Raw genomic sequence first — 144,179 nt, 5'->3', positions numbered from 1 at the left:
AAAAATAATAATGTGCAAATATTGTACAATCCAGGTGTGCAAAGCTCTTAGATACTTACCCAGGTAGACTCACAGCTGTAATCGCTGTGGTAATTCTAGATATGTATAGAGGTAATTCTAACATGTATAGACTCGGGTGTGAATACTTAAGCAAATGAGATATTTCTGTATTCAATTTACAAAAATGTACAAGCATTTCTACAAACATATTTTCGCTTTGTCATTATGGGGTATTGTGTGTATGTGGAAAAAAATATTATTAATCCTTTTTGAGTTCTGGCTGTAAAACAAAGCATTTTAGAATAAGTCAAGGGGTATGAATACTTTCTGAAGGCACTGTATATGTGGTGAGTGTGTGTGTGTGTGTGTTGATGTGAGGGTGGGTGGAGTCCAGTGTGTGCATAGAGTCAGTGAAAAATAGTTAGTTAAAAAAGGGGCCAATAGGCATAGTGACATTGAGACCTAGGGGGAAAAATGTCTGGATTGGTACAGGTAAACATAAAACATCATGGCAAATATACAGTATATACAGACTTCAATATAATGAATAATAACAAATAATGCTTAATGTTTTTTCTCCCAGCCCTCCCTTAACCCTGAAACAACTGGAAAGCCTGGAAACCAGACGAGGCCAGTGGCTCCTCACGCTGGAGTATGGGGTAATTGATTGATTTCGACATTAGAAAGCTGACATCAGTAACATCTTCAAAGTTCAGACCATTCCCTTATCTCCATGTCGTTACCCTCTAACAAGTTGTTGCTTCCCTTATCTCCAGAGAACCCTCCTAGTGGAAAGCAGATGGTGTCTAAGATGCTGGTGATCAAGAAGGTTTCCAAAGAGGACCCGGGATGCACTGCATTCTCTGCCAGCTTTGCCAGCTCCGGAGCCCCACCCATCAACAGCAGTAAAACCCTGCCCACCATTGCCAGTTCCACCCACTCTGTCTACAAGAACCTGGTGCCCAAGCCTGCCCTGGTGACCACCAAACCCCACCAGTGGAAGCCGAGTGGGAGGGACTCCATTAAGCCTGGCCTCCACTTGTCAGGACGAGACTCTGTCTTCACCAGTCCTGTGTCTGCAGCCAAACCCTATGCCTCTGCCACCCAGCTACAAAGCCACAACACCCCCAAAGAGGTGAGGGCAGCTCTGCAGACACCTAACACGCATGAAAGGGTTCAGAGTGGATTCGGAAAGTACTTTTTCCACATTTTGTTTTACGTTACAGCCTTATTCTGAAATTGATTAAATTAGCATTCCTGTAACATTATTTTGTACCACTTTAAATGTACAGTACATTCAGAAAGTATTCAGACTCCTTGACATTTTGTTACGTTACAGCCTTATTATAAAATGTATTAAATTGTTTTTTCCACGTCATCAATCTACACACAATACCCCATAATGACAAAGCAAAACAGGTTTTATGAATTTTTTGCAAGTGTATTAAAAATAAAGTAAATATGAATTTACATAAGTATTCAGAACCTTTACTCAGTACTTTGTTGAAGCACCTTTGGCAGCGATTACAGCCTTGAGTCTTCTTTGGTATGATTCTACAATCTTGCCCCATCTATATTTGGGGAGTTTCTCCCATTCTTTTCTGCAGATCTTCTCAAGCTCTGTCAGGTTGGATGGGGAGCGTATCTGCACAGCTATTTTCAGGTCTCTCCAGAGATGTTCAATTGGGTTCAATTCTGGACTCTGGCTGGGCCACTTAAGAACATTCAGAGACTTGTCCCAAAGCCACTCCTGCATTGTCATGGTGGTGTGCTTAGGGTCGTTGTCCTGTTGGAAGGTGAACCTCCACTCCAGTCTGAGGTCCTGAGCGCTCTGGAGCAGGTTTTCATTAAGGATTTCTCCGTTCACCTTTCCCTCGATCCTGACTAGTCAGTCTCCCAGTCCCTGCTGCTGAAAACCATCCCCCAAAGCATGATGCTGCCACCATGCTTCACCGTAGGTATGTTGCCAGGTTTCCTCTGTAAGTTGGCATCCAGGCCAAAGAGTTCAATCTTGGTTTCATGAGACCAGCGAATCTTGTTTCATGTGTTCTGAGAGTCCTTTTGGTGAACTCCAAGCGGGCTGTAATGTGCCTTTTACTGAGGTGTGGTGTCCGTCAGGCCACTCTACCATAAAGGCCTGATTGGTGGAGTGCTGCAGAGATGGTTGTCCTTCTGGAGGTTTCTCCCATCTCCACAGAAGAACTCTGGCGCTTTGTCAGAGTGAGCATCGGGTTCTTGGTCACATCCCTGACCAAGGCCCTTTTCCCCTGATTGCTCAGTTTGGCCCGTTCAGCCAGCTCTAGGAAGAGTCTTGGTGTTTCCAAACTTCTTCCATTTAAGAATGATGGAGACCACTGTGTTCTTGGGGACCTTCAATGCTGCAGAAATGTTATGGTACCCTTCCCCAGATCTGTGCGGCAACACAATCCTGTCTCGGAGCTCTATGGACAATTCCTTCGATCTCATGGCTTGATTTTTGCTGTGACATGCACTGTCAGGTGTGTGCCTTTCCAAATCATGTCCAATCAATTGAATGTACCACAGGTGGACTCCAAGTTGTTGAAACATCTCAAGGATGGTCAATGGAAATAGGATGCACATGAGCTCAATTTCGAATCTCATAGCAAAGGGTCTGAATATTTATTTAAGTAAGGTATTTCTGTTTTTTCTTTTCATGAAACCTGCAAGCATTTCTATAAACATGTTTTCTCTTTGTCATTATGGGGTATTGTGTGTATATTGTTGAAGGCATTTTTTATTTAATCCATTTTAGAATAAGGCTGTAACGTAACAAAATGTGGAAAAAGTGAATCATCAAATGTATTTATAAATCACATATTACATCAGCTGATGTCACAAAGTGCTATACATAAGCCCAGCCTAAAACAGCAAGTAATACAGATGTAGATGCAGTGTGGCTGGAAAGGCAGTAACCTGGAAAGGAACCTAGAGAGGAACCAGGCAAGGGCGGTTCGTCGCTCCAATGGCTTTCCGTTCACCTTCACACCCCTGGGCCAGACTACACTCAATCATTGGACCTACTGAAGAGATGAGTCTTCAATAAAGAATTAAAGGTTGAGACTGAGACTGCGTCTCTCACATGGGTTGGCAGACCACTCCATACAAATTTAGCTCTATAGGAGAAAGCCCTGCGTCCCTAGAAATTCTAGGGACAGTTAGAAGGCCTGCGTCTTGTGACCGTAGCGTATGTATAGGTATGTACGCAGGACCACATCGGAGAGACCGGTAGGAGCAAGCCCATGTAATGCTTTGTAGGTTAGCAGTAAAACCTTGAAATCAGCCTTTAATAGGAAGCCAGTGTAGAGAGGCTAGCATTGGAGTAATATGAACACATTTTTTGGATTCTAGCAGCCGTGTTTAACACTAACTGAAGTTTATTTAGTGCTTTATCCAGGTAGCCGGAAAGTAGAGCATTGCAGTAGTCTAATCTATAAGTGATAAAAGCATGGAATCACTTTTCTGCATAATTTCTGGACAGAAAGTTTCAGATTTTTGCAATGTTACGTAGATGGAAAAAAAAGCTGTCCTTGAAATAGTCTTGATATGTTCATCAAAAGAGAGATCAGGGTCCAGAGTAACGCCGAGGTCCTTCACAGTTGTATTTGAGACGACTGTATAACCATCAAGATTGTCAGATGAAACAGAAGATCTTTGTTTCTTGGGACCTAGAACTAGCATCTCTGTTTTGTCCGAGTTTAAAAGTAAAAAATTGCCGCCATCCTTCTGTCTGAAACACAGGCTTCCAGGAAGGGCAATTTTGGGACTTCACCATATTTCATCGAAACATACAGCTGTGTATTGTCCGCATAGCAGTAAAAGTTAACATTATGTTTTCGAATGGCATCACCAAAAGGTAAAATATATAGTGAAAACAATAGTGGTCCTAAAACGGAACCTTGAGGAACACGGGAACGTACAGTTGATTTGTCAGAGGACAAACCATCCACAGAAACAAACTGATATCTTTCTGACAGATAAGATCTAAACGAGGCCAGAACTTGTCCGTGTTGACCAATTTGGGTTTCCAATCTCTCCAAATGAGTGTGGTGATCGATGGTGTCAAAAGCAGCACTAAGGTCTAGGATAGAGGTCGACCGATTATGATTTTTCAACACCGATACCGATTATTGGAGGACCAAAAAAGCCGATAACGATTAATCGGCCGATTTAAATAAATAAAAATGTATTTGTAATAATGACAATTACAACAATACTGAATGAACACTTATTTTAACTTAATATAATACATCAATAAAATCAATTTAGCCTCAAGTAAATAATGAAACATGTTCAATTTGGTTTAAATAATGCAAAAACAAAGTGTTGGAGAAGAAAGTAAAAGTGCAATATGTGCTATGTAAGAAAGCTAACATTTCAGTTCCTTGCTCAGAACATGAGAACATATGAAAGCTGGTGGTTCTTTTCAACATGAGTCTTCAATATTCCCAGGTAAGAAGTTTTAGGGTGTAGTTATTATAGGAATTATAGGACTATTTCTCTCTATACCATTTGTATTTCATTAACCTTTGACTATTAGATGTTCTTATAGGCACTTCAGTATTGCCAGTGTAACAGTATAGCTTCCGTCCCTCTCCTCGCTCCTCCCTGGACTCGAACCAGCAACACAACGACAACAGCCACCATCGAAGCAGCGTTACCCATGCAGAGCAAGGGGAACAACCACTCCAAGTCTCAGAGCGAGTGACGTTTAAAATGCTATTAGCGTGTGCTAACTAGCTAGCCATTTCACTTCGGTTACACCAGCCTCATCTCGAGAGTTGATAGGCGTGAAGTCATAAACGGAGCAATGCTTGACGCACAACGAAGAGCTGCTGGCAAAACGCACAAAAGTGCTGTTTGAATGAATGTTTATGCGAATGAATGTTAATGTTTAGACCTCTAGTCTAGGAGCACGAGGACAGATGCAAAGCCTTGGTCTGACGCCATTAAAAGGTAATTTACCACCTTCACGAGTGCAGTCTCAGTGCTATGATGGGGTCTAAAACCAGACTGAAGCATTTTGTATACATTGTTTTTCTCCAGGAAGGCAGTGAGTTGCTGCGCAACAGCTTTTTCACATTTTTTTTTGAGAGGAATGGGAGATTCAATATTAGCCGATAGTTTTTTATGTTTTCTAGGTCAAGGCTTGGTTTTTTCAAGAGAGGCTTTATTACTGGCACTTTTAGTGAGTTTGGTACACATCTGGTGGATAGGGAGCCCTTTATTATGTTCAACCTAGCAGGGCCAAGCACAGGAAGCAGCTCTTTCAGTAGTTTCGTTGGAATAGGGTCCAGTATGCAGCTTGAAGTTTTAGAGGCCATGATTATTTTCATGAATGTGTCGAGATGTAGGATTAAAAAACCTTGAGTGTCTCCAATCCTAGGTCCTGGTAGTGTTGTGCAGATTCAGGACAACTGAGCTTTGGAGAAAAATGCAGATTTGAAGAGGAGTAATTTGCTTTCAATGATCATGATCATTTCGTCAAAGAATTTGAAAGCCATCCTCTCTTGGGGAATGCTACTTTTTAGTTAGCTTTGCGACGGTATCAAAAATACACTTTGGATTGTTCTGGGGTCTGAATACTTTCTGAATGCACTGTAGCATACAAATCCAGTCCTGGAGACTGAAAGGGAGAAAAGTTCACATAACTGTTAGAAGCAAGAGCTAAGCATTCTCTTCTCTCTCTACATCTGTGTTGTCTAGCAGCATCCCTACAGTACGACTCCTCCCATGGACATTGGCCCATCGTCGCGGCTAAAGCTGATGCGGCGCGGACCAGACCGGAAGAGTGATTTCCTGCGGACGCTGAAGGACGAGTGCACCGGAGACCTGACCTCCAGCAGCAGCCCTGGAACTCCTGGACAGGTACATAACGCCCCTAAAAAATGTCCAAGTGGGACAGAAAGGCCCAAAACTTTAAAAATCTTACATTTAAGCCAAGTGAAGGTAAATTCACAGGCTGACTGAGGAAAATGAATCAGTGGCTCGGAACGTTACATGGTTCAGTTCATATGTAAGCAGAAGTGACCTGTTTTTATTAAGGTGTCTTTTCTTTGGTGTGAATGACTCCTCAGGGCGAGAGCAGCACCCCAGAGCCCAAAGCCTACCGCCAGGGAGTCTGCCATGAGAATGGCCTGTCTCACTCCCTCTCTCTCAACAATTCAGACACTGATCACCTGTCTAGCTCCCTAGAGGCAGAACACAGGTAGGACTGACACACACACACACACACACACACAAAACACACACCACACAGACACACACACACACACACCCCATTAGTCTGCTAAGCAGTGTTTGCTGTTTTATGGTAGATTACTGAAAGCCATGGGCTGGCAGGAATACCCAGAAAATGATGACAGCTTCCTGCCCCTGACAGAGGATGAGCTCAGAGAGTTCCAGACTAAAACTGAACAGGTACGAGTTTGTAGTAGTCTTACAATATCATCAATATGTTATGTGCATCTTCAATGACAGACTGTTATCAACTTCATAGGAAGTGGCATGTGGTTGTACAGAATGAAAACGGGGTGTTTAGATAACCCAATTCCCGTTTATACCTGGCGCTAACATGCTTCCTTTGTCCTGATTTTGTCCACATTCTGATTGAGCCATCATTTTTAGATGGGTGTAGAGTAGCCAATCAAAAGACATTGTGAACTGATTGTAATCAGATCTTTCTGACTACCCTCCAGAGGTAGTCAGGCACGGAATGTATCTGGATATCTTACAAGTGTAAAAAAGATCTGGATGGTGAAACCATTTAAATTATCATTATAGCGCCCAGTCAAATGATTGACGAGACAGAGTCAAGGCATAAATAATTGTCTAATTTTATGATTTATAAAATATTATTTTGAAACAATCTCTCAAATACTTTTTATACATGGAGTGACCAGGAAATCTGGTCACAGTGGACCGATAAGACACATTTTAATGCCATGTGTAAACGTAACAGAACTTGATCAGATAGTGAAAACCACATGTTAGCGCAAGGTGTAAAAAAGGCTCCTGTGTATGTGTTGTAGCCAACACTCCCATGTCGTATGGAAGAGTTGTCTGAAGCACATAGCATGAGAACCAGGTTAGTGTCTAGCTTCTTGTTTTGACTCAGGTGGTTCTTGTTCTTCCCAGCTGAAGAGAAACGGGGTCCTCCCCCGGGGCGCACGAGGCGTCACCCTCCACTTCACCCCCTGGAGGTGTGTGGCTGAGGCTCACCTAGAAGATGACGAGGGCTCAGAGTCTGAAACCAGCAGCAGCAGCCAGACCTCGGACGATGATGACGTCGGCGATTGCATCAAAACCTGACGAAGTGGCTTTACGAAACAAACCCGACACACACACACCCCTCTTGTCTTCGTTTTCAGAACACCTGTTTCGACTTGATCTTGCACAAGCTACAACCAATCACATCCTAGTGGAGGGGGAAGTTTCAGCTTCCCCATGCGGAGGTCTTTTTCCCTGCGTTGCCTCCTTCTCTGCACCTCCTCCCCCCTTCCCTTCCTCCTCGCTTTGTGGAACTGAGTGTTCGTCAAGAAAAGGGCAATGCACATCCGATTCTGCTTTAAACAGACTAACTCATCTCAGTGACACTGACGACATTAATGATATTAATAAAATTGGTTCCTGACACGGTGAGATGTTTCAATACGAATCCGGCCTTGCTTGGTGTTATGTGTTCCGATTGTTGTTTCTATGAACAAGTTGCTGGATTGCGTTAATGGTCAATCGCATCACATGGATCCAGCCACCCATAGATATACTAACCCTTTCTTCAATACAGTGTTAACCATGTTGCTTACAGCACACAAACCTTCCAGGGGTCTAATCTGACCCGATGCCTGTGACACTCCTATCTTTCCCAGTTTCTCACCTGTCCCATAAATCAAATCTGGAAAATGGAACATACGATGCAGACTGCGATTACCACTAAAACAGATGAAGTGCTCTATTCACTGTCACAGCAGCGTTATCGATGGTACACAAGAAATGTAAAAGGTAGTTTTTCTGATTGAGCTGTCATTCAGCGTTTACCATGAATGCAGTCTGCCAACGAGAGAACGTTGCCTTTTAAATGTCACATCACGCTGTAACACTGATTTTTTTTCCCTACATGATCCGCCTCTGTTCCCTCTCAGCAAAGTGTTTCTCACCAGCCCAGTCATCTGATAATGAGTTAATTCAACTGGGCTGGCCACTGAGCAAGGATATCTATTCCCATAGTAAGTAAGTAACCTTGGCTTGTGTGAATCGGAACGGCTCATATGAGCAGGAGCCTTTCTCCTGCTTCTGTAGCGTGAGGCAGCTCGATGTACAAGTACACCCCCCTGGACAGGACGCTAAGTCTTATTGCGGGGCCTTACCTACAATCTATCTCCTTAATGCTGAGTGCCAAGAGAAGATGCATGTAATTCATAGCCATACATCTATTCCATAGGTATACAAAATTCAATGTGTTCACAGTACACCACTGATCACTGCGAGGAGGAACTGAGGCATTCGTTTAAACTGTTTCAAGAGGTAGATATCTTCCTACCAAATTCCCATTTTACGTTTCTTTACATATTCAAACAGAGATGATTCGTTGATCAATTAGGTACTCTTTATTAATACTAAATATTACAAATATGAAAAACAAAGCACAACCAGGTACACCATAGGAACATATCATATTTACAACTTGATCTGCATTAGAAGGATGTGATGGCATCAGGCAGTCACCAGGGCTTCACTGGCTGTAGGGAGGAAGCATGAGAAAATAATCACAACACTGAATTCACTGACAATGACTTTGTCATTGCAATCACAAAGAGGCACATGCTATTGAATGTGGTGATCTATTTAGTTGCATTTAAAATTGGTCTAGTAGTAGTACATGTAGGTATTCCATGGTATTTACTGTCACTACCTGTGCAGTGGAAAATACAATCAATATATACCTTTCAACCTCCATTTTGTTAACATGAGTCTCCTGTTTCGCCTTTTTAAAGTCACTCCTTTACTAAGCTGTCTTCTGGTTCCCACTGTTAAACGGTACGAATAGGTGTGTGTGTGGATGCTAGGAGGAGGACTAGAGGTGTTATCTGGGAGCAGATATGTTCACGTCACTGACCTTTTTTTCAGACCAGGTGAGATGTCGGAGACTGAGGGGCTGTTTCTGTAGGTGGACCTGACTTGAATCTGAGTGAGGCGGTAGGACGCATAGTCATAGAATATGTTGTTTTAAAACACACACCAACCAATAAACCTGCCTAAAATCCCAAATTTTAGGCTTACCATAGGTGCAAACGTCCCACCGTTTTGAGAACTTCCACTCGGAGCTGGAAACGCTGAACCACCTGCCTGAATAAACAACCAATGAAAGGTGAAATCAAACTTCGTGCTAGCCATATTGCATAAGCTCAAACCTAATTAAGAGAGCCTAAAAAGGTAAGGGCTAGAACCAGGTTAATCAATCTGGTTAGATCCCTCACCAGTGTCTCCTGCATCACAGCCTCTGCTGCAGCAGAGGCAGCCATCTTCTGTCCCACTGTGGCGTCTTCCACCTTCTCCTGGATCTCTGTCAGTAGATCCTTCAGCTCCACCGTTTCCTTCCTCTCTTCAACAGCTGCATCGGGCCCCTCTGCTTTTAACACCCCCTGATGCTTGGTTGGGAGACAAACAATGAAAGAGTGTTTGTTACAAGGAAGAAAACTACAATTTTCCAAGAATTAAACCATCTAAACAATTCCTTTTCATTCAAAATGAGAATCACTCATCACATTCACCTCTGCTAGTTTGCTCTTGATGACCCTGGCGGAGTTGTTGAGGTGTTTGATGGCCTGGCTGTACTGGCAGTCAGAGCAGGGGGTGAGACCCAGCTGGCAGTGCATCTCGGCCTGGGCTCCCAGCAGCTGGTCCTCCTTACACTCTTTCCTTCAATAAAACACAAACTCAGTCTCAAACTGTTAAGTTGGTTTCGTAAACATCTATCCAACGGGTCAAGGTTATTATAGTAAACTAAAAACTGAAACAAACTAAATCTAATCATGAATAAACAATTTAGTAAACTAATAAAATTAAGAAACCTGTTTGAAAACCTACAACTATACTGAAACTATTATATTTGACTCCAAAACGAAGTAAAATCAAATCAAACCATCATGAATTATCTTCAGTTGTATATTTTTGGGGGGCATAATTCGAATGGGTGGGGTTCAAGCTTTTTTTCAGAGGATATTCAAGCTTCTGAATCTGGCAGGTCACATTCTTAATCTCTTCATTCAAAGAATATAATGGACACATTACTGACAGTTGTGGCTTCTTTGCGTGAGGTATTGTTGTCTACCTTCTAGACCTTTGTGCTGTTGTCTGTGCCCAATAATGTTTGTACCATGTTTTGTGCTGCTACCATGTTGTGTTGCTCCATGTTTTTATGTTGTGTTGCTACCATGCTGTGTTGTCATGTGTTGCTGCCTTGCTATGTTGTTGTCTTAGGTCTCTCCTTATGTAGTGTTTTGTCTCTCTTGTCGTGATGTGTGTTTTGTCCTATATTTATATATATCATTTTTTTATCCCAGCCCCCGTCCCCGCAGGAGGCCTTTTGTCAGGCCGTCATTGTCAATAAGAATTTGTTCTTAACCGACTTGCCGAGATGATAAAAAAAAAATAATAATAATATAAAAAAATTGAGATTGACTTTCATCCAGCAGGACCGTAGATATACCGTAGATTGTAGACAGAAAGCCGAGGAGTGAAGTCAAGGGAGTTGCATCTGCAATAGCCAAAAGTCGGACACTAATATGGTTTTCCAACAGCAAGGCTTAGATCAACATGGCAGTGTTGCCATTGTTCATAAAACGTTTTCTTCACAATGTTGAAATAAACATGTATCGTTCCCCCATAATCACACACTAACAAACTGAAATAAACAATTGTGTATATTGTACAATCAATTAGTGATAGAGACTCAAATATTTATTTGTATCTATCTACTATATACATAAATTGTCATGTCTTTGGTCACATTCATTTGGGTCAAACAAAAACACCCTAATGATTGGTTGACAATAGAGCCTCTCACAATGCAGGCCATGGCAGCAGGATGAAGTTTAACCATAACTGCAGAAACTTGCAGTTCACTTGGGCACAAGTCAGACTATTTTTTCCCCCAGAATGCAACACATTTTGAAAGACGATGGTCACCGACTTGACAAAAGTGATCCACTCTAACATGGCCATTGAGATGAGCACGATGAGACTTTGCTCTCACACACACATGTACATACACAGGTGTGCTTCAAGCTCTGCCTTAGAATACGTGGACAACTACAAATACATAGGTGTCTGGTTAGACTGTAAACTCTCCATCTATAAAATAGCCTCCAACACTCTACTCAACAAACTGGATGCAGTCTATCACTGTGCCATCCGTTTTGTCACCAAAGCCCCATACACTAGCCACCATTGCGACTTGTACGCTCTCGTTGGTTGGCCATCGCTTCATACTCGTCGCCAAACCCACTGGCTACAGGTTATCTACAAGTCTCTGCTAGGTAAAGCCCCGCCTTATCACAGCTCACTGGTCACCATAGCAGCACCCACTCGTAGCACACGCTCCAGCAGGTATATCTCACTGGTCACCCCCAAAGCCAATTCCTCCTTTGGTCATCTTTGCTTCCAGTTCTCTGCTGCCAATGACTGGAATGAACTGCAAAAATCTCTGAAGCTGGAGACTCATATCTCCCTCACTAGCTTTAAGCACCAGCTGTCAGAGCAGCTCACAGATCACTGTCACCTGTACATAGCCCATCTGTAAACAGCCCATCAATCTACCTACCTCATCCCCATACTGTATTTATTTATTTATCTTGCTCCTTTGCACCCCAGTATCTCCACTTGCACATTCATCTTCTGCACATCTACCATTCCAGTGTTTAATTGCTATATTGTAATTACTTCGCCACCATGGCCTATTTATTGCCTTAACTCCCTTAACTTACCTCATTTGCACTCACTGTATATAGATGTTTTGCTTTCTTCTGTTCTACTGTATTATTGACTATGTTTTGTTTATTCCAGGTGTAACTCTGTGTTGTTGTATGTGTCGAATTGCTATGCTTTATCTTGGCCAGGTCACAGTTGCAAATGAGAACTTGTTCTCAACTAGCCTACCTGTTTAAATAAAGGTGAAATATAAAAATAAATAAAAAAGCTGCTACAACTGGTACCTACAGGACCAAAACAATTGAGAAGTTTAGCCTCATGCTTCAAAGCTTCAGGGGCCTCATTTATCAATCATGCTTAGATACAAATCAGTACATAAAGCATGCATGGGATCATTTCCACGCAAAGTGTGAAATTTGTCAATAAGAACATTTGCTTGTGAGTGTGCATAAATTTACACACAGCCATGACCATGCGCAGTGCTGTCATTAGGCCGAGCTTGTTTTTGATCCAGTCCCAATCTTTAATTAAAAAATAAATAATTACATTTCAGTCTGATATAAGTTTCCATAACCACACATCACTTGCAAAAGTATTTAAAAAGTATTTAAAGTATTTAAACAAGTTTTTACTAACACATTTTTATGAAAAAAAATGAACAATACAAGCCCACCTGCAGGGATTCAAAATTTTATAAAAATATAGGACAAAGCACATCACGACAAGAGAGACACCACACCACTACATAAAGAGAGACCTAAAGACAACAACATAGCATGGTAGCAACACAACATGACAACATCATGATAGCAACACAACATGGAAGCAGCACAACATGGTAGCAGCACAAAACATGGTATGAACATTATTGGGCACAGACAACAGCACAAAGGGCAAGAAGGTAAATACAACAATACATCACGCGAAGCAACCACAACTGTCAGTAAGTATGTCTACGATTGAGTCTTTGAATGAAGAGATGGAGATAAAACTGTCCAGTTTGAGTGTTTGTTGCAGCTCGTTCCAATCGCTAGCTTGCAGCAAACTGAAAAGAGGAGCAACCCAGGGATGTGTGTGCTTTGGGGACTTTTAACAGAATGTGACTGGCAGAATGGGTGTTGTATGTGGAGGATGAAGGCTGCAGTGGGTATCTCAGATAGGGGGGAGTGAGGCCTAAGAGGGTTTTATAAATAAGCAGAGATGACCAATTTACAGAGTAGTATAGAGTGCAATGATGTGTCCTATAAGGAGCATTGGTGGTAAATCTGATGACCGAATGGTAAAGAACATCTAGCCGCTCGAGAGCACCCTCTCCTGCCGATCTATAAATTACATCTCTGTAATCTAACATGGGTAGGATGGTCATCTGAATCAGGGTTAGTTTGGCAGCTGGGATGAAAGAGGAGTGATTACAATAGAAGAAATCAAGTCTTTTCTTCCTACCAAACCACATTAACTTTGATTTGGAAGTGTTCAGAACAAGGTTAAGGGCAGAGAAAGCTTGTTGGACACTAAGAAAGCTTTGTTGTAGAGCGTTTGACATAAAATCTGGGGAGGGGCTAGATGAGGATAAGACTGTATCTTCTGCATATAATGGATGAGAGAGCTTCCTACTGCTTGAGCATGTTGATAAGGACAATTTTGAAGAGTGTGGGGCCTAGGATCGAGCCTTGGGGTGCTCCCTTGGTGACAGGCAGTGGCTGCGACAGCAGATGTTCTGACTTTATATACTGCACTCTTTGAGAGAGGTAGTTAGCAAACCAGGCCAAAGACTCCTCGGAGACACCAATACTCCTTAGCCGGCCCACAAGAATGGAATGGTCTACCGTATCAAAAGCTTTGGACAAGTCAATAAAAATAGCAGCATAACATTGCTTAGAGTCAAGTGCAATAGTGACATAATTTAGGACCTTTAAGGTTGCAGTGACACATCCATAACCTGAGCAGAAACCAGATTACATACCCGAGAGAATACTATAGACATCAAGAAAGTCAGTCAGTTGATTATTGACAAGTTTTTCAAACACTTTTGATAAACAGGCCAAAATATAAATTGGCCTATAACAGTTATGATCAGCTTGATCTCCCCCTTTAAATAAAGGACGCACCGTGGCTGCCTTCCAAGCAATGGGAACCGCCTCAGAGAGGAGAGACAGGTTACAAAAGTCAGAGATAGGATTGGCGATGATACGGGCTGCAACCTTAAAGAAGAAAGGGTCTAAACCATCTGACCCAGATGTTTTTTGGGGGTCAAGTTTAAGGAGCTCCTTGGACTCAGTGACCGCCTGTAGAGAGAAACTTTGTAGCGGGGCAGGGAAAAAGAGGGAGGAGCATTGGGGATAGATGCATTAGAAGGGTTGGGAGATGATGAAATGTTGGACGGGCAAGGAGGCAGAGTCAAATAGGAATCCTGACTTAATGAAGTGGTGATTAAAAAGTTCCGCCATGTGCTCCTTGTCAGTAACAACCACATCATCAACATTAAGGGACATGGGCAGCTGTGAGGAGGAGGATTTATTCTCCAGGTCTTTAACTGTCTTCCAGAACTTCTTGGGGTTATACCCATAGAGAGAACTTCTCCTTAAAGTAACTAACTATGGCCTTCTGAATAGCCTGAGTGCACTTATTTATAATTTCCTGAACAAGAGTCAGTCGGCATGAGTATGCGTGTGTCAAGCGATTTGCCAAATGGAATTATTGAGGTGGAGTACCTCTGCCAAATAAAATAAAATAAAATGTTATTGGTCACATACACATGGTTAGCAGATGTTACTGTGAGTGTAGCGAAATGCTTATGCTTCTACATACGACAGTGCAAACAGTATCTAACAGGTAATATCTTACAATTCCACAACAAAACTGAATATCTGACATAATCCACAACAAAACCGAATACACACGATTAATTTTTTTATTTTTTATTTTACCTTTATTTAACTAGGCAAGTCAGTTAAGAACAAATTCTTATTTTCAATGACGGCCTAGGAACAGTGGGTTAACTTCTTGGTGACAGGGGGGCAGTATTGAGTAGCTTGGATGAATAAGGTGCCCAGAGTACACTGCCTGCTACTCTGTCCCAGATGCTAATATATGCATATTATTAGTAGTATTGGATAGAAAACACTCTGAAGTTTCTAAAACTGTTTGAAGGATCTACAGCATTAGCTTCATTATCAGAGAGATAAGCACAACCACTAGGCCAAATTGTATAATTAGGCAAGCGCCAACTACTTGTGTGGTTTAACAATTCAGAATGCTTACCGTCATCATTGTCTGTGCTTTGATGTTGGAGTCTTTGGGCTTTTCTTCCTCCTCCTCATCTTCTTCAGGAACCCTCATCAGAGCATTCCCCAAGATGCCATTCTCCATCCTGCTTCACATAGACAAAATTACATATTCAAAGTCTTAGCTACAACTGTAATGGAGGTGGTTTGGTGAGACCCGAAGATGTCATTTATAATAATAATTTATATCACTTAAAATACTGCGAAAGACAATGAAAACCTACCTGGCCAGCTCCAGGAGAGGTTTACTACACATGAAGAAAGCCTCTCCTCACTCATCTGCTGCTGTCACCATACTTTTTGGCTTTGGAAAGATAAATAGGGCAAAGTTGTTGATTAGGACATTAATTAGAAATAATTTTACAGACAGATTGCTTCAACTCTGTCTGTCTGTCTGTCTGTCTATTGCCACTAACAAGGTGTCTAGTTAACTAACTAACGTTAGCTAGCTAGTTTACATTAAACATTGGCAAACAATATTCAGCTGTCAAAAGTAACATGAAATCCATTGACAATAGTTTATTCACTATGCGGTGCAAAACTGCTAGCTTCTCAATCTCAGTAGTGCATTTTCGTGAGCGCTGTTCAGGGATCTTGACCATCACAAATTAAATTAATGGTAAACATTTACATAATAGTGAATGCGCGTATAATAGTTGATCAGAGACAGGCACATCACTCTTGCCAATCTTGCAGATCAATTCCGGTCAACTTCAGCTTGGGGAAACCGCAGGAGAAAAATGAAAGGTGCTGTGACACATTTTTACATCTGTCGAATGATGGCAAATAATGATGCCATATTCATATTTTCTTGACAATATCACAACAAATAATGGAGGAATAGCTCAACAAAGATTATGGTCAGATGATTAGCAACATGTAAAATGGCACTTATTTTAAAACCTACTTGGGAGAAAGTGTGGCAACAAGAGTAGTAGCACAGGAAAATAGTTAGGGTGACAGGTAGCCTAGGTGGTTAGAGTGTTGGGCCACTAACCGAAAGGTTGCTGGATTGAATCCCTGAGCTGACACGGTCAAAATATGTTGCTCTGAACAAGGCAGTTAACCCACTGTTCCCCGGTAGGCTGTCATTGTAACTAATAATTTGTTCTTAACTGACTTGCCGAGATAAATATAACATTAGTGTAATAAGGAAATATGCACTATTTTGCCTACAGGTGGGGCTTTAGAAATCTATCCAGCTCACACCCGTCCCTATCAAAAGAACACTCATTGAGACGGAGCTCTTTGAGCCCTTCGCTATGGCACCTGCCATGCAATCATTTGATTGAACTCCAGTATGCATGAGATGCAAGCCTTTAGTCTACAGGTAAGCTATCTATCGGGAAGGAGACATCAGAGAGGATGAGAGTTGAAAACAACTCAGAGGGGTTCTGTTACCACACACCACACATATCTCTCAAGAGGCTTTTTGTCAGGACTGCCGTTAATACTAATTTGCCTAAGCCCAAAGGGAACCAATAACATTAAATTGAATTAAATCAGAGACATTAGCTCTGTCGGGCCTGTATGCTGCTAGCCAAGATCCATCCAGAGAGAACAGAAAGACAGGTGCAAAGGAGGAACCTGTTGCTCTTGCTCTGTCCAGGGAGCTGAGAGAGCGAGCAGCCCTGCTGTCAGTGCCTTCTGTGAGGGGGGCTCTAAGCACCAACCCCCCCTGAAGAACCCCCGCTGGCTCCCCTGTTTACAGCCCTGTCAGGGCAGGCCTGGACCTGACAACCAATCACAGGGCAGGCCTGGTCATGACAGACCCAATCAGGCTCATACTGAGACCCTTCACACCAATTTGGTCTATATGTCTTCACCAACACAATACATCTATTCTAACACCCTGTGTCCTATGAATTGTATTATGTCAATGTGTATTGTGAATTGTAAAGGTAATTTAAATGTGAGTTGTGTGTGTAATATGTAAAGTAGGTCTTAGAATGGTGACAATTTTGCTCTATTATGGTGAATGGTAAAAAAGCATCATAACCATCTTCATTCACTAGAGGGGCTGTCGTTGTGAGGAAAATGGTCAGCTGATGGCCTCAATTATATAGGTCTGGATGGCATAGTGCGTAATATCCTGTCTACATGTACACAGTCAGTTTATAAGGAGCTTCGTACTTTCCATAATATAACATACAGTGCATTCGGAAAGTATTCAGACCCCTTCCCCTTTTCCACATTTTGTTATGTTACAGCCTTATTCTAAAATGTATTATTCATTTTTTCTCTCATCAATCTACACACAATACCCCATAATGATGAAGCGAAAACAGGTTTTTAGAAAATGTTTTTGTTTTTTTAACAACTGAAATACCTTAATTACATAAGTATTCAGTCCCTTTGCTATGAGACTCGAAATTGAGCTCAGGTGTCTCCTGTTTCCAATGATCATCCTTGAGATGTTTCTACAACTTGATTGTAGTCCACCTGTGGTAAATTCGATGTATTGGACATGATTTGGAAAGGCACACACTTGTCTCTACAAGGTCCCACAGTTGACAGTGCATGTCAGAGCAAAAACCAAGCCATGAAGTAAAAGGAATTGTCTGTAGATGTCCGAGACAGGATTGTGGCGAAACACAGATCTGGAGAAGGTTACCAAAACATTTCTGCAGCACTGAAGGTCCCCAAAAACACAGAGGCCTCCATCATTCTTAAAGGGAAGAAGTTTGGAACCACCAAGACTCTTCCTCGAGCTGGTCGGGCCAGCCAGAGCAATCGTTGCGGTAGGGCCTTGGTCAGAGAGGTGACCAAGAACCCGATGGTCACTCTGACAGTGCTCTAGAGTTCCTCTGTGGAGATGGGAGAACGTTCCAGAAGGACAACCATCCCTGCAGCACTCCACCAATCAGGCCTTTATGGTTGAGTTGCCAGACGGAAGCCACTCCTCAGTAAAAGACACACGACAGCCCGCTTGAAGTTTGCTAAAAGGCACCTAAAGACTCTCAGACCATGAGAAATAAGATTAAGATTACCGTGTCTGATGAAACCAAGATTGAACTCTTTGGCCATCACGTCTGGAGGAAACCTAGCACCATCCCTATGGTGAAGCATGGTGGTGGTAGCATCATGCTGTTTTTCAGCGGTAGGGACTGAGAGACTAGTCAGGATCGAGGGAAAGATGAATGGAGTAAAGTACAGAGAGATCCTTAATGAAAACCTGCTCCCGAGCACTCAGGACCTCAGACTGGGGCGAAGGTTCACCTTCCAACAGGACAACGACCCTAAGTTCACCACCAAGACAACGCAGGAGTGGCTTTGAGACAAGTCTCTGAATGTCCTTGAGTGGCCCAGCCAGATCCCGGACTTGGACCCGATCGAAAATCTCTGGAGAGACCTGAAAATAGCTGTGCAGCGACGCTCCCCATCCAACTTGACAGAGCTTGAGAAGATCTGCAGAGAAGATTGAGATAAACTTCCCAAATACAGGTGTGTCAAGATTGTAGCATCATACCCAAGAAGAGTAAAGGGTCTGAATACTTACAGTTGTAGTCGGAAGTTTACATACACCTTAGCCAAATACATTTAAACTCAGTTTTTCACAATTCCTGACATTTAATCCTTGTAATAGTTCCCTGTCAGTTAGGATCACCACGTTATTTTAAGAATGTGAAATGTCAGAATAATAGTAGAGAGATTGATTTATTTCAGCTTTTATTTCTTTCATCACATTTCCAGTGGGTCAGAAGTTTACATACACTCAATTAGTATTTGGTAGCATTGCCTTTGAAATGTTTAACTTGGGTCAAATGTTTCGGGTAGCCTTCCACAAGCTTCCCACAATAAGTTGGGTGAATTTTGGACCATTTCTCCTGACAGAGCTGGTGTAACTGAGTCAGGTTTGTAAGCCTCCTTGCTCACACACGCTTTTTCAGTTCTGCCCACAAATTTTCTATAGGATTGAGGTCAGGGCTTTGTAATGGCCACTCTAATACCGTGACTTTGTTGTCCTTAAGCCATTTTGCCACAACTTTGGAAGTATGTCAATGTCCATTTGGAAGACCCATTTGCGACCAAGCTTTAACTTCCTGACGGATGTCTTGAGATGTTGCTTCAATATATCCACATAATTTTCCTTTCTCATGATGCCATCTGTTTTGTGAAGTGCACCAGTCCCTCCTGTAGAAAAGCACCACCACAACATAATGTTGCCACCCCGTGCTTCATGGTTGGGATCGTGTTCCTCGGCTTGTAAACCTCCCCCTTTTTCCTCCAAACATAACGATGGTCATTATGGCCAAACAGTTTTATTTTTGTTTCATCAGACCAGAGGACATTTCTACAAAAAGTACAATCTTTTTCCCCATGTGCAGTTGCAAACCGTAGTCTGGCTTTTTTATGGTGGTTTTGGAGCAGTGGCTTCTTCCTTGCTGAGTGGCCTTTCAGGTTATGTCGATATAGGACTCGTTTTACTGTGGATATAGATACTTTTGTACCTGTTTTCTCCAGCATCTTCACAAGGTCCTTTGCTGTGGTTCTGGGATTGATTTGCACTTTTCGCACCCAAGTACGTTCATCTCTAGGAGATAGAACGCGTCTCCTTCCTGAGCGGTATGACGACTGCATGGTCCCATGGTGTTTATACTTGCGTACTATTGTTTGTACAGATGAATGTGGTACCTTCAGGTGTTTGGAAATTGCTCCCAAGGATGTACCAGAGTTGCAGATGTCTACAATTTTTTTCTGAGGTTTTGGCTGATTTTTTTTTATTTTCCCATGATGTCAAGCAAAGAGGCACTGAGTTTGAAGGTAGGCCTTGAAATACATCCACAGGGAGACCTCCAATTGACTCAAATTATGTAAATTCGCCTATCAGAAGCTTCTAAAGCCATGACATCATTTTCTGGAAGTGTCCAAGCTGTTTAAAGGCACAGTCAACTTAGTGTAAGTAAACTTCTGACCCACTGGAATTGTGATACAGTGAATTATAAGTGAAATAATCTGTCTGGAAACAATTGTTGGAACAATTACTTGTGTCATGCACAAAGTAGATGTCCTGACCGACTTGCTGAAACTAGTTTTATTGACTCCAACCTAAGCGTATGTAATCTTCCGACTTCAATTGTATGTACATGTGATATTTAATTCATTTATTTTTATAAAAATATTTAACAACATTTCTAAGAACCTGTTTTAGCTTTGTCATTATGGGGTATTGTGTATAGATTGATGGGGGGGGGGAAACGATTTAATCATTTTTAGAATAAGCCTGTAACGTAACAAAATGTGTAAAAAGTCAAGGGATCTGAATACTTTCCCAATGCACTGTAGGTCCTTAGAAACAGGAGAAGGAACACATTTGCATTTCCAGTCGGTATATGAAAACAGAGAGGACGGTCTAGTGCTCTTCAAACAGCAAATTACTCTATAATTAGTGTTTTTGTGATTATTTAGGTATTATTTATGTCCATTTTATTGTGTTTTTGAATGCTGAACATTGGGCTGTAGGCCTCTGTTTGATCTGTATCCCACCACACGCTGCCTGCGAGTTTCATAAGGGTTTATTGTGTCGGTCCCCTCTTATCCGGCCCTTCATGTGGTGTCCATGGCAACAACATGCAAAGACATCACCCCAGTTACAGCAGCAGCAGGATGAGGTGGAGGAGAGATGAGGAGAGGCACTGGGCCCTTCAGTGTGCACCCAACAATCTCTGTAGCATATTTTCATCTGAGGGCAGAAAATGACTAGCCTGGTCCCATTGGCATGACAATGGCCTTAGAAGCTGGCAGCACAAGCATATCTGGGACCAGGCTACATGACCACTGTGCACTGTAAACCCCAATGTGCTGTCATTACTCAAAACTTTTGAGGAAATCCGTTGCACTTCATATGTCTGAGCACTATTACTTAAAGTGATTTCGTAGTCATTACTCAAACCAATATAGTCACTGTGACCCTGTAGGAGTCCAGATTCGATTAGTATCATCTTAAACATTTTAAGGGACTCCTCCACTATGCCTCCAATATAATTTCCCAGTGTGCCTTGCCTTTTCGAGTGAAATTGTAGAGTTATCACCCATGACTGTTTTTGTTAATGGCAGAGACATACATGGTTGTCGAATTCGTTAATTTCCAGTACATTGGCCTTCACCAGGTGAATGTTATCATTGTAATTACATTCTTTATGACAATACATGACATACAGTATTTCGAAAGTATTCAGACCCCTTGCCCTTTTCCACATTTTGTTTGCGTTGCAGCCTTATTCTAAAACGGACTGACATTTTCTTTATCCTCAGCATTCTACACTACACCCTATAATGACAAAGCAAAAACAGGTTTTTAGAATTTAAAAACAAAAAACAGAAATACCTTATTTACATAAGTCTTCAGACCTTTGCTATGAGACTCAACATTGAGCGCAGGTGCATCCTGTTTCCATTGATCATCCTACGAAATGTTTCTACAACTTGGGAGTCCACCTGTGGTAAAGTCAATTAATTGGACATGATTTGGAAAGGCACACACCTGTCTTCCCACAGTTGACAGTGCATGTCAGAGCAAAAATGAAGCCATGAGGTGGAAGGAATTGTCCGTAGAGCTCCAGGACAGGATTGTGTCGAAGCACAGATCCGGGGAAGGGCGCAAAAAACATCTGCAGCATTGAAGTTCCCAAAGAACACAGTGGCCTCCATCATTCTTAAATGGAAGAAGTTTGGAACCACCAAGACTCTTCCTAGAGCTGGCCGCCCGGCCAAACTGAGGAATCAGGGGAGAAGGGCCTTGGTCAGGGAGGTGACCAAGAACCTGATGGTCACTCTGACAGAGCTCCAGAGTGCTTCTATGGAGATGGGAGAACCTTCCAGAAGGACAACCATCTCTGCCGCACTTCACCAATCAGGTGGAACCCACTACTCAGTAGAAGGCACATGACAGCCCACGTGGAGTTTGCCAAAAAGGCACCTAAAGACTCTCAGACCATGAGAAATAAGATTATCTTGTCTGATGAAACCAAGATTGAACTCTTTGGCCTGAATGCCAAGCATCGCGTCTGGAGGAAACCTGGCACCATCCCTACGGAGATGCATGGTGGTGGCATCATGCTGTGGGGATGTTTTTCAGCAGCAGGGACTGGGAGATGAGTCAGAATTGTGGGAAAAATGAACTGAGCTAATTACAGAGAGATCCTTAATGAAAACCTGCTCCAGAGTGCTCAGGACCTCAGAATGAACATCAAACATCTCTGGAGAGACCTGAAAAAAGCTATGCAGCGACACTCCCTATCTAACTTTACAGAGCTTGGATCTGTAGAGAAGAATGGGAGAAATTCCCAAATAAACGTGTGCCAAGATTGTAGCGTCATACCCAAGAAGACTTGAGGCTGTAATCGCTGTCACAGGTGCTTCAACAAAGTACTGTGTAAAGAACATGAATAGTGATGTAAATGGAATTTTTCAGATTTTTATTTCATTTTATACGTTTGCAAAAATATCTAAAAACCTGTTTTTGCTTTGCTATTATGGATTATTGTGTGTAGATTGATGAGGGACAAAAAAACAATTTAATCAATTTTAGAATAAGACTGTTACGTAGCAAAATGTGGAAAACTTAAGGGTTCTGAATACTTTCCGAATGCACTGTACAGTATATTTAAGCAGGGGGTGTGGTATATGGCCAATATACCACGGCTAAGTGCTGTTCTTATGTGCGACCCAATGTGGAGGGCCTGGATATAGCCCTTAGCTGTGGTATCTTGGCCATATACCACAAACCCCCGAGGTACCTTATTACTATTATAAACTGGTTACCAAAGTAATTAGAGCAGTAAAAATACATGTTTTGTCATACCCGTGGTATAGTCTGATATACCCCGGCTGTCAGCCAATCAGCATTCAGGGCTCGAACCACCCAGTTGATAATATTATATAAGCCAGATTCTCCAGAGCAAATCGAGTTCTATTCTAGTTATCACTGGAATTCTCAGAGTAAATATTACAGGCATTCTCAGATTAAGTATGCTAAGGTGGTCAATGGTCTTACACTAACACATTTAAAGCTTTGTTAGGGTGATCCACACGAGTAGCAGAAGTAGTAGTAGTAGAAGCAGTAGTAGTAGTAGTAGTAGTAGTAGTAGGTCAATAGACTAAACAATCAGAGATGGGAAAGGAGTGGATAAAGTGGATGTCGTAAAATGTCATTTCAACGAGGGGTAATAAAGTTGTGTAATAGTTGGAAATCCTCTGCTGTAAAATGTAGATGATATGGTGTCTGTGTTACATGATGGGAGCTTCATGATTGTGTGACCCCAGCATGGCTGTTGACTTGGATTAGAAGAGGGGGGCTCATAGGAGGGGGCTTCTGTGGGCTTTTGCTGCACTCCCTGAAAATATATCTTTAAAGATGACAAAATGAAGTGTTTTGATTGATTGTAAGACTGTCGATATTTTATGCAATAACTGTCACATACGTTATCTAGGCTTACGTCTATAGTTCTGCATGTTGAGAAGAGAATAAAAGAGAAGTGAATGATTAGATGATAAGAGAAGACAAGGGTGGGGGACATGACTACTGTCTTTTCCTTACTCACCTTTACGCATAGGAGTTTTCCACCGCAGGTTATTTGACATGGAATGAGGATGAAATTTGCGTAGTCATGGTGCTGTGAGGCAGTCAAATGTGGTCAGTGCAATCCTGGATCTTTGGGACGCCCCAACCCTAAACCCTAATCTTAACCCTTACCTTATTAACCATTTTAAATGTTCACTTCAGCGGTATGGACGTCCCAAGGATTCCGGATAGCACGGACTGTAGTCAAACAACTCATGTAGATTAAATTAATTGGCTGTGGCAAGCTAAATCAATGGCCTCAGAGGGTCTTATCTTTAAAAGGAAGAATCTTAATAACCAAGGCTGAAGGTATCTCTAGGCTAACATATGGTGTTCTATCTTTATATCTTGATGGTAAAATAAGCAAGGAGATAGACCAGACGCTTTTCAACTTTCTGTGGAGAAACCGTACCCACTACATTAAGAAAACTGATGTAATGAACACTTATGAGTATGGTGGGCTGAATTTTCTGGACTTTACGGCCTTAAATAATACGTTTAAAGATCAATTGGATAAAAAATGTATATCCTATTGGTGAGCCAACTTGTACAGTTGAAGTCGAAAGTTTACATACACTTAGGTTGGAACCATTAAAACACGTTTTTTAACCACTCCACAAATTTCTTGTTAACAAACTATAGTTTGACAAGTCGGTTAGGACATCTACTTTGTGCATGACACAAGTCATTGTTCCATCAATTGTTTACAGACAGATTATTTCACTTATGGTTCACTGTATCACAATTCCAGTGGGTCAGAAGTTTACACACACTAAGTTAACTGTGCCTTTAAACAGCTTGGAAAATTCCAGAAAATGATGTCATAAGCTAATTGACATAATTTTAGTCAATTGGAGGTGTACCTTTGGATGTATTTCAAGGCCTACCTTCAAACTCAGTGCCTCTTTGCTTGACGTATTGGGAAAATCAAAAGAAATCAGCCAAGACCTCAGAAATAAATTGTAGACCTCCAAAAGTCTGGTTCATCCTTGGGAGCATTTTCCAAATGCCTGAAGGTACCACGTTCATCTGTACAGACAATAGTACGCAAGTATAAACACCATGAGACAACGCAGCCGTCATACCGCTCAGGAAGGAGACGCGTTTTGTCTCCTTTTGTCTAGAGATGAACGTACTTTGGTGCAAAAAGTGCAAATCAATCCCAGAACAACTGCAAAGGACCTTGTGAGTATGCTGGAGGAAATGGGTACAAAAGTATCTACTGTATATCCACAGTAAAACGAGTCCTATATCGACATAACCTGAAAGGCCACTCAGCAAGGAAGAAGCCACTGCTCCAAAACCGCCATAAAAAGAGCCAGACTATGGTTTGCAACTTCACATGGGGACAAAGATCGTACTTTTTGTAGAAATGTCCTCTGGTCTGATGAAACAAATATATAACTCTTTCGCACGGGGGTGGCAGCATTATGTTGTGGGGGTGCTTTGCTGCAGGAGGGACCGGTGTACTTCACAAAATAGATGGCATTATGAGGAGGGAAAATTATGTGGATATATTGAAGCAACAGGGCTTTGAAGCAAAGCCTTGACCTCAATCCTATAGAACATTTGTGGGCAGAACTGAAAAAGCGTGTGCGAGCAAGGAGGCCTACAAACCTGACTCAAGTTACACCAGCTCTGTCAGGAGGAAAGGGCCAAAATTCACCCAACTTATTGTGAGAACCTTGTGGAAGGCTACTCAAAACGTTTGACCCAAGTTAAACAATTCAAAGGCAATGCTACCAAATACTAATTGAGTGTATGTAAACTTCTGACCCACTGGGAATGTGATGAAAGAAATAAAAGCTGAAATAAATCATTCTCTCTACTATTATTCTGACATTTCACATTCTTAAAATAAAGTGGTGATCTTAACTGACCTAAGACAGGGAGTTTTTACTAGGATTAAATGTCAGGAATTGTGAAAAACTGTGTTTAATCTATTTGGCTAAGGTGTATGTAAACTTCTGACTTCAACTGTAAATGCAGAGTTTTTTTAAACTTAGTTATAAGGAATTATTATCTCTTTACAAGATCCCTGTAACACCTAAAGAGTTTGCAATAGTTTTAAATGCCATTCCCTCAGGTGTTGCTTTATTATTCAGGAACATGTCAAGACCTGACCCTCAGAGCCTACCTTCCATTAACCCTGTTGACTCATCAGTAGGAAGGATTTGTTTCTCTTTTGGTCCATTCAACAACAGAGTGATTACAAACCTTGTTTCAGCAGGATGTTGTATCTATCTATACCTTATGCAACACCTTATTGGAAAGTTTTTATTGATAATATTTATTGGAAAAAAGTTTGGATGTTGCCACACACATACCTACTTGTTCACTAAATTAAGGAAGTTTCCTTTAAAAAATGTCATAAATAATATCCTGCCAACCACTGTGAAGAAGTTTAAGGAAAACAAACTCAAATGTCCACCCAGAAACAGTGTTGCGTCATTTTTGGCATTGTATTCGTAAGGAAACTGTGGCAAGACATCAGTAGATTTATAATTGAACACATTTATGAAGATTTTACACTATTGTGGAGAAATGTACTGCTTGGATATTTTACCTACAATAGAAATAATTTTGAACAATTTCATGTAATTAATTTTATTATTCTTTTGGCCAAATTTCATATTCACAAATGCAAATTTACAAACAAAACACACATGTTCTTACCTTACAAAAATACATTTAACTATATTTTAAGACCATTAAATTCTCTGCTAACAAAAAACATGTTACACTTATAATTCTATGTATGTCCCTTAAGGTCCTTGTGTAATGTGATATTGTAACCCCTAGCCCAATTGTCCTTTGTATATAATTTATATATACTTGTGTTCCCACATGTACTTCCTGTATTGAATTGTTGTTAATGAAAATAATAATACAAATAAATAAATTAAGAATGGGCTGTGGCCATTGGCAGTGTTCTAACATCGCGAGAATTGAGCTGCTGTATATAGTTCCATGCGATGAATCTCACTCTTCGCACTCCGCATCTCAAGCTGCTGCTGTAAGGATCAAGGCAGAGGTATGTGTTTTGTAGGGCTACACTTTCAACATATCATGAAATATATAGGCTAAAGCATGTTTTCGGTCATTCCAAAAAAAAAGAAAGTGAAAACTTAGCCATACTATGACTAATAGTTTCTGACCTTTATTACCTTATCATTTCATTTGTGTGCAATCTTACCGGCATTAAACTTGTAGCCTACATTTCCATTGACAGAATAAATGCGTTTGTTTATCTTTACAATAGTTTTTTTTTTTTGGGGGGTGACGTCCAAGTGGCCTACATAATTAATTTGTTCAATGGAATATTGGAATAAAAAAAATCAGGTGAGGGGGAAAAATCAATGTCGAGAAAAAAACGATTGTATGTTTACGAAATAGGACTGACTGCGTGTGCAATATAGTAAAAGGTTTTAACACTTGCCAGGCAAGAACAGCCTGTTGAACTATGTGATTAATGCTTAAAATAAAGACAGAATTGGCCATTTAGGAAACACCTGTGGATTAGGTGTTGCTCATGAAAGAAGTGAAATCTTCCATAGAATCAATTTCCTATTCCTGCCTGTATTGTTTTCAGTTCTTTTCACATCATAGCTTCAATGCTGAAAATGTATAGAAAGAGGATGGAGAGAGCATCCCAGTTCATCTTTTATGTCCAGTTATCTTTGTGCTTTTTGTGTACTACCATGAGTGGTGCATACTGTACATTGACAGCATACATAAAACAGTAAAGGCCTATTTGTTCAATTTATCTTCCTCTCCCTCCAGTGAAACTGAAGATGGCTGCAGGTAAAGCGCGCATCGGGCATCTGGCCCCTGACTTTAAGGCCACAGCAGTCATGCCAGATGGACAGTTTAAAGACCTCAGCATTTCCAACTACAGAGGTAGACCTACTGTTACGCTTCATAGTATTTGGCACTGTCCTTTGTATCTGTGTGGTCGGATTTGTGACCGGTTCAGGATTTTAAAGTTCGATAATACAGTAATGACCTATAAGCCTGTCAGATAAGATTTGAGTTACATTGAATATGCGCTTCCATGCTCCGCAATTTGCTAGGTTTGTCTAATGGTGTGTATTGTGCTGCTTGCCTGCAGGGAAGTATGTGGTGTTCTTCTTCTACCCGCTGGACTTCACCTTTGTGTGCCCCACTGAGATCATCGCCTTCAGTGACGCTGCCGAGGAGTTCAGGAAGATCGGCTGCGAGGTCATTGGTGCCTCTGTTGACTCCCACTTCTGCCATCTTGCCTGGTACGAGTCTTTTGCACAATTATTTTGCCTTATGAAGATTTCATCCTAGGTGATGCAAGATAAGTGCACAAGATAAGCTTGTGCAGTGATCTTTTCATTTCATTTTTCAAATGTATTTTTCTTCAAGTTTTACAAAATGTACATCAATGTAAGTACAAAGATTTGACCATATCCCAAACAGCCTTCCTTCCTTCCTCCACATAACACATTCAGAAGAGCGGAGTAGGGCAGGAAGAGAAGCAGAATTACAAGAATGTGCCTCTAGGTATTACCATGTGGTATCTGGAGCATGTAACCAGAATGGCAATTCTGTTGGCTGCCCAGTAATAGTATAATAGTATACAGTAAAATGTTGGCTGCCCAGTAATAGTATAATAGTATACAGTAATAAGTTGGCTGCCCAGTAATAGTATAATAGTATACAGTAACAAGTTGGCTGCCCAGTAATAGTATACAAAGTTGGATAGTGCATGACCTCCACTAAACCTGCATCTCTGAAGTTAAGATGTACTGACTCTGGGTACCTTTCCTCCCCAGATAAATGTGGTAACAGCCTGATTGATTGACTTTATAAAAATAAAAAAAATTGGTAAAAACAATGGGATAGATTGAAATGGATAGTTATCTGGGTGAACTGTTCATTTTTACAGCATTAATCCTTCCTCCTTCCTTCCTAAGTGATAGTGGTAAGCTACCCCATCTCTGAAAATCAGATTTCATTTGCGTAAGGAAGGGAGCAAAGTTTGCAGAAAAAAAGAGCATGTCATGAACAAGTTACGTTCAACTCCAAGGTATTTGAAACCAGAGAGGCTAAGCTAAAAAGGCACGTCTGTCTGCTGGAACTGTAGCGCTGCTGGATTGAGTGGGAAGCACTCGCTTCTCTGGAGTTTCAGTTTCAGCTTGTAACCAAGAGAAGGAGCCAAAGTTCTCCAGAATAGAAAGGATAGAAGGTAAACGGGTTACAGGGTAAGTTACATAGAGTAACAAATCATCTGCATATAATGATAACCTATGTTCCACTCCTTCCTGTGTTACACCTTGGAAAGAGGAGGATGCCCGTGAAGCTACTGAAAGTGGCTCAATGGAGACGGCAAATAACACAGGGGACATTGGGGCAGCATGTCCCACGTTCCAGGACAAATTAAATTCTGTCCTTTTATAAAGCTGGTTTGTTACTGTGATATGAGTCCTGGTAAGACTACTTCCAGACACCTTGCTATCACCTTCGCCAGCACCTTTACATCCACATTAAGGAGAATTAGGGCCCTAAATGAAGAACAGGAAGTGGGGTCTTTCCCCTTCTTAAGGTGAAGCGCTATTGAAGCCTGTGTTAGGGTAGGTGGCAGCGAGCCACGTTCAAGTGATTCATTATACATAGATACAAGTAAAGGGGCTAACTTGGTATGGAATTTCTTAAAGAACTCAGTTGGAAACCCATCGGGCCCTGGAGGTTTTCTGCTCTGCATTGACTTGATAGACTGAATAACTTTTTCAAGGCTGAGAGGAGAATCAAGGTAATCTACAGTTTCAACCTCAACTGTGGGAGTCTCCAGTTCACCCGAAAATATTGGCAGTATCTGATGGAAATTCAGACGTATACAGGGAGGAATAGAAGGATTTGAAGGTATCATTGATCCCCGTAGGGTCAGAAATCAAGCTATGAGAGGAATCTTTCATTTGGGGAATCAGACGGCTAGCAGCGCTGCGTTTTAATTGGTGTGCGAGCAGACGACTTGCCATGTTCATAGTAGGTACCACATGAATGCAATAGTAACCGTTCTGCATCTGTAGTGGACAAGAGATTGAATTCAGATTGTAAATTCAAGCGTTGCTTATACAGCTCTGGAGATGGCGTCAAGGCATATTGGTGGTCTAAGTCAAGGATGGCTTTAGTGAGTTCTTCTAGTTTAGTTTTCCGAGTTTTTTTTAAATGAGAAAAATAAGAAAAGGCCTGAAGTGATTCCCATAAGAGAGAATGAGAGGTTGAGCTTGTCTGATTTGAAAATAATTTATTATCAATAGAAGTGGAGATAACGTTACAGACGTCTGCAACAGACAGGAGAAGATAATTGAATCTCCAACAGAGAGGAGTACGAGTTTGTCCTGATAGGATGTCGAGGGCTAAAGGTCCATGGTCAGAAATTACAATGGGTAAATATTCAGAAGAGGTGACATTTGGAAGTAACTTATGATCAATAAAGAAATAATCAATACGAGAAAAAGAATGGTGTACATGTGAGAAAAAATAGAACACTGCCTGGGGATTCTGACATCTCCAGGGATCTGTACACCCATTCTGAATCATAAAACCTGAGAAGGACTTTGACATAGCAGGAGACATAGTTCTGGGGTTGGAGTGGTCTAAAGCCGGGCTAATAACACAATTCAGATCCACGCCAAATATCAAAAGACGGGTGTTCAGAGAAGGGATTTTCCCCAGCAACCAATTTGGCAAATTCATCATCATCAAAATTGGGAGCATATACATTGACCAATTCTACAGGTGTGTGCCAAATGCTGCCAGTTATGATTAAATATCTCTCGTTACTGTCTGAAATAACATTAGTAGTAGAGAAATATATTATTTTACTAACCAAAATTGCAACCTCTCTGGCTTTGGAGTTAAAGTCTGAATGGGAAAACCTGACTGAACCTGGAGTTTTGTAGCCTTGAGTGATCTTTAATGCGTGAATCAGCATTTAGCTTTTCAAAAGGGAGAAGATCCTAGACCTCTTGACAGGATTATTCATTGTTTTAGTATTCCAAGATAAAAACCTTATAGGATTAGGCCTACCTATTACAATTATTAGCTTTGTTAGCCATCTAAAATATTGAAAGGAAAAAGGTGTGAAAACAGACAAGCATTTGCAAAGACAGAGAAATCTGATGAAAAAAGCGAGTAAAAATCAATACATTTGAACAAAAAAGGTCACCCCTCTTTCTCTCCCACCAAAACCCAAAGTCTCCATCCCCAGCAAATGGAGACAGCAGGTTGACGTTAGCGCAGCTTCGGTGCATATAAACGGAGAACCTTCCTATCCTAACTCAGAGGCTCCATAGCACGAGTAGTGAAATCCATTTGAAAAGGCATTCACAAAACAGTAAAGTACGTCCACAAATACCACACGTTTACACGGTCCAAAGATGCTGAAAGAAAGAAATCAGATTTCTCCACTCCTATTTCTGATACTAAATTATCATTTGGTGTATCATTTTACTGCAATACTATTATATTAGGCTACATGTGAGAGTTATAGGCCTACAGTCAGTGTACATATTTCAGTTACTAGAGTAGGCTAAAACTTCAGTGTCCAAATATATATATTTTTTATTCAGAGGACCGGCATACATAAACCTGTTTACTACTATCCGCGTCCGTCTGTATACCACAGCTGGCAGGGACGCTTGCTCTTAGACACACAAAAAAATACTAAATTCCGTCTCGTGTGTTCTTACAGGACCAACACACCTCGTAAGCAGGGCGGTCTGGGTCCAATGAAGATCCCTCTGGTAGCCGACACACTGCGTTCCATCTCCACGGACTACGGGGTGCTGAAGGAGGACGAGGGCATTGCCTACAGGTGGGTTCACACCAGACAAGTTCAAGGGTCAAAGTTCAGTGTTTCTATGACCGACTGGGCCAAAACCTCAGTAATGTGCCCAACATAAGACTACGTGCAAAACAAGACTAACACAAGCATAAATGACTCAATCTATACCCTACTTGTTTTTTCAGGGGCCTATTCATTATTGACGCCAAGGGCCTCTTGAGGCAGATCACCATCAACGACCTTCCAGTGGGACGCTCCATCGACGAGACCCTGCGTCTGGTGCAGGCCTTTCAGTTCACTGACAAACACGGAGAGGGTACATAACTAACCCTGTTTTCTTTTTGTTTTCTAAAAGGCGATGCCTCCTTATCCTACACAGAATCAGGCTAACCTTTTGCAGTGACATATTTGACCATGTACCGTCAGAAGACATACACTATGTCAGGGATCATCAACTAGATTCAGTCGCGGGCCAATTTTATTTATTGAGCAGATGGTCCGGGGACTGGAACATAATTAGAAATCATTTGTATGCAAGAAGCCCAAACAGATACTGTATTTGACATAAACATAATAATTTCAAACCTTGATTACATTGGTACACAATCACATATGTCTCTCTATTTCCATTTAATAATGGAAATTGATGGAAAAATATATCACTAGCTACTTTAAACAATGCTACTTAATATAATGTTTACATACCCTACATTACTCATCTCATATGTATATACTGTACTCTATACCATCTACTCCATCTTGCCTATGCCGTTCTGTACCATCACTCATTCATATATCTTTATGTACATATTCTTTATCCCTTTACACGTGTGTATAAGGTACTCGTTTTGGAATTGTTAGGTTAGATTACTCTTTGGTTATTTATTACTGCATTGTTGGAACTAGAAGCACAAGCATTTCGCTACACTCGCATTAACATTTGCTAACCATGTGTATGTGACAAATACATTTGATTTTGATTTGAAATGTTTAGTTATAGATTTCCTAAATTAAAATCATTTTGAGGTGAATTCCTATTGATTTTAGTCTTACATGTCCAAAAAGATTTTTGGGGCTCAGAAACTTTTGGGGGGCCAAGGGCTGCCAGTTGATGATACCTGCACTATGTGAACAGTATTTCGAGCACTATTACCACTCTCTTTTAAGGTAACATTCTATGTTTGTAACAGCGGAGAATGTTAGGCTGATAGTAGATGTCAGAATGTGTAAAAATGTCAAGCTCAGGTTCAAAGTGTTTTGTTTATCATACTGCACTGTCCTGACACTCACACTTCTTCTCTGGTGTTTCCTCAGTCTGTCCCGCCGGCTGGAAACCAGGAAGTGACACCATCAAGCCCGACATCCAGAAGAGCAAAGACTTCTTCTCCAAGCAGCACTAAGACGATGAGTGTCTGCAGCCTGTTGTAGGACAACTACAATTACAGTACATTTCAATAGAACAATAGGCTACTGCTCTTCACTATCTATGTGCCTGGGAACTGTAGAACAATGTCATCAGCATCCCAGTATCTGTCATGTGTTTAGATAGAAATGATGACCAAAGAATCTAGATTAGATTGTGTTGGAGAGGTTTTAGTGTTATTAACCAGGTTCCATCCAACCTTTGTTATGCGAGTAAAGTACATGTCGGTTGAAAAATGTCACGACAAATCTGATGGAAACTGTGAATTTGTCGGTAAATGTTCCAAATGACGACAGAACAAAATACGCTAGACAAGGTGGTATCGTTTTTGTCTGTAAAATGTATAATGAGAGAAATGGCAGTGGAAAGGCTTTTATGCGCAAATTTCAATATATATATATATAATAATTTTACTTATTGTCACCATCCTATCAAAGTAAACTTGGGAGTCATGTGATGACGTGTGGTCCTCCCACCATGACTTGGGGAAGCATGCAGTTTATTAGGCTACAGATGAAATAAGTTATGAACTTCACAGGCTGGTGAATATGCCAGTTGGTGAGCTTGATGCTCCTTTCCAATAAATATTGAGGGTCTTATTCTGGTGACATGATGATCGATGTTTTGGCTGCCGTTTGACAAATTAAAATAATCTCGCTATTTTGTCCATAATAACCTCATGTGTAGGCTATACCAGCACTGTATCTGCAAGCTGTTGACTGTAGCGCACGTGCCAATACCAGAGTGGGCACATTTGCTACATAAGGCAACATTCTTTGTTACAAAACCATCAGTAGAGTTGGAAATGCGATGGAAACACATTTAACTTGTATTTTTTATTTGGTACATGGGAAAAGAATTGCTAAAGTAAATTTTATGTGCACTATGTCATCTTGCACAGATTTTTATCCACGACAAGTCAATGTGATGGAAACCCATCTCTGGTGAGAAAAGGTGCATTCATGCAGATTTTAGAATATTCACATGAAAATCTGTCGCCAGTTAGATGGAAGCCTAGCTAATGAGGTCGCCCTATTGTTTTCTGTTGTATCATTTTGGTAACATAGTTTTTGTCTTTAGGCCACAGTCTGAAATGAGGAAAAGCAGCTTTACAGGAAAAAAGTGAGAAAACTTTTTTTACAGTGAAAAACAAACTACTCAAATGTCCTTTCATCTTCTAAATAAAAACTTACAGAGCAAACAGTTTTTTTTCCTTGACAGATTATCAGAAAAACAAACTTAACATGTTTGTTTATGACTTTTTGTATGACTTACAATGAAATTGAAATCTCGGTTAAATTACCAATTTAGTTTGCAATTCTGTTTTGTTTTATGGTGAATTTAGCTACAATGCAGCTAGACATGATACACTGCATGACCAAAAGTATGTGGACAACTGCTCGTCAAACATCTCATTCCAAAATCATGGGCATTAATATGTAGTTGGTCCACCCTTTGCTTCTATAACAGCCTCCACTCCTATGGGAAGGGTTTCCACTAGATGTTGGAATATTGCTGTGGGGACTTGCTTCCATTCAGCCACGAGCATTAGTGAAGTCGGGCACTGATGTTGGGCGATTAGGCCTGGCTCACAGTCAGCGTTCCAATTCATCCCAAAGGTGATTGATGGGGTTGAGGTCAGGTCTCTATGCAGGCCAGTCAAGTTCTTCCACACCAATCTCAACAAACCATTTCTGCACGGACCTCGCTTTGTGCACGAGGGCATTTGTCATGCTGAAACAGGCAAGGGCCTTCCCCAAACTGTTGCCACAGTTGGAAGCACAGAATCTTCTAGAATGCCATTGTATGCTGTAGCGTTAAAGATTTCTCTGCACTGGAACTAAGGGGCCTATCCTGAACCATGAATAACAGCCCAAGACCATTATTCCTCCTCCAAACTTTACAGCTGGCACTATGCATTCGGGCAGGTAGCGTTCTTCTGGCATCCGCCAAACACAGTTTTGTTCGTTGGACTGCCAGATGGTGAAGCTTGATTCATCACTCCAGAGAACTTGTTCCAGAGTCGAATGGCGGCGAGCTTTACACCACTCCAGCCGACGCTCGCGGCTTTGCGGCTGAGCCGTTGTTGCTCCTAGACATTTCCACTTCACAATAATAGCACTTACAGTTGCCCGGGGCAGCTCTAGCAGGGCAGCAATTTGATACACTGACTTGTTGGAAAGGTGGCATCCAATGACGGTGCCATGTTGAAAGTCACTGAGCTCTTCAGTAAGGCCATTCTACTGCCAATGTTTGTCTATGGAGACACATTTTCATTTTTATACACGCAGCAACGGGTGTGGCTGAAAGACAAATCCACTAATTTGAAGAGGTGTCCAAATACTTCTGAATATACAGTATATGTAGCTAGGACTTACACAAACTGGATCATTGAGTGAGGCTGGCCTATCACTCCAAAACTGGTTGACCAATAGAATAGCATCATCTTAGGCTCCCTCTTAAACCAGCTTAAATTAAATGAATGTGCCAAAACTTTGCAACTGCAAAAAAAAGGCAGCAAAAGCAAAGGACAAGGTAACATAACCAAAAATTGCAGGCAAAGATGGAAGCATTTCATCGCAATCACGCAATCATTGAAAACATGTTTCACAAAAAAAAATTGGGGGGCATTCATATATATATTTTTTGCATACATTTACAATTCATTTGTTCTTGCCTTTCAATATTATTTATTCTGGTCTCAATACTATTGAGTTAATGTTTTGCTTTCAATATCATCATTTTTCGTGTAACACTAACTAACTTGTTCTCGAATTCAAAAGGTTTGCTTGAAATTAAAGGCACAAAAGTAATTCCAAAGAACCCTCTCGCTTTGCCTCTTCTTCTTTGTTTTTTTTTCAACAAAATCAATTGATGTGCATTTCTTATGGCCTGCAGAGTATCGCCAGCTACTGTTAAATTGTTGATTAATGAGCGAGGTTAATTGACTGCAGATGGTTGTTATCATATAGTCTACCCCACAAGAGGTTGGTGGCACCTTAATTGGGCAGGACGGGCTTGTGGTAATGGCTGGAGCGGAATGGTGTCAAATAAAGCAAACACATGGTTTGATGCCATTCCATTTGCGCCGTTCCAGCCATTATGACGAGCCGTCCTCCCTCAGCAGCCTCCACTGGTCTACCCATATTGGACGCAAAGTCAATATATTCCTTGCAGAAGAGACCAAGTGCTACTGATCTAATTCCACGCACGCAGGTAAAGTCACAGCGCTGACGTCCTGTTCACGGTTTGCGCACATGTAATCCTGGTGCAACTCCTCTGTAATTGTCAGCAAATTGATTGACTGAATTAACCTGGTGTATTTTACTATTCTTACTCTCAATAGTAACTAAGTTGAGACCACGACAGTCTCCCCCCAACCTGAAAATCCATTCAATTCAATGTAATTTAATATTCATGGTATGACACACAAAATGACAATTATTTGTTCAAATTTGACATCCCCATTTAACAATGCTTACTATAAAGCCCTTGAAGCATATCAAGTGATTTATGTGATATTGTTGAAATTAGTAAAAATTCCAGGCAAATTGCCATTCTAATATGGCATCCCTTTTTTGAGCTCTGTAATTTCCTAAATAAACATCAAGATGAAAAAAAAAAAACAATTGGAAGTTCTTACTTGAGTTGTTAGTAGTAGGGTGAAACGATTGGGTGAAATAATTGTTAAACATGTTTTTCAAGAAGACACAGTTAGGCTTAACTGTACAACGCCGAGGAAAACACTGAACAACATGTTCTTACATTCTTACATTAGCAAATTTACATTGATGTTTTTGATGTATTTTGAGGTTACCGAGAACCGTGAAACTTTTACCACACTGCACACAACTAAATGGCTTTTGTCCACTGTGAAATCGCTCATGTCTTTGGCAGTTGTCCTGCCTTGCAAACATCTTGCCACAGAGTCTGCAACTGAAAGGTCTCTCACCTGTGTGAACACTCTGATGGGACTTAAGTCTGGTTTTCTGCGTAAAACTTTTCCCACACTCAAGACATCTATATGGTTTGACTCCAGCATGAGAGTGCTGGTGTGCTTCAAGTTGACAGTGGCGGTGGAAGCTCTTTCCACACAATGAGCATATGAACACTTTTTGGTTTGGTACAGCTCTCCAAACGTTGACCATTCTTTTTGTTTTCAATCTGTTCTTATTAAGAATATGCTCATTGCTGTGTGAGTTTGACTCAGATGTGTTCTCAGTTGCTCTCATGAGCCCTTGTGAAGAAGGTCCTGGCTGCTGCAGTCTAGGCTGAAGCATCAAGCCCTCCATCACAACAGGGTGCAGAGTATCTCTGTACTGCCCCTGGTCAGCTTGAAAGGACTCAGACATGGCATCGCCATGATAAAGAGGATGCCACTCGGGCTCCACTTTCACTGGGACAGTGCTGAAAATGTCATTAAGTGGTTTCTCTGCAGAAGACAAAGAGTTGCAGGAAGCAGGATGGGATGGGATGGGAACGGGATATTGATCTGCCTGAGAGGAAAACATCTGTAAGCATCTCTCTGTAGTGTAAGACCCATCTGGGTGAGTGGAATCATTCCCACTTAGTCCTTGTGTAACAGAGAACCACAGCTGACTATCTCTCTCATCCATTCTAAAGTCCAAACTGCCTGTGATTCCTGGGTCCTGTACAGTTCCCTGGGCTACATGTTTTTCCACCTGCTCTGCTTTCACCAGCAACTCCAGTCCACCCCTCGCCTCCACAAGGTGTCCGGAGCTCTGCAGCTCATTGAACTTCTCCGGGTCCTCTACAGGCGTGGCTTTGGATTTCTGGTCCTCTTCATTACCTGGAAGTAGAGTAGACGGTTTATGTAATTGTTAGAAATTTGTCAAATAAGCGATAAAGCAAAACCCTGTACAGTGCAATTAACCTGACTTGAGGGCAGGGCCGTAACTACATATGAGGACACCGGGGTCTGGACTTTGGTAATTTTTTCTAATTTGAAAAATAATAAAAGTATATAAACTCAGCAAAAACAGAAACGTCCTCTCACTGTCAACTGATTATTTTCAGCAAACTTAACACGTGTAAGTATTTGCATGAACATAACAAGATTCAACAACTGAGACATAAACTGAACAAGTTCCACAGACATGTGACTAACAGGCTGACCACACCACTCGCGTCGCGTGCGAGCTTTGCAAAATAAATGTTGAAATCTATGTTATTCAATTATTGCACCCACTGCTCACGCGCGCCAACAAGCATCTGCGTTGCCAAGGGCTAAAATAGAAGTCATTCCTATTTCTGACACAGATCGAGCTGCAAGTCCTGCCTCTCTCATCACCTCATTGGTTTATAGAAGCAGATACCCACGTGCCATCTCCTCATTGGTTATACCCACGTGGGTGACTGAAAGACGAACGAGGTCAGTGGCAGTAATGCACATAATTTATGAAAGTTGCCAATCGCAAAATAAAGTCATAAAAGAAAAAGCCTGGAAGGAAGAGAGATGGACTAGAAACGATTCGGTTGACCGTTTTATGTGTGGATTAATTGGCGGAGTAGAGGACCTTGTGCATTTGAGGTAAAATAACTCAATGTTAATATCCCAGGACAAATTGGCTAGCAACAGCAAGCTAGCTAAATAGGACAAATTAGCTAGCAAGTGCAAGCTAACTAGCTAAACCGCCATAAATGTTTAATGCTTTTCGACCTCTCCCCAAATTAATATAATTGGTTCAGAGTTTGTTTGGATATTTTAACCTGTGTGTCGTGATCGCTTTTGGTGTGGGGGGACAAAATACATTTATGCACGATGGTGCACGAGCGCAGCTGGTTTGGGTTCCGTGTAAAATAAATGGAATAATGTGTCCCTGAATAAAGGGGTGTCAAAAAATCAAAAGTAACAGTATCTGGTGTGGCCACCAGCTGCATTAAGTACTGCAGTGCATCTCCTCCTCATATACTGCACCAGATTTGCCAGTTCTTGCTGTTACCCCACTCTTCCACCAAGGCACCTGCAGGTTCCCAGACATTTCTGGGGGGAATGGCCCTAGCCCCAAACCTCCGATCCAACAAGTCCCGGGCGTGCTCAATGGGATTGAGATCCGGGCTCTTCGCTGGCCATGGCAGTACACTGACATTCCTGTCTTGCAGGAAATCATGCACAGAACGAGCAGTATGGCTGGTGGTATTGTCATGCTGGATGGTCATGTCAGGATGAGCCTGCAGGAAGGGTACCACATGAGGGAGGAGCATGACTTCCCTGTAACGCACAGCTTTGAGATTGCCTGCAATGACAACAAGCTCAGTCCGATGATGCTGTGACACACCGCCCCAGACCATTACGGACCCTCCACCTCCAAATCGATCCAGCTCCAGAGTACAGGCCTCAGTGTAACGCTCATTCCTTCAACGATACACGCGAATCTGACCATCACCCTTGGTGAGACAAAAACGCAACTCGTCAGTGAAGAGCACTTTTTGCCCGTCCTGTCTGGTCCAGCGACAATGGGTTTGTGCCCATAGGCAACGTTGTTGCCGGTGATGTCTGGTGAGGAACTGCCTTACAACAGGCCTACAAGCCCTCAGTTCAGCCTCTCTCAGCCTATTGCGGGCAGTCTGAGCACTGATGGAGGGATTGTGCATTGATGGTGTAACTCGGGCAGTTGTTGTTGCCATCCTGCACCTGTTCCGCAGGTGTGATGTTCGGATGTACTGTTGGAGTTACACGTGGTCTGCCACGGCGAGGATGATCAGCTGTCCGTCCTGTCTCCCTGTAGCGCTGTCTTAGGCGTCTCACAGTATGGACATTACAATTTATTGCCCTGGCCACATCTGCATTCCTCATGCCTCCTTGCAGCATGCCTAAGGCACGTTCACGCAGATGAACAGGGACCCGTGGCATCTTTCTTTTGGTGTTTTTCAGAGTCAGTAGAAAGGCCTCTTTAGTGTCCTAAGTTTTCATAACTGTGACCTTAATTGCCTACCGTCTGTAAGCTGTTAGTGTCTTAACGACCATTCCACAGGTGCATGTTCATTAAATGTTTATGGTTCATTGAACAAGCATGGGAAACAGTGTTTAAACCCTTTACAATGAAGATCTGTGAAGTTATTTTGATTTTTCGAATTATCTTTGAAAGTCAGGGTTTTTCTTTTTTTGCAGAGTTTATTTTGAACATAATAAAGTAAATCAATTACGGGTCAACATCTAAATATTGCTCCCAGTGTTGACCAAAGCTCTGTGCGCTTATATTCTTGATCTAATTGAGTTCTAATCGCTCCAGCCTCTTTGCGAATGAACAGTGGTTTGAACAGTGGTTTGTTTATGTTTACCTGCATCCCCCAGATTTGCCTTTTTAGCAGCAACCACTCTCTCAAAAGGGCTAACCCTGCTTTCTCTTTCTCGCGGCACATGCCCGAGGGCCTGAGACGTAAAACGACATGGCAGGAGTCACTTTTACTTTCTTCTCCAACACAGTTTTTTTGCATTATTTAAACCAAATTGAACGTTTCATTATTTATTTGAGACTAAATAGATTTTATTTATGTAATGTTAATCTTAATTATGTATATTAATTAAAATAAAAGTGTTCATTCAGTATTGTTGTAATTGTCATTATTACAAATAATATATATATATAAAAATCGGCATGGGCTTTTTTTTGGGCCTGCAATAATCGGTATCGACGTTGAAAAATCATAACCGGTCGACCTCTAGTTGTTAGTCTCATCTCGATCGCCCACTGGCGTTTATAGTTTACCCATTACCCACCTTTTTCTTACCCCTACATCACTGATATTAATACAGAATCGTAAAGTAATATTCTAATAATTCATGTGAATGTGATAGTACAATCATCTGTCTGCTTCATTGATGTCTGTTTATGCGGAGCTTGACTGTTAGTCATTCCGGATAAAAGTGTCTGCTAAATGGCATATATTAGCAGGGGTAAAAGTAAGGTGGTACAGTGTCCCGGACCAAAAATTGTAGGAGTATGCTTTACCGATAAAACATTAGCCTATCACAATAATTAAAACAAATGATGACTGGTTGTGTTTATGCCACAATAAAAGGTAATACATTTTAAAAGTTAAATGACAAATCTTAATGGCTAGGCCCACAGAGATCCTATTGAATTAATAGGGATAGATCTATGATTAGGCCCATAAAACATTTGAGCTCCTGCACCATGAAGAAATAAATTCTACTTTCACTCCTGTATATTAGTAATGCCTAGGACTACAAATGCAAAAGCTATGTAATTTGAGAAAAGAGATATCCATGTAAATAACTGATGATTTTATGCAATTCATCATTACAACTGACAGAACAATAACGTTACCTGATGCTACATGTTAGTGTGAATCAGTTCTCATATTTCCCCCCTTTTATGGGTATAACTTTACAATTGTATAGCTAATAGTCTGTTTGCGCAGATGACTGAGGTGAATGAACCTACAGCAGCAACGGTGATAATGACCGAGGTCATTTTTGCTGTTCTCCAAATAGCATTTTAATAGCGGTCGGGCGCCTTCCGGTTCTCATTTACAACTCAAATCCTGGTTACACAACTGAAGTACATTGCCCGAGGTACAAGAAGCTAAGTTAATCGTTAGAACCATAGGTATATGGTACGATAGACCCATATGATCCTAACGATGAACGTAGCCTTAAGATGCTTTAAACCGGGCCCTGTTTGACAGCACTAAACTAAGGGTGAGCTCTCACCTTTTTGTGAGGTCCCACTCCCAAGCTGAATTCCTTCAGCATGTTGCCTGTCATTTGTCCCTCGTGCTGCTGCTTCCCTTTGAGCTTTCCTCAGTTCTCTTTCCATCAGCTGTAAACTATTTTTAAGGCCTTCTATCTCATTTTCTTTCCGACACATTTCCAGCCGTAGAACGACAGTACCCTCGTCTACAAATTTGGTTATTTCTGCAACAGCTGCCTTTGCTAGCACATCCATGATTGCACCTATTTGTGTACTAAAAGAAACGGTGTTAGACATTGCTCATCAAATAAAATCACTGTTGTTACACAGAAACAAATATGCAGATATGCAAATGTTTATAACATAATCGTTTCTTCTATTGTACAGCTTCTCGAAGCTAGCAAACAGCAACGTTTATGGAAGGGGAAAAAAAACTTCCGGAAAGATGGATAACGGAAATGACGACAGAAAGTAGCAAACGCTTTCAAATAAATGCACTTATATGGGATATTTATTTGAAATCAGTAATAAACGCCTAGCTACCTGTTTTTATTGTCTGCTAGCTACTAGTGAAATTATTTTTGAAAATACAAATACGACGGACACTTTTCTTTGCAGAAGAAGTTTATTTACAGAAACAAATAAAACAGAAAATTCATTGTTTTATGGAATTGACACAAATGATAACACATTGCCCTTAACACATTGCCCTCATTAATTCCTAAGAAGTTATTACATTTGCTTGCTCACTCTTAACAATACCCATTGTGGTTATGCATGAGATGTGATACCTGAGATTTCCATACTTGGTGTACATTGACAGCTCTTTGCTGATTGATTAAAACCAAGCAGTTAAAATGGTAAGTTACATTAATAGGTTAAAACCAACAACAAAAAGGGGGACATTTACAGAGGGAGAGAGAAAGAGTGCGAAGGATCCGTTTTCGGAGTTGCCCTGAGTCTGAGTGGGCCGGTTCTAGGCCCAGGCTGAATTATACAGGGAGTATTATAAAAATGAAAAATAAATGTTTATGTATTTATATATTGTATATAAATGATCAGTTGTACACTAACCGTCCAGACAGTCGATGACTACAACATTTACTGGCGTCTTTGTCCACATCTATCTCTTTATTGTACTTCATATCCTCAATCTTTCTGTTTCTCCCTCTCACTGCCCTCTTCCTCGCTCCCTCTCTTGATTTACATTTCAACAGCTTCATCATAACATACTTATTTGACTGTTTTTTATCATGTCTCTCATTCCCCCTCTTCCACATCTCTCCTCCTCTCCCCTCCCCACTGTGCCTGCCACTCCCTTTAGCCTCTCCCTTCATCTTCCCCTTTCTCATTCCACTGTTGTTCTGTCTCGCAGACTTTGTCATGCTCTGGCTTTCCTTCCATCTTTCTCTCTTTGTCCTTATCTTGCTGTCCCAAAGCCCTGTGTACCTTTCCCTTCCCCCTGGCTCGGTCTGCCTCTCTCCTCTCCGTCTGCTGCTCTTGTCTGAGGTTCAGTGCAGTTATTCGGCAGTGATGTGGCTTGGGTGGTACCATTGGCAGTGATCTTGCTTGAAACACTTGAGGGGGTGTTTTTTGTTTAGACCTCACCAGCACTCTCACCACCCCTTTTTCAGACCCCACTTTACTACCTCTCCCTTCCTTCTGTCCTTCATTCAATTCTTTGATGTAAATCTGGACCTCTTTCAGTTCTTCCTCACTTTCCTCTATTATTGTTGGTATCTGTAGTTGGTCTTTTGTCTCTCCTTCATTCTCCCTCTCTTGGTTCTCCTTATTTGGCCCTGTTGATTCACGTTCCTCTGTCTCCTGTTGGACCACATGTATACTATCTCCTTCTTCATCCCTGATTACACCTCCCACTTCCATCTCTTTATCTCCCTCCTCATCTCCCTCAACATCCTTCATCAGATCTATAGCTCTTTCTCTTCTCTCTAAAACATGCTGTGCCTCTAGGTCCTGTTTATGCTCCTCATTATCAATCAACATATTTTCCATCCCCTCTTCAGCTGCCTCTTCCTCAGTCTCTCCCATGGTATCCACTCCTTCCACCTCTCGCTTCGTCTCTTCTTTTGCACTCATCTCTTCACTTGTCCTACTCTCTCCTTCCTTATCTATCTCTTTCTGCTGTACTCTGATACTCTCTCCCTCTTTGGTTTCTATCACCTCCTCCATAACTTTACGTTCCTCAGTCACCCCTTCCCTATCCTTCCTATCTCCACTTTCCATCATGTCATCCCTGGCTAATACGCTCATTATCTCATCAATGTCTTCTTCTCCTACTTCCCCTTCCTCACCTGCTATCCTTTCCTCTTCTTCAATCATTCCTTTTTGCTCCCTTGCCCCAAAGTCCTCCCCTTCTGTTTCTTCCAACTCCTTTAATACCTCTCTCTCCTCAGTCTCAATTCTTGTTACCTCTCCTTCTTGTTTGTTAAACTCTCCCCCATTTCTATCTTCTCTTTCCTCCATCTCTTCCTCTACATCTTCCTTCTTTCCCTCGCTATCCCTCTCAGCACTATTTTCAGGCTGCTCCATTGTGCCCCCAGCTGAAACTACCTCCGATCGCTCATTGAGTATGTTCTTTGGCTCTTCAGCACAGGAAACTATACGACAGGCAGTGAGTAAATGCTCTTGTGAATCTTCTTTCTCGGCTTCGCTCACGGTATCGCCATTGTAACCCTCTGAAATCACACCTTCACCACAGTGACTCTTCAGGTCCTCCTCGTCTCTGAGCTGCAGGTGAACTCCAGTGTCCACTTCCTCTGCAGTGGTCTGCAGTGAGGCCTCCTCACAGTCAGTTGAAGAGGATGCTGAAGCGAGGCCCCTCTCAATGTCACCTGGTGTTTCCTCTTCCTTCATCATGCTCGTTTCAACCGAGTGACAACATTCTTGTATCTCAGTGCTGTAAAGTGAAGAGTAAGACATCAGATCTATGATGACAGGTAACATTTATCATGTACATTTATCCTGATATACTGTTCTTGACTTTGATTCGCTTCCTAACCCACCTCGGCTTACCTTTCTGTGCATGTATTCGTCAGTGTGTCTGCCTGGTCTTTCTCCTGGTTGTCTGGATCCTGCCTTGTATCCTCCAACAGGTCTATTGCTTCCAGTCTATTCTCTTCTTCAGCCTTGCTATGCCTCAAGACCTCTTCTGATGAGTTACAGTAATCAGGGGAATCAATGCCCAAGTGCCCAGGAGGCATTCTGGCCTCAGAACTCTGTGATAGACCAATTCCTATGGACCTGTCATCAGAAGCACTGTCCAATTGTTGTGAGGGCTTAGCAGGGAGGGACAAACCATTCTCCATGTCAGTCTGAGGCACACTCCATGTCAGTCTATTGAACACCAAACTAGATGGTAGACTTTTACAGAACATGTCATCATCGTCCTCCTCATCTTCTCTGTCGTAATCAGCATCTTCGTCGTCATTATCCTCTTCTTCAGAGGAAGAGCAGCGAGCAGGCAGGAAGGGCCTGGATATGTAAGGTAGACTCATTGACTTGTTGGCTCGTCCATATTGATCAAAGCTTAGAGGTCTGTGTGTGGGAGTTTGTGTCTGCCTCAGTGTGTGTGTCTCTGTTTGGCAGCCTGTCTGTATTTGTGTCTGTGTGTCTACAGGTGGCTGTGTGACAGAGTCTGGTTTGTCATGTGAGAGTCCAGGGGATCTCTGCTCCACCTCGTCCTCATACTCATCTTCCACATGATGAGGCTCTACTGAGAACGCCTGGAACATCTGGGAGAAAAGAGGTTAGGATCATGACTAAATGATGAAACACACACACACACACGTGCACACACCTTGGTGGAGGCACTGCTGTCCATGAGGTCCAGGAATCCAAAAGTATCCTGAAAGTCTAGTGGACAGTCCTGGACTTGTGCATCGTCCTCCTCCATCGTCGTAGGGTATGGCACATCTGTGGCAACTGCCTCATTTCTGACATCATTTGGGGCATCCAGGGCAGTCTGCACAGAGCCTTTGATTTCTGACAATTATATGTAGATTTGACAGATTAAAACAAAAGTCCTATCCAATTTAGATTGTTAATTGCCAATTGTCAATAATTCAATTTTCACAAGTGTAAAAAACTCACTCCAAACAGGATCAATCACAGTTTGATTTCCTTTATTGCACAAATGTGTTATGATTGTTAAAATATATGAATGATCAGACATACCCATGTGTTCTCCCTCTTCATCCTCCTCTTCATCGTTTTCATGGTTTACTTTATCCTCTCCTCCACCCTCACCCTCTTCACCCCTCTCCTCTGATGGCTTAGATACACAGTCCCCATTCAGTTCCTCCTCCTTTCCTCTGTCTTCTTTTCCTTCAACTTTATCATCCATATCTATCCTCTCCTCCGATACCTCTTGATCTCTTCTCTTGACTCCGTCAGTCTCGTCCTCCCCCACAACTGCCACTCGAATGTGCCTTTCCCCTTCCCCTCCCTCCTGTCTCACACCCTCCCCACCCTCTCCCTTATCTCCGCTCCCCTCTCCTCTGCTATGGTTTCGCCTTTCTGCACCACCCCCCTGCAGCACCCCAAAGGCCAGGCCTGATGTGATGTGAAGGGGGACGGTGACTGAGAAAGGTCCGGAGATGTGTATCCCTGCCCGCCGGTCCGCTTTGCTGGAGATTCCTGGGGATCTGGATGGGGGTTGCAGAGCCTCAGTGCTGTTGCCCCCACTACAGTTACTGCCCAGTCGACTGTATGTGCCCTTGGTTCCCCCGCCCCCGCTCACTACACTCACACTAGCCCCCTGACCCCTCCGGAAGGTCACAGCATACCCGCTGCCCACATCACTAGCATTAGTGGATGCCCCTCCATCCGCACCACCTTGGGGACAGGGAGAGGGCTGAGCCAGGGGGGATATGACAGTGGAAGGGGCTCGTTGTCTGGAACCTGTGAGGTATGGTAAACAGTCACATTAGTCTACAGATGAAACGGTCATAAGTGTAAGCCTATAGTACCACTGAACACAGAAATGTAAGTATGCTTTAGCAGCATGCATGGATTACTCTACAAACATGTTCACCAATATCTATACACTATAGATGAGGAGTGGGTAAACAAGGAAGGATGTGTACCTTCATGCGAATAGGGCATTGAGCTCAGGGAATCCATGCTCTTGGCTGGCCTTAAGACAGTTCTCTCTTTTTCTACAGAGAAATGGAGAGATGATTTTACAACTCAAAATGAATCATTATTACCATTGCAAAGCTATGCATGGTATTGAACGATAACAACATCAGTGTGGCACTGATTCTTATGGGAGAGGGCGCATACCTTTGGTTGAGTTCTTGTTCCTTCCTCTCGGGTCTTGGAGTCTGCCTCCTAAATTGAAGATGGACTTCCACTTCCTGCTCTTGAGAGATCCCTTCCTCCTGTAGAGAATGTTACTACTGTTACTGGGACCAGGAGTTTTTCTTCACCACGTGAACTGTTCATGGAAGAAGAACTATCCCCTCTAGTACTAGTCTACCTTTTACGATTGCGACCACTAAATCTCCACCTATCTCAACCACTATACTGTTACTCCCTACTACTACATTGTCATAAATTTGACATTTTTGGGTTCTTTGGTTAATTTGCTTACTTGTCTGTGCCGTCGATGATGGCGTGATAGGAGCGCATGGCCGGGGGGCCATCCCCTGGGTTGATGTTGCCTAACTGGAGTGGAATGGCTGGGAATAAACGTTTCTCTGGATTGTGTATAGAGGGAGATGGGAATGACTTAAGACACTCCAGACCAATACCTTTATAAGGAAATGAACAAGAAAGAGAGGAGATATGAGAGATTATGAGGGAGTGTACAGTGCATTCGGAAAGTGTTCAGGCCCATTGACTTTTTCCACATTTTGTTACGTTACAGCCTTATTCTAAAATGGATAAAACAGTTTTTTTTCGCTGATCAATCTACACACCCCATAATGACAAAACAAAAACAAGTTTTTTGATTATTTTACAAAATTATTTAAAAAATAAGAAACTGAAATATCATATTTACGTAAGTATTCAGAGCCTTTACTCAATACTTTGTTGAAGCACCTTTGGCAGCGGTTACAGCCTCAAGCTTTATTGGGTATGACGCTACAAGCTTGGTACACTTGTATTTGGGGAGTTTCTCCCATTCTTCTCTGCAGATCCTCTCAAGCTCTGTCAGGTTGGATGGAGAGTGTAGCTGCACGGCTATTTTCAGGTCTCTCCAGAGATGTTTGATCGGGTTCAAGTCTGGGCTCTGGTTGGGCCACTCAAGGGCATTCAGAGATTTGTCCTGAAGCCACTCCTGAGTTGTCTTGGCTGTGTGCTTAGGGTCGTTGTCCTGTTGGAAGGCGAACCTTCGCCCCCAGTTTAAGGTTCTGAGCACTCTGGAGCTGATTTTCATCAAAGACCTCTCTGTACTTTGCTCCATTCATCATTGCTCCAAATCATGTCAAATCAATTGAATTTACCACAGCTGGACTCCAATCAAGTTGTAGAAACATCTCAAGGTTGATCAATGGAAACAGGATGCACCTGAGCTCCATTTCTAATCTCATAGCAAAGGGTACTGAATACTTATGTAAATAAGGAATAGAATTATTTGTTTATATACATTTGCAAAAAAATCTAAAAAAAACGTTTTTGCTTTGTCATTATGGGGTATTGTGTGTAGACTGATGAGGAATATGTTTTAATTCATCCATTTTAGCATTAGGCTGTAATGTAAAAAAAATGTGGAAACAGTACACTGTATATTCTCAGAGAGAGCGAGAGCGAGAGAACAAGAAAGAGGTGATGTACCTGAACCAGGAAACAGCTGGGGCACGTGGGTGAGGATGAATTCCACTACGATGGACTGGACCCTCACCTCCATGAAGGCTGCAGTACCGTTAAACCCTGACGCCTCAATGTCTTTTGACCTGCAAACAGCCTCAGAGGGTTAAACATTGAACAATGCAAACACACTGTTTAAACTATCTCTATCTAGTTCATGTCTTTCTCTCTCATGTAGATACACACACCTGAGAAGGTTTGGAGCCCAAACAATGGCGAGGTTCCGGGCATGCATGTTGGTGTGTGAGGAATAAGAAGCCATCTTTACAAGGTGACGCATCAGGAACTCTAGAGTTCTGAGAAACCAGGACGCGGGAGAAGGGACAAAAAGAGAGGGAAGTGGTTTAATTCTATAGTTAGTTTGAAAACAGTTGAAACTATTGAAGAAAAACTACACATAGCAAAATGTACAGTCCCCCTAGTTACAAACAGATGGTTCCAGCAATGTTACACATATGTAACAGTATTCCTTCCGTCCCTGTCCTTGCCCCAACTTGGGCTCGAACCAGAGACCCTCTGAACACATTAACAACTGCCTCCCACGAAGAATCATTACTTAATGCTTCCTCAAAAGCCACTGCTCTTGCAGAGCAAGGGAAACAAGTACTTCAAGGTCTCAGAGCGAGTGGCATCACTGATTGAAATGCTACTGTTGCGCACCACTAACTAGCTAGCCATTTCACACCAGTTACTCTCGCCTCCCCTTTTGACCTCCTCCTCCTCTGCAGCAACCCCATCAGCTGGGCAAATCCCAACTGAGTGATCTGGGTCACGGCACCAATGCAACAGTGCTACTTCCGTCCCTCTCCTTGCCCCAACCTGGGCTCGAACCAGGTACCCTCTGAACACAACAACTGCCTCCCACGAAGCATCGTTACCTATCGCTCCACAAAAGCCTTGCAGAGCAAAGGAAACAACTACTTCAAGGTGACTTCTTTGATTGAAACGCTACTAGCATGCACCGCTAACTAGCCATTTCACGTCGGTTACACATAGCAAACATTTACTCTTTCTCTATGAAAAACGTCTGAATAGGTAGAGGTTTACCTGTAATGGGGAGCGGGTAATTCCTTCAGCACGTCCTTGATCTTCACCAGCCTCTCGTCCTCCAGCTGAATTGCCACAGCTTCCTGGGGTTAAGTGGTGTGTGAGGTTGATACATAAAGCCATATGCCATCTTAAAGATGCATTATAAAGGTTTTGTATAATGTCAGCCAGTAGTAGTAGTAGTAAAAGTAGCGCTCACAAGCCAAACACAGGTCCCAAAAATGTTTTAACAATTTAGTACAATGTCATACATTTCGTATGATATGTTACGTCCTGCAATTAAAAAAAAAAAGAACTTTTATCTTTCCTGCATTTCGTGTGACATGAATTCCAATTCATACAATATGGCACGAATTTGTAAGTGAGTCCCGTTCAATCTCTTTAATGCTGGGTCCCGTTCACTGGGTATGAAATGGGAGAAAACATTTTGAACATACCTGAACATGTCCAATAGAAACACTTCATTTTCCGTGTCACAATGCTTTCTCCTTTTCGCTCCAACTGAAAGCAACCCTGGTGTCCATGTATCTGAATTACTATCAAGTAAGACAGGTACTCACAGCATATTTGTCATAGAGCTGGTATGTGAGGAGAGGATTGGGCAACTCTCTGAAGTAGGCCTTGCAGAGAGAGCTGACACAGTGAATGTCCTGCAGGTACACATCCTTATTGAGATCTGGGGTTCCCTCACTGTCAAACTCACCCCTGTTTGGAGACAAACACATTACATTTCACTGCTGTACTTGACCACATAGAAACGCACGGACTCACGCAAGCACGCAGGAGCGTTCACACACACACACACACACACACACACACACACACACACGAGGCACAAACACACACACGCTTACCGAAGTTTCTGCGTGTTGGATGACACCCCAGATAGCCTGTAGATGCCATCTACAACCCCATGCTTCTCAATGAATTCACTGCAGCTTCGCAGCACCTGAGGAACTGAGAGGCAGACAAGATGATAATACTACGGAACTGACAGGGATGAACAACAGGATGCTAATATTTAACTTATTCAGATACAACATATTCGAACAGACTGAGGGAACATGGGACTTACTCTCCTGACAGCTTGTAGCCAGGTGGTCCAACAGGTGACAGCCAAACACCTTATCATTGTTCCCTCCTTTTCTCCGGAGTCTACGCATCTCTTCTTTTCTCCTGCCTCAACCTCTCACGTTCAGCCCTGTTGTCAACTAGGTGTGTGCGTGATTGTCTAATATATGTATTTTCTGTATGAATTGGTCAATGGTAACGTGGATTTCATATACATTTACAATGTGCTGTTAATATTATAGGCGGTGTTGTTTTCTTCATTGGATTTTATTGTGCTTTATGTTTATGTTTAACTGGGTGAAGTGCATTACTTTACTGTGCTATACTGAGATGTGTTAAGCTATTCAGCTGGGTCATGCGGTATGTCGTTGTGTTTGTGGCACTCTGTAAAGTAAGAAACCAGCAAAATCATATGTATACACCAACACAACACTTAATGTGGTCACTTAAAATCAAACTGTGCATCGCTCACAATCTACAGCATACATAACACTTCACTTTCCCCCAATATATTTTGTTCACAAAATAAACAAGCCACACCCTTCACTCCAATACTCCCAGTCGCCCTCTCAGTGCTGTGATCTGGGGACACTTCAAATTCAATCAAGCCTCTCTATGCTGATGGGACACCCTGACACCCCAAACCAAGTCTTTGGCTGTTCTGTGACCCTCTCTTCCCGGCCTCTCGTGGCAATTGTGGCCCTCTTACTACAGCTGAAGTCCATTTAACTGTACATTGTGACTGCAGGCCTTGTTGTAGAACATAAAGCCTCTGAGCCTGACCCCACCTCTCCATCCCCCTGACCCCTACCATCCCACATCTAACACACTGTCACTGCTACTCTTGTCCAGTTTCGGAGTGACTTAGAGGTAAAAACAAGAATAAGAAAGAGTAAGAGAGTTAAGACTGTTCCTACCTTCACTCTGCACAGGCACAACCAAGCAGCAGCAAGCAATGACGCAAGAAACCACTAAACTTCCCCTGTTGACTTCCTGAGTCTCTCCTTTTCTCTCACATTCTCTTTCTGTACATCTCCACCGTTATCTCCGCCTCTGTTGACTGGCAAATCAATGAACCAGTAAATCATTCAAACTAACAATCATATCAATTTCTCTAATCTATTTAGATATCTACAGTATCTAATGACCTTCGATTCAGATTACCATCTTCATACAGTACTGGTGTAGTGTCAGATTAGACAATGTACACAATAAAAGTGTAGTTTCCAGATGTAACATGTGAAGCTTATTGAACATGTATAGTCAATTATACTTAAATATTTTATTGACTAGGTTTGAGTTGACAAATAACTTAAAGCTGCAATATGTAACTCTGGGCGACCTGACAAATCTCACATAGAAATGTGAGTTATAGATATGTCATTCTCATTTAACGCAAGTCTAAGAAGCGGTATATCTGTTCTATGTGCGCTACTTCTATGAGTATCGTTCATAAGTTCTATTTTTGTGTCTTTTACTTTCGGTTTTGTACACCAGCTTCAAAACTGCTGAAAATACAAGATTTTTGGTTATGGAAAAGATATTTCACAGCGGTTTAGATTGTAGTCATGGCCAAAAGTTTTGAGAATGACGCAAATATTAATTTACACAAAGTTTGCTGCTTCAATGTCTTTAGATATTTTTGTCAAATGTTACTATGGAATACTGAAGTATAATTACAAGCATTTCATAAGTGTCAAAGGCTTTTATTGACAATTACATGAAGTTGATGCAAAGAGTCAATATTTGCAGTGTTGACCCTTCTTTTTCAAGACCTCTGCAATCCACCCTGGCATGCTGTCAACTAACTTCTGGGCCACATCCTGACTGATGGCAGCCCATTCTTGCATAATCAATGCTTGGAGTTTGTCCGAATTTGTGGGGTTTTGTTTGTCCACCCGCCTCTTGATGATTGACCACAAGTTCTCAATGGGATTAAGGTCTGGGGAGTTTCCTGGCAATGCACCCAAATTATCGATGTTTTGTTCCCCGAGCCACTTAGTTATCACTTTTGCCTTATGGCAAGGTGCTCCATCATGCTGGAAAATACATTGTTCGTCACCAAACTGTTCCTGGAAGGTTGGGAGAAGTTACTCTCGGAGGATGTGCTGGTACCATTCTTTATTCATGGCTGTGTTCTTAGGCAAAATTGTGAGTGACCCCACTCCCTTGGCTGAGAAGCAAGCCCACACATGAATGGCCTCAGGATGCTTTACTGTTGGCATGACACAGTACTGATGGTAGCGCTCACCTTGTCTTCTCCGGACAAGCTTTTTTCCAGATGCCCCAAACAATTGGAAAGGGGATTCATCAGAGAAAATGACTTTACCCCAGTCCTCAGCAGTCCAATCCTTGTACCTTTTGCAGAATATCAGTCTGTCCCTGAGGCTTTTCCTGGAGAGAAGTGGCTTCTTTGCTGCCCTTCTTGACACCAGGCCATCCTCCAAAAGTCTTCACCTCACTGTGCGTGCAGATGCACTCACACCTGCCTGCTGCCATTCCTGAGCAAGCTCTGTACTGGTGGTGCCCCGATCCCACAGCTGAATCAACTTTAGGAGACGGTCCTGGCGCTTGCTGAACTTTCTTGGGCTCCCTGAAGCCTTCTTCACAACAATTGAACCACTCTCCTTGAAGTTCATGAGGATCCGATAAATGGTTGATTTAGGTGCATTCTTACTAGCAGCAATATCCTTGCCTGTGAAGCCCTTTTTGTGCAAAGCAATGATGACCGCACGTGTTTCCTTGCAGGTAACCATGGTTGAGAGGAAGAACAATGATTCCAAGCACCACCCTCCTTCTGAAGCTTCCAGTCTGTTATTCAAACTCAATCAGCATGACAGAGTGATCTCCAGTCTTGTCCTCGTCAACACTCACACCTGTGTTAACGAAAGAGTCACTGACATGATGTCAACTGGTCCTTTTGTGGCAGGGCTGAAATGCAGTGGAAATGTTTTCTGGGGATTCAGTTCATTTGCATGGCAAAGAGGGACTTTGCAATTAATTGCAATTCATCTGATGACTCTTCATAACATTCTGGAGTATATGCAAATTGCCATTCATCATACAAACTGAGGCAGCAAACTTGGTGAAAATTAATATTTGTGTCATTCTCAAAACTTTTGGCCACGACTGTACAATGATTCTCTACACTATTACTTGCTTGTTTTGTCACCAACTGAAATTAGGCACACTATTAGAATTTTCGCAACCAGGAAATGGCGGAGCGATTTCTGCATAGTGCACCTTTAACATTTTAAGGCAGCAACAGAGTCAGGGGAAATATAACTTGAGAAATCAAGTTGAGTTAACCTGACCTGATATGAGACTGTCCCCTTGTGGCAAGTGACATCCCAGAAAGAAAAACACGAACTAGACAATACATCCTAAATGGCTCCTAAATGACTCTAATATATATTATTTTTAATTGAATATAAACATGTTTTTTATGATTTTGTGGTACAAATACACAATGTTACCAGTTGTAAATAGGTTGTTAAAATGAAAGTGAGGTGCAGTCAACAGTCAAAAAAATATATATAGAGAGGAAAAGCTTGTCAAAATGTCTCAAAATAACTTCTGCCTTACATTTTCACAAATAAAATGTTACCAAAAAATGATACAATTATGTTACTATTTGTTCCATCTCGTCTGAGACAACATTAAACTTGTGTGTGGATCCCCAGGGTATGCAGGTACCACATTTTGAGACACTGGACTCTCTCCTATGTGAGTTCTCTGATGTGACTTCATACTGGAGCGCCGGGTGAAGCATTTCCCACACTGTGTGCACTCGTAGGGCTTCTCCCCGCTGTGGACAACAGCATGTCTGATCAGGTTGCACTGCTTGGTGAAACTCCTGCCACACTGTTCGCAGGTGTACGGTTTCTCTCCGGTGTGACTCCGGAGGTGTTCTTTGAGCTGGCTGAAACGCTGGAAGCTCTTCCCACAGAAGGTGCAGCTGAAACGCCTCTCAGTGGTGCCGCCTGACCTCCACTGAGTCCTCATTCTCTTCACCATGTTAAAACTACTGCGACTCAGGCTGTATCCAGAGAAGGTGGAGGTGGTGGCCATGTTTGACCCTGTCATGCACTCACTCATTCTCACGGTTGCTTCTGAAGCCCTGTGCTGATGCTGCCTTGGCTGTAGAGCTAAACTATTTCCATCATTATTTGAGTTCAGCGTCTCGCTGCTCTGTCCTTCTGGCATCTGTTGTCTAGTCTCATCAGCCAATGTCCTGACATGTTTTTTCATGTGTGCTGCTGTACTGAACATGTTAGCATGTGATTTCCCTCTAGAGTGAAGCGATGGTCCTACATCATCTGTCATAGTAGGTAGGGATGGGAGCCCACTGTGAGATGGAAAAATTGAGATATTCTGAGAGTACTCTTCTGCGCCACGAAAGGAGAAATCTGGGTGGCCATCAGGGTCAGTGTCTCTGCCTGGATCCACAGAGGTCCACAGCTGCCCATCAGTCTCATCCATGACTAACTGGTCAAGTCCTGCCAGGGCCGTGGTCTGATCCAGCTCCTCCTCTTTCTCCTCCTTCACCATCACTAGCTCTAGTGAGTCCTCATTTGGCCCGTGCTGCTCTGTGCTAAACACCTCTGTAGATGTGAGCCGGGGTGTGCCTGGTTCCTTTGGACCATCAGAATTGGGGCAATGTTCCACTGAGTCTTCAGAAGATATGTTGGGTTGTGAAATGAAGTCATCATCACAGGGCTGTTGCTCAAAGGATTGTGGTTGCCCAGCCTTGGAACTAGAAACTAAATATTTGGGAATAAACAAAAAATAAACATTACAAAAGACCCTTAACGGTTGCAAAACATGACTGCTTTAGAATTGACTGAGTGTGTACGTGCACTCCATATGCCAGAACATAAAACACTCAACACCAATGTAGCCATTTGGAACGTGCACAGGGGCGTCAGTTGGGTATGGCAGTCACTATGTCCTAGGTCAAGACTAAAATTGTAAAAGTAGGCTACCAAAAAGTAGACTTAATCATTCCAATGGCGATTAAAAAGCAACAGCTGTTTATCACATAGATTGGCTGGCTTTAGGACCATGCGAAGCTTCCCTCAGAGAGAAGCTGCCAGCCTGCCCATCAGCGTGTGCAGCAAATAGCCTACCAAATAGCTGATTGTTATGTTGCAGCGGTCAGTGAAAAGCAGTTTAATAGAAATATGCCTATCACAATATTTCAAAATACAAAATCGTAGGAAAAACATAGCCATTTGCTTTCTAAACTATCGCTGTCTTCTCTTTTCAAAGAAAAGAGGCTAACCTGTCTCTAGTTATCAAAATTCCCAACTCCCAATTGAGCGAACAGTCTCTTCTCTTATTGGCACCAGCAGAGGGCATCGGCCCTCAGTACCACTAAAGTTTTTTGGGGGTGAAAAATAGTGTCCTCTTACAGGCTAGATGGACATCATATTGTACAGTTTGTGTCTCCCACTTTCTTCGGCCTAGATTAGATGGTTGCATTCAAGACAAGGTCATTTTTAGTGATCCGTTTGTCAGTCAGCAGATTAGGCTATTTTAATTGTATTTTTTAATTGTTAATTTAACCTTTATTTAACTAGGCAAGTCAGTCAAGAATAAATGATTATTTACAATGACTACTAATGTGCCATATTAAAACATGATGTTGCTTATGTCTCCAGTAATGTAAAGTGTAGTAGAATTGCATGAAATGAGTTTATAAAAGACCACATTTTTCCTCTGCAAAGAAACGTCTCTGATTAGACCTACTCTATGTCACTACGTGCTCAGGCATACATTGTTCAGAACGGTCTGATTTGCTAACAGTGATTTAGTTACATAAAATGATGACTGTGCAATCAACTCAAGCTACTATTCCTAATGTGATATCTTACATTCGTCTGCAAATGCAAAGATAGATGCATGCAATCCTTTATTATAAAAGGTGCAATTTTATGCTGAAAAAATAGCTTTCCAAACTTAAAACTCATGCGCCACCTACGGATGTCAGCATTTGAAGTCGCTATCTGCATTATGCATCTATTTCATGTTGCACTGTGTGCGCCGTTCCACAAGTAAATGAGTCACTTAATGATGAGGTTGAGTTGTGGTTGATATTGTACAGTATATGCCATTTCACAGACCTTTAAACCTAATATTGAGGTGATAATTAATGGCTAGGGTCATTTTTGTTTGTTTTTGCTGTCCTTCAAGTAGCATTTTAGAGTTTTTAAATTGTGTAGAAATGCAGTAAATGAGTTTAGACTTCCACAAAAATCGTTGGAATTCCAACTCGGCAACTCGAGCCTCTTTCTAGAGCTATCCGACCTGAATTATACTGACTTCATGATTTGACCTCGTATTTTTCAGAGTTCCCAGTTGTCTTGAAAGCACCATACAACTCATGGTACCCTTCGCCAGCTCATATCTGTGTGAAGCTGGATTCAGCGCTCTCGTCCTGGTTGGATGTGACAGCAGAGACGAGTTGCGCACTGTCGACCACGCCCCCTGACTTTGAGAAGCTCTGACACGACATGCATCAAGAACACCCATCTCATTAGTGGTGGTGAGATACACTAATTTGCAATTGACGGTCCTAGCCCCACATTAAACATATGTGATGATGAGTTGAGAAGACAATCAGAAATATTGTTAGAATGTTTTTCAATTGACTCCTATAGACCCCCCCCCCCAAAAAAAAAGTAAACATTGGCTGTTAATTACATCATTTTTTTCACATGGTTGGGTTCACGAGAGTTTTCAGCGATCAAAAATGTTTGGGAACCCCTGCCCCTGCCCCTGCCCTAGGTTAAGCGGAACTGACGCCAGTGAACACGCATACCACCACACCCACAGTCTTCCATAGACAGAGAAGTACCCCTTATGGTCGCACCCACCCTCTCCAGTGATCCTGAGCTCTTCCTGAGGGTCCGTTTTCCACACATCCTCTGCCATCTCCTCATCTTTGATCAGTATGGGTTCAGTCTCTGCTCTCTGCTCCACATCTGTAGGCTGTAACAGGGGACTGAGGTTATCATTCTGGACACACCATATCTAACCCTTCTCATACCCATGAATCACACAAAAGCTGTAAATTCTCCTGATATTCCAATAACAGAATTGATCCAAGAGGTCAGGTCTCTGTAATTGTAAAAGGTGATGTATCACACCTGGGGTTGAGAGTCCTCTTCAACAGCCATTTCTCCATGTCTCCACTGTGAGTTACTCCTTTGCTTGTTCAAAACAATATTGACTGGATATGACGATCTCTCTGATGCCATGGGTAAAAAATAATTAATAATTGTATTCAGTCAGATATTCACACACAATATTTCATGAATAACACATCTACTACCTTTTCTCCTGACTCGTGTCTTCTTCAGCTCGCTTTCCATCATTTGACACTTCCTTTTCAGTACATCAATATCTTGCTGGCTTTGGGTCATTTCCAACCGTATAACTGCACAGCTATCATCAACACGTTTGTTTATTTCTGCTACAGCTGCTTTAGCTAATACCTCCATAATAGATACCAACTGCGACTGAAAATTGCAGCTGGCCATCTTGTCTAGTCCAAATGACAGATTTCTATTCTCTGTGTGAAGTAAATAAGCTACAATTTACAAGCTAATGTGCAATATCAATACGTAATGTTGATAAATGGCAATCTCAATACGATCCTCCTCGCGTCCTCTCTTCTGGTCTCCTTCTCAAAACCCATTGAACGAAAAAGCCAGAGGTCCCGCCCCTCTGACCTTCTGATCCAATGGGTTTTGAGAAGGAGACGAGGAGAGACTTACCAGAAGTAGCAATTGGGATGTTCCCAATGTTTTAAGGCGGAAGATCCGTGCGCAATAGCAAACTCACTTCGGCTCAAATCGTGACGTAAATATTTATTACCGTAAATATGAGACTGCAACAGCCCTTTGAAATTGGTAGAATTAGCACTGGCAAGACAAATACTATGTTCTGTCTAGTCTGCTTGTAGGGTACCCATATATTGCCCCAAAAAAGAAGACGTTTACGTTTTTATTTTAGTAGAAGTAGAAGGTGGAGTGGAATGCAGTGCAAGTTATTAACATGGATACCATATTAAATTACTATAGCGGGCTATTTCATTAACTCTAAAATAGCAGCCATTTTGGTATCTAGAAATCCAAACCAGCCTAATTGGAATGAATGGCAGTAAGAGGCATAATTTACTTATGCAGGAAAATAAAAAGTAAGGTATGTAATATACGTATATCAGAAATTGTGTAATAAGATGATTGTCAACCTAAAATTAGAAATACAGTTTACACTGGTTTTATACCAATTTGCTGTATAAATAGCCCCTAAAATATATGTAAACAGACCAATGTCTAAATTCTTGTTTTCTTGTGAAAGCTGTGAGTGCTACTTAAGCAATAAGCCCCGAGGAGGTGTGGTATTTGGCCAATATACCATGGCTAAGGGCTGTTCTTATGCACGACGCAACCACAAACCCCCGAGGTGCCTTATTGCTATTATAAACTGGTTACCAATGTAATTAGAACAGTGAAAACAGTAACCCATGCCAATGGTATACGGTCAGATATACCACAGCTTTCAGCCAATCAGCATTCAGGACTCAAACCACCCAGTTTATAATATCCTGTCATGAACTGATTTCAGCCATTGTATGGCTGTGGATTGATTGCATTGTTTGAATGGAATGTTGGCATAATTTCAAATTCATTACTTTACACAATATCTTATCACAGCACTGTCAAACCATAGTCTCAGTCGGTATTCACATAATAATAAGAAATTCCCCTCAACCACGCTTACAGATTGGTGAAAACTAACATTCTTTCTTATTGACCCCCATTGTAAAAGAGGCAACTTCGTCGTAGATTTTTTTGTTACACAGAAATAACAAATCATGCCGAAAAGCTGCTTTGTTGTTCAATGTACATGTAGCCAGGTCAAAAATCCTCACCTACGGTTTGCAATGCTACATAGGGAAATAGAGCCTGTGACAAGAGCCCTATGGCTTCAAGCTATTAGGTGTGGGAAAGTGGGAAACTTGTTTAGTACAGACCATTTGTAACTCCATTCACTACATGTGACTGTATAGTCTGTTTGTTTGTTTGTGTTGTTGGTCTTGGCTAGCTTCACGTTCGGGTCGGTAGCTAGCTAGCTAGCTACTCACTCAAGTGGCTGCTAGCATCATTATCAGTCCTTTATGACTGGAACAAACTACAAAAATCTCTGAAACTGGAAACACTTATCTCCCTCACTAGCTTTAAGCACCAGCTGTCAGAGCAGCTCACAGATTACTGCACCTGTACATAGCCCATCTATAATTTAGCCCAAACAACTACCTCTCCCCCTACTGTATTTATTTATTTATTTTGCTCCTTTGCACCCCATTATTTATATCTCTACATTGCACATTCTTCCACTGCAAATCTACCATTCCAGTGTTTTACTTGCTATATTGTATTTACTTTGCCACCATGGCCTTTTTTTGCCTTTACCTCTTATCTCACCTCATTTGCTCACATCGTATATAGACTTATTTTTCTACTGTATTATTGACTGTATGTTTGTTTTACTCCCTGTGTAACTCTGTGTTGTTGTATGTGTCGAACTGCTTTGCTTTATCTTGGCCAGGTCGCAATTGTAAATGAGAACTTGTTCTCAACTTGCCTACCTGGTTAAATAACTAATGAAAAGGGGCATGAAGAAAGCCTTACAATATAAAAATGTTCTAAGTAGTGAGAATGCTAGGGAGCAGACAATGTTGAAAAGTATTCTTTAGGCATGTTGTACTTTTCTTAAATGTAGTTTTGTAATTGACTAAAACAAGCAAATAAGAAAATAGCGTTTGAAAAAGGTTACGTTTTTGCTGTGTGCCAATGGGGTAACCTAGGTAACCACAGTTTTCCCCCCCACAGGCAGGGTCTCGACATTCTGTCTAACACCACTAGGTCTATGATTGGCCAACTCCTTGACCAAAATGGCTGATCTTTAGACCATCAAAAGAAGGTGCATGTCCATTCTAATATTCTCATTCCTAATTCTACGTTGTTATTAATACATAAAATGCTATAGATGCATAATGCACGACGCACTGTGGTAAAATGTAAAATACAAAAACACGTTCTTCAACCATTCTTAACAACTCATGGTTTATGATCAAATATCGTCATTAATATTGTAATCTCCATTCTCATCGACACAACCTAATGAAACCATTCTGAAAATGTGGTATGGTATTTATTAAAAGGTATATAACTTGTTTGACACACAGCTGTAAACTTCAAATAAACTTAATTTCATTATATATTTCAAGTATGGGAGACGGGGGGGGGGGGTGGCAATTTTAACAGGGGGCAATTGTAACACCTTGAATTTCTATAAACATATACAAGCTAGAGTGATGAAACTCACCCAGTACATGCCCATCTGGGTTGTCCCCCTGCTTGAAAGTTACAGCCAAATATCTCACAATTTTTTTTTAACCACTGGCTGTATTTTTCATATACTGCCCTGAGTATTAATGTCCAATAGTTCAAACTAGAATAATTTTCATCAGCCATGCAAGCTCCATTGTACCTTCAGGAAGAATTCACACCCATTGACCTTTTCTACATTCCACATTCAGCCTGAATTTCATATTGATTAAATATAATTTTTTGCCACAGGCCTACACATAGTACTGCATAATATCAAAGTGGAATTATGTTTTTTGATTTTTTTTTACAAATGAATTAAAACTGAAAAGCTGAAATGTCAATAAATCAATAAGCATTGTACCCCTTTATCTGTAAGGTCCCTCAGTTGAGCAGGGAATTTCAAACAAAGATTCAACCACAAAGACCACAAAAGTGTTCCAATGCCTCGCAAAGAAGGGCACCTACACATAGTTGGGGAAAGGACATTTGGATTTTGGAATCGCCCTTTGAGCATGGTGAAGTTATTAATTACTATTTGGATGATGTACAGTATGTATTCAAAAGAATATGGACACCTCTTTAAATTAGTGGATTCGGCTATTTCAGCCACACCCATTGCTGAAGAGCTCAGTGACTTTCAACGTGGCACCGTCATAGGATGCCACCTTTCCAACAAGCCAAATTTCTGCCCTTCTAAAGCTGCACCGATCAACTGTAAGTGCTGTTATTGTGAAGTGGAAACGTCTAGGAGCAACAATGGCTCAGCCGCGAAGTGGTAGGCCGCACAAGCTCACAGAATGGGACCACTGAGTGCTGATGGGCGTAAAAATTGCCTGTCCTCATTTGCAACACTCACTTCCGAGTTCCAAACTGCCTCTGGAAGCAACATCAGCACAAGAACTGTTCACAGGGAGCTTCTTGAAATGGGTTTCCATGGCCGAGCAGCCGGTTACAAGCCTAAGAACACCAGGCACAATGCTAAGTGTCAGCTAGAGTGGTGTAAAGCTCTTCACCATTGGACTCTGGAGCAGTGGAAACTTGTTCTCTGGAGTGATGAATCATGCTTCACCATCTGGCAATCCGACGGACAACTCTGGGTTCGGCGGATGCATAGTGACAACTGTAAAGTTTGGTGGAGGAGGAATAATGGTCTGGGGCTATGGTTTGTGCTAGGCCCCTTAGTTCCAGTGAAGGGAAATCTTAACGCTACAGCAGACAATAACATTCGAGACTATTCTGTGCTTCCAACTTTGTGGCAACAGTTTGGGGAAGGCCCTTTCCTGTTTCAGCATAACAATGCCCCTGTGCACAAAGCGAGGTCCATACAGAAATGGTTTGTCGATATCGATGTGGAAGAACTTGACTGGCCTGCACAGAGCCCTGACCTCAACTCCATCAAACACATGGGATGAATTGTAACGCCGACTACGAGCCAGGCCTAATCACCCAACATCAGTGCCGACCTCACGAATGCTTGTGGTTGAATGGAAGCAAGTCCATGCAGAAATGTTTCAACATCAAGTGGAAAGCTTTCTCAGAAGAGTGGAGGCTGTTATTGCAGCAAAGGGGGGACCAACTCCATATTGATGTTTATGATATTGGAATGAGATGTTCGACGAGCAGGTGTCCACTGTTCACATACTTTGGTCATGTAGTGTATCAAACCACCTAGTCACTACAAAGATACAGGCATCCTTCCTAACTCAGTTGTTGGAGAGAAAGGAAACCGCTTAGGGATTTCACCATGAGGCCAATGGTGACTTTAAAATAGTTACAGAGTTTAATTGATGTGATAGGAGAAAACTGAGGATGGATCAACAACATTGTAGTTACTCCACAATATTAACCTAATTGACAGAGTGAAAAGAAGGAAGCATGTATAGAATAAAAATATTCAAAACATTAATCCTGTTTGCATCAAGGCACTAAATTAATACTGCAAAAAAATGTGGTGAAGCACATGGGTCAGTCTGCTTTCCACCAGACACTGGAAGATGAATTCACCTTTCAGCGGGACAATAACCTAAAACGCAAGGACAAATCTACACCGGAGTTGCTAACCAAGAAGACAGTGAATGTTCCTCAGAGATCAAGTTACAGTTTTGGCTTAAACCTACTTGAAAATCTATGGCAAGACCTGAAAATGGTTGTCTAGCAATGATCAACAACCAATTTCAAGCTTGAAGAAATGTGAAAATAATAAATAGGCAAATGTTGCACAATCCAGGTGTGGAAAGATCTTAGATATACTTACCCAGAAATACTCACAGCTTTAATCACTGCCAAAAGTGCTTCGACAAAATATTGACTCAGGGGTGTGAATACTTAGATGAGATATTTCTGTATTTCAATAAAGTATTAAAACATTTCTAAAAATATGTTTTCTCTATGTTGTTATGGGGAATTGTGTGTATGTAGATGGATGAGGGAAAAACATTGACATGAATGACGTGTCACTTGTTGTCTCTTACTAGGCATGAGGTTTTGTCATGACTGCTGGGTTGGGTGCAATGGTAATGCAGTGTTAAAATTACCCTGAGCCAAGCAGCCGAATGAAACAAGTGATTTTAACTTTAAGATTGTATGAATTATACATGACTTATACAAATTCAACTTTAAATAGACTTTGGGTCCTGTAGAGTGCTAAATAAGTTGTAAACAGATATGATCTGGGCACCATAAGACTATTCTGGGCCAGGTTTCCCAAAAGCATTTTAAGGCTAAGTTCATATTTCTAACGATGAACTTAGCCTTAAGATACTTTTGGAAAACAGGGCACAGATGATGTCGAGAGGAACCCGAACGGTCATGCACAAACATGGGTGTTACCGTAATTATTGTCTATCACAATATAATTCAAAAACATTAATATTTTTTAAGTTAAGTGGATTTTTTTTTTTTAGGTGTTACGTTTTGCTCCAGCTACTGTTACAATTGCCTCTGGCACAGGGGCAAATGTAAGGTCTGGACATTTCTGATTAAAATCAATATTGTGATCCGACCATCTATGTACAGTACAGACATATAAACGGTATGAATGATTAGGAGACCGGTGTAAGTTAATAAATAAAAAGATTACTGGCCTAGTTAAAGTGATAGCTGAGCAATAGATTAAAAGACAAAACTGTAACAATTGCCCCCAGTCTCCCCTAACTATTGCATAGCACATGCATTATAGCTGATTTACACACAGGTGGCAAAATATCTCTATTTTCATGTCATCCTACCAAAGCACCGGTTCCACTCCAAATGCCAATGCCATTTAGCAAACTCCAGGTATTTACATTTGTTGGATGACATGCAAATAGAATACACAAGCAGAAAATAACACCATACTGTACAATATGGTGATGAATCTTTGAAGTTATGGAGCTATTTTGCTTCCACTGGTCCTGAGGCCCTTGTTAAGGTGCACTGCATCATGAACTTTACCCAGTCAAGGTTGTGAGGACTCTCTGGAGGTAATAATAAAATACAATTAATAATCAAAAAACAAGCATGGAAATTGGAAGATTGCATTATCAAAGAAAATACAGTATACAGACACAAACTCACCAGACTGTTTGGACCTCAAACACAGCCAGTTATCCAGTCACTATGACAGCATGGCAGACATAGATAAATGCACACACCTGAGAAGGTTTGGAGCCCAAACAATTTATTTATTTAACTAGGCAAGTCAGTTAAGCACAAATTCTTATTTACAATGACAGCCTAGGAACAGTGGGTTAACTGCCTTGTTCAGGGGCAGAACAACAGATTTTTACCTTGTCAGCTCGGGAATTCGATCTAGCAACCTTTCAGTTACTGGCCCAACGCTCTAACCACTAGGCTACCTGCCGCGAGGTTCCAGGCATGCATATTGATGTTTGAGGAACAAGAAGCTATCTTGTCAAGGTGATGCTTCAGGAATTCTTGAGTTCTGAGAAACCATAGGTAGGGGAAAGGAACAGAAAAAGAGGGAAGTAGGTTTTATTCTGTAGAGAGTGTTTGAAAACAGTTGAAACTATTGGAGAAAAACTATAACATGGCAAAATGTACAGACCCAAGGCAACAGTAAACATGTCTTCCCCTACGAATGATGCAGGCAAGACGCATCATTTTTTGTCAAAAATGTTTTCTTCAAAATCGAGCCAGTGCTGTCTGAGATATCGCGTGTGACTAATTTACAGACACAGACTCACAGTTCCCTCCCCGATTTTATTGTGGGGGACAACGATGGGCAGCACCACCTATGGGATAGTTTTGGTTGAGATGGAGACGTGAATCCAACATATCAATTATTAATTTGTAAACAACTTGGAATTAAAGCCAGACTAGGTCTGGCAACTATGTGTGTGTTCTCTACACCTGTTCGCTCCTCTCCTTGTAGGCGTTACAGACGCTCCCCACCACTTGGCTGCAACCCTTTTGGGCTCCAGAGTGGCGCAGCAGTCTAAGGCACTGCATCTCAGTGCCTTAGACCCTGGTTCTCAGACCCTGGTTCGATCCCAGGCTGTATCACAACCGCCCATAATCGGGAGTCCCATAGGGCGGCGCACAATTGGCTCAGCGTCATCAGGGTTAAGGGAGAGTATGGCTGGGGCAGGCCGTCATTGTAAAATAAGAATTTGTTCATAATTGACTTGACTAATTGAATAAATAAATACAAATGTATCATTTAGTGTACCCTGTACGCACAACCCATGTGGAATTACCGTTCCCTGGCAGCGTTTGTAACTGTCAATCTGTGGTCAAGAATGACAAGTTCATCTCAGCCTATGCTGCCTTTCAGTCCCGTGACTTTTGGCACTGATAGAGAACGAATCACACCAGAGAACACTGCTATTCCAGCTGCTCTCTCTTCATCTGACTTCGCTTTCTCTCATAATCCGAGGGCATTTGGTCATCGCAGGGGTGGAACAGAGCTACTCTTTTCACCTCTTTCCTCTCACACTCACCTGTCCATCTCCTCATTTGAATTCCATGATGTCACTGTCACTTGTCCACTCAAGCTTAATATTTTTGTCCTCTATCGCTCCTCAAGTGCCCTTAGAGAGTTCCTCAATGAGCTTGACACTTTGATAAGCTCATTTCTTCCTGATGACGGCTCACCGCTCTCCGTACTTGCCGACTTTAACCTCCCGATGTCTGCCTTCAATTTATTTATTTCCAACTCTCACTTTCCCCTCCTTGCCTCTTTGGACCTCACCCTTTCCCAATCCACTCCCATGGCAGGCAATACACTTGACCTCATCTTTACTAGAGGCTGTTCGCCTACTTATCTCACTACAACCCCCTCCAGGTCTCTGATCACTACTTTTTTTCCTTTTGTGTCTCCCTCTCCTCCAACACTAGCAACTCAGCCCCTACCTAGATGGTCATGCACTGTCGCAATCGTCGCTCGCTCTCCCACTAGTCTCCCCTCTTCTACCCTATCATCTCTCCCTTTTGCTAAATCTTTCTCCCTCCTGTCTATTTGACCCTACTCTCCTCCCTTTCCGCATCATTTGACTCGCATTGTCCCCTTTCCTCCCGGCTGGCTCGGCTATTCACTCCTGCTCCGTGGCTGAGTGACTCATTGTGACCTTACAGAACAGGGCTGCAGGCAGCTGAGCGAAAATGGAGGAAAACGAAACTTCCAGAGAACCTTTCATCCTTTTACTCCATCCTCTCTATCTATGAATCCGCTTCTAAAGCTACTTTCTATCACTCTAAATTTCAAGCCTCTAACCCTAGGAAACCATTTTGAATCTTCTCCTCCTTCAATCCTCCACCCCATTCCCCCTCCCTCTCTGTGGATGACTTTGTCAATCACTTTGAAAAGAAGGTTGACGACATCCGCTCCTCATTCACTCAGCTAGTCTCACTCATACAGAACTACCCTACGCCTTGAACTCTTTCTCCCTTCTCTCTCCAGCTGAAATACTGTGGCTAGTGAGGTCTGGCCGCCCAACAACCTGCCCACTTGACCCCATACCCTTCTCCAGACCTTGACCCATTCCTCACTTCCCTCATCCCTGATCATTGGTTGCGTCCCCCCTGATTTCAAAATGGCCCGAGGCGCTCCGCTCATCAAGAAACTAACACTTGGCTCCTGATGTCAAAAATTACAGACCGATATCCCATCTTTATTTTCTTTCCAAAACACTTGAGCATTCTGTCTCTGACCATCTCTCTCGCTATCTCTCTCAGGACGGTCTTCTTGACCCTAAACAGCCAGGCTTCAAGACGGGTCACTCAACCAAAACTGCTCTTCTCCACACTCCCAAAGCTGACTCTCTCGCCTCCTGTATTTGGGTGTGTTGACAACCAAACACAATTCAATATCACTTTTGAAATACAATAAATAGCCTATTAACTTGTTGATAAGTTAACAAATTATATGTTGGATTCACATCACAAACAAAAATAAAAGTTAAAGAATGGAGTTAAGCCAGTGGCTCAGATGGAACTATCCAAGCAGGTATAGTACATATCCTTTAAATGTTTCTATTTGGTTGCCTTGTCAACCAAACGCAATTCAAATGTTGCTCTTGTAATACAGTAAATAGCCTAAAGTTAAGGCTCTTACAAACTAATGTAACACTTAACCTTAAAACTTAGAATGTCTCAAAAGTGAGGAAATGTCGTGTAAAATTACATAATTAGTCATGCTATCCCAAGTTTTACTGTTTAAAGAATGTCTCTTGTTATATGCTGCTGTGTTTTCTAACCTGATACAAACTTAACTTTGCGGGACTTAAGACTGGGCATATAGCTAAGGTCCCTTTGGTTGCGACCGCAGCATGTGACATCCCGTGGGTTTACTATCTACAGAAAGTCACATGTATGGAAACTTGCAGAAAAGAGCACATTATAGTGTTTGCTGTTGTGAATGCAGTTTGATGGTTGAGCCCTCGGGCTATCAACCTCATGCCATCTTAAATCTGTAAATACAACTAATTGCCTCTTTTGCAAAGAAACAAAAAATGTAAATAAATAAATATTGTAAAAGAAAATGTATTAGTCAGTGTACTGGTAAAACAGTTGGTTATGACTGGGAAACCAGCTATAAATTTAAACACTACAACATTTTAAATGACAGAGTAATTAAAAGGTATTTTTACTATTTTCAAATTATGAAAAAGTAAGACGTTCCTAACCAGTGTTTGTTTTTGTTTCCTGAGTGTGTGTATTGACAAGAGATTTATATTGTGGATGGGCAATGGACCCTATCAGCCCAACTGGCTGCACTGTGTGATTGAATAAATTAACACATTCTCCAGGGGCATCATTTATAAAATGGACTTACGATCAATTTTGATCTTAAGTATGACTTACGCAGAAAAACACGTATAAGAAGTTATTTATAAAACCTTACTTTGACGTGTATGGCAATTCTTTTTTTCCCTTGCAGTTTAAGGTCAGACCATTTCTTTTTCACATCAGCCACAGTTCTGTCTTGCTGCCCCACCTCATTCACTGCAGCGGCAACACACTCCCAAGCTACCTGTTTGGCTTTGTTTGTCAACCCACTATTTAGTCCACTGAATAATATGTGTTGCCTGTCTTCAATCTCCTCTACCATTGCTGTGACCTCGTCTTCCAAAAAGTTTGCTTTTCTCTTTTGGTCCATGGCTATTCCTGACTGAACCCGCATTCTATAAAGGGAAATCACTGATTGTAAGGCACGTTCAGGTACCGTCAATTTTAAGTTAATTTGAGATGTATAGATCACAGTTGCGTAAGTTACAAATGGGCTTCTTAGAACCTGCGTAATAAAGGTTTTTTTTATGCTCAGTATCTTTTATGAATCAAACGTAAGCACACCGTCAGAAAAGATCTTACAACTAAGTTCAAGTATAAATCTTAAGATTTTTTTTATAAATGAGGCCCCAGTAATATATTCAGACGTTGCAGTATTGGTTCAAAACCGTTACCAATTAAAAGGCACAAATACCATAGCTACTCAGGTATCACTACCTTAGAAAATTGTTAAATTGGCAAATATTAGTGCCGTGAGTGAGTAAATCTAAACACTAAGGCCAGGGCCAGGAAGATGTAAACTATAGCAAAACCACATAGGCATTAAAAGAAGCGCTAGAGTATTCTACGATTTCGGCTCGAATATGAAAAAATCCAATCATGGACAAAATTGGGCAGCATTTCCCTGCTGAGGGGAAATATGCGAGAGCGGATACAAATTCATTGCTTTCAATAATTATGACACATTGTTACGCTATCCTTATGAACCGCATAGCATATCATTACAGCAGTATGTACCGGTAATATACAGTATGTTAGCTAGCTACCTAACATTAGTTGGCCACTAATATATCGAACCTGCCAGTATACTAAACTATATGCTATCCAGCGTTTATTGACTTGATTATTCACGTCATTCTCACCTTAGCTAAATGGTATAGTCGTTGTGCGTTCCCAATGGATATTGGGTGCTTCGTATATTCGCTCTGGCTATCTCCTCCGATTTCAGAACTAAATGTACTGAATGTACCAGAGCGCAGAATAACTGATCTATTTACGAATGTTCAACACTCGTTGAATATGGCAGGTGTCAGTAAACATCAGGGGGAAATAATGTAATTAAATTGTTGCCAGCAGTACAGCTAGTCACCAACGCTTTGGATAACATGGAAAAAGCCTAACCAGCTCTGCTGGGTGAGTAGTATGGTCAGAGTGACGAGTTCTCTTATTTGTGTCTGGAAGTAGCTAGCAAGCTAGCCATCTTTAGCATGTAGCTTGGATGCTTGACTGCCTTTGTGAGGTCAGAGAGCTTGTATCTACCCTGCTCCTTGGCCAGAGCAGGCAGTGTACGCTCTGAACAGTCTGAATTTCCAAAACAACCGAAATCTTAAAAGGACTAACTAGTAATTTGTTATGCTAACAAGCGGCTGCATAGCAACAGCATCAACCTCCGGTAGACATGCGAAGCTCAACTGTTTGTTACCGTTTGTTTACAGTATACTAAAATTCATTAATAGTATGAAGTATATACTCATTAAGCATGTAGTATACAGTATATTAGTATGGGTATTCGAAAACAGTAGATTGATAAAATGTGTACGTATGTTTTAATTGCAGGTTTGAAAGCCGTTATCAACATGGATATTGATGGGGTAGCAGAAAAATACCGAAACATAGTGTATAGGGCCATTGGTCATTCGAAAAATGATTGTAGGGTGAGTGAGTGCAAAATTTACAACAGGAAAAGTATTATATTTAGTGGGGATACTGGCAGAATAGGCAGCGATACGACTGTCTTTGAACAAGGGACCAGTAACAATACCCGGATAATTTTACATGGCGATGGGTGTGGAACAAATTTTGGGGTGGGATAATCCAAAGACAGTGGATTCTAAAAAGGTAACATAATAAATTTGGCAGTATATATGGGCAAGAGCGAGGTTTCCAAATAGTTCAACTTTGTAGCACACTGCATTTAATCTAACTATACTGTCCAATTTACAATTTTGAGATGCATGCACAGTTATGAACGTAAAGTTATTAATAAACCAATTAGGCACATAAAAAATAAATACAAATACAATGGTTCATTGGATCAGTCTAAAACTTCGCACATACACTGCTGCCATCTAGTGGCCAAAATCTAGATTGCGCCCGGGCTGGGATAACTGTAATACTAATAATTATTATTATTGCCTTTCTCTTGCATTTCAAAGATGATTGTACAAAAAAAACTTTTTTTCTCTTTGTATTTTCTTTTACCAGATCTAATGTGTTATATTCTACTACATTCATTTCACATTCACAGACTTTAAGGTGTTTCCTTTCAAATGGTATCAAGAGTATGCATATCCTTGCTTCAATGCCTGAGCTATAGGCAGTTAGATTTGGGTGTCATTTTAGGTGAACATTTAAAAAAAGGGGTGGATCTTTAAGAGGTTTTAAACAGTAAAACATAGCATGACTATTTAATTTCCTCCCTTTTGAGACTAAGTCTCAACCTAATTTCCACTGGGATTCTCTGCCTCTAACCCTATTACAGGGCTGAGTCACTGGCTTACTGGTGCCCTTTCATGCCGTCCCTAGGAGGGGTGCGTCACTTGAGTGGGTTGAGTCACTGATGTGATCTTCCTGTCTGGGTTGGCGGCCCCCCTTGGGTTGTGCCGTCGCAGAGATCTTTGTAGGCTATACTCGGCCTTGTTTCAGGATGGTAAGTTGGTGGTTGAAGTTATCCCTCTAGTGGTGTGGGGGCTGTGCTTTGGCAAAGTGGGTGGGGTTATATCCTTCCTGTTTGGCCCTGTCTGGGGGTATCATCGGATGGGGCCACAGTGTCTCCTGACCCCTCCTGTCTCAGCCTCCAGTATTTATGCTGCAGTAGTTTATGTGTCGGGGGGCTAGGGTCAGTTTGCTATATCTGGAGTACTTCTCCTGTCTTATCCGGTGTCCTGTGTGAATTTAAGTATGCTCTCTCTAATTCTCTCTTTCTTTCTCTCTGAGGACCTGAGCCCTAGGACCATGCCTCAGGACTACCTGGCATGATGACTCCTTGCTGTCCCCAGTCCTCCTGGCCGTGCTGCTGCTCCAGTTTCAACTGTTCTGCCTGCGGCTATGGAATCCTGACTTCTTCACCGGACGTGCTACCTGTCCCAGACCTGCTGTTTTCAACTCTCTAGGGACAGCAGGAGTGGTAGAGATACTCTTAATTATCGGCTATGAAAAGCCAACTGACATTGACTCCTGAGGCGCTGATTTGCTGCACCCTCGAGAACTACTGTGATTATTATTATTTGACCATGCTGGTCACTTATGAACATTTTAACATCTTGGCCATGTTCTGTTATAATCTCCACCCGGCACAGCCAGAAGAGGACTGGCCACCCCTCATAGCCTGGTTCCTTTCTAGGTTTCTTCCTAGGTTTTGGCCTTTCTAGGGAGTTTTTCCTAGCCACCGTGCTTCTACACCTGCATTGCTTGCTGTTTGGGGTTTTAGGCTGGGTTTCTGTACAGCACTTTGAGATATCAGCTGACGTCCGAAGGGCTATATAACTACATTTGATATAAATACATTTGATTAATAGAAAATGACTTACAAGCATTTTCATTAAACTAGCATTAACATGAGGAAAAAGAGGGTAGAGGAAAGACTCTTACACATATTACATTACAATTGTAAGCGACCTCTGTTTTAACTAGAGGTCGACCAATTAATCGGAATGGCCGATTAATTAGGGCCGATTTCAAGTTTTCATAACAATTGGAAATCTGTATTTTTGAACACCGGTTTGGCCGAACGTATTTATTTTATTTTTGTACACCTTTATTTATCCTTTATTTAACGAGGCAAGTCAGTTAAGAACACATTCTTATTTTCAATGACGGCCTAGGAACGGTGGGTTAACTGCCTTGTTCAGGGGTAGAATGACAGATTTTTACCTTGTCAGCTCAGGGATTCAATTTTGCAACCTTAGGGTTAACTAGTCCAACGCTCTAACCACCTGATTACATTGCACTCCATGAGGAGACTGCCTGTTACGCAAATGCAGTAAGAAGCCAAGGTAAGTTGCTAGCTAGCATTAAACTTATCTTATAAAAACAATCAATTAATCATAATCATTAGTTAACTACACATGGTTGATGATATTACTAGTTTATCTAGCGTGTCCTGCGTTGCATATAATCGATGCGGTGCGTATTCGCGAAAAAGGACTGTCTTACTCAAATGTGTACCTAACCATAAACATCAATGCCTTTCTTAAAATCAATACACAGAAGTATATATTTTTAAACCTGCATATTTTGCCAAAAGAAATCCAGGTTAGCAGGCAATAATAACCAGGTGAAATTGTGTCACTTCTCTTGCGATCATTGCACGCAGAGTCAATTGAAGTTTGTGCAATGTAACAGGAATATTTAGACTTATGGATGCCACCCGTTAGATAAAATACGCAACAGTTCCGTATTTCACTGAAAGAATAAACATCTTGTTTTCGAGATGATAGTTTCCGGATTCGACCATATTAATGACCTAATGCTCGTATTTATGTGTGTTATTATGTTATAATTAAGTCTATGATTTGATAAAGCAGTCTGACTGAGCGATGGTAGGCACCAGTAGGCTCGTAAGCATTCATTCAAACAGCACTTTTGTGCGTTTTGCCAGCAGCTTGTCGCTGTGCTTCAAGCATTGTGCTGTTTATGACTTCAAGCCTATCAACTCCCGAGATAAGGCTGGTGTAACCGATGTGAAATGGCTAGCTAGTTAGCGGGGTGCACGCTAATAGCGTTTCAAACGTCACTCGCTCTGAGACTTGGAGTGGTTGTTCCCCTTGCTCTGCAAGGGCCACGGCTTTCGTGGAGCGATGGGTAACGCTGCTTCGAGGGTGGCTGTTGTCGATGTGGTCTTGGTTCGAGCCCAGGTAGGGGCGAGGAGAGGGATGGAAGCTATACTGTTACACGGGCAATACTAAAGTGCCTATAAGAACATCCAATAGTCAAAGGTATATGAAATACAAATCATATAGAGAGAAATTGTCCTATATATCCTATAATAACTACAACCTAAAACGTCTTCCTGTTAAAAGGAACCACCAGCTTTCATATGTTCTCATGTTCTGAGCAAGGAACTTAAACATTAGCTTTTTTACATGGCACATATTGCACTTTTACTTTCTTCTCCAACACTTTGTTTTTGCATTATTTAAACCAAATTGAACATGTTTAACTTTATTTGAGGCTAAATAGATTTTTGATGTATTATATTAAGTTAAAATAAGTGTTCATTCAGTATTGTTGTAATTGTCATAATTACAACAAAAAAAATAATAATTGAAAGAAAATTGGCCGATTATCGTATTTTTTGGACCTCCAATAATCGGTATCAGCGTTGAAAAATCATAATCGATCGACCTGCACGATATAACGGTGAACATATCGGAATCAACCAATATTAGCTAAAAATGCCAAAATCAGTATTGGCCCGATGTCTAGTTTAACACCGATGTCAGCTACCGTGCATACCTATATAATGTAGGTACATGACGTAATAACGCCACGTAAAATGTTGCGCTACGCGTGCAACACAGCATTCCTAACCTAGCCCACACAATGTCTGCTGTGTAGATCGAACAGTCAACAAGTCATTCGGACAGTCATTTGAAAGGTTAAGACAATTTGAGCGACACAACTCAAAGGTGAAATCCATTAAAGCTAAAATAATGGAATTCATTGCCCTTGACAATCAACTGTTCTCTGTCGTGGGTGATGTTGGCTTTTGCCGACTGGTCGGGCACCGGTACATACTACCAAGTGCGCTATTTTTCAGATGTTGCCCCCTGTTACACAGTAATAGCGTCACTGCTATTTGCTTCACGACATACATACTATGGAATGTCGTTTGGGTCTTTGTGTGTCAAAGATACAGTAGCACTGTCAAAGCTGTACAAAAGTCTGCAAACAAGCAAACACCGCCACGAACGATGTGTTTACAATACCGCGTTGGTAATAAAGCGCCATTGTTCGACCACAACTCCTGGGGTAGCTAGCTTTAGGTTGGTACCTAGCTAGCACCAATACAACCTGCCTGAAAATAATGATAAATAAATCATTTCATTATTCTTAGAAATTATTTAGGAATCCTTGTGAGTAAGTATAACCTAGGTTGCCACTTGTTGTTCGCCTATTGAAATTGAACTTCAGTTCATGAAAAAAAATAGCTAGCCAGCTACTTAACACTGTTGCCCAAAGCAAACAATCAGACAACCAGCTTCATCTGGCTTAGTGATACTCATACTAATGGGGACATACGTAAATGCCAACAAAATTACTTTTTTTAACTAGGCAAGTCAGTTAAGAACAAATTCTTATTTACAATGACGGCCCGGATGACGCTAGGCAAATTGTGAGCCGCCCTATGGTATTCCCAATCACGGCCAGATGTGATACAGCCTGGATTTGAACCAGGGACTGTAGTGACGCCTCTTGCACTGAAATGCGGTGCCATAGGCCGCTGCGTCCGTGTGTGTGTTAACTATTTAACTGTACTAGAATGCTTAACTCCGCTAAAATTTTAAACAACGGGTATCTGTATTAAGTCTTGTCCATGTTCCTACCAAGTACAACAGCAGCATGAAATACGTTTTGACCGGATCTCTCTCCATGCTCACTCCATGTGGACTCATGTCGCACTCCTGAGAGACAAAGCATGAGAGAAAAGGCAGTTGATAGCTTCGACTGGATGCTGTGTACAGGTTGCTCGGAAGCACAAGGTCGGAAGTGAACGCCATTTCTTCAGCCGGTTAGGGTGGTTAAGGTTCACACTGTTCTTGACTATCAATTTATCCCCTCCATGCATCTAAACACCATCTGTGGTCAACTTCGCCATGACCTCTAAAGAGGACAAACCAAAACAAAAGTTAAGCAATTTTTTATTCAGAAAACTACCGTATGACAATTTATAACCTTCCCAATTTTCTTAATACAACATTCCTAAAACAAATGTCAAAGAGAATAAGAATACACAGTCTAAACCATTTTCCCCAAATTGGCTAATACGAACCTTATCATCTTGGCGATCTCACTGAAAGTTACAGGGTCAGGGAGTCAGAGGGACAATCCTTAGGGAGACATTCTGACAATACAGCAGACGCAATCTGAGGAGATTTGCTATGGAAGCAAGGCAACATCAATACACTTCTTCACATTAAACTAGAGGTGGGAAAAAATGTTCTTCCTTTCATAGGCAGACATGTGAAGAAACACATTAGCATATTTACCAAAGGCTACCTGTTAAATCAAAAATTAACAAATTAGAATAACAAATAAAAAATGTTTAATCTCTCACAAAACTACCTGTGGGGTACAGAGATGAAATAGTCATTAAAAATAATGTTAAACACTTATTGCACACAGTGAGTACATGCAACTTGTTAAGAAAATGTTTACTCTTGAACTTATTTAGGCTTGCCCTAACAAAGGGGTTGAATACTTACTGACTCAAGACATTTCAGCTTTTCATTTTTAATTAATTTGTATACATTTCTACATATAAGATTCCACTTTGACATTAAGGGGTATTATGTGAAAAGCAAGTGACAACAAATATTAATTTAATCCATTTTAAATTCAAGCTGTAAAAAGTCAAGGGGTATGAATACTTTCTGAAGGCACTGTACATTAACATGTAAACTGAAACATTTTATTGCCTTGCAATATAACTTTCAAAAAATATAATTCAAGAAATAAAGTTGAGTTATTAACCTGACTTGATACGAGACTGTCCCTTGTAGCAAGAAATTGTTCAACATAGAGTTTGTTTAAGTAGACAACACATACTAAAATGGCTACTATACGTTTTCTTTATCTAAATGCGCAGGGTTGACTACTTCTTTCTACATTTGATTAAATCACATTTATGACTGATTAAGTTGTAAATAGGTTGTTCAAATAAAACTGTGGCGCTGTCAACAGTCAAACATGAAAACCATTTCACAAATCAATTAGGAGGAAAAGCATGTCAAAATGTCTCAAAACACCTGCTGTACACTTCTGCTGTTCTGTTTACAACGCTGTACACCATTTTCACAGAAAGTGTTAGACAAGCTATGCCATGTTTTATTTGTTCCATCTGGTCTGAGACAACATTAAACTTGCGTGTGGATCCCCAGGGTATGGGGGTACTCCATATTGAGACACCGGACTCTCTCCTATGTGAGTTCTCTGATGTGACTTCATACTGGAGCGCTGGGTGAAGCATTTCCCACACTGTGAGCACTTGTAGGGCTTCTCCCCGCTGTGGACCACAGCATGTCTGATCAGGTTGTACTGCTTGGGGAAACTCCTGCCACACTGTTCGCAGGTGTACGGTTTCTCTCCTGTGGTGCCGCCCGACCTCCACTGAGTCCTCATTCTCTTCACCATGTTAAAACTACTGCGACTCAGGCTGTATCCAGAGAAGGTGGAGGTGGTGGCCATGTTTGACCCTGTCATGCACTCACTCATTCTCACGGTTGCTTCTGAAGCCCTGTGCTGATGCTGCCTTGGCTGTAGAGCTAAACTATTTCCATCATTATTTGAGTTCAGTGTCTCGCTGCTCTGTCCTTCTGGCATCTGTTGTCTAGTCTCATCAGCCAATGCCCTGACATGTTTTTTCATGTGTGCTGCTGCACTGAACATGTTAGCATGTGGTTTCCCTATAGAGTGAAGGGATGACCCTCCATCATCTATCATAGTAGGTAGGGATGGCAGCCCACTATGAGATGGGAAAATTGAGATATTCTGAGAGTACTCCTCTATGGCATGAAAGGAGAAATCTGGGTGGCCATCAGGGTCAGTGTCTCTATCTGGATCCACAGAGGTCCACAGCTGCCCATCAGTCTCATCCATGACAAACTGGTCAGGTCCTTCCAGGGCCGTGGTCTGATCCAGCTCCCTTTTCTCATCCTTCACCATCACTTGCTCTAGCGAGTCCTCATCCTCGGCTGGCTGGTGCTGCTCTGTGCTAAACACCTCTGTAGATGTGAGCCGGGGTGTGCCTGGTTCCTTTGGACCATCAGAATTGGGGTAATGTTCCACTGAGTCTTCAGGAGATATGTTGGGTTGTGTGATGAAGTCCTCATCAAAGTGCCGTTGCTCAAAGGATGGTGGTTGCCCAGGCTTGGAACCAGACTCTATAAAAATTTGGGACAAACATAAAATAAACATTACAAAAGACCCTTAACAGTTGCAAAACATGGATGCTTTAGAATTGACTGAGTATGTACGTGCACTCCATATGCCAGAACATAAAACACCAATGTAGCAACTTGGAACGGGCATACCACCATATCCACACTTTCACAGACAGAGCAGTATCACTTATGGTCGCACCCACCCTCTCCAGTGATCATGAGCTCTTCCTGAGGGTCAGTCTTCCACACATCCTCTGCTGTCTCTTCATCTTTGATCAGTATGGGTTCAGTCTCTGCTCTCTGCTCTACATCTGTAGGCTGTAACATGGGACTGAGGTTATCATTCTGGACACACCATATTTAACACTTCTCATTCCCATGAATCACACAAAAGCTGATATTCCAATAACAGAATTGATCCAAGAGGTCAGGTCTCTGTAAAAGGTGATTCGTCACACCTGGGGTTGAGAGTCCTCTTCAACAGCCATCTCTCCATCTCTCCACTGTGATTTACTCTTCTGCTTGTTCAAAACAATCTTGACTGGATATGAAGATCCCTCTGATGCCATGGGGTAAAGAACTGCAAAATCATTGTATTCAGTCAAATATTATGGCTATTCACACACACACACACACACTTGGGTTTTGCATGTGCAACGAATTTATCATTAATTAATTGCCAGAAGATTCCGACCCTACGTTTCGCTTGTTTACACCGAGCTGCACTGGGGTCAGACAGCATAACTGTGTAGATCAAGACACTGCGGGGCCAGTATGAGACATGGCTCAGAAAACTTACCTCAATCCAGGAATGAGAAATTAGTTTAGGGCTGACCCCATTCATAAAACTGGTCTACTGTAGTCGAACAGTAGCAAAAAATATATAAATAATCATGGTTTACAAGACACCGGTCTGATTTGTGCCTGTCTGAGTGGACTGATCCATTGTGGAGGCCATGGGTTGGCACAGTCCATCACCCTAAGACATGCTACTGAAATTGTATATGGTTATATTACATAAGAAAAATAGTGCAACACTAAAATAATAATATTGGTTTATAACAAAACACACTTTCTCCCACGTTGGATAGAGGTCCCTGTCCGCGGTTCTGAATCAGCGCGCTGTTTAATTGGCGCCTAGACCATGTTGCTATGTGTATAATAGCAAAGTTAGTCAGCATATTGGTGTTGAGAACAATGTGGCGGAGGCAGCAGTGGAGTTATGAGATGAGAAAACAGCCCTGGACTTAATAGTCTAAGAAAAGCGAGGAGAGGAAACCCCAACTAAATTTATGGCTTGTCAATGTGGCCAAAATATCATAACACAGCATTTTATTTTTTATTAGGCAAATGTATCATGTCATTTTTACGGTATGATGGTATATTTTTCTTAAAGTAAAAAATGTGCTTCATGAGTTGTGTGTGACCGACCCTAGAGTGGAAACACATACATTCTAAGTGATTTCAATTGGTTTTTCAAATCAACTTCAACCCAAAATATTTTTTCAGTATTTTCATACATTTCTGCACTCATTTGAGATCATTTCCGCACTGCCACGTAGGGCTGCATGATATGGGCAAACAATCTAGACCTTATTTTTAACCAAATGTTGCAACTGCCATTTAGAGAAAAACACTTGGGTGAACTGTTGGGAGTCATGGAAATATAATGATTATTCAAATTCTATAGTTAGAATAGAATAGTGGGCACTTTGAATACAGTGTTTGACATGACAAATGAAAATGCTAGGAAGGAGTTATTGTGAAGTGCTAAAAAAGTATTTCCTAGGGGACCCTATAATCTTTGGCTACATTGAATGTTTTCTCTTAGCTACTTGTAGCTAACATTCTTGCTTCGCGTATTCATGTTTGATTTAGAAGATACTGTTGCACAAAAGAGAAAAAAATGGAGGTAAGGTCATCTGATGCAGCACTCCATCCTTCTTGGTCAATTAGCCCTTACACAGCCTGTGTTGGTTCACTGTCCTGTCATTGTCCCGTTTGCGCATAGTAGGACAGGCTTATCGCTACAGAATGCTGTGGTAGCCATGCTGGTTAAGTGTGCCTTGAATTCTAAATAAATAACTGACATTGTCACCAGCAAAACACCCCCACACCACCTCCATGCTTCACGGTGGGAACCACACATGCAGAGATCAGCCGTTCACCTACTCTGTGTCTCACAAAGACACGGCGGTTGGAACCAAAAATCTCAAATTTGGACTCATCAGGCCAAAAGACAGATTTCCACAGGGTCTAACGTCCATTGCTCATGTTTCTTGGTCCAAGCAAGTCTCTTCTTCTTATTGGTGTCCTGTTGAGATGTGTATGTTACTTGAACTCTGAGGCATTTATTTGGCCTGCAATCTGAGGTGCAGACAATTGCCCATTTCTGAGGCTGGAAACTCAGATGAACTTTTCCTCTGCAGCAGATGTAACTATGGGTCTTCCATTCTTGTGGCATGGGTGCCTCGTCGACTGTGCTTCGCGCGGATTCTGGTGGACGGACCGAAGAGGTGCCGTCGACGCGGCGGGATGAGGAATCTGGGGCTCAGGATGTAAACAAACATGGTGGTGCCCAGTTCCCAGCTGCGTCCGTATCTGTTAAGACCCAGAAGTATTCCGGTAAGGCGGATTTTCAGGCTCAGTTTGAACTGTTAGCTCATTTTAGGGGGTGGTCGAATAAGGATAGGGCACTGCAGTCGGCTTTATGCCTCACTGATGATGCTCTGGCCTGTTTGATATTGATTAGCCCTGAGGACAGACGTGATTATGGTGCTTTAGTGGGAGCACTGAGGAGGCGCTATGAACAGTGTGTACAGCCCGGGCTACTGCGCTCCGAACTGAGTAATAGACGCAGGAGGAGCCCACCGGCACAGACGGGGAAGCAAGGCTCCACTTCCCCCAGAAGCAGACGGAGCCCGTTGTTGTGCTGGGCCGGACCTGTGGTGGGGACTTTTATCATGTTCCTGTCACTGTGGAGGGGGTGCCCTGCTCCGCCCTGGTGGACACTGGGTCCACAGTAACCCTGGTGAGGCCAGATATTTGTGCCAGGTTGGACTCAGTGTGAGCCCACCACTGTGCAGCTCTGCATAGTCACAGGTGAGCTGGCACCCATGAAAGGGAAGGGAATAATGACTGACAGTAGGGGGCAGGACTGTGCGTCATCCTGTGTGAGTGGCGGCTGTGCAGGACCCTGGGGTTGGACTTTCTTAGGAGCACAGGCTGCCAATTAGACTTAAATGGGGGCACACTGAGCTTCCAGGGAGTGCCGGCAGTCACCATGCCCCCCCAATGTCATATTCACATAACCCAACAAACCCTTTACTCCAACAGTTAAAGCAGCAGAGACTCATGGCTGCCCCCTCCCCCACATCTGTATGTGACATTTGCCCAGCCCCCTGTCACATTCCCCCAACTACCTCCACGATACAGCCCTCTGTGAGCCTGGGCCGCGCCCCCCCAGCCCAGCTACCCCAGATGGGAGAGGAGAGGTCACTGTCTGCAGTGAGGGAGATATGGGGGAGGAACTGTGTTGGTCTTGACCCCGAGCAGCAGGAATGGTTGTGGCAGTTGCTGTTTGAATTCAGAGACAGTGTTGCGCTGAGTGAGGAAGAGGTGGGTCAGACTCATCTGGTGCAGCATGAGATCGACCCATCCCCGCCGTATCCCGCTGGCACGCCAGGAGGCAGCAGACAAGGCTGTGTTGGACATGCAGCGGGCAGACTTCATCGAGCCCTCAGACAGCCCCTGGGCGGCATTCTTAAATGGAAGAAATTTGGAACCTCCAAGACTTCCTAGAGCTGACTGCCCGGCCAAACTGAGCAATCGTGGGACATGGGCCTTGGTCAGAGAGGTGACCAAGAACCCGATGGTCACTCAGCCAGCTCCAGAGTTATTCTGTGGAGATGGGAGAACCTTCCAGAAGGACAACCATATTTGCCGTGCTCCACCAATCAGGCCTTTAATTAAGGTAGTGGCCAGACGGAAGCCATTCTTCAGTTAAATGCATGACCGCCTGCTTGGAGTTTGCCAAAAGGCACCTAAAGACTCCCAGACCATGAGAAACTGCATTATCTGGTTTGATGAAACCAAGATTGAACTCTTTGGCCTGAATGCCAAGCATCACATCTGGGGGACACCTGGCACCATCTCTACAGTGAAGCATGGTGGTGGCAGCACCTTGCTGTGGGGATGTTTTTCCAGTGGCAGGGACTGAGGGAAAGATGAACGGAGGAAAGTAGAGGGGGATCCTTGACAAAAACCTGATCCAGGGCGCTCAGGACTTCAGACTGGGGCGACGGTTCACATTCCAACAGGACAAGAACCTTAAGCACACAAGTCTCAATGTCCTTCAGTGGCCCAGCCAGAGCCCAGACTTGAACCCAATCGAAAATCTCTGGAGAGACATTAAAATAGCTGTGCAGCAACGCTCCCCATCCAACCTGATAGAGCTTGAGAAGATCTGCGAGAAACTCCCCAAAATACAGGTGTGCCAAGCTTGTAGCGTCATACCCAAGACCCGAGGCTGTAATCGCTTCAAGGTGCTGAGTAAAGGGTCTGAATACATATGTAAATGTGATTTTTATTTCTAATACATTTGCAAAATTCCTAAACCTGTTTTTGCTTTGCCATTATTATGGGGTATTGTGTAGATTGAGGGGGGAAAAAAACTCATTCATTTTGGAATAAGGCTGTAATATCTACAGAAATAAGACTGCGCCTGCTTGTGTTGCCTGTGAGTTTGTTTAATAGCCTACTGATTCCGTGAGCACCAAGCCTCACACAACCACGTCAGAAACAATTTCACAAATTCGGCTGTTTGTTAATATTTGCTATGCTGTAAAGGCGTTAGAATTTTTCATTAGAACAGCCTCTGGTATTACTTACTTAGTGTTTACACTGTTCCAACTGGTCAGAAATGTGTATTTATAATAAACCCTCTTTCTTTACCTCATTGTTTATTACTACTACCATTAAGTAGTGCCATTGGTAGGCTTAGTATGTATATAAACCTTATATAACCACCAAGCTGTAGGCCTAAGGCACATCCTGTTTAGTCCTAATACTAACTTACTTAGGCCTATCAATACTTATATAAGCTACAGTATCAATCAATAAATTGTTCATGTCATTCCTTCGTTGAAATGCAAATCAACCATTTAAGTTTTAAAATAAAGCGACCCATGAATAATAAACCGTTCCATGTCTACAATTGCATGTCGACTGTTTTAGTCTTTACTGTAACAAAGGGCCAAAAATGGTTACTCTGGTACGCTTAATTTATATAGTATTGTTCCAAATGGTCAGAAATATATTTTAATCTAACAGCACCCGTTTGGCACACATAATACGCACGCGGAGCTTGCTCCTTACCTTTTTCTTGATCTCCAGTATTTTCCACAACTAGTCATTTATTTCACACATGACTTAGCTACACTTTACCTCCTGAGCAACCAAACATTCCCCAATTGGAGTTTATCACACTATCTGCATCCATTTTGCTGTTACGTATCAGTGTCGGAGTTATAACCAATTTACTGATAATTATGATATGCTGCAGGTCAGGTCCTATTGGTCAAGTGCATGTGATACATACCTGTGTCACGTAAAGAGAACAAGGGTTGGGGGAATAGGGGTTGTTTCTCCAAAACAAATCACAGATGGTTTTTTAACACAGCACCCGGCATAATCAAATCAATTATGGTCAGACCCCATCTAGTCTTTTGTCTTAAATATTTCGTCAAACAGTGCGCTTAAAGCATCACAAGTTCAGTGCATATACAGTTGAAGTCGGAGGTTTACATACACTTAGCCAAATACATTTAAACTCGGTTTTTCACAATTCCTGACATTTAATCCTAGTAAAAAGTCCATGTTTAGGTCAGTTAGGATCACCACTTTATTTTAAGAATGTGAAATGTCAGAATAGTAGAGAATTATTTATTTCAGCTTTTATTTTTCATCACATTCCCAGTGGGTCAGAAGTTTACATACACTCAATTAGTATTTGGTAGCATTGCCTTTACATTTTTTAACTTGTGTCAAATGTTTTGGGTAGCCTTCCACAAGCTTCCCACAATAAGTTTGGTGAGTTTTGGTCCATTCCTAATGACAGAGCTGGTGTAACTGAGTCAGGTTTGTAGGCCTCCTTGCTCACACACTCCTTTTCAGTTCTGCCCACAGATTTTCTATGAGATTGAGGTCAGGGCATTGTGATGGCCACTCCAATACCTTGACTTTGTCCTTTTTTAAAAGTATGCTTGGAGGTCATTGTCCATTTGGAAGACCCATTTGCGACCAAGCTTTAACTTCCTGACTGATGTCTTGAGATGCTGCTTCAATATATCCACATAATTTTCCTACCTCATGATTCCATCTATTTTGTGAAGAGCACCAGTCCCTTCTGCAGCAAAGCACCCCCACAACATGACGCTGCCACCCCTGTGCTTCACGGTTGGGATGGTGTTCTTCGGCTTGCAAGCCTCCCCCTTTTTCCTCCAAACATAATGATGGTCATTATAGCCAAACAGTTATATTTTTGTTTCATCAGACCAGAGGACATTTCTCCAAAAAGTACAATCTTTGTCCCCATCTGAAGTTGCAAACCGTAGTCTGCCTTTTTATGGTGGTTTTGGAGCAGTGGCTTCTTCCTTGCTGAGCGGCCTTTCAGGTTATGTCGATATAGGACTCGTTTTACTATGGATATAGATACTTTTGTACCAGTTTCCTCCAGCATCTTCAAAGTTCTTTGCTGTTCTGGGATTCATTTGCACTTTTTGCACCAAAATACCTTCAACTCTAGGAGACAGAACGCATCTCCTCCCCGAGCGGTATGACAGCTGCGTGGTCCCATGGTGTTTATACTTGCGTACTATTGTTTGTACAGATGAACATGGTACCTTCAGGCATTTTGAAATTGCTCCCAAGGATGAACCAGACTTGTGGAGGTCTACAATTTTTTTTCTGAGGTCTTGGCTGATTTCCCCATGATGTCAAGCAAAGAGGCATTGAGTTTGAAGGTAGGTCTTGAAATACATCCACAGGTACACCTCCAATTGACTCAGGCTAATTGACATAATTTATCAGAAGCTTCAAATGGCATGACATTTTCTGTAATTTTCCAAGCTATTTAAAAGGCACAGTCAACCAAGTGTATGTAAACTTCTGACCCACTGGAATTGTGACAGTGAAATCATGTCTGTAAATTTAAAAAAATACAAATTACTTGTGTCATACTTTGTGCATATGTCCTAACCGACTTGTCAAAACTATAGTTTGTTAACAAGAAATTTGTGGAATGGTTAAAAAACGAGTTAATGACTCCAACCTATGTCAAGTCAACAAAACATAGGATGTCTAAATAGGGTAAAATACACATTTAAAATTAAAATTAATTAATGGTACTTCAGAGGAGCATGCATAGTTTTGGGATTGTTTGATTAAGTGATAATGCACGAGAAGCCGGTCTTTGGAGGAGAAATTGGTATGGGTGTTAGGCCAGAGATGAAGTCTATGGCCACCAATAATCTTCCAAACACAGACACCATTTGGAGTACAACACATTTCTCATCCCTGGATTTACATGATTTCCAAGCTGTATCTTGTGCTGGCCCCAAAGTGTCTTGCTCTACACAAACATGCTGTCCAACCCCAGTGCAGCTCAGTGTAAACAAGGGTAATGTTAGGGTTGCAATTTTCTGTCAACACGAATAAAGGTATAGGCTTGCTTCCCAACCAAAACAGTTCGGTAGAGTTCGTACATCCTATGACATTGACTTTGTTTGTTTTGCACTTCGATTAAGGTTTTTTCGGCTGTTCGTGCGCACATTTTTTTCCGGGGGCAAGCTGAAGTTCAGAGCCGACGTCTACGCCCCTTCGTCGTTGATTGTTCAACTGTAGGGATTCGTCAAAGTATGTCATTCAACGACAGACGACTCGATTTCATGCCTTTTCAGGGTCTTGTACTCAGTTATAAGGAATTGTTATCACTTTACAAGGTCCATGTAACACCTAAAGATTTTGCAATTTTCTTAAATGCCATTCCCTCAGGTGTTGCTTTATTACTCAGGAAGGTGTCAAGACCTGACCCTCAGAGCCTACCTTCCATTAACCCTGTTGACTCATAAGTAGGAAGGATTTGTTTCTCTTTTGGTCCATTCAACAACAGAGCGATACAAACCTTGTTTCAGCAGGATGTTGTATCTATCTATACCTTATGCAACGCCTTATTGGAACGTTTTTATTGATAATATTTATTGGAAAAAAGTGTGGATGTTGCCACACACATTCCTACTTGTTCACTAAATTAAGGCAGTTTCCTTTAAAACATTTCATAAATAATATCCTGCCAACCACTATGTGAAGAAGTTTAAGGAAAACTAACTCAAATGACCACCCAGAAACAGTGTTGCATCTTTTTTGGCATTGTGTTCGTAAGGAAACTGTGGCAAGACATCAGTAGATTTATAATTGAACACATTTATTTAGATTTTACACTATTGTGGAGAGATGTACTGCTTGGATATTTTACCAACAATATAAATAAGTTGAAACAATTTTACGTAACTCATTTAATTATTCTTTTGGCCAAATTTTATATTCACAAATGCAAATTTACAAACACCACATTCTTACCTTACAAAAAGAAAAGTAACTGTATTTTAAGACAATTAAATACTAACAAAAAAGCTTAAAAAAGAACCCCCCAAAAAATTTATAAGTGTATGTATGTCCTTAAGGTCCTTGTGCAATGTGATATTGTAACCCCTAGCCCAATTGTCCTTTGTGTGTGAGATATATATATATATATATATATACCACACACACACACACACACACACGTGTTTCCACATTTACTTCCTGTATTGATTTGTTAATTTAAAAAACTCATGTACATTTTTTTTAAATCGAAGAATACTGCCAACATCTTAGATGTAAAATTGCGCGACAGAACTTTGGCAAAACCGTCAATATTGATTACATTTCTTCTTAGATTCATTCGGACTATTTTGAGGAAGTGTATACTGACTACGGCGTCCTAAATGGACAAACGGTACTATTGCCACTTGTTTTTCAAGCGAAGGTCTTATGGGAAAACGTGAGCGCACTCGTTCGACTAGCCGAGTTTTCGAACTGAAGCATAAAATGATCATACACATCTACCTTTTTTCCTGACTTGTCCTCGTGTCTTCTTCAGCTCGCTCTCCATCATTTGACACTTCCTTTTCAGTACATCAATATCTCGCTGGCTTTGGGTAATTTCCAACCGTATAACTGCACAGCTATCATCAACACGTTTGTTAATTTCTGCTACAGCTGCTTTAGCTAAAACCTCCATAATGGATACCAACTGCGCCATGTTGTCCAGCCCAAATTACAGTTTTGTATTATCTGTGTGACGAAAAGTATACAATTTCGATGCGAATGTGCACTAAATCCGTAGATATTTATAACTGGCAACAACGTAAGTGGTAACGCTATGTGCGTCCTCAACTGCACTTCCTTTCAACGTACTTCTTCGATGGGGTTTAACAGCGGTTGGCATTCAATGTTAATGTTGCATTACCGCCACCAGCTGGACGGGGTATTGAATAAGATACTAAAAAAACATTGCGGTGAAGTTGGAAAACTACATACAAAATACAAAATTAACTAGTTCACACAGATTCCGGATGTTTTAATGTTAAAAAGCCAAAACTAGTTCACACAGATCCTAGATATTTAACGCTAAATTACCAAACCCAGGGAATACCTGGCTAGCACATTTAAAATAATTATAATTGGAATTCACATGTTAATGTGGCACACACGAGACTGGCGTTTTCTATCAGGAGTTTGAAGCACATAATCAGTTTCACTTAATTTCTTTTCAATTAAATAAGGACAAGAGAAACGAGCTGACAGTGAAGATCCTGGAACAGGCAATAACACCAATACTTGGTCACCTGGCTGTAGTGGACGAGAAAAAGCATGTTTATCATAGTGTCTTTTCATACTCCTCTGTGAGGAAGACAGAGCTTCCTTTGCGAGAGCACAGGCTTGATGTAGGCGCTCACGAAAGCAACTAAAGTAATCCAACACATTCTCATCTCCCGCACACAACTCTTGAGACAAAAACGGTTCTTTAAGGACTTTCATTGGTCCTCTCACTGTGTGACCAACACTAGTTCAGCCGGACAGAACCCTAGAGTCTCCTGTACAGTTTCACGAGCAGCAAACAAAACTAGAGGAACTCCCTCATCCCAATCTTTCTCAGATTCCAAACAATATTTACGTAGCATAGACTTCGGTGTATGATGCCAATGTTCAAGCGCACCCTGAGACTCTGGGTGCAGCCCAGCCTCACATTCAATTCGCGCAAACATTTCTGTATATTCATAACGTTGAATTAGCCATTAAGAAGACAAAAATGAGACAAACTATCGCGTCTAAATGGTTGTTGCAAAGGCTTGTCTGGAGCCTACTGGTTAAATGTGTCTTTTCGCACGAATTAAGAAAAACGCACGAAATTTGCTGAAATGCATTTTGTACATATATGCACGAATTGATTGTTTGCAGCTGGAGAATCTCACCGGAGAAACGCTTGGACCTTTAATTAAGGCTATTTTCTGGGAATTGTGTCGTTATTATGTGCCTGATTTTACGACTACAAGCAATTGTAAATTGGGTTATTTGCGGGGTTTCTTCGTCATTTCAATAGCATTTGGTCTATGGTATTGACTAAAGTCGGGGTTTCTGATTGTAATTCAACTATAGGCAGGTTTTGCCTGGACAGATACGGCCTCCAGTGTTTGTTTCAGATATAAACGTTTTAACAGCTTGCTTAGTTCAAATTGAAAGACTAATTTATTCAACATAACTAGCGAGGCGATTTCAGCTTTTATTTCTTTCATCACATTCCCAGTGGGTCAGAAGTTTACATCGACTCAATTGGTATTTGGTGGCATACCCTTTAAATTGTTTAACTTGGTGAATTTTGGCCCATTCCTCCTGACAGAGCTGGTGTAACTGAGTCACGTTTGTAGGCCGCCTTGCTCGCGCACACGATTTTTCAGTTCTGCCCACACATTTTCTATAGGATTGAGGTCAGGGCTTTGTGATGGCCACTCCAATAAATTGACTTTGTTGTCCTTATTAAGCCATTTTGCCACAACTTTGGAAGTATGCTTGGGGTCATTGTCCATGTGGAAGACCCATTTGCGACCAAGCTTTAACTTCCTGACTGATGTCTTGAGATGTTGCTTCAATATATCCACGTAATTTTCCTCCATCATGAAGCCATCTATTTTGTTAAGTGCAGCAAAGCACCCCCACAACATGATGCTGTCATGGTTGGGATGGTGTTCCTCGGCTTGCAAGCCTTCCCCTTTTTCCTCCAAACCATAACAATGGTCATTATGGCCAAATAGTTCTATTGTTGTTTTATCAGACCAGAAGATATTTCTCCAAAAAGTACAATCTTTGTCCCCATGTGCAGTTGCAAACCATAGTCTGCCTTTTTTTATGGCGGTTTTGGAGCAGTGGCCTCTTCCTTGCTGAGCGGTCTTTCAGGTTATGTCGATATAGGACTCGTTTTACTGTGGATATAGATACTATTGTACCGGTTTCCTCCAGCATCTTCACAAAGGTCCTTTGCTGTTGTTCTGGGATTGATTTGCACTTTTCGCACCAAAGTACGTTCATCTCTAGGAGACAGAACGCATCTCCTTCCTGAGCGGTATGACGTGGTCCCATGGTGTTTATACTTGCGTACTATTGTTTGTACAGATTAATGTGGTACTTTCAGGCATTTGGAAATTGCTCCCAAGGATGAACCAGACTTCTGGAAGTCTACAATTATTTTCTGAAGCCTTGACTGATTTCTTTTGATTTTCCAATGATGTCAAGCAAAGAGGCACTGAGTTTGAAGGTAGGCCTTGAAATACATCCGCAGGTACACCTCCAATTGACTCAAATTATGTCAATTAGCCTATCAGAAGCTTCTAAAGCCATGACATTTTCTGGAATTTTCCAAGCTGTTTAAAGGCACAGTCAACTTAGTGTATGTGAACTTCTGACTAGAGGTCGCCCATTAATCGGAATGGCCAATTAATTAGGGCCGATTGTTATGAAAACTTGGGTCTTTTTTTTTTTTTACACCTTTATTTGACTAGGCAAGTCAGTTAAGAACACATTCTTATTTTCAATGACGGCCTAGGAACGGTGGGTTAACTGCCTTGTTCAGGGGCAGAACGACAGATTTTTACCTCGTCAGCTCAGGGATTCAATCTTGCAACTTTACAGTTAACTAGTCCAACGCTCTAACCACCTGTTTTACATTGCACTCCATGAGGAGCCTGCCTGTTACGCGAATGCAGTAAGAAGCCAAGGTAAGTTGCTAGCTAGCTTAAACTTATCTTATAAAAAACAATTTAATCAATCACTTGTTAACTACACATGGTTGATGATATTACTAGTTTATCTAGCGTGTCCTGCGTTGCATTTAATCAATGTGGTGCGCATTGCTCCAACGTGTACCTAACCATAAACATCAATGCCTTTCTCAAAATCAATACACAAGTATATATTTTTAAACCTGCATATTTAGTTAATATTGCCTGCTAACATAAATGTATTTTAACTAGTCTCTTGCAACAGAGTCAGGGTATATGCAGCAGTTTGGGCCGCCTGGCTCATTGCGAACTGTGTGAAGACTATTTCTTCCTTACAAAGACAGCCAACTTCGCCAAACGGGGGATAATTTAACAAAAGCGCATTTGCGAAAAAAGCACCATTGTTGCACAGCTGTACCTAACCATAAACATCAATGCCTTTCTTAAAATCAATACACAGAAGTATACATTTTTAAACCTGCATATTTAGCTAAAAGAAATCCAGGATAGCAGGCAATATTAACCAGGTGAAATTGTCACTTCTCTTGCGTTCATTGCACGCAGAGTCAGGGTATATGCAACAATTTGGGCTGCCTGGCTCGTTGCGAACTAATTTGCCAGAATTTTACGTAATTATGACATAACATTGAAGGTTGTACAATGTAACAGCAATATTTAGATTTAGGGATGCCACCCGTTAGATAAAATACGGAACGGTTCGAAATGATAGTTTCCGGATTCGACCAAATTAATGACCAAATGCTCGTATTTGTGTGTTTTTATGTTATAATTAAGTCTGTGATTTGAGAGCACTCTGACTGAGCGATGGTAGGCAGCAGCATTGCTAATGTAACAGTATAGCTTCCGTCCCTCTCCTCGAACCAGGAACACATCGACAACAGCCACCCTCGAAGCATCGTTACCCATCGCCCTACAAAAGCTGCAGCTCTTGCAGAGCAAGGGGAAAACTACTCCAAGTCTCAGAGTGAGTGACGTCACCGATTGAAACGCTATTAGCGCGCACCCGGCTAGCCATTTCACATCGGTTACACCAGCCTAATCTCGGGAGTTGATAGGCTTGAAGTCAAACAGTTTGAGCTGTATCAACTCCCGAGATTAGGCTGGTGTAACCGATGTGAAATGGCTAGCCGGGTGCGCGCTAATAGCGTTTCAATCGGTGACGTCACTCACTCTGAGACTTGGAGTAGTTTTCCCCTTGCTCTGCAAGAGCTGCAGCTTTTGTAGGGCGATGGGTAACGATGCTTCGAGGGTGGCTGTTGTCGATGTGTTCCTGGTTCGAGGAGAGGGACGGAAGCTATACTGTTACATTAGCAATACTAAAGTGCCTATAACACTTTAGAATAGTCAAAGGTATATGAAATACAAATGGTAGAGAGAGAAATAGTACTATAATTCCTATAATAACTACAACCTAAAACTTCTTATCTGGGAAAATTGAAGACTCATGTTAAAAGGAACCACCAGCTTTCATATGTTCTGAGCAAGTAACTTAAACGTTAGCCTTTTACATGGCACATATTGCACTTTTACTTTCTTCTCCAACACTTTGTTTTTGCATTATTTAAACCAAATTGAACATGTTTCATTCAACTTGAAGGAGCTGGACCAGTTTTGCCAAAAACGGGGCAAAAATCCCAGTGGCTAGATGTGCCAAATTTATAGAGACATACCCCAAGAGACTTGCAGCTGTAATTGCTGCAAAGGGTGGCTCGACAAAATATTGATTTTGGGGGGTGAATAGTTCTGTTTTTTTCTTGTTTGTTTCACAATAAAAAATATTTTGCATCTTCAAAGTGGCAGGCATGTTTTGTAAATGAAATTATACAAACCCCCCCCCAAAATCTACTTTAATTCCAGGTTGTAAGGCAACAAAATAGTAAAAATGCCAAGGGGGGTGAATACTTTCGTAGGCCTGAATCACTTACCATACATTTATATGGATACACGATACATCTGTTTTTAATGTCTATGGATACAGCCAATGGGCTAATGATGCGCAATTTCGCCTGGCATTGAAAATGCGCTCTCTCGTTGGGACACTGCTCAGAGGAGCTAGCCAACTACACAGCTAACACAATCACTTAAACTGAAGCTGGAAAGACGGCAAACTAGATGCATTTCGTTTGACCGGTTTGTCTATTGACATTTCTTTGTATATAATCCTTAAAAATGATGCAGATTGTCTGAGAAACCTATCGCCACGTTCAGAACATCTGGGGAAAAAACGAGCTTCAACTGGGATTTTTTTCCTTGTTGAACGGTCATCCAACTCGGAATTATAGGCATCTTCCAAGAGCTCTGACTTTCTGACATAAAGATCAGCGAAGTCATGATTTGACCCAGTTGTCTTGAAAGCGCCATATCTCGTCCTGACATGTTAATCCTCAATGGGACATTGAGAGAATTTTCTTTTATTAAAACAATGTTGCAAAGGCCAGAGAGATGGACAGCAAGGTTTATACAAATCTCCGCCATTGAAAACCAAATGCTAGTCTAAAAGAAAGGGGAGAAAAATGCTTTTTTTACAGTGAGGATCAAGTTTATAAATTGCTCGGTTGGGCAGATGAGACGGATTGCAGTGAGTAGGAACAGTAAATAGGTATTTCAAACTCATAGCCGTAGTGGGTGTTAATTTGTGGATTATACAATGGGTGTGTCTAATCCTGAATGCCGATTTGGTTAAAACCGCATTCCAGCCAGTGTCTATTCCACAAATTACCCCCGGCTAAATCTATGACGTTAAAATACATATTTACTCTGTTCCATCTAACTGCGCAACCCAGTCGAAATCATGAATCAACATCCTTTTTAAGGATATATTCAAAGAACTATCAATAGATGACAAGCAAGGGATAACAATGTTCCCAGCCAGTATGGCAATGGAACATTTACAATGACTGGGTTGTGTCCATAGACACAGAACAAAAAGACTGAACAACTGGGTCGAGTCTCTGGTAACCAAACCAATAGAACTTGCTTGAGTAGCATCCCTAGATTTGTGTCGGGACTATATCTTGCGGAGGGATGAAAATAGTATGAATACATTAATCAAAATAACATTTAATGAAAATGTCAATCATTGTTTGGAGGATATATTGGCACGATTTCAAACACCGGCTTCTTGGTCATTATCACCTAAATAGACACCAGCTGAAATGCGATTTTAACCCATCAGCATCCAGGATTGGACCCGCTGTTTGTATAATTCTGTATATCTCCCCTATTATCTCTGCCTCTGTTTATTGGCAAATCAATGAACCAGTACATTATTCAAACTACTAATCATATCAATCCACTTATCTACAGTAGCTAATGATCTTTGATTCAGATAACCAGTTTTACACAGTTCTAGTGTAGTGTCAGTTTAGACAAATTACACAGGAAAAGTGTAGTTGCCCAAATGTCAAATGTAAAGTTGTATGAACACACAGTACCAGTCAAAAGTGGACACACCTACTCATTCAAGGGTTTTTAAAATATTTTTTACGTTGTAGAATAATAGTGAAGACATGGAATCATGTAGCAACCAAAGAAATGTGTTGAATAAAAATATACATTTTAGATTCTTCAAAGTAGCCACCCTTTGCTAAGATGACAGCTTTGCACATTCTCGCAACCAGCTTCTTGAAATAGTCACCTGAAATGCATTTCAATTAACAGGTGTGCCTTGTTAAAGTTAATTTGTGGAATTTCTTTCCTTAATGCGTTTGAGCCAATCCGTTGTGTTGTGACAAGGTATGGGTGGTATACAGAAGATGGCCCTATTTGGTAAAAGACCAAGTCTATTTCCCTTTGCTCAAATAAGCAAAGAGAAATGACAGTCCATCATTACTTAAGGTCAGTCAATACGGAAAATTAAGAACTTCGAAAGTTTCTTCAAGTGCAGTTGCAAAATCCATCAAGCGCTATGATCAAACTAGCTCTCATGAGGACCGTCAGAGGAAAGGAAGACCCAGATTTACCTCTGATGTAGAGGATAAGTTCATTAGAGTTACCAGCCTCAGAAATTGCAGCCCAAATAAATGCTTCAGAGTTCAAGTAACAGACACATCTCAACATCAACTGTTCAGAGGAGACTGCGTGAGTCAGGCCTTCATGGTTGAATTGCTGCAAAGAAATCACTACTAAAGGACACCAATAAGAAGTCTTGCTTGGGCCAAGAAACACGAGCAATGGACATTAGACCGGTGGAAATCTGGATTTTGGTCTGATGAGTCCAAATTTTAGATTTTTTTTGCTCCAACCTCTGTGTCTTTGTGAGAGGCAGAGTAGGTGAACAGATGATCTCCATGTGTGGTTCCCACTGTGAAGCATGGAGGAGGAGGTGAGATGGTGCTTTGCTGATGACACTGTCGGTGATTTATTTAGAATTCAAGGAACACTTAACCAGCATGGCTACCACAACATTCTGCAGTGATACGCCATCCCATCTGGTTTTGCGCTTAGTGGGACTATCATTTGTTTTTCAACAGGACATTGACCCAAAACACACCTCCAGGCTGTGTAAGGGCTATTTTACCCAGAAGGAGAGTGATGGCGTGCTGCATCAGATGACCCGACCTACACAATCACCCGACCTCAACCCAATTGAGATGGTTAGTGATGAGTTGGACCGCAGAGTGGAGGAAAAGCAGCCAACAAGTGCTCTGCATGTGGGAACTCCTTCAAGACTGTTGGAAATGCATTCCAGGTGAAGCTGGTTGAGAGAATGCCAAGCGTGTGCAAAGCTGTCATCAAGGCAAAATATATTTGGATTCAACACTTTTTTGGTTACTACATGATTTCATAGTTTTGATGACTATTATTCTACAATGTAGTAAATGTAAATAAAAACCCTTGAAATAAGGTGTCCAAAATATTGACTGGTACTGTACATGTAAGACGTAAGCTATTACACTGAAACATATTTGATTGCCTAGCTGAGTTGCTATAATGTAAGATTAAGGCAGCAGAGTAACTTCAAACTATAACTTAGGAAATCAAGTTAAGGTATTAACCTGACTTGATTTGAGACTGTCCCATGTGGCAAGAAATTACATCCTGGATAGACAAACACTAACAAGTCAACACATACGAAAATGGCTCCTATATACAGTATGTTCTTTATCTAAAAGCGCAGATTGACCATCTTTAAATACATTCCATATAACATGTTTGATATATTTCAATGTTTTTTATGATATGTTACCAGTAGTAAATCAATTGTTTATTAAAATGAAAGTGACGAGCAGTCAACAGTCAAACATGAAAACCAGTTCACAAATCAGTTTGGAGGAAAAGCGTGTAACATTATCACATAAAACATAATTGATAGTTTGTAACATTTTCTATTTGCTCCATTTCGTCTGAGACAACATTAAACTTGTGTGTGGATCCCCAGGGTATGCAGGTACCACATGTTGAGACACTGGACTCTCTCCTATGTGAGTTCTCTGATGTGACTTCATACTGGAGCGCTGGGTGAAGCATTTCCCACACTGTGTGCACTCGTAGGGCTTCTCCCCGCTGTGGACAACAGCATGTCTAATCAGGTTGCACTGCTTGGTGAAACTCCTGCCACACTGTTCGCAGGTGTACGGTTTCTCTCCGGTGTGACTCCGGAGGTGTACTTTGAGCTGGCTGAAACGCTGGAAGCTCTTCCCACAGAAGGTGCAGCTGAAACGCCTCTCAGTGGTGCCGCCCGACCTCCACTGAGTCCTCATTCTCTTCACCATGTTAAAACTACTGCGACTCAGGCTGTATCCAGAAAAGGTGGAGGTGGTGGCCATGTTTGACCCTGTCATGCACTCACTCATTCTCACTGTTGCTTCTGAAGCCCTGTGCTGATGCTGCCTTGGCTGTAGAGCTAAACTATTTCCATCATTATTTGAGTTCAGCATCTCACTGCTCTGTCCTTCTGGCATCTGTTGTCTAGTCTCATCAGCCAATGTCCTGACATGTCTTTTCATGTGTGCTGCTGCACTGAGCATGTCAGCATGTGGTTTCCCTATAGAAGAGGGAAGCAATGGCCATACATCATCTGTCATAGTAGGAACAGATGGCAGCCCACTTTGAGATGGGAAAATTGATATATTCTGAGAGTACTCCTCTGTGGCATGAAAGGAGAAATCTGGGTGGCCATCAGTGTGTCTGCCTGGATCCACAGAGGTCCACAGCTGCCCATCAGTCTCATCCATGACAAACTGGTCAAGTCCTGCCAGGGCCGTGGTCTGACCCAGCTCCTCCTTTTTCTCCTCCTTCACCATCACTAGCTCTAGTGAGTCCTCGTCCTCGGCTGGCCGGCGCTGCTCTGTGCTAAACACCTCTGTAGACGTGAGCCGGGATGTGCCTGGTTCCTCTTGACCATCAGAATTTGGGTAATGTTCCACTGAGTCTTCGGGAGATATGTTGGGTTTTGTGATGAAGTCCTCATCACAGTGCCGTTGCTCAAAGGATGGTGGTTTCCCAGGCTTGGAACCAGACTCTAAAGATTTGGGATAAACATAAAATAAACATTACAGAAGACCTGTAGCCCTTTCCACTCAGCCCCTATATGGGTTGAAAATGGCAGATTTTGTCATTGATAAGCAACTAAATTGGAATGCAGTGGCTGTAAAGTAACATGCTATACATGACGTCAGAGTTCAGATTCTCTACTTCACAGTGAGGTATGGTTTTTGATCAGGGGTTGGAACCGAAATAATTTTCCAATCTTTTCGTTCTGAACGGAACCATTCTTTTTTTCGTTCCGTTTCACTATTGCAACCTGCAAAATAAAAGTTCTGAACCGGTTCAAACTCCCAAAAAGTACCGGTTTATATCGTTCTTTTCTAAAACATCAAATCTACATCTTTTACATTAGCTCAATATTAAATTACTTCACCAATCAGAGCAGCTAGAGTCACTTGCTATGGAGTGGGCAAACTATTGTTTACATCTGCAATGGACAGACAAGTGTAGGGCATGAGGGCATGAGATGCGACTGAAATTATGCAGGTAGGAAGAGCGCGAGAGAGGGTGGAGGAGGCTTGGCTTGAAGCGCTGGGCCTAATTGGAGTAAACTAATGTACAATACTTAGGCTTCTACATACAAAGATGACCTAATGTAAAATGTTTGTTTGTTTTTAGTCCCATCCTTCAGCTACCCTCAACCCCTCCCATCTATCTCTGAAGATCATTTTTGACTTCTAATTGCCATATCTTTCAACTGTGCTGTGATGTTTCACAAAAGTTCTGAACCTTTGTTCTCATAGTTTATACAGATTGTAAATTAAAAATATTTATTTTTGCCATGAGTATTATATTATTTTTCAATTGACTGACTTTTCAAATCACCTAGCAGTGCTATTTGCATAGTTAGCCCCAGGTAAATGTTGCAGTTTTTCAGCCATTCCTGAACCAGCTACCAAAAACAAGCTACATATGTGCAATACCAAAACAAGTGAGCTAATGCAAAATCCGCAGAGCTGGGACGGTCAAGGGGTCTGAATACTTTCCGAAGGCACTGTGTGCATGTCAAAAGTTTGGACACCTACTCATTCAAGGTTTAAAAAAAAAACAACGTTTCTACATTGTAGAATATTTTATATTTGAGATTCTTTAAAGTAGACCGAGCAGTACGCCTTATGGTCGCACCCACCCTCTCCAGTGATCCTGAGCTCTTCCTGAGGGTCAGTCTTCCACACATCCTCTGCTGTCTCCTCATCTTTGATCAGTATGGGTTCAGTCTCTGCTCTCTGCTCCACATCTGTAGGCTGTAACATGGGACTGAGATTATTACTCTGGACACACCATATCTAACACTTTTCATACTCATGAAATCACCCAAAAGCTGTAAATTCTCCTGATATTCCAATAACGCCAAGGTAACCTATCTAAATGACTATCGCCCTGTAGCACTCACATCTGTAGTCATGAAATGCTTTGAAAGGCTGGTCATGGGTCACATCAACACCATCCAAGACACCCTGGACCGACTCCAATTAGCATACCACCCCAACAGATCCCTAGATGATGCAATCTCTATTGTACTCCACACTGCGTTTTCCCACTTGGACAAAAGGAAACCTATGCAAGAATGCTGTTCAATTAACAGCTCAGCGTTCAACATCATAGTGCACTCCAAGCTCATCAGTAAGCTAAGGACCCTGGGACTGAACACCTCGTATCCCTTTTTCCCATTGCAACTGGTGAAGGTAGGCAACACCACATCCGCAACGCTGACCCTCAACAATGGGGCCCCTCAGGGGTGCGAGCTTAGTCCCCCCGTACTCTGTTCACCCATAATTGCATGGCTGTGCACAACTCCAATATTAATTTTGCCCGACGACATGATGGTGGTAGGCCTGATCACTATGACGAGAGCCTATAGGGACGAGAGCCTATAGGGACGAGGTCAGAAACCTGGCAGTGTGGTGCCAGGATAACAATCTATCCCTCAAGGTCAGCAAGGCAAAGGAGCTGATTGTGGACTACAGGAAATGGAGGGCTGAGCACTCCCCTACTCTGATCGATGGGGCTTAAGTGGAGCAGATCAAGAGCTTCAAGTTCCACGGTGCCCACATCACTAAGGATCTATCATGATCCAAACACACCAACAGTTGTGAAGAAGGCACGACAACGCCTCTTTCCCATCAAATCCTTTAAAAAAAAAACAGAGCATCTTGACTGGCTGCATCACCACATGGTATAGAAACGGCTTGGCAACAGGCTACAGAGGGTAGCGCATACGGCCCAGTAAATCACTGGGGCCGAGCTTCCTGCCATCCAGGACCTCTATACCAGGCGGTGTCAGAGGAAGGCCCTAAGAATGGTCTAACACTCTAGCCACCCTAGTCATAGACTGTTCTCTCTGCTACCACACGGCAAGCGGTACCGGAGCACCAAGTCTAGGTCCTAGAGGCTTCAGATTAAACCCCCAAGCCATAATACTCCTGAACATCTAGTCAAATGGCTACCCAGACTATTTGCATGAACAGGAGGGCTTCTTAAAGAAACAGGTCTGTGAGAGCCGGAATTCTTTCTTACTGGTTGGTAGGTGATCAAATACTTATGTCATGCAATAAAATGCAAATTAATTACTTAAATCATACAATGTGATTTTCTGGATTTTTGTTTTAGATTCCATCTCTCACAGTTGAAGTGTACCTATGATAAAAAATTAGACCTCTACATGCTTTGTAAGTAGGGAAACATGCTAAATCGGCAGTGTATCAAATACTTGTTCTCTCCACTGTACATTTTGAAACCAAGACTGGGTTTCCGGATACTCCCATAAAGCTCAGCTCATTGGCTATCTAGTTAGCTTTGTTTGAACCCGATTGGTGCTTATTTGACAAATCACATTTGTATGTATTCTTCAGAGATCCTGAAGGTAACAAGACTTCACTATTTCATTAGGGGTGTAGTATATCCGATAGGACACCATATTTGGTCAGAGAGCGATGCCTTCATGGCACACCGATGATGCAGGCTGCCATCACTTGAAGGACTGTAATCTTTGTCAAATAAGCACCAATCTTACAGAGCCACTAAGGAGTGGCTCCGTAAGAAGCATCTCAAGGTCCTGGAGTGGCCTAGCCAATTTCCAGACCTGAACCCAATAGAAAATCTTGAGGGAGCTGAAAGTCCGTATTGCCCAGCGACAGCCCCGAAACCTGAAGGATCTGGAGAAGGTCTGTATGGAGGAGTGAGCCAAAATCCCTGCTGCAGTGTGTGCAAACCTGGTAAAGAACTACAGGAAACGTATTATCTCTGTAATTGCAAACAAAGGTTTCTGTACCAAATATTAAGTTCTGCTTTTCTGATGTATCAAATACTTATGTCATGCAATAAAATGCTAATTAATTACTTAAAAATCATACAATGTGATTTTCTGGATTTTTGTTTTAGATTCCATCTCTCACAGTTGAAGTGTACCTATGATACAAATTACAGACCTCTACATGCTTTGTAAGTAGGGAAACCTGCGAAATCGGCAGTGTATCAAATACTTGTTCTCCCCACTGTAGGGGCTAACCTTTTGCAACAGCATGCCTTTTCCTTTTGGACACAACATTCAGAGTTATGAAAACTGGTTGTTTTGCAAATGTTGAACTTATAATTTAGCTACTAATACTTGGAAAGCTAAATCAAAGTCCAGGTATACAGATTTGACGATATTCTTGAAGAAAAATGGAATATGAATGCAAATGTCTCATTCATGATTTGGCTAAATGTACCTGGGGACTTGACACAAAGTCTTGTTGTTCACTCATTCTTCATGTTATCCTTACTGCTGCTCTTTAATTACTTGTTACTTTTATCAGTATTTTTTTTTTAACTGCACAGTTGGTTAGGGGGTCCTAAGAAAGCCTTTCACTGTAAGGTCAACTACACCTGTTGTATTTGGCACATGTGACTAACATTTGATTCATTGTTACACAATGAGTAACAATGTAAAATCATAGTATCTATTGCATGTAAAAAAAATAATTTCATTTCTGTGTTAGTCCACGCCTATTTACAAAGCATGACGAATACAATTTGATTTGAATTTAACTGATCCGAGAAGCCAGGTCTAATTGTGAAAGGTGATGTAATCACACCTGGGGTTGAGAGTCCTCTTCAACAGCAATCTCTTCGTCGCTCCACTGTGAGCTATTCCTCTGCTTGTTCAAAACAATCTTGACTGGATATGAAGATCTCTCTGATGCCATGGGGTAAAAAAAAAAACTTCCATTCTGTCATTAGGGCTAGTTACACATTTGGGTTTTGCATATGCAATCAATTTACATAAATAACACATTACCTTTTCTCCTGACTCGTGTCTTCTTCAGCTCCCCCTCCATCATTTGACACTTCCTTTTCAGTCCATCAATATCTCGCTGGCTTTGGGTCACTTCCAAACGTATAACTGCACAGCTATCATCAACCCGTTTGTTTATTTCTGCTACAGCTGCTTTAGCTAATATCTCCATAATGGATACCAACTGCGCCTGAAAATTGCAGCTGGCCATCTTGTCAGATTTGTATTCTCTGTGTGAAGTAAAAAGTCTACAATCTCCCAACTAATGTGCAAGAAACAATCCGTAGATATTGATAAATGGCAACAATTTTCAAGTGGGAGATGCGTGCGCAACTGCAGTCGCACTTCCGTTCAACTCGTGACGCAATTATTTATTACCGTAGAGACCGAATGCAACAGCCCTTCAAGATTGGTAGAAATAGTATGTAGTCGTCATGTAGCCATATCTATTGGCAAAAAACGACTTTTTTAACGTATTCTGGCTCACATGGTTATGAATGCATAAAAGACATGAAGCACTTTAGTAAAACGTAAATTAAACCATTCTTAAAAATTCATGGTTTATATATATGACCAAATGTTGTCATTAATATTGTCATCTCCATTCTCATCAACACAACCTAATAAACCATTCTGAAAATGTGGTATAGTATTTATTAAATGATATCACTTGTTTGACATGGGGAACAAAGACTATAAACTAGTTTCATGTAAACTTTAAAAAAAATGTAATTTCATTATTTATATTTTTTCTAGTAACTTGCATACTAGGCTACATGCATTATACCTGATTTACATTGAGGTTCTTCGCTTAGGGTTTTTAAGGCACGCGCACAGGCTGGTGGGAGGAGCTATAGGAGGATGGGCTCATTGTAATGGCTGGAATGCAATACATGGAACTGAGTCAAACATGTGGTTTCCATATGTTTGATACCATTCCATTTATTCCATCCAGCCATTACAATGAGCCAGTCCTCCTATATCCACTGACAAGGCTACATAAGTAGAGGTCTTATATAAAGTGTATCCATATCAGATAGTGTGCAGAAGATATTCAGTAGTGTTGACTGAGCTACATGAGAGAGTATACATGAACGTACAGTAGTACTAATATACTGTATCTGTGGGAGAGTACGTTAATTATGATTTCATGGATGTGTATACAATGACTGTGTACACTGAGACGGTTATTCTCACCAGGAGAGGAAGTAGAGCTGGCTCAGTTCATCGCCATACACCAGTTCACTGGAGCAGTGCGGGTTGACCTTCAAGACTAGAACAGGACCCACACACGCAAACACACCCACCTGTAGAGAGAGCGAGAGATAGCATGTAAGCATAAATACATACACAAACAGTGCATTGTGGTGACTACTCATCCATTTATTGATCAAATTATTTAAATGTGTTGAAACTGAAGAGTTAGAATTACAATGCACCCGTTTCTTGGCATTTGTCCCACATTTTGACAGTTCTGTCATGGGACACTGCGATGACCGTGCTGGTTGGTGAGCCGCAGGACACTGATCCTATCACTGTGTGCCTAGAGAATATCCATCAAAACCATCACTGTTGGAAAAAAGACACCAGTTTCAAAAGGGAGACATCTTACAGGTTTCCTGCTGCTCTAGAAGTTGACATTTGGTGGCTGGTCGAACCACATTTTCCCCTTGGAATCTCCCACACCGCTAACTCTAGAGACAGGACACAGAATAACAGTCCAGTTAATCAATTATTCATATAACAACTTGTTATGTGAGTGTCATTATACTGCAGTGCAGCTACGGTACCTCTCTCCACAGTCACTGCAGCTTTCCAGCCACCTCTTCCACCACTAGACGGGTCCATTTCTAGCTCAATGTCACCACATTTTTTAAACTAGGCAAGTCAGTTAAGAACAAATTCTTATTTACATTGATGGCCTACCCAGGCCAAACCCGGAAGACGCTGGGCCAATTGAGCGCCGCCCTATGGGACTCCAAATCACAGCCGGATGTGATACAGCCTGGATTCAAACCAAGGTCTGTAGGGACACCTCTTGCACTAAGATGCAGAGCCTTAGATCGCTGCGCCACTTGGGAGCCCTGTCACATGATATACTAAAGAAGGCAGATAGGACCATATTATCATCCACCAATATAACTTCTATCAAAACAATAATCCAAACAGCAGCAGTGAGATCATTGAAAATGATGAATGTGTCGGTGATGGTGGTAAACTCACCAAGACGCCAAGCACAACCTGTCCTTTCTTCTCATCTACCAACCAAGTTCTTTTTTCATCATTGGCCACATTCCAAGAATTCACATGTCATCCTTCCAACTGCAATTTAATCAATTATGTACATTTCAAGTCAGTATTTATCAGTCTGGATCTGGTTCACCACATAATGTGTGTGTGTGTCTTTACTTGATCATTGTGCTTGATCATGTGCTTTACTTGATAATTTCTCTATCAGCATCAGGGTCAATGAGGACACTGATGATATTTCCATCCTCACAGGTTCCCAGCAGGATAGGGCAGTAGTACAGGTGCGTCACTGGGGAAGGCACTGAGTATGTGGACACCAACAGACTAGGGGCAAAAGGATGACAGTTTACCAGCAGGCATTGCAGGAGTACTAGAACACATTATGACTAAAATGTCATCTACTGTACGGCGCATTCGGAAAGTCTTCAAACCCTTCGACTTTTGCCACATTTTGTTACGTTAGGTAGCCTAGTGGTTAGAGCGTTGGGCCAGTAACCGAAAGGTTGCTGGAGCGAATCCCAGAGCTGACAAGGTAAAAACTGACTTGCATGGTAAAAATAAAATACAGCCTTATTGAATAAATTGTTTTTTTCCTCTTCAATTTAAAAAAACAGAAATGACATTTACATAAGTATTCAGACCCTTTACACAGTATATTGTTGAAGCAATTACAGGTCGTCAAGTCGTCTTAGGTATGACACTACAAGCTTGGCACACCTGTATTTGGAGAGTTTCTCCCATTCTTCTCTGCAGATCCTTTCAAGCTCTGTCAGGTTGGATGGGGAGCGTCGCTGCACAGTTGTTTTCAGGTCTCTGTTCGATAGTGTTCAAGTCCGAACTCTGGCTGGGCCCCTCAAGGACATTCAGAGACTTGTCCCAAAGCCACTCCTGCCTTGTGTTGTCTGTGTGCTTAGTATCATTGTCCTGTTGCAAGTTGAATTGTTGCCCCAGTCTGAAGTCCTGAGTGCTCTGGTGCAGGTTTTCATCAAGGATCTATTTCTGTACTTTGCTCCGATCCTGCCTAGTCTCCCAGTCCCTGCCACTGAAAAACATCCCCACAGCATGATGCTGCCACCACCATGTTTCACCGTAGGGATGGTGCTAAGTGTCCTCCAGACGTGACGCTTGGCATTCAGACCACAGAGTTCCATCTTGGGTTTATCAGACTAGAGAATCTGGATTCTCATTATCTGAGTCTTTAAGTGCCTTTTGGCAAACTCCAAGCGGGTTGTCATGTGCCATGTGGCTTCCGTCTGGCCACTCTACCATAAAGGCCTGATTGGTGGAGTACTGCAGTGATGGCTGTTCTTCTGGAAGGTTCTCTCATCTCCTCACAGGAACTCTGAAGCTCTGTCAGAGTGACCATCGTGTTCTTGGTAACCTCCCTGACCAAGGCCCTTCTCCCCCGATTGCTCAGTTTGGCTGGACAGCCAGCTCTTGGAAGAGTCTTGGTGGTTCAAAACGTCTTCCATTTAATAATGATGGAGGCCACTGTGTTCTTGGGGACCTTCAATGCTGCAGGCATTTTTTGGTGCTCTTCCCCAGATCTGAGTCTCAACACAATCTTGTCTCGGAGCTCTACGGACAATTCCTTCGACCTCATGTCTTGTTTTTTTCTCTGACATATACTGTCAACTGTAGGACTTTATATAGACAGGTGCGTGCCAATCCAAATCATGTCCAATCAATTGAATTTACCACAGGTTGACTCCATTCAAGTTGTATAAACATGTCAAGGATGATCAATGGAAACCTGAGCTCAATTTCGAGTCTCATAGCAAAAGGTCTGAATACTTATGTAAATAAAGTATGTGTTTTTTATTTTAAATACATTTGCCCACATTTCTAAACCTGTTTTCGCTTCATTATGGGGTATTGTGTGTAGATTGATGAGAATTTTTTTGTTTTTTAATGTTTAGAATAAGGCTGTAACGTAACAAAATGTAGAACATGTAAAGAGGTCTGAGTACACTGTATATACTACTGAACATTTCCACATTTTCAACCAGCAAATGTAATCAATTTCTTACAAATGCCAAATTGTGCCAATATCAAGAGCTGACCTTGCAGCATTGTGCTAAAGATTCCACTCCAACCTCCTGCGGACCACAGATAACTAACCATCAGGCATGGAGCAGATCACTTTTACACCACTGTCAGACACCTGAGAGACAAGCAAATCACAGATGAACCAACTTTGTTTTATTCATCACAATGTGGCTCAGTTGGTAGAGCATGGTGCTTGCAACGCCAGGGTTGTGGGTTTGATTCCAATGGGGGACCAGTATGAAAATGTATCCACTGACTACTGTAAGTTGCTCTGGATAAGTGAGTCTGCTAAATTACTCAAATGTGATAAACACACCAACAAAACAAGGTCCTGAATGGACGTTACTGTATGGAGATAACTTTTTGTGGCCAACTGAAGTGTTGTGTTTCCATATATCCACTCTGCCAGACTCATAGCCAGATAGCAGCAGATCGCCACTCTGAGAGCAGCACAGAGCAGTAACAGTGCCCCTCTGGTTGGAAGGACTCTCTGGAGGAAATAGTAAAGATGGGAAATTAATTTTAAAAATAAGCAAAAAAACATCAAGCATGGAAATTGGACGATTAATTTAGGTTGATAAATGTGTTACCCGTTGCAATGCTTCAAGACCTCAGCGACTGATCTTCAGACACAGTGAGGAATGCCTGGACTCCTTCCTGCTTTGACACTGCTCCAATCAAATCCTAAATCCTGATCAAATGGCATTCATCTCACCTGGAAGGGGTACCACAGCTTCACAGTGCCATCAGATTCCGTAGCACCTACCATGTGCTCCTGCTTAGTCTCCTTGGTCTTGTCTGAATATAAAATATATAGAAACAATCTACAACATCACAACATGGTATGCGACTACCATAGTATTTTTGAAAAGCGAATTCATATTATTAGTAAAGATCCACTACCAGCAGTGGTGTGTGTGATTTGTGAGCTAAAATCCTGCTGATTTCCATCCCTGAATCTCATTTCCTACACCTGCAGCTCCCGCTCCACACAATCTGCTATCAAACTCCCTCTGCAGACCCCTGAAGACAACATAAACATCAGAAATTACTGTCATACTGTATATAACATGAAGAGATCACAAAGTCACCCTGAAGGCAGATGTTTTTCCCCCTCTTAACACTTACAATTTCACACTATCCATCTGGTTAGTACCGTTAGAGCTCACACTGCCTCCCGCTGTTAGACTAATCAATCAGCGGACTGCACTCAGGGAGGATCTCCCCAGCATCTCACACGGACTATTCTGAAGGTCCAAAACAAAGATCTTGCAGTCACTGGAACAGCTCACCTGAGAGACAGAAGCACAGTCAGACAGTACGTTCCTCTGGTTTAATTTAGTAAAGTCTTACTGGTTGAAATTGGAATTATCATCAGATATAAACAGGCAACAAAAGGACAGTCATAGAAACAAAGAAAATACAGCCTACAGACACACTCACCACACTGTTTGGGCCTCAGACATAGCCAGTTATCCAGTATCCATGACAGTGTGGCAGATGTAGATAAACACACACACCTGAGAAGGTTTGGAGCCAAAACAATGGTGAGGTTCCAGGCATGCTTGTTGATGTTTGAGGAAAAAGAAGCTATCTTGACAAGGTGAGCATCAGGAATTCTTGAGTTCTGAGAAACCAGGCAGAGGGAGAAGGGGCAGACAGAGAGAGAACTGGGTTTAATTCTGTAGAGTTAGTTTGAAAACAGTTGAAACTATTGGAGAAAAACTACAAATGGCTAAATGTACAGTTCCCCTAGTTACAAAGATATGGTTCCAGCCATGTACAATGCCTTCAGAAAGTATTCACACCACTTGACGTTTTCTGCACTTTGTTGTATTACAGCCTGAATTTAAAATTGATTCAATTGAGATTTTTTTCTCACTGGCCTAGTCACAATACCACATAATGTCAAAGTGGAATTATGATTATATAAATATGTCCAAATTAATAAAAAATGAAAACCTGAAATGTATTGATTCAATAAGTATTCTACCCATTTGTTATGGCAAGCCTAAATAAGTTCAGGAGTAAAAGGTTGCATGGACTCACTGTGTGCATTTGTGCTTAACATGATTTTTTTAATGACTAACTCCTCTCTGTACCCCACACATAATAGTTTTTTTTGCAGTGAATTTCCAACACAGATTCAACCACAAAGAGCAGGGAGGTTTTCCAATGCATCACAAAGGGCACATATCATATTGGTAGACAGGTATCACTACAAAGATACATGTGTCCTTCCTAACTCAGTTGCCGGAGAGGAAGGAAACCCCTCAGGGATTTCACCATGAGGCCAATGGTGACTTTAAAAAAGTTAGAGTTTAATGGCTGTGTAGGGGAAAAATGAGGATGGATCAACATTGTAGTTACTCCACAATACTAACCTAATACACAGAGTGAAAAGGAGGAAACATGTACATTATTAAAGTATTCCAAAACATGCATCCTTTTTGCAACAAGGCACTAAAGTAATACCGCAAAAAATGTGGCAAAGCAATTACATTTTGTCTTGAATACAAAGTGTTATGTTTGGGGCAAATCCAATACAACACATTACTGAGTACCACTCTCCATATTTTCAAGCATAGTGGTGGCTGCATCATGTTATGAGTATGCTTGGGGAACTGGGGAGTTTTTCCAGGAGCTAAGCACAGGCAAAATCCTAGAACAAAACCCGGTTGTCTGCTTTCCACCAGACACTGGGAGAATAATTGACTTTTCAGCAGGACAATAACATAACGCACAAGGCCAAATCTACACTGGAGTTGCTTACCAAGAAGACGCTGAATGTTCATGAATGGACGAGTTACAGTTGTCTTAAATCTGCTTGAAAATCTATGGAAAGTCTTGGAAAGGATTGTCTAGCAATAATCAACAATCAATTTGACAGAGTTTGAAGAATTTTTAAACAAATAATGAGCAAATATTGTACAATCCAAAGCTCTTAGACACTTACCCAGAAAGACTCACAGCTGTATGTCACGACTTCCACCGAAGTCGGCTCCTCTCCTTGTTCGGGCGGCGTTCTGCGGTCGACGTCACCGGTCTTCTAGCCATCGCCGTTCCACTTGTCATTGTTCCATTTGTTTTGTCTTGTTTCCCCGCACACCTGGTTTACATTCCCTAATCAAACTACATATTTCCTCTGTTTCCCCCATGTCTTTGTGTGGAATTGTTTTGTTACATGTTTCATGTTACGCGCCAGGCTGGTTTTTCCCCGGGTATCGTGTTGAACCCGAGTGTGTTTATTGTTAAACTTATGCATTATTGTGACTGTTGTCGCGCTTTGCACTTTTGCCATTTGGCTGGAGGTTTTGACGCAGTTGCGTCCGTCTGTTGTTACTTCTGCCTCTCAAAGTGTACGCATGATCACAACTCTCCGCTCTCCTGCACCTGACTTCTTACCAGTAGCGCACAACCTGACAGTCATTTCTGCCACAGGTGATTCTAACATGTTTTGAGTCAGGGGTGTGAATACTCATGCAAATGAGATATTTCTGTATTTAATTTGCAAAACATTCTAAAAACATATTTTCACTTTGTCATCATGGGTTATCCTGTGTAGATCGTTGATATTTTTATTTTATCTAATCCATTTTGAATTCAGGCTGTAGCACGAAATGTGGAATAAATCCAGGGGTATAAATGGTGTCACCACAGTCTCGCACTGGCAGGAAAGTTGATTGAATAATCTGCTTTCTGCTGTTCAGGGTGAGGCATGATCTATTTCTAAAGAAGCCCATTTTTATTCTCAACTCCATGACTAACTCATCAATATGCTTTTAAAAGATAACTTTTCATCCATCCAAATGCCCAGATATTTATAAGCGGGACGTGATCAATGTGGGCACAATATGCATAAATCATCAGATCAATTTTTAAGTGATTTAGAAAACATGATGTACTTGGTTTTACCTGCATTAAGTACCAATTTCCATGCTCCTCAATGAATTCACTGCAGCTTCGCAGCACCTGGGGAACTGAGATAAAGACAAGATGATAATACTATGGAACTGACAGGGATGAACAACAGGATGCTAATATTTAACTTATTCAGATACAACATATTCTATTGTTTTTGTTTCAAAAACCTTTCACTTGGGAATAAATCAAATTTTAAAAAGTGGGGAAAAGATTGTGTTGGGAGAGAGTTGAGGTATGGACTAGACTGATGGGGGTCGGTGTGCAGGCGGCTCGGGCTGGCTGGGCGGACTGGCTGACATTTGATATAGAGTATGCCTTAATAAAGATAATCAAAAGTCTTTGTACTTGAGTTAAAGGTGCACCACAATATTGATTATTGAATTAGCTTTGATCTAGTTCCATCTTATCAATCACTTAAACACATTTAGCAATGATCTCTTACCTAGCTTGATGACTGGGGGCATGCTTACATTTTGTTGTTCTAAATAGAGACGGCCACTTATAAAACCAAAGTTGCGCCCACTGAGAATGGTGTATGGCAGCCGACGACCTTGCAAAGTTCCACTTCATTCAGCAAAAAACAAGAAACTGCGGTTAAGGAACGAAAACGCTAGATACTTTAAAATTGGAAAAACATTGCCTGTCTGATTCATCCGGGTTCCTGCTGTTTCACGCTGATGGGAGGACTAGAGTATGGGGGGAAAAAACACTTGGGTACATGCATCCATCATGCTGCGTTTCAACATTGCAGGCTGGTGGTGTGAGGTGTGTTTTCATGGCACACATTAGGCCCATTGATAAAAGTGGAGCAACGTTCAAATTTTTTTTTTTTTTTATGCCACAGGATACCTGGAAATCATTGCCAATCAGGTGTATCCCTTCAAGGCAGCAGTGTATCCATCTGCAAATGCATTTTTCAGCAGGATAATGCCCCATGCCACAAGGCTAGAATTGTCCAGGAATGGTTCCATAAACATGACAGTAAATTCGGCTTACTGCAGTAGCCTGCCCAGCAACAAGATCTCAATCCAATTGAGTATCTGTGGGAGGAGATGGAACAAGCTACTTGGAGAAGAGATCCACTACCAGCCAACTTGACACAACTGTGTGAAGCATTGGAGTCAACATGGGCAAGCATCCTTGTGGAATGCTTTTAACACCTTGTAGTGTCCATGCCCCAGAAAACTGAGGCTGTTTAGGGAAAAAGGCAGTGCAACTCAATATTAGGAAGGTGTTCTTAATGTTTTGTACAATCATTGTATTTTCTGTAGGAATTGGTCAATGGTAACATGATCATGAGCATTTCATATACAATTAAAATGTGCTGTTAATATTCTACTTATTTTCTTCAATTGCAATTTGTGGTTTATTGATTCACTCTGTGAAGTGCTTCGCTTTACTGTGCTATACTGAGCTGTGTTTTGAACCATTCTGCTGGGTCATTCTGTCTTGTGTTGTGTTTGTGGCCCTCTGTAAATACATTTTTAAAAACGGACAAATCATCTTCTCAATGTGCATACACCAACACAACACTTAATGTGATCACTTCAAATCAAACTGTGCAGTGCTCACAAACTACAGCAATCTTTATGCTCTTCACTTCCCCCTATCTTTTTTTCACAAAATAAACAGGCCACACCCTTCACCCCAACTCTCCCAGTCTCCCTCTGTGCCATGGTCTGGGGACACTTCAAATTCAATCACACCTAGTCTTCCTATGTTGAAGGACACCCTGCCACCCCAAACCCTGGCTCTGGCTGTTCTCTGTGATCGATAGATGCCCTCTCCTCCCTGCCTCTCCTGGCCATTGTGGCCCTCTCACTGCAGTGGAATTCAATTTAACTGTACATTGTGACTGCAGGCCTGTCGTAGAACATGAAACCTCTGCGCCTGACCCCACCTCTCCATCCCCCTGACCACTACTATCCCACCCCTACCTAACACACTGTCACTATTATTCCTCTTGAGTTTCGGGTTTACTTAGAGATATAAACAAGAATAAGAAAAAGTAAGAAAGAGTCACGATTGTTCCTACCTTCACTCTGCACCGGCATAACCAAGCATCAGCAAGTGATGACGCAAGAAATCACTAAACTTCCCGTGTTGGCGTCCTGAGTCCCTCCTTTTCTCTCTCTGTATATCTCTACTGTTATCTCTGCCTCTGTTGACTGGCAAATCAATGAACCAGTAAATCTTTCAAACTACATATTTATTTTTCTTGTCGATTTCGCCATCTACAGAATATAATGATCTTTGATTCAGATGACCAGTTTTATACAGTGCCAGTGGTTTCAGTTTAGACAACATACAGTAAAAGAGTCATTTTCAGATGTCAAATGTAAAGTTGTATGAACATACATGTAAGATGTAAGCTAATACACTGAAACACATATGTGATTGCCTAGTTGAGTTAAAATAACGTAACAGTTTAAGGCTGCAGAGTAACTTCAAAATAAGTTATTAACCTGATTTGATATGATACTGTCCTTTTTGTGGCAAGAAGTGACATCCCAAATAGACAAACACTAACTAGACAACACATACTAAATGGTTCCTATATACACAGTGTATAAAACATTAAGAATACCTGCTCTTTCCATTACATAGACTGACCCGGTGAAAGCTTATGATACATTATTAATGTCAGTTGTGAAGTGCTTTGAGAGACTAGTCAAGGACCATATCACCTCCACCCTACCTGACACCCTTGACCCACTCCAATTTGCTTACCGCCCAAATAGGTCCACAGACGATGCAATCTCAACCACACTGCACACTGCCCTAACCCATCTGGACAAGAGGAATACCTATGTGAGAATGCTGTTCATCGACTACAGCTCGGCATTCAACACCATAGTACCCTCCAAGCTCGTCATCAAGCTCGAGACCCTGGGTCTCGACCCCGCCCTGTGCAACTGGGTACTGGACTTCCTGACGGGCCGCCCCCAGGTGGTGAGGGTAGGCAACAACATCTCCTCCCCGCTGATCCTCAACACTGGGGCCCCACAAGGGTGCGTTCTGAGCCCTCTCCTGTACTCCCTGTTCACCCACGACTGCGTGGCCATGCACGCCTCCAACTCAATCATCAAGTTTGCGGACGACACAACAGTGGTAGGCTTGATTACCAACAACGACGAGACGGCCTACAGGGAGGAGGTGAGGGCCCTCGGAGTGTGGTGTCAGGAAAATAACCTCACACTCAACGTCAACAAAACTAAGGAGATGATTGTGGACTTCAGGAAACAGCAAAGGGAACACCCCCATCCACATCGATGGAACAGTAGTGGAGAGGGTAGCAAGTTTTAAGTTCCTCGGCATACACATCACAGACAAACTGAATTGGTCCACTCACACAGACAGCATCGTGAGGAAGGCGCAGCAGCGCCTCTTCAACCTCAGGAGGCTGAAGAAATTCGGCTTGTCACCAAAAGCACTCACAAACTTCTACAGATGCACAATCGAGAGCATCCTGGCGGGCTGTATCACCGCCTGGTATGGCAACTGCACCGCCCTCAAACGTAAGGCTCTCCAGAGGGTAGTGAGGTCTGCACAACGCATCACCGGGGGCAAACTACCTGCCCTCCAGGACACCTACACCACCCGATGCTACAGGAAGGCCATAAAGATCATCAAGGACATCAACCACCCGAGCCACTGCCTGTTCACCCCGCTGCCATCCAGAAGGCGAGGTCAGTACAGGTGCATCAAAGCTAGGACCGAGAGACTGAAAAACAGCTTCTATCTCAAGGCCATCAGACTGTTAAACAGCCACCACTAACATTGAGTGGCTACTGCCAACACACTGTCAATGACACTGACTCTACTCCAGCCACTTTAATCATGGGAATCGATGGGAAATGATGTAAATATATCACTAGCCACTTTAAACAATGCTACCTTATATAATGTTACTTACCCTACATTGTTCATCTCATATGCATACGTTGATACTGTACTCTATATCATCGACTGCATCCTTATGTAATACATGTATCACTAGCCACTTTAACTATGCCACTTGGTTTACATACTTATCTCATATGTATATACTGTACTCGATATCATCTACTGTATCTTGCCTATGCTGCTCTGTACCATCACTCATTCATATATCCTTATGTACATATTCTTTATCCCCTTACACTGTGTATGACAGTAGTTTTTTTGGAATTGTTAGTTAGATTACTTGCTCGTTATTACTGCATTGTCGGAACTAGAAGCACAAGCATTTCGCTACACTCGCATTAACATCTGCTAACCATGTGTATGTGACAAATAAAATTTGATTTGATTTGATTTGTTTAATCCACTTCAGTGTAAATGTGGGGGTTGGGTGCAACAACATTTTAGGAAGGGGGGTACAACTCAATTCTATGAAGGTGTTATTCACTTTTTCTAAAAGTGCAGATAGGTTTTCATTTTATAATTTTTTTTACCAGTTGTAAATCTATAGGCTGGTAAAATTTGTGAGGAGCCGTCAACAGTCAAACATGAAAGACATTTCACAAATCAGAAAAGTATGTCAAAATGTCTCAAAATACCTTTTGTACCACATTTTCACAGACAGTGGTACAGAAAACTATGCAATTATGTTTATTTGTTCCATCTGGTCTGAGACAACATTAAACTTGTGTGTGGATCCCCAGGGTATGGGGGTACCACATGTTGAGACACTGGACTCTCTCCTATGTGAGTTCTCTGATGTGACTTCATACTGGAGCGCTGGGTGAAGCATTTCCCACACTGTGTGCACTCGTAGGGCTTCTCCCCACTGTGGACCACAGCATGTCTGATCAAGTTGTACTGCTTGGTGAAACTCCTGCCACACTGTTCGCAGGTGTACGGTTTCTCTCCGGTGGTGCCGCCCGACCTCCACTGAGTCCTCATTCTCTTCACCATGTTAAAACTACTGCGACTCAGGCTGTATCCAGAGAAGGTGGAGGTGGTGGCCATGTTTGACCCTGTCATGCACTCACTCATTCTCACTGTTGCTTCTGAAGCCCTGTGCTGATGCTGCCTTGGCTGTAGAGCTAAACTATTTCCATCATTATTTGAGTTCAGCATCTCACTGCTCTGTCCTTCTGGCATCTGTTGTCTAGTCTCATCAGCCAATGTCCTGACATGTTTTTTCATGTGTGCTGCTGCACTGAACATGTTAGCATGTGGTTTCCCTCTAGAAGAGTGAACCGATGGCCCTACAGCATCTGTCATAGTAGGAAGGGATGGCAGCCCACTTTGAGATGGAAAAATGGATATATTCTGAGAGTACTCCTCTGTGGAATGAAAGGAGAAATCTGGGTGGCCATCAGTGTGTCTGCCTGGATCCACAGAGGTCCACAGCTGCCCATCAGTCTCATCCATGACAAACTGGTCAGGTCCTGCCAGGGCTGTGGTCTGATCCAGCTCCTCCTCTTTCTCATCCTTCACCATCACTAGCTCTTGCGAGTCCTCATCCTCGGCTGGCCGGTGCTGCTCTGTGCTAAACACCTTTGATTTCTCTACAGACGTACACCGTGGTGTGCCTGGTTCCTCTGGACCATCAGAATTGGGGTAATGTTCCATTGAGTCTTCAGGAGATATGTTGGGTTGTGTGATGAAGTCCTCATCAAATTGCCGTTGCTCAAAGGATGGTGGTTGCCCAGACTTGGAACCAGACTCTAAAGATTTGGGATAAACATAAAAGAAACATTCCAAAAGATCCTTAACAGTTGCAAAACATGACTGATTTCGAATTGACTGTGTGTACGCGCACTCTATATGCCAACCCAGAACAAAAAACACCAACTAGCAATTTGCAACGTGCATACCACTACACCCACACAGTCTTCCATAGACAGACAGAGCAGTATCACTTATGGTCGCACCCACCCTCTCCAGTGATCCTGAGCTCATCCTGAGTGTCAGTCTTCCACACATCCTCTGTTGTCTCCTCATCTTTGATCAGTATTGGTTCCGTCTCTGCTCTCTGCTCCACATCTGTAGGCTGTAACAGGGGACTGTGATTATTACTCTGGACTAGAGGTCGACTGATTATGATTTTTTTTTCAACGCCGATACCGATTATTGGAGGACCAGAAAAAGCCGATACCGATACTGATAATGACAATTACAACAATACTGAATGAACACTTATTTTAACTTAATATAATTCATCAATAAAATCAATTTCGCCTCAAATAAATAATGAATCATGTTCAATTTGGTTTAAATAATGCAAAAACAAAGTGTTGGAGAAGAAAGTAAAAGTGCAATATGTGCCATGTAAGAAAGCTAACGTTTAAGTTCCTTGCTCAGAACATGAAAAGATATGAAAGCTGGTGGTTCCTTTTAACATGAGTCTTCAATATTCCTAGGTAAGAAGTTTTAGGTTGTAGTTATTATAGGAATTATAGGACTATTTCTCTCTATACCATTTATATTTAATTAACCTTTGACTATTGGATGTTCTTATAGGCACTTTAGTATTGCCAGTGTAACAGTATAGCTTCCGTGCCTCTCCTCGCTCCTCCCTGGGCTCAAACCAGGAACACAACGACAACAGCCACCCTTGAAGCAGCGTTACCGATGCAGAGCAAGGGGAACAACCACTCCAAGTCTCAGAGCGAGTGATGTTTGAAACGCTATTAGTGCGCACCCCGCTAACTAGCTAGCCATTTCACATCAGTTACACGAGCCTAATCTCGGGAGTTGATAGGCTTAAAGTCATAAACAGCGCAATGCTTGACGCACAACAAAGATCTGCTGGCAAAACGCATGAAAGTGCTGTTTGAATGAATGCTTACGAGCCTGCTGCTGCCTACCACCGCTCAGTCAGACTGCTCTATCTAATCATAGACTTAGTTATAACATAATAACACACAGATATACAAGCTTTAGGTCATTAATATGGTCAAATCCGGAAACTATAATCTCGAAAACAAGATGTTTATTCTTTCAGTGAAATACGGAACCGTTCTGTATTTTATCTAAGGGGTGGCATCCATTAGTCTAAATATTCCTGTTACATTGCACAACCTTCAATGTTATGTCATAATTACGTAAAATTCTGGCAAATTAGGCGGCCCAAACTGTTGCATAGACACTGACTGCGTGCAATGAACGCAAGAGAAGTGACACAATTTCACCTGGTTAATATTGCCTGCTAACCTGGATTTCTTTTAGCTAAATATGCAGGTTCAAAAATATATACTTCTGTGTATTGATTTTAAGAAAGGCATTGATATTCATGGTTAGGTACACATTGGAGCAACGATACGCACCGCATCAATTATATGCAACGCAGGACACGCTAGATAAACTAGTAATATCATCAACTATGTGGAGTTAAATAGTGATTATGATTGATTGATTGTTTTTTATAAGATAAGTTTAATGCTAGCTAGCATCTTACCTTGGCTTCTTACTACATTCACGTAACAGGCAGTCTCCTCGTGGAGTGCAATGAGAGGCAGGTGGTTAGAGCGTTGGACTAGTTAACTGTAAGGTTGCAAGATTGACTCCTCCGAACTGACAAGGTGAAAATCTGTCTTCTGCCCCTGAACCCACCGTTCCAAGGCAGTCATTGAAAATAAGAATGTGTTCTTAACTGACTTGCCTAGTTAAATAAAGATTAGATAAAGGTGTAAAAAAAAGGGGTTAAATTTGTTTTAAATCGGCCAAATCGGTGTCCAAAAATACCGATTTCCAATTGTTATGAAAACCTGAAATCGGCCCTAATTAATCGGCCATTCCGATTAATCGGTCGACCTCTACTCTGGACCCACCATATCTAACCCTTTTCATATTGCAGTGACCTTGGTTTGTAAGTAGGCTCTTTTCCTGTCCAGAAAGTGAGTTGGATAGCTACCTGTTATTCTTATCTGATTTATTTGGCATGGGCTACAGCCAGAAACTAGCTTGTATAATTTCTGGGTCAATAAACCATTCAATTTGAGAACAGTTGTGAACATTCTCTCATGTATAATCTAGCAAGGTCATTACATTGGTGTAAATTACACCATGGCATTCCGGGGTCTCTATTGAGTGTAAAAAAAAAAAAAAAAGATTATGGGAGTAATAATATTTTCTTTATGGCACTAATAATAACGACATCATTTAAACTGTAAATATGGGCCTCCTGAGTGGTGCAGCAGTCTAAGACACTGTATCGCAGTGCTTGAGGCATCACTACAGACCCGGGTTTGATCATAGGCTGTGTCACAGCCGACCGGGAGAACCATGAGGCGGAGCACAATTGGCCCAGCGTCATCTGGGGAAAGTTAGCAACTCCTTGTGGCAGGCCGGGCGCCTGCAAGCTGACTTCGGTAGCCAGTTGGACGGTGTTTCCTCCGACACATTGGCGCGGCTGGCTTCTGAGTTAAGCGTGCAGTGTGTCAAGAAGCAGTGCGGCTTGGCGGGGTCGTGTTTCGGAGGACGCATGGCTCTCGACCTTCGCCTCTCCCGAATCTGTAGGGGAGTTGCAATGATGGGACAAGACTAACTACCAATTGGATATCCCGAAAAAGAGATTTAAAAAATCAATATTAATTACCTTTGAATGTGGCATGAACATAACCAGTCATTCTATTTTTCATTCTATTTTTCACCTGATTGTCAAACAAATCACTTAAAAAAGTAGTCTACCTGTGCATGTTCATCCACTCCAAAATAATCCCAGCAGCTAAACATCATGTATACTTGCCATTTGATGATAGGAAATAGATGTGTTACAAAACACCAAAACGGGTGCCTAATGTATTATATTGAATGTAGGCTACTGTACCTGTTCTGCGTGTGTTCATGTGCGTAAAATTGCCTTGGCTGGGAGGGTAGGCTACCGGCAGTGGTGCAGGCCTAGTGGAGGGTAGATGCAAGTAAAGGCGTGTACCCACCTTTTTCAGAAAAATACTTTGAAGGTATAGGGAGCATTATTAAAACCTTTACCACGACCGACAATCAGCGTTTACCCATCAATTATTTTGCCACTACCGGTAGGCTTATTTGAAGTTCATGGTAATGCACATTGTAGCCGTGTGTGTGTTAGAGTAAAGGACTTCACGCTGCTTGCTTAGAGAGTAACGTTACCACTTCCCCACGAACGATTCAGCCCATAACTGGCGCGAACTCGGGACCGACCTCTGCCTCACAAACACAAGTCTGTCCTCCCTCAAACGTCTTCAACGATCGCGCCACATCAAAAGCGAGCTAATGAGGCGACGAAAGCGGGACACTTTGGGCTGAGGAATTAGGTTTCACACATCCCCCATGTGCTACATGAGCGTGATCAACACATTTTTCCCGTGACAGATTCAGCCTAATTTTAAAAAAAGTTACATTTGTCAGCAGGACGCATCAATTAATGTAGGCCTAATCAATGGCAATCAAGTAATGAGTTGAATCAAAACATGTTTTACACCCTAGTTCATGAGTTGTCCATAATTTGTTCTTGGAGTCTTCACAGGTCTTGTGACATAAAACACTATATTTCCTTCCTTACATTAATGACAAGTGTTATTTGTCATTATTAAGCATTTAGGCTAACAATTGAAATAGAATATTGAACTTAAACCCTGTAGCTATCATGGATCTTGGAGATCTGGGAAAATGCACTGTAAGTGTAACTATGTCAATGTAACATTTCATTATGTTTCACCATGAAAACAGTTCCAAATGGGGACACAAATCCAAAATAATGTAGGCCTATGCCATTGGAAAATGTAACGCTTCTAACCCAATGTTAACCTCTTCTAACCAAAAGAGTCACCTTATAGGCCTACTGTCATTAACGTATTGATTACTTTTTGGGATGGATTGTATGTACATTGGGGTGTAGCTGTAGGCCAGTTGCCTAGTGCTATAGTCGACCATCATCAGCTGATCCAGGAAAAAAAAACAAATATTTATAGAAAATAAAGCTATATAAATGGTCTAATACTTCGGGCCACGGATGGCACGGAGAACACCCACGCACACCTGAAAAACAAAACAATGCGCGCTCTAAATAGCTGACTATCAAAAGCAAACCATGACAAATCAACAGATAAATCTAAAGCATTGGAATAAAGGCTATCTATCAAGGACACATGGCAAGCAAAAGGCGAAAAATGAATAAGTACAAAGGAAAATCTATACATAAAGGAGCTCATATTTACCACTGTGAAACATATTTACCACTACATTTTAAACAAATAGGAGAATGGTTAAATTAGCATTATTTAGAGAACCTCACAAAGTTTGACTTATGTTGCATTTATGGGAGCCAACATCTTATTCAGGGGAGCTGGGCACTCCCTGGCTCCCCCCTAATTCGCACCTTGGTAGTTACCCTGGTTTATAAAAGCGGATCTCAACTCTGCCGATGGAGCATACATTTGTGGCAGTCGATTGGTTCGCAGGGATTCTGGCCAGAAGGTGGAAGGTTCGAGCTATACTCCCTGCCTGTTTCATTGCAATACTAATGAATCACACAAACACTTTAAATATTTAAAGTGTATTTAAATCCAAGAGATCATCAGGTCTTTGTAATTGTAAAAGGTGATGCATCACACCTGGGGTTGAGAGTCCTCTTCAACAGCCATCTCTTCGTCTCTCCACTGTGAGCTATTCCTCTGCTTGTTCAAAACAATCTTGACTGGATATGAAGATTTCTCAGATGCCATTGGGTAAAAAGCTGGAAAATAATTGTATTCAGTCAAATATTAGGGCTATTCACACATTTGGGCTTTGAATATGCAATCAATTTATCATGAATAACACATCTACTACCTTTTCTCCTGACTCGTCCTCGCGTCTTCTTCAGCTCGCCCTCCATCATTTGACACTTCCTTTTCAGTCCATCAATATCTCGCTGGCTTTGGGTAATTTCCAACCGTATAACTGCACAGCTATCATCAACCCGTTTGTTTATTTCTGCTACAGCTGCTTTAGCTAATACCTCCATAATGGATACCAACTGAGCCTGAAAATTGCAGTTTGCCATCTCGTCCAGCCCAAATTACAGATTTGTATTCTCTGTGTGAAGTAAAACGTGCAATAAACAATCCGTAGATTATGATAAATGGCAACGTTTCAAGTGAGAGATGCGTGCGCAATTGCAATCCTACTTCCGTTCAACTCGTGACGTAGGTATCTATTACCGTAAATATGAGAACGCAACAGCCCTACAACATGGAAGTGTCTATACCAGTGTCTATTTTCCAGGATCTATTGTAGTCTGCCTGTAGTGTAGCCATATCTATTGACAAAAAAACTAGTTTTACGATCTGAATAAAGCATGTCTCTTTTTAGTCAATATATATGGCTACATGTATGGGAGGAAGAGTGCAGTGGCTCTCATCTGCCAAAATTGTTTCAACCCCTATTATTTGCCTGTTCAACCGTACCTTCTCCACTATGCAATCTGGTTTCAGAGCTCAAGGTCCTAAACAACATCATAACCGCCATTGATAAGAGACATTACTATGCAGCCGTATTCATCGACCTGGCCAAGGCTTTCGACTCTGTCAATCACCACATTCTTATTGTCAGACTCGACAGCCTTGGTTTCTCAAATTATTGCCTCGTCTGGTTTACCAACTACTTCTCTTTTTTATTTTTTATTTAAATTTTTACCCCTTTTTTCTCCCCAATTTCATGGTATCCAATTGTTAGTAGCTACTATCTTGTCTCATCGCACCTGGCCACCTTGGTTAGCGCGCAATGCGCCCGGCCCGCCACAGGAGTCGCTGGTGCGCAATGAGACAAGGACACCCCTACCGACCAAGCCCTACCGACCAAGACACCCTGACGACGCTTTGCCAATTGTGCGTCGCCCCACGGACCACCCGATCGCGGCCGGTTACAACAGAGCCTGGGCGCGAACCCAGAGACTCTGATGGCACAGCTGGCGCTGCAATACAGCGCCCTTAACCACTGCGCCAGCCGGGAGGCCTACCAACTACTTCTCTGACAGAGTTCAGTGTGTCAAATTGGAGGGCCTGTTGTCCGGACCTCTGGCTGTCTCCATGGGGGTGCCACAGGGTTCAATCCTCGGGTCGACTCTCTTCTCTGTATACATCAAGGATTTTGCTCTTGCTGCTGGTGATTCTCTGGTACACCTCTACGCAGATGACACCGTTCTGTATACTTCTGGCCCCTCTTTGGACACTGTGTTAACAAACCTCCAGACGAGCTTCAATGCCATACAACTCTCCTTCCGTGGCCTCCAACTGCTCTTAAATGCAGGGGAAACTAAATGCATGCTATTCAACCGATCACTGCCCCCATCACGGCTCTGACTTAGAATATGTGGACAACTACACATACCTAGGTGTCTGGTTAGACTGTAAACTCTCCTTCCAGACTCACATTAAGCATCTCCAATCCAAAATTAAATCTAGAATTGGCTTCCTATATCGCAACAAAGCATCCTTCACTCAAGCTGCCAAACATATCCTCGTAAAACTGACCATCCTACCGATCCTCGACTTCAGTCATGTCATCTATAAAATAGCCTCCAACACTCTACTCAACAAACTGGATGCAGTCTATCACAGTGCCATCCGTTTTGTCACCAAAGCCCCATACACTACCCACCATTGCGACCTGTACGCTCTCATTGGTTGGCCCTTGCTTCATACGCACCGCAAAACCCACTGGCTACAGGTTATCCCATTGCACTCTAGCAACTCCTGTGGCGGGCTGGGCGCGTGCATGCTGACACGGTCGCCAGGTGTAGTGTTTCCTCCGATACATTGGTGCGGCTTGGTTCTGGGTTAAGTGGGCAGTGCGGCTTGGCTGGGTCGTGCTTCGGAGGATGCATGGCTCTCGACCTTCACCTCTCCCGAGTCCATATGGGACAAGACTAACTACCAATTGGAGAGAAAAAGGGGTAAAAAAATAAATAATAATAATAATATATTTTTTAAAATCATCATATATTGAAATATCTGACAGGTTTCTTGCTGCTCCAGGACGTTTGGTGGCTGGTTGAACCACATGTTTCTCCCACACCACCAACTCTAATAACAGTCCAGTTAATAAGTTATTCATATAACAACTTGTTATGTGAGTGTCATTGTACTGCAGTGCAGTTATCCAGCCACCTTTCCCTCCACTGGTCCATTTCTAGCTCAATGATGAAGACAGATCAGTATTTGGGCCCATGACATACTAGGGAAGGCAGATATGACCATATTATCATTCACATATTTTTGCTACAGTGTGCACTAATGAACATGAACCTTGTCTTTGACAGACATAGACTAGAGAGGAAAATACCATGCATCTGAATCAGGAAACAGCTGGGGCATGTGGGTGAGGATGAAAAGAGAGAGGAAAATGGGTTTAACTTTGTTGATGTAGCTTGAAAACAGTTGAAACTATTGGAGAAAAATGAAAAAAAAATGTAAATCTCAATTTACAAACAGATGGTTCCATCCATGTAATATATGGAAACATTGCAAACATTTACTCTTTCTATATAAAAGTAGGATAAATTATTGAATAGGTGGAGGTTTACCTGCAATGGGGAACTGGTAACACCTTCAGCACATACTTGGTCTTCACTAGCCTCTCCTCCAGCTGAATCACCACAGCTTCCTAGTGGAAAAGATGTTGATACAAAAAGCAATATGCCATATTCATGCTGGGTCCCGTTCAGTAGTCTGCAAAGGAAGAAACCACATGGAAAAAGTGGTAATCAAGTTAGGTCCAAAAAACGGATTATCACCAAGTCAAATTAATGTATTGTGTTATAGGTTTCATGAGGCTTGTATCTAAATCAAAGCAGATCATTTTTGTGTTTACATCAGTTGGGCTCTCTAAGCTTCAATATAAGGCCCTAAACCTAGCACAAAAGTGCATCCTTGTAGCTATGTGGGCTAATACAGTCAAAATGTTTGCCTTGGGGTAAGAAGCCAATGGTAGAGCCAATGGCAATTTGAGGAAAGTGTTATCTTCTTAACATAGGGCCTAGCCTATGTTAAAAGTGTTTAAAAAAAAGTACAAATTGTTAAGTCTGTGTTAATAGATGCTTAAAATGATTAAAAGTCAAAAAAGCTATTGTGATTGTGTTGAATTGTGTTAATAGTGGTAATATTTAATTCAGTAAAGACATTTGAAGGCGGCTTAATTTACCTTGTCCCGCCGCTCAACTTACCCCATAAGTAAGTTGGCCAGGAGACCACTTTTTTTGGACAAGCTTTTGATTATTTCCAGGGATACATAACATTCAGAAATATACAGTGAGTGTACAAAACATTAGGAGCACCTACCTAATATTGAGTTGCACCTCCTTTCGCCCTCAGGACAGCCTCAATTCATTGGGGCATGGACTACACTGTGTCGAAAGCATTCCACAGGGACAGGTTCCACAGGTTTTGTCAAGTTAGCTGGAATGCCTTTGGGTGGTGGATACACACGGGAAACTGTTGAGCGTGAAAAACCCAGCAGCGTTGCAGTTCTTGACACACTCAAACAGGTGCACCTGGTGTAACAGGGTTATATTGGTGATTCCCCTTTTTTATTTATTCAGCACCTTTGAAATGTACAGCAACAGAATTCAGAACATGGGCCTTTCTTACAGTATTCTCCCTGTACACCAAGTCAGAACCATAGGATAAATAAAAGGGGGCATATAAGCATACAATGAAAGCGCTTGCAATATTTGATTATGACATTTCTCTAAAAGAGGCTATATGCTACATGTGCACCACCAATTCAGAACAGTAGGCTAAGTTACAAGGGGGAAAGGGACCACATTGTTAGGGTGAGGCACATGGGCTACTAACAGCTTACTACACAACGTAAACTTGCGCTGAGGGGTCTTTAGCCTGGTTTGCTAACTATTTCTCTCAAAGAGTGAGTGTATAAAGTCAGAACATCTGCTGTTTCAGCCACTGCCTGTCACTAAGGGTACCCCAAGGCTCGATCTTAGGCCCCACGCTCTTCTTAATTTATATCAACAACATAGCTCAAGCAGTAGGAAGCTCTCCCTCCATTTATATGCAGATGACACAGTCTTGTACTCAGCTGGCCCCTACCCTGATTTTGTGCTAAACGCTCTACAATAAAGCTTTCTTAGTGTCCAACAAGCTTTCTCTGCTCTTAACCTTGTTCTGAACACCTCCAAAACAAATGTCATATGTTTTGGAAAGACCAGTTCGTAGCTGGATTCTTCACTGATCTTTTATACCTCCTCCGGAACGTAAACGTTGTTCGGACCTCAAGTTCTGTGAGGTGGAAGAAATTCCTTTGTTCTCTATGAAACTTCACTCTATCTCTATACTGTGTGGCCATGAGGAGATCCTCTCCTCAGGAATTTACGACCTCTCTCTGACCACAGCAGCCTAGCTGAAGGAGGCAAGCGGGAGGCAGGGAGAGGGGGATGGGGCTTGCTGTACCCAAAGAGGGCAAAGCCATGACAGTGCTCTCGAATGACTAGATGTTCTTAACCATTCGGCCATCAGATTTGACACCAATGCTCCTTATAGGACACATCACTGCACTCTATATTCTTCTGTAAACTGTTAATCTCTGTAAAGCTGTTGCAAGACCCAATGGTTGATGCATATTTATGAAACCCTCTTAGGTCTCACTCCCCCCATCTGAGATATATACTGCAGCCCTCATCCTCCACATTCAACACCCATTTTGCCAGTCACATTCTGTTGAAGGTCCCCAAAGCACACACATCTCTGGGTCGCTCGTCTTTTCAGTTCACTGTAGCCAGCGACTGGAACAAGCTGCAACAAAGTGTTTGGACAGTCTAACTGGACAGTTTGGACAGTCTAACTGGACAGTTTGGACAGTCTAACTGGACAGTTTGGGCAGTCTAACTGGACAGTCTTATCTCAATCTCTTCATTCAAAGACTCAATCATGGACACTCTTACTGATAGTTGTGGCTGCTTTGTGTGATGTATTGTTGTCTCTACCTTCTTTCCTTTTTGCTGTTGTCTGTGCCCAATAATGTTTGTACCCTGTTTTGTGCTGCTACCATGTTGTGCTGCTGATGTGTTGTGTTGCTAGCATGTTGTTGTCATGTGTTGCTGCCATGCTATGTTGTTGTCTTATGTCTCTTTATGTAGTGTTGTCTCTCTTGTCGTGGTGTGTTTTGTCCTATATTTTTATCTCGTCCCCGCCGGAGGGCTTTTACCTTTTGGTAGGCCGTCATTGTAAATAAGAATTTGTTCTTAACTGACTTGCCTAGTTAAATGAAAGTCAAATAAAAATGGAAATCAATCTTGCTGGCATATTACATAATTTATGCAGTAGAGTCTAGCATTTTCTGGATTTATGTTTCTTTCAAGACAACTGGGAACTCTAAAAAGAAGGTTGAATCATGACGTCCGTGATCTTCAGGTCAGAGCTCTAGAAAGACGCCTGAGTTCCTGACTTGGAATTCTGAGTTGGATGACAGTTCAAAACCTATTTTCCCAGTCGGAGATCGTTTTTTTCCCCCAGAGTTCCCAGGTGTCTTGAACTCACTGAAGTCTGAGATTTCCCAGTTCCGAGTTTTCAGTTATTTTGAACACAGCAGATGTAATGCTGGATTGACAACATGGCCAAGGTATTCAACCATTTCTAGACCATTTTGTTGAATGATTATTCTTTTAAGCTTGGAAAAGAGACCCTTAAACCCAGACTTGGATGCAATTAGCATGAGGTTGTAAGTAACAAGAATATTTCCCAGGACATAGACATATCTGATATTGGCAGAAAGCTTAAATTCTTGTTAATGTAACTGCACTGCGCAATTTACAGTAGCTATTACAGTGAAATAATACCATGCTATTGTTTGAGGAGAGTGCACAATTTTGAACATGAAAAGTTATTAATAAACAAATTAGGCACATTTGGGCAGTCTTGATACAACATTTTGAACAGAAATGAAATGGTTCATTGGATCAGTCTAAAAATGTGCACATACACTGCTGCCATCAGTTGGCCAAAATCTAAATTGCACCTGGGCTGGAATAATACATTATGGCCTTTCTCTTGCATTTCTAAATGATGGTACAAAAAAATACAAAATAAAGTTTTTTTCTTTTCTTTGCATGATCTTTTACCAGATCTATTGTGTTATATTCTCTTACATTCCTTTCACATTTCCACAACTTCAAAGTGTTTCCTTTCAACTGGTACCAAGAATATGCATATCCTTGCTTCAGGAGCAACAGGCAGTTGGCTTTGGTTATGTCATTTTAGGCGAAAATTGAAAAATAGTGGCAGATCCTTAAGAGGCTAGCCTCTTAGGGATCCCTTATATGCCCACTGCACAAAAAATGGACCAGCCCCTCTGGCATTTCGGCCATGGATGGATGGTAATATCTGCCTTCCCTAGAATGCCATGGGCCCAAAGACTGACATGTCATCATGTGGTGACATTGAGATAGAAATGGACGGGACTAGTGAGGGAAAAGGTGGCTGGATATCTGCATTGACTGTGGAGGGAGGTAGCTGCACTGCAGTACAATGACACTCACATACACATTTTGATACATCTTGTGAATCATCTGTAAACAAGTTGTTATATGAATAATGTATTAACTGCATCGTTAATCTGTGTCATGTCTCCAGAGTTGGGTGTGTGTGGAGATTCCAAGGGAAACATGTGATTCAACCAGCCACCCAATGTCAACTCCTGGAGCATGTCTCTCTCTTTTCCTCTGATGAAACTGATTTTCATTTTTCAATGATGACGATTTGGATGGATTCTCCCTCGGCACACAGTAAGAGGATCAGTGTACTGCAATTCACAAACGGCACAATCATCGTGGCGCCCCATGACGGAACTGTCAAAATGTGGGGCAAAAATCAAGGTGCATGTCATTCTAACTCTTCAACTTCCACATATACAAATCATTTAATCAAGAATGGATGAGTCGTCACAACAATGCATGCATGCTTACACTTTATCTCTCCGTATCTCGCTCTACAGGTGTGTTTGTGTGGGTCCTGTTCTAGTCTTGGAGGTGAACTGGTGTGGGTGATGAAGTCAGCTCTACTTCCTCTCCTGTAGAGAACAACCACCCAGTCAGTGTACACACAGTCATTGTATGCACATAGCTCCATACACACACACATACAATCATAATTCACTTACTCTCACAGACATATCAGTACTACTGTACTTTTATGCATAGTCTCTCACGTTGCTAAATCAACTACTCGCTATCTTCTTATACACTATCTGATATGCATACACTTTATCTAATACCACTACATTGAGTGTACCCCCCCTTTGCCCTCAGAACAGCCTCAATTCGTCAGGGCGTGGACTCTACAAGGTGTCAAAAGCATTCCAAAGGGATGCTGGCCAATTTGATTTATTGACTCCAATGCTTGCCACAGTTGTGTCAAGTTGGCTGGATATCCTTTGGGTGGTGGCTCATTCGTGATACACACGGGAAACGGTTGAGCGTGAAAAACCCAGCAGCTTTGCAGTTCTTTACACACTCAAACCAGCGCACCTACAACCATACCTTGTTCAAAGGCACTTAAATATTTTGTCTTGCCCATTCACCCTCTGAATGGCACACATACATAATCCATGTCTCAAGGCTTCAAAATCCTTCTTTAACTAGTCTTCTCCCCTTCATCTACATTGATTGAAGTGGATTAAACAGGTGGCATCAATAAGGGGTCTTAGACTATCCAGATGAAAGCTATTACATGGAAAGAGCAGGCATCCTAATGTTTCGTGCACTCAGTGTGTATATATATATATATATATGTGTGCCTTAAAAACCCTAAGAGAATAACCTCTTAATGTTAATCAGCTATAGTTAATGTATTAAGCAATAGTTACTTGAAATATATAATTCAATTACGTTTACATTAATCTAGTTGCACTCTCTACATGCAGACTAGAACAGAACCTCGTTTTTACCTGGCCAGGCAAGGCCGGTGATAATTCTACCAATTTTGAAGGGCTGTTGCAGTCTTATATTTACGGTAGTACATTTATGTCACGTGTTGAAGGGAAGCGCGATTGCAATTGCGCACGCATCTCACAAGCAATATTGTTGCAATTTGTCAACATCTACTGATTGTTTGTTGCACATTAGCTCGGAAATTGGAGACTTTACGTAGCACAGAGAATACAAATTCTGTAATTTGGACTGGACAAGATGGCCAGTTGCAATTTTCAGGCGCAGTTAGTATCCATTATGGAGGTATTAGCTAAAGCAGCTGTAGCAGAAATAAACAAACGGGTTGATGATAGCTGTGCAGTTATACGGTTGGAAGTGACCCAAAGCCAGCGAGATATTGATGGACTGAAAAGGAAGTGTCAAATGATGGAGGGCGAGCTGAAGAAGACACGAGTCAGGAGAAAAGGTAATGTTTTATTCATGATAAATTGATTGCATGTACAAAACCCAAATGTTTTACTATGTTTTAATACGACTCCATACAATTATTTTTCAGTTTTTTACCCCATGGCATCAGCCAGATCTTCATATCCAGTCAAGATTGTTTTGAACAAGCAAAGGAGTAACTCACAGTGGAGAGATGGAGAGATGGCTGTTGAAGAGGACTCTCAACACCAGGTGTGATACATCACCTTTTACAATTACAGAGACCTGACCTCTAGCATCAATTCTGTTATTGGATTTTCAGGAGATTTTACTGCTTTTGTGTGATTCATGAGTATGAAAGTGTTAGATATGGTGTGTCCCAGAGTGATAACCTCAGTCCCCTGTTACAGCCTACAGATGTGGAGCAGAGAGCAGAGACTGAACCCATACTGATCAAAGATGAGGAGACAGCAGAGGATGTGTGGAAGACTGACCCTCAGGAAGAGCTCAGGATCACTGGAGAGGGTGGGTGCGACCATAAGGGGTACTGCTCTGTCTGTCTATGGAAGACTGTGTGGGTGTGGTGGTATGCGTGTTCATTGGCGTCATTTCAGCTAAACCTAGGGCACGTACACTCAGTCAGTTCTAAAGCAGTTGTGTTTTCCAACTATTATGGGTCTTTTGTAATGTTTATTTTATCTTAACTTTAGAGTCTGGTTCCAAGCCTGGGCAACCACCATCCTTTGAGCAACGGCATTGTGATGTGGACTTCATCACACAACCCAACATATCTCCTGAAGACTCAGTGGAACATTACCCCAATTCTGATGGTCCAGAGGAACCAGGCACACCCCAGCTCACATCTACAGACGTTTTCAGCACAGAGCAGCACCGGCCAGATGAGGACTCACAAGAGCTAGTGATGGTGAAGGATGAGAAAGAGGAGGAGCTGGATCAGACCACGGCCCTCACAGGACCTGACCAGTTTGTCATGGATGAGACTGATGGGCAGCTGTGGACCTCTGTGGATCCAGGCAGAGACACTGACCCTGATGGCCACCAAATTTTCTCATTTCATGCCTCAGAAGAGTACTCTCAGAATATCTCTTTTTTCCCATCTCATTGTGGGCTGCCATCCGTTCCTACTATGACAGATGATGTAGGGCCATCGGTGCATTCTAGAGGGAAACCACATGCTAACATGTTCAGTGCAGCAGCACACATGAAAAGACATGTCAGGACATTGGCTGATGAGACTAGACAACAGATGCCAGTAGAACAGAGCAGTGAGCGGCTGAACTCTAATAATGATGGAAATAGTTTAGCTCTACAGCCAAGGCAGCATCAGCACAGGGCTTCAGAAGCAACAGTGAGAATGAGTGAGTGCATGACAGGGTCAAACATGGCCACCACCTCCACCTTCTCTGGATACAGCCTGAGTCGCAGTAGTTTTAACATGGTGAAGAGAATGAGGACACAGTGGAGGTCGGGCGGCACCACTGAGAGGCGTTTCAGAGAGAAACCGCACACCTGCGAACAGTGTGGCAGGAGTTTCACCAAGCAGTGGAACCTGATCAGACATGCTGTTGTCCACAGCGGGGAGAAGCCCTACGAGTGCACACAGTGTGGGAAATGCTTCACCCGGCGCTCCAGTATGAAGTCACATCAGAGAACTCACATAGGAGAGAGTGCAGTGTCTCAAAATGTTGTACCCCGATACCCCTTGGATCCACATACAAGTCTTATGATGTCTCAGGCCAGGTGGAATAAATAGGGACATAATTGCATACTTTCTATGTGAAAATGTGGTCGGTATTTAGAAGGTACAGAGACATTTTACAATATTTTTCTCCCAATTGATTTGTGAAATGCTTTGTCTGTTGATGGCTCCTGACTTTCATTTTAACAACCTATTTACAACTGGTAATGTGTTTTTGCCCAACAAAATCATAAACATGTTATATTCATTAAAAATTATTTCATGAGAGTCAGTCTGTGCTTTTAGATAAATCATTTATAGGATCCTTTTAGTATGTGTTTTGTATAGTTCTTTCCAAAGGGACAGTCTCATATTAGGTCTAGTTAATAACAACTTGATTTCCCAAGTTATATTTTCACGTTACTCTGCTGCCACAAAATGTTTAGTTATGTCAACTCAAAACTAGGCAATGACATTTGTTTCAGTGTAATAGGCTATACATGCTCATACAGCTTTACATTTTACATCTGCAATCTATGCTTTTACTGTGTACGTTGTCTAAACTGACACTGCACCGGTACTGGATCAAACTGGTAATCTGAATCAAAGAACATTAGTATAGATCAAGGATGGGCAAGTTTGATGGGGGCCACAAAAAATGTGAATTTATGAGGATCCGCAATGGCTCACTCTAGCCTTTTTGGGACCTTAGGTGCATATATTTCTTCCGTTTTTGGAAATTGATCCGTGGGCCGATAAAAGGCGAGCCGCCAGTTGCCCATCCCTGCTGTAGATAGCTAAATAGATTGATGTGATTTACTGTTTCACTGATTTGCTAATCAACAGAGTCGGTAGGTTATTGCTTCTTGGATGTGGCGGTGCAAAGTGAAGATAGGAATACTCTTACTCTTTCTTATTCTTGTTTTTACCTCTGTCACCCTGAAATTCAAGAGGAGTTACTGTGACAGTTTGATCTTGTCACGTTCTGACCTTTAGTTCCTTTGTTATGTCTTTGTTTTAGTTTGGTTGGGGTGGGTAGTCTGTTGTGTTTGTGTTTGGCCTAGTATGGTTCTCAATCAGAGGCAGGTGTCATTCATTGTCTCTGATTGAGAATCATACTTAGGTAGCCTTTTCCCACCTGTTTTTTGTGGGTGATTATTTTCTATTTAGGTTGTTTACCTGACAGAACTGTGCGCATTTGTTTTTGCCGTTTGTCATTTTGTTTGAGTATTTTTTGTGAACATTAAATATGAACAATTTCCACGCTGCGCTTTGGTCTCATTCCAATGATGATCGTTACAGATCCAGCAGAATGGCTCAAAAAACAGTTCAGTATAACACAGTAAAGCAATACACTTCAAAGAGTGAAACAAAGCACAATTAAATGCAATGAAGAAAACAAAACAGCGTATAATATTAAATGGGGCTGTGTAAATGTTTATGAAATCCTCATGGTCACGTTACCGTTGTTGTTGCCTGTTTTGCATTTTATTTTGGCATTAATACATGTCACATATTAGTTTGCAAAATATGCAAAGAGAATATATATGAAGTCGGAAGTTTACATACACCTTAGCCAAATACATTTAAACTCAATTTTTCACAATTCCTAACATTTAATCCGAGTAAAAAGTCCCTGTCCTAAATCAGTTAGGATCACCACTTTATTTTAAGAATATGAAATGTCAGAATAATAGTAGAGTGATTTATTTCAGCTTTTATTTCTTTCATCACATTCCCAGCGGGTCAGAAGTTTACATACACTCAATTAGTAATTGGTAGCATTGCCTTTAAATTGTTTAACTTTCCACAAGCTTCCCACAATAAGTTTGGGGAATTTGGCCCATTTTTGGCCCTGACAGAGCAGGTGTAACTGAGTCAGGTTTGTAGGCCTCCTTGCTCACACACACTTTTTCAGTTCTGCCCACAAATTTTCTATAGGATTGAGGTCAGGGCTTTTTGATGGCCACTCCAATACCAAGATTTTGTTGTCCTTAAACCATTTTGCCACAACTTTGGAATTGTGCTTGGGGTCATTGTCCATTTGGAAAACCCATTTGCGACCAAGCTTTAACCTGACTGATGTCTTGAGATGCTGCTTCAATATATACACATCATTTTCTTTCATCATGATGCCATCTATTTTGTGAAGTGCACCAGTCCCTTCTGCAGCAAAGCAACCCCACAACATGATGCTGCCACACACGTGCTTCACATTTGGGATGGTGTTCTTTGGCTTGCAAGCCTCCCCCTTTTCCCTCCAAACATAACAATGGTCATTATGGCCAAACAGTTCTATTTTTGTTTCATCAGACCAGATGACATTTCTCCAAAAAGTACGATCTTTGTCCCCATGTGCAGTTGCAAACCGTCTGGCATTTTCATGGCGGTTTTGGAGCAGTGGCTTCTTCCTCGCTGAGCGGCCTTTCAGGTTATGTCGATATAGGACTTGTTTTTACTGTGGATATAGATACTTTCGGACCTGTTTCCTCCAGCATCTTCACAGGGCCTTTGCTGTTGTTCTGGGACTGATTTGCACTTTTCACACCGAAGTACATTCATCTCTAGGAGACAGAACGCGTCTCCTTCCTGAGCGGTATGATGGCTGCGTGGTCCTATGGTGTTTATACTTGTGTACTATTGTTTGTACAGATGAACGTGGTACCTTCAGGCGTTTGGAAATTGCTCCCAAGGATGAACCAGACTTGTGGAGGTCTACAATTTTTCTGAAGTCTTGGCTGATTTCTTTAGATTTTTCCATGATGTCAAGCAAAGAGGCACTGATTTTGAAGGTCGGGCCTTGAAATACATCCACAGGTACACTTCCAATTGACTCAAATTATGTCAATTAGCCTATCAGAAGCTTCTAAACCCATGACATTTTCTGGAATTTTCCAAGCTGTTTAAAGGCACAGTCAACTTAGTGTAGGTAAACTTCTGACCCACTGGAATTGTGATACAATGAATTTTAAATGAAATAATCTGTCTGTGAACAATTGTTGGAAAAATTACTTGTGTCATGCACAAAGTAGATGTCCTAACCGACTTGCCAAAACTATAGTTTGTTAACAAGAAATTTGTGGAGTGGTTGAAAAATGAGTTTTAATGACTCCAACCTAGGTGGATGTAAACTTCCGACTTCAACTGTATAATTCATTGAGTTAGTAAAGCAGCATACAAACATGGTCTCTTTTATGCTTTCTTGAGTAAGGCAGCTCCAAAATGAAAGTGTTTCAGCCTAGCTCAGTGCTTTTTGTGGCGGAAAATACGGAGCGTAGGGTTTGGTAATGTTCTCTAGTTGTGCCGTGATTGGCTCAGTGTTCCGTCACTCATGGGGACACTACGTCACCGCAAAGTCTAAGGGTAGAGCTAGAAAATTCAAGCCCCTTGGGTGCTGCCATAGAGTTACATTAGAAGTGCCCATCCAAACATTCTCAAGGTCATTGGCCACAAATAAAAATGACGTCAAATCACATATCTACCATAGCTTTGATTGGACTGATGTCAACATCATACTTTAAAAATCTTAGCTTGCAAGCTTGCAGTTATCATCATTAATCAAGTCAACAATCTACTGGCAAATCCTTGTCATATGAAGAGAAATTATAGATAAAACGTATCGGTGCTCATCGGCTATTGGACATAAACATTACACACAAATTGGAAATCGCATATTCAACAATGAGTGGTTTGGAAGGAATCAGTGGCTAACTGCAAGCATTGCAAAGCAATCACTAACATGTATTTCAGTGAAGTGGGTGTGTGGATTAGACTGTGTTAGCTCAACAGTCCCGTGGAAGGACACCGATCCCGAAGAGGTTTTAACATGCCAGTGCAATTTTTATTTGATTGGGCTCCATTTAGGTTAGGCTATTTGATCTGAGAAACATGCATGATTTAAAAAGTGTCCATCTCATTACATTGGCATTAATTTTCTCTCCAGCCTGGAGGTAACATAAAAGTTCACATACTCTTTAAGCTATATCTCCTACGCCGCAGCATTGCGTCTCTCCAACAGCACTCTGGAGACACATGCTGTGAATAGACAACACAAATATTTTGCTCCCCTGCCTTTGACAAAGTGGGCACTGCTTATCAAAGGAATGCATTAGCACTCACCTGAAAAGCCCATATGCCACTGGTTGAAAGAAATTGTCATTGTTTTTGGGCAGAGTTATGTGAGGTTTTACGTGTTGTTGGAGATGCGTCTTGGTCAGTTTAGCTCGGAAAATGCTGCCCTCGTCAATCTGCCTCCAAAGGCGGCCGCCTAATCCTGCCTAATGGGCGGGCCGGCCCTGGACAAACAACACATGGTACACACACATTATTACTTGGTACACCAGATCTAGACTAATAAATACTGACTTGAAATGTACATAACTGATTAAATTGCAGTTCGAAGGATGACACACAAATTCTTGGGATGTTGGCCAATGATGAAAAAAGCACTTGACTGCTAGGCGGGAAGAAGGGACAGGTTGTGCTTGGTGGCTTCTTGGTGAGTTTACCAGTAACATACCAGACAATTATTTTCCCCAAAGGCTGCAACACCTGCCATTTTCCCACCCCTTGAGGCCCCCACACATGCATTTTTTTTTTATTGAGGCCCCAATTATTATGGAGATCATGATCATTTTGCTCACAAAAAAAACTAGTTATTAACAAACATCTGCCTGTTTTATAAATGGTAGGCCTACCACATGGATGGGCATTCATAAAAGTCCATTGCAGGCCTTACACTGTAAGCTACACCCCAGTAAGACGTCTATATTTGGTTCAGATTTGGTCTGGTCTGGACTGGACTTGATTTGGTACAAACATACACTATATATACAAAAGTATGTGGGCGCCCCTTAAAATTAGTGGATTTGGCTATTTCAGTCATACCCATTGCTGACAGGTGTAAAAAATCCAGCACACCGCCATCCAGTCTCCATAGACAAACATTGGCAGTAGAATGGCCTTACTGAAGAGATCAGTGACTTTCATTGGACTCTGGAGCAGTGGAAACATGTTCTCTGAAATTATGTATCAGGCATCTGGCATTCAGAGACGCATCTGGGTTTGGTGGATGCTAGGAGAACGCTACCTGCCCCAATGCATAGTGCCAAATGTAAAGTTTAGTGGAGGAGAAATAATGGTCTGGTGCTGTTTTTCATGGTTCGGGCTATGCCCCTTAGTTCCAGTGAAAGGAAATCTTAAAGCTACAGCATACAATGACATTAGATGATTCTGTGCTTCAAACTTTGTGGAAGGCCCTTTCCTGTTTCAGCATGACAATGTCCCCGTGCACAAAACGAGGTCAATACAGAAATGGTTTGTTGAGATCGGTGTGGAAGAACTTGATTGGCCTGCAGAGACTCAACCCCATGGAACACCTTTGGGATGAATTGGAAAGCCGACTGCAAGCCAGACCTAACTTCCCAACATCAGTGCCCGACCTCACTAATGCTCGTGGCTGAATGGAAGCAAGTCCCCGCAGCAATGTTTCAACATCTAGTGGAAAGCCTTCCCAGAAGAGTGGAGGCTGTTATAGCAGCAAAGGGGTATTAATGCCCATGATTTTGGAATGAGATGTTGGACAAGCAGGTGTCCAGATAATTCTGATTGTGTAGTGTAGATGTCTATAAATGACGTCTTTTCAACTTTAATTCAGAACAGAAAATAAACCAGATTTCAACGCTTGGAAAATACATCTTATCAATGTGTGGAAAATGTGTATTTTCAACATCTGGAAAATGTATTTGACCTTTCATTCAGAACCTAAAATGAACCTAACTTCAATGTCTGGAAAATACGTATTTAAAAAAATAATAATAATAAAAAAACAACACTTATTTTGCTTATTGGGACTCTTATAGTTTTGCAGGGGTATAGTAGGGCAAAACATTTTTTGTCTCACCTAAGACCAGGCCTTTGTGTGCATGTGCTTTTTTCATCATTGGCCACAGACCCAATAATTCTTATGTCAACCTTCCAATTGCAATTGAATCAGTTATGTACATTTCAAGTCAGTATTTATCAGTCTAGATTTGGTGTACCACATAATAATGTGTGTGCACCTGCTTGTGCTTTCCTTAATTTCCCTATCAGCATCAACAAGGACACAGGTTACATTTCTATCCTCACAGGTTCCCAGCAGGATAGAGTAGTCGTACAGGTGCATCACTGGGGAAGGCACTGAGTATGTAGACACCTTCAACAGACTACGGACAAAAGGATCACAGTCTTCATTAGCAGGCATTGCAGGAGTACTAGAACACATGATGACTAAAATGTAATCTATGTACCAATGTTGAAGTACTCGAGACCGGTCTCGGTCCATAGACCACATATTGAGTGTCTCAGTGTCGGATAGATTTGTACTCGGTCTTGACTAGGTCTCGGACATTGAGGACTGGTCATTTCTTCCTGAGACCAACGGAGTAAAAAACTCAGAATTATCAGCTTCAATTCAGTCAGCGCATAAAACCGCTTTGCCAGGCCAAATATATACACTCCTTTCTTCAAACATTTATATCTTAACAGTCTTTATATATATTATAGACATATTTGCGAAGTGGTGAACCTATAGGCCTTCAGTGTGTGACAGGTTAGTACAGTGGTGAACCTATAGGTCTTCAGTGTGTGACAGGTTTGTGATTCTGAAAGGACAGCAACTGTAATACCAATATCATCTGCAGGAATATCACCTGCAGGCAGCAAGAGAGTCCAGCTCTCAGCTGGTTTTGGCATGGAGTAGCTCATAGAAGAATGACATCAGTAGCCGGTAGGGTTGGAAAGACGTTTCAACTTAGTTAACATTGACTAGTAAATATCCTAAGGCAACAATGGGTATGCAAAAAAGTTTAGTCCGAAGTGTTAGTTAGCAGGCTATTTGTGATGTGCAATTGTTATCATGCACTGTTTGCATCAGGGGTGTATGCATGAATGGGCCTGGGTGGACACAGACCCACCCACTGGGGAGCCAGGCCCGGACAGGCCCACCTAATCAGATTGATGTGGTTTAAGAATTGTTGTGGACTTATATCATCAAATGTGTGTTTTTTTCTATTAAAAAAAGTGTGATTTTGAAAGTGAAAAGGTGAAAAATATTTAGGAAAGCGTATCAAAAACCATAGGGAAACATAGGATTTTTCACACAGGGTGTCTTCACTTCGCTGGGCAGGCCATTTGGGAACTTTCTGACAAAATTAGACTATACCACCTTCTTCAGTCACCACTACAACACTGCATAGGACCGATGGAAAGACAGCAGTCACACACAGCATGATGTTAAGGATAAGCAATCCATAAACTCAGACATAATAAGCCAGTAGGTCCCAATCAGAAGAATACAAAAACACAACCATTAAGGATTATCGAAATGTAGAACTATTACTTCCCATTACAAATAAATTCACGTTTAGTACACAAAATAACCGGTGATCTGAAGTTTAAAGTGGAACTGACAGCGTTTTAACTACTTTGCAGATATGAAACAAACAGACAATCATAATATCAGTCAAAAATATCAAATTCCCAGTTTATGCTGCAAAACCAACTTCATAAGAGGTTTTTAAAAATAGGTTATATTTGACTCAATGTTCCATGATGTACAATAAGAATTGTTGGCAGAATAGATGGATGCAGTTCAATGCATGATTACTATAATTCACCAATACATTTCTTGGTAGTCCAAAAAATATTGCTATCAGGTTGTAAATTACAGCTGGCCTGGTACATTGTTTGCTGTCTCCATTCGGGATGCACTGTTTCAGTTTCAATGACTCAATATTCTGTGATAAAAAATTTTTTAACTAAGGCTGGGAATGTCAATACAATCAAACTAGCAAAGAATATGAGCACAAGTCAATTATAACGTAGCTAACAATCTAGCATATTTATTTATGTTGCAAGATAAAAACAAGTGCCTAATGTTGGCTAGATAGCTTGCGAGATAGGTGCTAGGAGGAGTGGGTGAGTGACTGACTTTTTCCCCACATGTAGTTTTTTTGGTGGCTATACACAGCTAGAGATACAGGTGTCATTTGGTTAGCTAGCAAGAACTTGAACGACTGTTATTCAGTTAGCATATATCTCTTGCATTCGCAAATTCACTCTGGCTATCTACTCCGATGTCAGAGCACTCATCGGAGTGTGCCAAAGCGCAGAACTGATTCATTTACAAACGCGCAACACCTGCTGAATGTGACCAGTGTCAGTAAACGTATGCAAAAAAAGAAATGGTTAGTCAAGAATGCTCTAGATAACATGTAAACAGCCTAACCAGCTCTGCTACAGTGAGTAAAATTGTCAGAGTGAGGTGTTCTCTCATTTGTGTCTGGAAGGAACTAACTAGCAAGCAAGACAACTTTAGCCAGTTAGTTTGGGTGCTTACAGAAGGACGAGGAGGCTACAATTCCCCATCGTTTATCAGTGCAATTTTGAGGGCCAACTAGCTGCAAAAGTTTGAGAGGGTTTATCTAATGTTCCTTCATTAGATTTGAGCTCATCATGCTCTCATTAGTTGATGTGCACAACTGATGTAGAGAGAGCCTAACTTGTCATGGTTGTTTGATCAAGAGGACTCCCGTGGTGTTTACAGATTTCCAGAAATCCTTTCAGGTGTAATTTGTGGCTTTTGGCAAATACATTCTAATTATCTAAAGTCGCGCTGTTGCAACTGCCTGTAAACACACAGTCCAGTTCAAAGTGAATGATGGCAGGCCCGTGTGGTAAATGGTTTGTATAAAAGCCTACTGTAGCTCTAATTGGATATAGAGCACCGGTCCTTGGACAAGAGAGGCGTTTTTATTCAGTGTTATTTACTGCAGTGTCTTTTAATTGTCCAAACGCGTGACCGCCTTCCATCTCTATATTGCTATAGAATTTTCACAGATGCCTTAGACAACATAATTCCCAAACATTCTAAGACTGTATGAAAACGTGAAAATTACCATATCTAAGTGTCAGAAAATGTTTAAAAGTGTGATATTCTTCCTGGGAGTATATATGAACAGATTTTAATAAGATTTCATGATGCTAAAATGCTGCCAGTTCCACTTTAAAATGCAGCAATGTTTCACGGAAACGTTATTTTCAAAGAGATGACTAACAACAGAAAGTGCGCTGCAATAAAAAAAAACACAGTTCCACTCACCAGATGATGAACATTTCCTTGAAAAGGGAGAAGTTAACAAATTAGCAACAACATCCTCTTTGATAACACCAGCTGCAGCCACTGAAAAACTAGCCAACAAGAAAAACTAGCTAGCTAGACCGTAAGACAACTACTGCTCGCTATTGCGCGGTGAGTGACCTGTTGGTCTTAAAAAAGCCAGAAGTTTCCATAGGTTTTTGTGAAAACGGTCCCACCGATTAAGTCTAAATGGGATTGATTGATTACACTGTTCCTCCAAAATGTTGCCTTAATACAGTTGAATGGCAGATGCCTTTATCTACAGTAGCTTCAGATGACCTAGCCAAAGGCTGACTTATTATAATAATTATTTTATAAATCCTTAGCCCTTCTCTGAAGGCATATAAGGCCCATTGTTCCCCACTGTGTTTGGGTTAGTAATAATTTGTAGTTCGGCTATATTTTCCCTCGGCATGCATTTTTTCACTATTCTGAATGTACAAAGAATCTATATGTTGTTCTGAAATATGAACGCAGAAATACTAAATATTTTTTACTCTTATTATGGTGGCGATTTGACAGAATTACAATCATGGTCTTTAATTGGACTCGCATTCTTTTGGTCTCGGTCATGACTCTTTCTCGGACGCCTTCTTGTCCCCCTCCCAGTCTCGTCTTGACTCGGTCTCGCCCCCCTCAGCCTTGGTCTTGAATCGGTCTCACTTTAGGTGGTCTCGAACACAACACTGCCATGTACTATTGAACGTTTCAAAATTTGCAACAAGCAGATATTGACTTAATCGATCTCTTATAAATGCCAAATTGGGCAAAGTGAGAACTTGAAATATAAGGGCCAAGAGCTTTGTACTAAGGATTTCACTTCAGCCTGGTCTCATCAACTTGATGTAACATAGTTAACATAAATCTGGGACACACAAATTAGTATGATCTGTTACTTTTGGAATGGTTACATAAAACAGATGATTACTAAAGGCAGGAATGAAAGTAGGGTGCTTGGTCGGGATGGATGGATGGGTGTATGACGAAGTCTAGTAACCCAATGGTTGCGATTTCGAATCTCATCAAGGACAACTTTAGCATTTACCTAATTAGCAACTTTTCAACTACTTGATACTTTGCAACCACACTGAACAAGAATATAAAACGCAACAATTTCAAAGATATTACTGAATTACAGTTCATACAAGAAAATCAGTAAATTGAAATAAATAAATTAGGCCTTAATCTATGGATTTCACATGACTGGGAATACAGATACAGTGGGGAGAACAAGTATTTGATACACTGCCGATTTTGCAGGTTTTCCTACTTACAAAGCATGTAGAGGTCTGTAATTTTTATCATAGGTACACTTCAACTGTGAGAGGCGGAATCTAAAACAAAAATCCAGAAAATCACATTGTATGATTTTTAAGTAATTAATTTGCATTCTGGATTTTTGTTTTAGATTCCGTCTCTCACAGTTGAAGTGTATCTATGATAAATTACAGACCTCTACATGATTTGTAAGTAGGAAAACCTGCAAAATCGGCGGTGTATCAAATACTTGTTCTCCCCACTGTATGCATCTGTTGGTCACAGATAGCTTAAAAAAAGGTAGGGCCATGGATAAGAAAACCAGTCAGTATCTGGTGTGACCACAATTTGTCTCATGCAGCGCAACACATCACCTTCACATAGAGTTGATCAGGCTGTTGATTGTGGCCTGTGGAATGTTGTCCCACTCCTCTTCAATGCCTGTGCGAAGTTATTGGATATTGGTGGGAACAGGAACACACTGTCCTACATGTTGATCCAGGGCATCCCAAAAAAGCTCAATGAGTGACATGTCTGGTGAGAATGCAGGCCATGGAAGAACTGGGACATTTTCAGCTTCCAGGAACTGCGTACAGATCCTTGCGACATGGGGCCGTGCATTATCATGCTGAAACATGAGGTGATGGCAGCAGATGAATGGCACAACAATGGGCCTCAGGATTTCATCACGGTATCTCTGTGTGTTCAAATTGCCATCAATAAAATGCTATTTTGTTTGTTGTCCGTAGCTTATGCCTGCTCATACCATAACCCCACCATGGTGCACTCTGTTCACAATGTTGACATCAGAAAACCACTCGTCCACACGACGCCATACACTCTGTCTGCCATCTGCCCAATACAGTTGAAACCGGGATTCATCCGTAAAGAGAACACAGTTTCATCAGCTGTCATCAGCCGCCCGGGTGGTTAGTCTCAGACGATCCTGCATGTGAAGAAGTCGAATGTAAAGGTCCTGGGCTGGCGTGGTTAAACATGGTCTGCATTTCTGAGGCCGGTTGGACATACTGCCAAATTCTCTAAACAACGTTGGAGGCGGCTTATGGTAGAGAAATCAACATAAAATTCTCTGAAACAGCTCTAGTGGTCATTCCTGCAGTCAGCATGCCAATTGCACAATCCCTCAAAACTTGAGACATCTTTGGCATTGTGTTGTGTGACAAAGCTGCACATTTTAGAATTAGCTTTTGTTGTCCCCAGCACAAGGTGCACATGTGTAATGATCATGCTGCTTAATCAGCTTTTTGATATGACACACCTGCCAGGTGGAAGGATTGTCTTGGCAAAGGAGAAATGCTCACTAACAGAGGTAAACAAATGTTGGTTCAAAATGTGAAAGCTTTTTGTGCGCATAGAACATTTTCTGGGATCTTTCATTTCATCTAGCTAACATTAGAGCCACATAGCTAGAATTCGTAACATATGTTTTGCAAATTCTAAACTTAAAGTAAATTTTTGCAAATTCGTTACATATTCTACGTTTGTGTTCCTAGCTCCAACAGGGCAGTACTATCTAACAATACACAGCAATACACACAAATATAAAAAGTAAAATAATTGAATTAAGAAATATTGAACTATTAGGACAATCAATGTTGGAGTCCAGAGTATAAATAAATATGTATACAGTGCCTTCGGAAAGTATTCAGACCCCTTGACTTTTTCAACATTTTGTTATGTTACAGCATTATTTTCAAATTGGTTTTAAAAAAAAAATCCAATCTACACACAATACACCATAATGACAAAGCAACATTAAAAAAAAAAGTTTTGTTAATTTATAAAAAAAATAATAAATGGAAATATTACATTTACATAAGTATTCAGACCCTTTACTCAGTACTTTGTCGAAGCACCTTTGGCAGCGATTACAGCATTGACTCTTCTTGGGTATGACACTACAAGCTTGGCATACCTGGGAAATGATGTAAATATATCACTAGCCACTTTAAACAATGCTACCTTATATAATGTTACTTACCCTACATTGTTCATCTCATATGCATACGTTGATACTGTACTCTATATCATCGACTGCATCCTTATGTAATACATGTATCACTAGCCACTTTAACTATGCCACTTGGTTTACATACTTATCTCATATGTATATACTGTACTCGATATCATCTACTGTATCTTGCCTATGCTGCTCTGTACCATCACTCATTCATATATCCTTATGTACATATTCTTTATCCCCTTACACTGTGTATAAGACAGTAGTTTTTTTTGGAATTGTTAGTTAGATTACTTGCTCGTTATTACTGCATTGTCGGAACTAGAAGCACAAGCATTTCGCTACACTCGCATTAACATCTGCTAACCATGTGTATGTGACAAATAAAATTTGATTTGATTTATGATTTGATTTGATTTGATACCTGTATTTGGGAAGTTTCTCCCATTATCCTCTGCAGATCCTCTCAAGCTCTGTCAGGTTGGATGGGGAGCATTGCGGCACAGCTATTTTCAGGTCTCTCAGAGATGTTTGATTGGGGTTCAAGTCCAGGCTCTGGCTCGGCCTCCAAAGGACATTCAGAGACTTGTCCTGAAGCCACTCCTGCGGTAGATGGTAACTCATTAAACAACTTCTTCCCTGGTGCCTCAAATTCCTAATGAGTTAATGGTTACATGATTAATTTAATTGGGAAACAATTAAACATAGTTGATTCGATAAATAACAGTCATCACATTAATGATATTCACGTCATGACACATTTAGAACCCCCGTGCTCCTCAATGAATTCACTACAGCTTCGCAGCATCTGTGGAACTGAGGCAGACAAGATTATAATATTCTATAGAACTGACAGGGAGGAAAAACTGTAGGCTGATATTTAACAAATTCAAGTATAACATATTCTAACAGACTGAGGGAACATGGGACTTACTCTCCTGACAGCTTGTAGCCAGGTGGTCCAACAGGTGACAGCCAAACACCTTCTCATTGTTCCCTCCTTTTCTCCGGAGTCTCCGCATCTCTTCTCTTCTCCTGCCTCAACCTCTCGCACATCCAGCCATGTTGTCAACTCTCTATGTGTGTCTGTGATATTTAGTTTCTGTATGAATTGGTCAATGGTAACGTGACCATGAGGATTTCATAAACATTTACAAAGTGCCGTTAATATTCTACACTGTGTTGTTTTCTTCATTGCATTTTGTGCTTTATTGTTTCGCTCAGTGACATGCATATCTTTACTTTGTATACTAAGCTATGTTGTAACCCATTCTGCTGTGTCATGTTTGTGGCACTCTGAAAAGTAAAATAGTCTGAATATGGGTACACCAACAAAACACTTAATGTGATCCCTTAAAATCAAACTATGCACCGTGCACAATCTACAGCATGCATCACTTTCTTCACTTTCCCCCAATGTCTTTTTTTCACAAAATAAACAGGCCACACTCTTCACCCCAGTACTCTCTCTGTGCCATGGTCTGGGGACACTTCAAATTCAATCAAGCCTAGTCTTCCTATGTTGATGAACACCCTGACATCCCAAACAATGGCTCTGGCTGTTCTGTGCCCGAGAGAACCTCTCTTCCCCTGCCGCACGTAGCTCTCTCACTGCAGCAGAAGTCAATTTAACTGTACTTTGTGACTGCAGGCCTGTGGTAGAACATAAAGCCTCTTGAGCCTGACCCCTACCATCCCACATCTAACACACTGTCACTCTTCTCCAGTTTCGGGGTGACTTAGAG

At 41.7% G+C, this 144,179-nt stretch overlaps 7 protein-coding genes and 2 long non-coding RNA genes across 15 annotated transcripts in view; 3 read left to right on the top strand and 6 right to left on the bottom strand.

The window, feature by feature from the left end:
- LOC112226744 (vasculin-like protein 1) overlaps window positions 1-7,675 on the top strand; it is an 18,556-nt gene extending 10,881 nt beyond the window's left edge. For 2 of the 3 annotated variants that reach the window (XM_024391263.2, XM_024391264.2), the window contains exons 6-11: window positions 584-659; window positions 777-1,135; window positions 5,725-5,886; window positions 6,096-6,226; window positions 6,336-6,438; window positions 7,156-7,675. In XM_024391263.2, the coding sequence (XP_024247031.1) occupies window positions 584-659; window positions 777-1,135; window positions 5,725-5,886; window positions 6,096-6,226; window positions 6,336-6,438; window positions 7,156-7,329 (1,005 nt within the window). In that variant the 3' untranslated portion in view covers window positions 7,330-7,675. The remainder of the gene's footprint in view (window positions 1-583; window positions 660-776; window positions 1,136-5,724; window positions 5,887-6,095; window positions 6,227-6,335; window positions 6,439-7,155) is intronic. The other variant, XM_024391266.2, reaches the window with a different exon arrangement.
- A 19,097-nt stretch (window positions 7,676-26,772) lies between these two features.
- LOC112226742 (peroxiredoxin-1) lies at window positions 26,773-34,233 on the top strand. The gene is made up of 6 exons (XM_024391261.2): window positions 26,773-26,827; window positions 27,577-27,693; window positions 27,905-28,058; window positions 31,517-31,639; window positions 31,795-31,925; window positions 32,924-34,233. The coding sequence occupies exons 2-6, from the start codon at window positions 27,588-27,590 to the stop codon at window positions 33,007-33,009; spliced, it is 600 nt and encodes a 199-aa protein (XP_024247029.1). The 5' UTR covers window positions 26,773-26,827; window positions 27,577-27,587; the 3' UTR covers window positions 33,010-34,233.
- LOC112226739 (zinc finger protein 34) lies at window positions 32,918-42,148 on the bottom strand. Of its 2 annotated transcripts, XM_024391258.2 has the most exons (3): window positions 41,731-42,148; window positions 36,985-37,842; window positions 32,918-33,028 (listed from the first exon to the last, which is right to left on the bottom strand). In XM_024391258.2, the coding sequence occupies exons 1-3, from the start codon at window positions 42,005-42,007 to the stop codon at window positions 33,006-33,008; spliced, it is 1,158 nt and encodes a 385-aa protein (XP_024247026.1). In that variant the 5' UTR covers window positions 42,008-42,148; the 3' UTR covers window positions 32,918-33,005. The 2 variants fall into 2 exon arrangements, with proteins under 2 accessions (XP_024247026.1, XP_024247025.1); XM_024391257.2 differs by lacking the exon at window positions 32,918-33,028 and having other exon boundaries at window positions 36,425-37,842.
- A 174-nt stretch (window positions 42,149-42,322) lies between these two features.
- On the bottom strand, window positions 42,323-52,210 carry LOC112226730. Of its 2 annotated transcripts, none has more exons than XM_024391243.2 (14): window positions 51,580-52,210; window positions 50,667-51,046; window positions 50,446-50,548; window positions 50,152-50,296; window positions 49,592-49,674; window positions 48,733-48,840; window positions 48,512-48,630; window positions 47,325-47,484; window positions 47,015-47,112; window positions 46,816-46,887; window positions 45,905-46,630; window positions 45,528-45,712; window positions 44,744-45,462; window positions 42,323-44,627 (listed from the first exon to the last, which is right to left on the bottom strand). In XM_024391243.2, exons 2-14 carry the CDS (start codon window positions 50,752-50,754, stop codon window positions 43,031-43,033), a joined length of 4,203 nt encoding a protein of 1,400 aa, XP_024247011.1. In that variant the 5' UTR covers window positions 50,755-51,046; window positions 51,580-52,210; the 3' UTR covers window positions 42,323-43,030. The 2 variants fall into 2 exon arrangements, with proteins under 2 accessions (XP_024247011.1, XP_024247012.1); XM_024391244.2 differs by having other exon boundaries at window positions 47,325-47,430.
- Window positions 52,211-53,755: 1,545 nt separating this feature from the next.
- LOC112226734 (zinc finger protein 263) lies at window positions 53,756-87,182 on the bottom strand. Of its 3 annotated transcripts, XM_024391251.2 has the most exons (5): window positions 86,841-87,182; window positions 78,134-78,255; window positions 77,879-77,993; window positions 76,893-77,675; window positions 53,757-54,645 (listed from the first exon to the last, which is right to left on the bottom strand). In XM_024391251.2, exons 1-5 carry the CDS (start codon window positions 87,034-87,036, stop codon window positions 54,293-54,295), a joined length of 1,569 nt encoding a protein of 522 aa, XP_024247019.1. In that variant the 5' UTR covers window positions 87,037-87,182; the 3' UTR covers window positions 53,757-54,292. The 3 variants fall into 3 exon arrangements, with proteins under 3 accessions (XP_024247020.1, XP_024247019.1, XP_042163910.1); XM_024391252.2 differs by lacking the exons at window positions 76,893-77,675; window positions 77,879-77,993; window positions 78,134-78,255; window positions 86,841-87,182 and adding exons at window positions 57,541-57,655; window positions 57,814-57,914; window positions 57,999-58,434 and having other exon boundaries at window positions 53,756-55,425; XM_042307976.1 differs by lacking the exon at window positions 53,757-54,645 and having other exon boundaries at window positions 75,418-77,675.
- Window positions 87,183-95,255: 8,073 nt separating this feature from the next.
- LOC112226737 lies at window positions 95,256-120,458 on the bottom strand. Its single transcript, XM_024391254.2, has 9 exons — window positions 119,802-120,458; window positions 119,585-119,706; window positions 114,927-115,041; window positions 113,654-114,715; window positions 105,850-105,932; window positions 100,839-101,097; window positions 100,636-100,736; window positions 97,689-97,803; window positions 95,256-96,533 (listed from the first exon to the last, which is right to left on the bottom strand). The coding sequence occupies exons 1-9, from the start codon at window positions 120,013-120,015 to the stop codon at window positions 95,398-95,400; spliced, it is 3,207 nt and encodes a 1,068-aa protein (XP_024247022.2). The 5' UTR covers window positions 120,016-120,458; the 3' UTR covers window positions 95,256-95,397.
- Window positions 102,861-106,959, bottom strand: LOC121841182. Its single transcript, XR_006080190.1, has 4 exons — window positions 106,578-106,959; window positions 106,263-106,426; window positions 105,149-106,157; window positions 102,861-103,409 (listed from the first exon to the last, which is right to left on the bottom strand). It is a non-coding gene; the product is annotated as an uncharacterized LOC121841182 (long non-coding RNA).
- Window positions 120,459-126,103: 5,645 nt separating the features above from the next.
- Window positions 126,104-140,296, bottom strand: LOC112226743. The gene is made up of 3 exons (XR_002949780.2): window positions 139,158-140,296; window positions 126,928-127,031; window positions 126,104-126,810 (listed from the first exon to the last, which is right to left on the bottom strand). It is a non-coding gene; the product is annotated as an uncharacterized LOC112226743 (long non-coding RNA).
- Window positions 128,001-130,307, top strand: LOC112226738 (zinc finger protein 436-like). The gene is made up of 4 exons (XM_024391255.1): window positions 128,001-128,356; window positions 128,447-128,568; window positions 128,727-128,841; window positions 129,027-130,307. Exons 1-4 carry the CDS (start codon window positions 128,149-128,151, stop codon window positions 130,088-130,090), a joined length of 1,509 nt encoding a protein of 502 aa, XP_024247023.1. The 5' UTR covers window positions 128,001-128,148; the 3' UTR covers window positions 130,091-130,307.
- Window positions 140,297-144,179: the final 3,883 nt, after the last annotated feature.

The sequence above is a fragment of the Oncorhynchus tshawytscha genome, linkage group LG28 (assembly GCF_018296145.1).
Source record: "Oncorhynchus tshawytscha isolate Ot180627B linkage group LG28, Otsh_v2.0, whole genome shotgun sequence".
In the NCBI taxonomy this organism is placed as follows: Eukaryota; Metazoa; Chordata; class Actinopteri; order Salmoniformes; family Salmonidae; genus Oncorhynchus; species Oncorhynchus tshawytscha.
This window is presented reverse-complemented; position numbering and strand designations above follow the sequence as displayed.

Excerpts from the sequence above, each read along its gene's own strand:
- LOC112226742 (XM_024391261.2), top strand. The coding sequence starts at position 27,588 with ATGGCTGCAGGTAAAGCGCGCATCGGGCATCTGGCCCCTGACTTTAAG. Across the intron at positions 27,694-27,904 it reads CAGCATTTCCAACTACAGAG|GGAAGTATGTGGTGTTCTTC; the intron begins GTAGACCTACTG and ends GCTTGCCTGCAG. Across the intron at positions 28,059-31,516 it reads CACTTCTGCCATCTTGCCTG|GACCAACACACCTCGTAAGC; the intron begins GTACGAGTCTTT and ends GTGTTCTTACAG.
- LOC112226739 (XM_024391257.2), bottom strand. The coding sequence starts at position 42,007 with ATGTCTAACACCGTTTCTTTTAGTACACAAATAGGTGCAATCATGGAT. Across the intron at positions 37,843-41,730 it reads GAGTGGGACCTCACAAAAAG|GTAATGAAGAGGACCAGAAA; the intron begins GTGAGAGCTCAC and ends CTCTACTTCCAG.
- LOC112226730 (XM_024391243.2), bottom strand. The coding sequence starts at position 50,754 with ATGCGTAGACTCCGGAGAAAAGGAGGGAACAATGATAAGGTGTTTGGC. Across the intron at positions 49,675-50,151 it reads AGCTCTATGACAAATATGCT|GAAGCTGTGGCAATTCAGCT; the intron begins GTGAGTACCTGT and ends ACTTAACCCCAG. Across the intron at positions 48,841-49,591 it reads TTACCCGCTCCCCATTACAG|AACTCTAGAGTTCCTGATGC; the intron begins GTAAACCTCTAC and ends CTGGTTTCTCAG.
- LOC112226734 (XM_024391251.2), bottom strand. The coding sequence starts at position 87,036 with ATGGCGCAGTTGGTATCCATTATGGAGGTTTTAGCTAAAGCAGCTGTA. Across the intron at positions 77,994-78,133 it reads AAGAGGACTCTCAACCCCAG|CCTACAGATGTAGAGCAGAG; the intron begins GTGTGACGAATC and ends CCCATGTTACAG. Across the intron at positions 54,646-76,892 it reads GAGGACTCAGTGGAGGTCGG|GCGGCACCACTGAGAGGCGT; the intron begins GCGGCACCACAG and ends AGTGGAGGTCAG.
- LOC112226737 (XM_024391254.2), bottom strand. The coding sequence starts at position 120,015 with ATGGCAAACTGCAATTTTCAGGCTCAGTTGGTATCCATTATGGAGGTA. Across the intron at positions 115,042-119,584 it reads AAGAGGACTCTCAACCCCAG|CCTACAGATGTGGAGCAGAG; the intron begins GTGTGATGCATC and ends CCCCTGTTACAG. Across the intron at positions 101,098-105,849 it reads AGCTGTGGTACCCCTTCCAG|TTGGGAGATTGTAGACTTTT; the intron begins GTGAGATGAATG and ends CTTGCACATTAG.
- LOC112226738 (XM_024391255.1), top strand. The coding sequence starts at position 128,149 with ATGGCCAGTTGCAATTTTCAGGCGCAGTTAGTATCCATTATGGAGGTA. Across the intron at positions 128,569-128,726 it reads AAGAGGACTCTCAACACCAG|CCTACAGATGTGGAGCAGAG; the intron begins GTGTGATACATC and ends CCCCTGTTACAG. Across the intron at positions 128,842-129,026 it reads GCTCAGGATCACTGGAGAGG|AGTCTGGTTCCAAGCCTGGG; the intron begins GTGGGTGCGACC and ends TCTTAACTTTAG.